General features: G+C 45.9%; 1 protein-coding gene across 2 annotated transcripts; it reads right to left on the minus strand.

Annotated features, from left to right (window-relative positions):
* Positions 1 to 19793: 19793 nt before the first annotated feature.
* Positions 19794 to 70893, minus strand: LOC127577213 (cadherin-5-like). 2 transcript variants are annotated; one of them, XM_052028201.1, is made up of 12 exons: positions 70706 to 70893; positions 48627 to 48809; positions 45894 to 46185; positions 44980 to 45099; positions 40953 to 41120; positions 39773 to 39951; positions 35243 to 35484; positions 33225 to 33358; positions 31037 to 31149; positions 29801 to 29909; positions 27883 to 28131; positions 19794 to 22926 (listed from the first exon to the last, which is right to left on the minus strand). In XM_052028201.1, exons 2-12 carry the CDS (start codon positions 48792 to 48794, stop codon positions 22439 to 22441), a joined length of 2262 nt encoding a protein of 753 aa, XP_051884161.1. In that variant the 5' UTR covers positions 48795 to 48809; positions 70706 to 70893; the 3' UTR covers positions 19794 to 22438. The 2 variants fall into 2 exon arrangements, with proteins under 2 accessions (XP_051884161.1, XP_051884162.1); XM_052028202.1 differs by lacking the exon at positions 70706 to 70893 and adding an exon at positions 58233 to 58436.
* Positions 70894 to 144179: the final 73286 nt, after the last annotated feature.

A 144179-nucleotide genomic window follows, 5' to 3' on the forward strand; every position in this document is an offset into this window, starting at 1 on the left:
TTTTTGGATCCCGTACCCAGCATCTCCTTGTGTGTCCTGGAGTTAAATCTTGCCTGGTTAATGCCTCTGTGAAGCCCAGAGTCAGTTTCACTGTAGATAGTGCTATATACATGCTGCCTTTCTGATACCAGCTCATATTGCTTTTATTATTCTCAGCTGTGAGTATTGAAGCCAAGGCCAATATTGGTATTGGTTTATAGTATAGCAATAGTAATTGCCCATCCTGAGAGCTTGCCTGACAAGTTAAGCTACTTCAGAGGGCATTTAAGCATCAACTACAATAGCCTGGAGTCACAAGAAGACAAGAAAAGAGACTTCAGATGCTGGAATATGGAGCAAACAACAAAATGCTGGGGTCAGGCAGGCACGGTAGTGTAGCGGTTAGCATAACGCTATTACTGTGCCAGTGACCTGCGTTCAATTCCGGCCGCTGTCTGAAAGGAGTTTATACGTTCTCCCCGTGTCTGTGTGGGTTTCCTCCGGGTGCTCCGGTTTCCTCCCACATTCCAAAAGCATACGGGTTAGGAAGTTGTGGGCACGCTGTGTTGGCACCGGAAGCGTGGCGACACTTGTGGGCTGCCCCCAGAACACTCGACGCAAAAGATGCATCTCACTGTGTGTTTCGATGTTCATGTGACTAATAAAGAAATCTTATCTGTGGAGGGAAATGGACAGTCGATATTTCAGGTCGAGACTCTTCATTGGGACTGAAAGATAGAAGGAAGATAGCCAGTACAAAGAGGTGAGGGGAAGGGGGTGGAGAAAGAGTTGGCAGGTGATAGGTGGATCCGGGTGAGGAGGGGTGATGGGCAGACGGAGGAGGGGAGGGTGGGGACGGCGACAGAGGCTGGGAGGTGATGGGTGGAGGTGACGGAGGGCTGCAGATGGTGGGGTCTGATAGGAGAGGAAGGTGGAGCCTGGAATCAGGGGAGGGAGGTGAGGAGGGCAGATGGGAACAGTGCGGGAGGGGACCCAGTGGGAGGAGTGTGGGTGGAGGAGGGGAAAGAAACAGGGTGATGGGGGCTGAGGTGGGTGTGGGATGAACTGGGGAGATCTGGAGGAGAGAGAAAAGGGACAGAGCGGAGCAGTTTACCTGAAAATGGAGATAGCAGCAGGAGTAGGTGTTGCACTTTGGGAGGTCAAATGTAAAGGGACAGCACACAGTTAATAGCAGGACCCGTAACGGCATTGATGTACAGAGGGATCTTGGGGTCCAACTCTATAGCTCCCTGAAAGTGGCAACACAAGTGGATAGGGTGGTAAAGAAGGTCTATGGCATCCTTTCCTTCAGTAGTCAAGGCATTGAGTTCAAGAGTCAGGAAGTTACGTTGCAGCTTTATGGAACGCTAGTTTGGCTGCATCTGGGGTATTGCATTCAATTCTGGTCGCCCCATTTTCGGAAGGATGTGGAGGCTTTGTAGAAGGTTCAGAAGAGGCTTACCAGGATGTTGACTGAATTAGAGAGTATGAGCTATAAGAACATAAGAAATAGGAGCTGGAGGAGGCCATCTGGCCCATCGAGCCTGCTCCGCCATTCAATAAGGTCATGGCTGATCTGGCCGTGGACTCAGATCCACCGACCTGCCTTTTCCCCATAACCCTTAATTCCCCTACTATGCAAAAATCTATCTAACTGTGTCTTAAATATATTTAATGAGGAAGCATCTACTGCTTCCCTGGGCAGAGAATTCCACAGATTCACTACTCTATGGGAAAAGTAGTTCCTCCTCATCTCCATCCTAAATCTATTCCCCCAAATCTTGAGGCTATGTCCCCTAGTTCCAGTCTCACCTACCAGTGGAAACAACCACCCTGCCTCTATCTTATCTATCCCTTTCATAATTTTATATGTTTCTATAAGATCCCCTCTCATTCTTCTGAATTCCAGCGAGTATAGTCCCAGGTGACTCAATCTCTCCTCACAGGCTAACCCCCTCATCTCTGGAATCAACCTGGTGAACCTCCTCTGCACCGCCTCCAAAGCCAGTATATCTTTCCTCAAGTAAGGAGGCCAAACTGCACGCAGTCCTCCAGGTGCGGCCTCACCAGTACCCTGTACAGTTGCAGCATAACCTCCCTGTTCTTAAATTCAATCCCTCCAGCAGTGAAGGCCAACGTTCCATTTGCCTTCTTGATAAACTGTTGCACCTGCAAACCAACCTTTTGTGATTCATGCACAAGCCCTCCCAAGTCCCTCTGCACAACAGCATGCTGCAATCTTTCACTATTTAAATAATAATCTGATCTTCCAATTTTCCTTCCAAAGTGGATGACCTCACATTTACCAGCATTGTACTCCATCTGCCAGACCCTTGCCCACTCACTTAACCTATCAATATCTCTCTGCAGACTCTCCGCATCCTCTGCACAATTTGCTTTTCCACTTAACTTAGTGTCATCAGCAAACTTAGATACTCTACACTCGGTCCCCTCTTCCAAATTGTTAACGTATATTGTGAACAGTTGTGGGCCCAGCACCGACCCCTGCGGCACCCCGCTCAATACTGATTGCCAACCAGAGAACCACCCATTTAAACCAACTGTCTGCCTTCTACTGGTTAACCAATCCTCTATCCATGCTAATACATTACCCCCAGCTCCATGCATCCCTACCTTATGGATAAGTCTTTTATGTGGCACCTTATCAAACGCCTTCTGGAAATCCAAGTATACAACATCCACCTGTTCCCCTCTTATCCACTGCGCTCATTATATCTTCAAAGAACTCCAGTAAGTTTGTCAAACAGGACCTGCCCTTCCTGAATCCATGCTGTGTCTGCCTGATGGAACCACTTCTATCCAGAGGTCTCTCTATTTCTTCCTTAATGATAGCTTCAAGCATTTTCCCCACTACAGATGTTAAGCTAACTAGCCTATAGTTACCTGTCTTTTGCCTACATCCTTTTTTAAACAGTGGTGTGACATTCGCTGTCTTCCAATCGGCCTGGACCTGCCCAGAGTCCAGAGAATTTTGGTAAATGACCACAAACACCTCTAATGGTAACTTCCGCCATTTCTTTCAGTACCCGGGGATGCATCCCATCAGAACCAGGGGACTTGTCTACCTTTAGGCCCACTAGTTTGCTCAGCACTACCTCTTTAGTGACAGCAATTATATCGAGGTCCTCACCTCCCGTCGCATCCATAACATTTCTATTTCACCGTGTGTCAGGAGAGGCTGGACAAACTTGGGCTCTTTTCTCTGGAGCGGCAGAGGCTGAGGGGTGATCTGTTGGAAGTGTATAAGATTATGAGAGGCATAGGTAGGGTGGACAAACAATATCTTTTCCCCATTATTGAGTGATCCAATACCAGAGGGCATGCATTTAAAGTGAGAGGGGGTAGGTTCAGAACGGATGTGAGGGGTATGTTTTTTACTGAGAGAGTGGTGGATGCCTGGAATGTGTTGCCTGATAGGGTGGTGGAGGCAAACCCACTGGGGGCTTTTAAGAGGGGCTTGGATGGGCACATGAATGAGAGGAAAATGGAGGGATCTGGGCATTTTGTAGGTAGGAATGATTAGCTATGTTTGCACAACATTGTGGGCCGAAGGGCCTGTTCTGTGCTGTAATGTTCTATATTCTATGTATCCTTCACCGTGAAGACCGACACAAAATAGTCGTTCAAGGCCTCGGCCATTTCCACATTACCCAAAATTAATTCCCCCCTCTCATCTTCCAAGGGACCTACGTTCACTTTAGCCAACCATTTCCGCTTTATATAGTATAAAACCTTTACTATCTGTTTTTATATTTTGTGCTAGTTTACTTTGATAATCTATCCTCCCTTTCCTTATTGCTTGCTTTAGTGGTTCTTTGTTGTTTTTTTACAGTTTTCCCAATCTTCCAGTTTCCCACTACTCTTGGCGACTTTGTATGCATGAGCTTTTAGCTTGTGCCTTCCTTTATTTCCTTAGTTATCCAAGGCTGGCTCTCCCCACCCTTACTGTCTGTGCTCTTAACTGGAATATACTTTTGTTGAACATCGTATAAAATCTCTATAAAAGTCTTCCACTGTTCCTCAACTGTCCTACCATGTAGCCTGTGTTGCCAGTCTACACTTGCCAACTCCTCCCTCGTCCCGTTGTCATCTCCCTTGTTTAGGCATAATGCACTGGTTTTAGATCAAACTATTGCACCCTCCATTTGTATGAGAAATTGAATCATACTGTGATCACTCTTTCCAAGAGGATCCCTAACTACAAGATCACTTATTTTACCTGTCCCATTTCACAAGACCAGATTTAAGATTGCATTTTCCCTGGTAAGTTCACTAACATGCTGTTCAAGAAAGCTATCATGGATACATTCTATGAAGTCCCCCTCAAGACTGCCTCGACCAATTTGATTTGCCCAATCTATGTGGAAGTTAAAGTCCCCCATGACAACTGCTGTTCCATTCTTACATGCATCAGGTACTTCTTGGTTTATTGCCTGTGCCACTGTAATGTTATTATTCAGTGACCTATAGACAACTCCCACCAGTGACTTTTCCCCTTTACTGTTCCTAATCTCTACCCAGATGAACTCAACATTCTTCTCCTTAGATCTTATATCGTCTCTCACTATCGCCCTGATCTTATTCTTAATTAAGAGCGCAACCCCACCTCCCTTACCTTCCTGCCTATCCTTCCATTTTACCTGATACCCTTGGATATTTAATTCCCACTCCTCTCCACACTGCAACCACGTTTCTGTAATGGCCACTAAATCATATCCCTTTGTACTGATTTGTGCCACAAGTTCACTGACCTTGCTTCAATTGGAAAGGTTGGACAAACTCGAGTTGTTCTCCCTCGAGTGTTGGAGGCTGAGGGGAGACCTGATAGAAGTTCTTAAAATTATGAGAGGCATAGCTAGGGTAGACAGCCAAAATCTTTTCCCCAGGGTAGAAATGTCAAATACTAAAGGGCATAGCTTTAAGGTGAAACTTCAAAGATGTGAGGGGCAAGTTTTTTTACATAGAGAGTTGTGGGTGCCTGGAAAACAATGCCAGGGATGGTAGTGGAGGTAGATGTGATAGAGATGTTCAGGAGGGTCTTAGATGGACACATGAATATGCAGGGAATGGAGGGGCATGGATCATACACAGGCAGAAGGGATTAGTTTAACTTGGCATCATGTTCTGTGCAGACATCATGGGCTGAAGGACCTGTTCCTGTGCTGTACCATTCTCTGAGTGTCAGGCTGAATGGGAACAGTTCGAAGTTTCGCTCCAGTCACGTGACATAGAAACATGTTCGTTCATCATGGCTGGTATTGGGATTGGTTTATTATTGTCACTTGTACCGAGGTACAGTGAAAAACTTGTCTTGCATACTGATTGTACAGGTCAATTCATTACACAGTGCAGTTACATTGAGTTAGTACAGAGTGCATTGAGGTAGTACAGGTAAAAACAATAACAGTACAGAGTAAAGTGTCACAGCTACAGAGAAAGTGCAGTGCAATAAGGTGCAAGGTCACAACAAGGTAGATTGTGAGGTCAGAGTCCATCTTATCGTATAAGGGAACCGTTCAATAGTCTTATCACAGTGGGGTAGAAGCTGTCCTTAAGTCTGGTGGTACGTGCCCTCAGGCTCCTGTATCTTCTACCTGATAGAAGAGGAGAGAAGAGAGAATAACCCGGGTGGGTGGGGTCTTTGATTATGCTGGCTGCTTCACCAAGACAACGAGAGGTAAGGATAGAGTCCAAGGAGGGGAGGGTGGTCTACATCCTGGAGATCTCTACCTGACAGCACAGTGGGAGCACATCGATGCACAGTTCCAGAAGACAGCTCACCACCACCTCCTCAAGGACCATCAGGGTTGGGCAAAAAAACGCTGAGCTTGCCAGTGATGTCATCCTGTAGAGAGAGAACCGGTGATGATGTTGTCAAGCCCAGTGGTGGTGACCCCACAGCTGAATCATTCGTTTTTACATAAGGAATGGACAATTTACCAGGAGCTCAGCGCGCCTGCATTTTTCCATATTTCCTTACAATATAGGAGGTTGTCTTGGCCCACTGCTGGATCACTTTGGTCCATCACAATCACATTCCCCCATGAAGGAGACACCAGAGACTGCAGATACTGGAATCTGGAGCAAAAAACAATCTGGAGGAACTCAGCGGGCTGAGCAGCATCTGTGGGGGGAGAGGAATTGTCGACGTTTCGGTTTGAAACCCTGCATCACGACGCCCCACCAATCATTCCTGCACTAATTTCCCCTGTAATCTATTCTTCACCCTGTTCTCATCAACTCCCCCCAGATTTTACCGCCCACCTACTTTCTAGGGACAATTTACAGCAGCCAATTAACCCGCCAACCCACGTTTTTGGGATGTGGGAGGAAACTGGAGCACCTGGGAAAAACCCACATGGTCACGAGAACGTGCAAACTCCACACAGACAGCACCCAAAGTCAGGATTGAACCTGAGTCAATTGAAATGCAAATCCTTCTTTCTTCACGTATGTGGGCTGTATGTGTGATCTCAGGGTATGAGTACATGGTTATGTGAAAGAGGCAGAGCGGCTTGAGAAAGTAGTTAAAAAAGCATCAATAAATTGAGATATAGAGTACGGGAGCAAGGAAGTCCTGGTGAACCTTTCTGAAACACTGGTTCAGCCACAGCTAGAGTATTGTGTCCAGTGCTGAGTCCCGCACTTCAGGAGAGACGTGAAGTTTTGGAGAGTGTATGGAAGAGATTTGCTAAAACGATTCCCCAGGGCTGAGGAACTTGAGAAGATGGACAGACTTGAGAAGCTGGGGTTGTTCTCCTTGGAACAGAATGGGTTGTGAGGGGATGTCACTGAGATGTTTACAGTCATGGGTAGACAGAGAGAAACTGTTCCCATTGGTGGAGGGGTCAAAAACTCAGGGATTTAGAGAGAAGGTGTTTGGCAAAAGAAGTAAAAGTGAGATGGAGAAACCTTGTTCCCAGCAAGTAAAACACACATGGACTGCCCTATGGAGGTAGAAGTGGAGGCAGATTCAGTTGTGGCTTTCAAAAGGGAGCAGGAACCTGCTGTTAGTTTGCTCTTGGCCAGTGTGAACCAAATTCCTTGGATTCTTAAACTCCTCAATTTATGGCCTTTGCCCATCCTTGAATTTAATCCCTCCTTCAGCCATGAAGGCTCTATTCCCTGGAAATCCCTGCCCAAACCTCTCTGTCTTTGTTCTTCTCCTCACTTCAAGACACTGGATGCAGCTCAGCACATCACGGAAACCAGCCTCCCCTCCATGGACTCTGTCTACACTTCTCGCTGCCTCGGTAAAGCAGCCAACATAATCAAAGACCCCTCCCACCCCAGACATTCTCTCTTCTCCCCCCTCCCATTGGTCAGAAGATACAAAAGCCTGAAAGCACGTACCACCAGGCTCAAGGACAGCTTCTATCCCACTGTTATAAGACTATTGAATGGTCCCCTAGTACGATAAAGACCTCATAACCTACCTCGTTATAACCTTGTACCTTATTGTCTGCCTGCAGTGCACTGTCTGATTGGCCCATGAATCCATGAACTCTACCTCGTTATTCCTCTTTCGCACTATTTTATTTATTTATTTTGGGGTAACTTACAGTAATTTTTATGTCCTGCACTGTACTGCTGCCGCAAAACAGCAAATGATAATAAACCTGATTCTGATTCTGGTTCTGTCTACCTGCGCTGCACTTCCTCTGTAACTGTAACACTTTATTCTGCATCCTGTTATTGTTTTCCCTTGTACTACCTCTATGCACTGGGTAATGAATTGATCTGTATGAACTGTATACAAGACAAGTTTCTCACTGTACCAATTTACCAATCTACCTCCAACACTAGGTTCAACTTCTCAGCCACCTCCATTAGTATCCGAAAGGAATGAGCTTACAAACTATGGGGTGAGGCAGGGGGACAGGGACGAGATGAATCACTGGAAACATTCCAGCCAGAAGTGGGAAGGGTGCATGGTTTAATATGGCAATTGGAATTCTTCTAAAGGAGAGCAGAACTGAACGTGCCACAGAAAGGGAGCACCCTCTCCAGTGTCCCACCTGCTGCTCCCTCCGTTGGATCCTGCTGCCACCTCTTGTTCTGATTGCAGAATTACAGCACAGCTCTGCACTCCGGGAACTGGGACCATTCGGGGGGAATGGAGACATAGAATAGAGAACAGTGCAGCACAGGAACAGGCCCTTCGGCCCACCATGTCTGTGCTGACCGTGATGCCAACCACTCTGTTGATTTTCTTTACTGTGGTTTTGTTCTTGTGGACGGTACACATTGTCCGTCCCAGATTTCCCCTGAGCTATGATGGCAGTTCAGAGCTGGCCAAGTTGGTGTGTCTGGAGTCACATGATGGTCAGACTGGCTGAGGACAGCAGACTTCCTTCCCTGAAGGACGTTGGTGAACCTAAAGTGCATTTTTTTGTCTTAACTCTTTGTTGAGTGACTGACCCTGCTGGAGAGAACAAAGAAAGGAAGTGACAGTCTGTCCTCCCGATCTCACACCTGCACGTGTTTCCTGTCTGTTCACTGGCTGTAAATTCCTAGTCCTGGAGTTTTAAAGGTAGCCGCTTACACAAACTGGCTGCATTGTAATTAGGATCTGTTCCAGTGGTGATACAACAGATTCTGCCTCTTCTTACGCAGTCAAAGTCTGCAATCATATTCAACCAGCATCATCAAAAACCCCTCCCACCTCGGACATTCTCTCTTCTCCCCCCTCCCATCAGGCAGAAGATACAAAAGCCTGAAAGCACGTACCACCAGGCTCAAGGACAGCGTCTATCCCACTGTTACAAGACTACTGAACAGACCTTTCATACGCTGAAAGATGAAACCTTGATCTCTCAGTCTATCTCGTTATGGCCTTGCACCTTATTGTCTGCCTGCACTGCACTTTCTCTGTAACTGTAATACTTTATTCTGTGTTCTGTTATTGCTTTTCCCTTGTACTACCTCGATGTACTGATGTGATGAAATGATCCCCATGGATGGCATGCAAAACAAAGTTTTTCACTGTACCTCTGTACATGTGACAATAATAACCAATTTACCAAAGTCAAAGGCAAGTTTATTGTCACATGCAGAAATCCAGGTGTGCACAGGTGCACAAAAACTTACTTGCAGCAGCATCACAGGCACATAGCATCAGATACACAACATTCACAAGAAAAAATTAAACTAAATATAAATTATACACAAGTACAAGAAAGAACACAATTAGGACAAAAAAAGTCCATTGTAGTGCAAACTGGTAGAAGTGGTCCTAGTGTTGCTATACAGAGGTGGTGATTAGGGTTTTGCTGGTTGGTTCAAGAACTGGATGTTTGAAGGAAAGTAGCTGTTCTTGAACCTGGTGGTGTAGGACTTCAGGTATCTTGCGTGCATTTCTGGTCACCTCACTGTAGGAAGGATGTCGAGGCTTTAGAGAGGGTGCAGAGGAGGTTTACTAGGATGCAGCCTGGATTAGAGGGCATGTGCTATCAGAAGAGGCTGGACAAACTTGGGCTCTTCTCTCTGGAGCGGCGGAGGCTGAGGGGTGATCTGTTGGAAGTGTATAAAATTATGAGGGGCATAGAGAGGGTGGACAAGCAATATCTTTTTCCCATTATTGAGAGATCCAATACCAGAGGGCATGCATTTAAGGTGAGAGGGGGTAGGTTCAGAACAGACGTGAGGGGTATGTTTTTTACTGAGAGAGTGGTGGATGCCTGGAATGCGTTTCCTGATAGGGTGGTGGAGGCAAATTCATTGGGGGTTTTTAAGAGGGGCTTGGATGGGCACATGAATGAGAGGAAAATGGAGGGATCTGGGCATTCTGCAGGTAGAAGGGATTAGCTATGTCGGCACAACATTGTGGGCCAAAGGGCCTGTTCTGTGCTGTACTGTTCTATGTTCTATGTTTTGTACCTCCTGCCCGATGGGAGCTGCGAGAAGATGGTGTGGCCTGGATGGTGGGGATCTTTGATGATGGATGTTGACCCCTTGAGGCAGCGCCTCCTGTTGATACTTCTGATGGTGGTCTGTCGGGATCAAGGCTGACTCACTTCCACTCTGATTCTCCCGGTTCTGAAGTGACTGATGAAGCCAAAGTGGGAACTGTAGACTCTTCCACAGATGGAGCAGGAGGTACCTGATGGGGCAGGGTATTGGGTAGTTTGTGAGGTGTCTGTCCCTTCTGCCCCTTACACTGTGTGTTCCTAACGCACGGACCTGAGGTTCTTGGTGCCATCCCGAATGTTCCTTCTCCATTTTGAGCAGTCATGGGCCAAAGATTCCTAGGAGACAGTGGAGATGTTGTATCTTTTCCAGGAGACTTTGAGCATGTAGACAATTTCTATCATTAATACAGGCAACAGAATGTAACAGTTGCTGTTTTTTAGTGTTCTATCGATTGGTAGCAGATAGGTGCAAAGCACATGGACCAGCAAGTCAGTGAAATAATCTTGATTATTGATCCTTTGCTCACACTACATTCACTGTTCCAACAGGCACGGTGGTGTAGCGGTTAGCGTAATGCTATTACAGTGTCAGCAACCCGGGTTCAATTCTGGCCACTGTCTGTAAGGAGTTTGTATGATCTCCCCGTGTCTGCGTGGGTTTCCTCCGGGTGCTCCGGTTTCCTCCCACATTCCAAAGCCGTACGGGTTAGGAAGTTGCGGGCATGTTATGTTGGCGCCGGAAGCGTGGCAACACTTGCGGGCTGCCCCCAGAACACTCTACGCAAAGATGCATTTCACTGTGTGTTTCGATGTACATATGACTAATAAAGATATCTTAATCTTAAAAAAAACTATAGAACACAAAAACAATGGGTTCAATAGGGGAAAGATCTAAAGGGGGTCTGAGGAGAAGGTTTTTCACAGTGAGTGTGGTGGGTATGTAGAACAAGCTGCCAGAGGAAACTGTACAGGCGGGTACAATAACAATATTTAAAAGACATTTGGATAGGTACATGGATAGGAAAGGTTTAAAGGGATATGGGCAAAATGCAGGCAAATGGGACTGGCTCAGGAAGACATCTTGGACGGCATGGATGAGTTGGGCTGAAGGGCCACTTTCCCTGCTGTGTGTCTCTATGACCCTAAGACTCCTGTTAGTTAGATCAAACTCCCTGGTTTTACTGCCATAGACTTTTGAGATCTCCAAGCTCCCATTACTCTACATCCCAGAATTTAATTGCCCCACCATTGGTGGCCCAACATCAACTGCCAAGGCCCTAATCTCTGGAATTCCCTTCCTAAATTCTCCTGCCCCTCACTCATCCCTTCAGGACACTGCCTATAATCTCTCACTTTGACCAAGTTTTCTGCCATGCCAATTAATATCGCTTTATGCTTGTTAAAATAAGATCTTTACTAGTCACATGTACATCGAAACACACAGTGAAATGCATCTTTTTGCGTAGCGTTTAGGGGGGGGCAGCCTGCAAGTGTCGCCATGTTTCCGGCGCCAACATAGCATGCCCACAACTTCCTAACCTGTTGGTATCATTTTAATGTGTCTTACAATATTCTTGAAGTGGAGCCTGAAGACTCACACTCAACGATGATATTAGATGATATTAGGGGAGGTGCAGGCCATCATCCACTGCATTCGGTGCTCTAAGTGTGGCCTCCTCTACATTGGCGAGACCAAACGCAGACTAGGTGACCGTTTCGCAGAGCACCTGCGCTCCGTCCGTAACCGCGACCTGCATCTCAGCCAGTGACTTCAACTCCCCCGCCCACTCCATCACACATGTGTCAGTCCTCAGCCTCCTCCACTGCTGGGAGTAGTCCAAACGCAAATTGGAAGAACAGCACCTCATTTTCCATCCTGGGACCTTACAGCCTAACAGGATGAACATCGAATTCTCCCACTTTAGGTAAACCAACCCCCACCCTCAACTTCTCTTCCCTTTCCAAGCCCCTCTCTCTTTTTTCTCCTTACCTTTTTTCTCTTTCTCCTTTTCCTCCCCTCCCCCCATGCCTCCTCCCTCCATACCTGTGACCCATCCCCCATTGGATCTGCTCTCTCCTCCCCTCCCCCGCACCTGCCTATCACTATCTCTTACCTGCATCTACCTATCACCACCCTGTGCCCACCCCGCATCCCCTCCTTTGTCCACCTATCACTGCTCTGCTTTTCCCTCCTATATATCGGGCTTTCCCTTTTCCTATCTTCAGTCCTGAGGAATGGTCCTGACCCAAAACGTTGACTGTCTGTCTTTCTCCTTGGATGCTGCCTGGCCTGCTGAGTTCCTCCAGCATCTTGATTTTTCATCTAAATTCCAGCACCTGCAGTCCTTTGTTTCTCTTGGCATGTTTTACTCTCCGTAAGGCTCTATATAAATCTGGGTTGTTGTTGTTGTTCAGAGAGCTGGCTGACATAAAAACAGAAAGGTTCCTGCTTATCTCAAACGTTGAAATGAAACAACATAAAATTCTACTTGTTTTGGAGTTATTTTCACTTGTCCTTGGAGGTTGACATGGTTAACCATTGCCTGTTTATTTCAGAGATTCAGAAACCATTAAGGCATCAAAGTGTTGGCAATGTTTAAAACATTAAGGGAGAGCTAATTAGATGAGATAATTCAGGCCTCGCATTCTTGGGATGATTTCCTACCTTGTAGGGACATTATTTACCATGAGTCACCCTGATATATATGAACTAATGAATAATCTGTGGTACTTTCCATCTGAACAGTCAGCAGTTTATCCAGCTTGTCTCTGAACTACACACATCCTCATTTAATGCCAAGTTTGTACTGGGTTATTTTAACATATCATAGGTCAAGAGGTAGCAATTCAACCTATTGAGCCTTTTCCAGACCTTTAATGATTAAAGGATTAATTCAGTAGACAGACGCTGCTTTTCTTTTGTGTGGGGGAAGTTCAGACAAGAGGACATGTCACTATCTTTTAACTCCCGACATTTTGTCGCTTGCTTTGTGTGGTGTTCTGGGGCTTGAGTGTGAATGTAGTCAAAGGTTTGTCAATGCTGATCCATGGGGAATTTACACAGAATGACGACAGAGCCTTACACACTTGCCTGAGCATCCGCATACTGTGACACTAATTCACACACACACTCACCAACAATTATCCTTCCTTCTATCTCTACACCAGACCAGGAACCATCAATTTTGTGAAACTAATCACCGAAGATACTAATTGACAAACACTATATTTTCCATTTATTGTTCCAGCCCACAGAGTCCTTGTTACTTTTCTATTCATGTGTGACCAAGGTCAGCATTAATCACCCATCCCAAGACATAGTGAGTTGCCTTCCTTTTGGTGAATGTGCTCCGTATTAATCCCATCTTCCAGCACTTGAACTCTGTCCTTCAACGCCTCGGCAATTCCAGCACTCGTTCAGTTCCCTCAGCAACTCCACCTCCACCACTCACTCAGACAGCGTATTTCACTCTCTGGGTGAAAAAGGTCCCCCTCGGATTCTCACTGAATCTCTTACCACTTTGATTTGTAAAGGAGGGGGGGAGTTAAGGGTTATGGGGAGAAGGCAGGAGAATGAGGTAAAAAAGAAAATCAGCTATGATTGAATGGCGGAGCAGACTCGATGGGCTGAATGGCCTAATTCTTCTCCTATATCTTACGGTTTCCCTCAGTGCTGCTGGGTAGGGATTTGCAGGGTTCAGACCCAGCCATGGTGAGAAACGGTGAGAAGATGCGGTGTGATGGAGGGGAACTTGCAGGGTGTTATCTACCCCTGCACCTGCTGCCCTTGTCCAACTGGTTGGTAGAGGCTGTGGGTCTGGGATTCTCTGCAAGAGACTTTCCTCCAGAAACTCAGTAGGGAATTCGGAAAAATCTTTCCCCAAAGAATAGTGAGAATCAGGAGCTTGCTCCCGCAAGGAGTAAATAACTAAGACCTACTTCAGGGGAGACAGGACAAGCATATGAGAGTTCTCAGATGACATGAAGATTGGTGGAGTTGTTGACAGTGTGGAAGGTAGTCTCAGGCTACAGGGGTGATATGTGTTGGGAAGTGGGCTGAGACATGGCAGATGGAGTTTAATTTACAGATGTGAGTTGCTGCATTTTTGGAGTACTAATGAGGCTAGCTCACACACCATAAATGGTAGGGAATAGAGGAACAGAGGAACTCTTGGTGTGTGTGACCAAAGACCTTTGAAGGCCGTAGCGCAGATAGATAATGTGGTTAAGAAGGCATATGGGATACTGGCCTTTATTAGTCAGGACACTGAATGCAAGATCAGGGAGGTTATGTTCCGATATTATGAAACATTGGTCAGACCTGCATTCGTTTCGGGACACCACACGACAGGAAGGGTGTGACAGCACTGGTGAGGGTGAAGAGGAGATTCACCAGGATGTTCCCTGGGACGGAGCAGTTCAGTGATGAGGAGAGACTGGAGGGGCTGGGTCTGTGCTCCCTGGAGTGGAGGAGGTTAAGAGTGGACATGACTGAGGTATATCAAATGATGAGGCGTATAGATAAGAGAGACTGCAGGAATCCTTTCCCCTTCGCAGAACCAAATAAAACTAGAGGACGGAGATTTAGGGTAAAGGGTAAGAGATTTAGTGAGGATCTGAGGGGAACCTTTTTCACCCAAAGAGTGAAATCCACTGTCCGAGAGAGTGGTGGAAGCAGAGTTGCTGAGGGAATTTAAGAAGTGTCTGGACGAGCACAGGACAGGAATTGCTGAGGTATTGAAGGGTAGAGTTCAAGTGCTGAAGGTGGGATTAATTTAAACTAGTTTGGCAGGGGGATGGGAACCAGAGTGATAGGTCAGAGGTTGGTACAAGTAGATGCAGAGTGTAGAAAGACTGTGAGGAAGGATAGGCAGTTGAAAGGGCAAAATTGCAGTCAGTTGGATGGGCTGAAGTGTGTCTACTTTAATTCGAGAAGTATCAGGAATGGGCTGAATGGCCTAATTCCATTCTGTGACACAATGACTCTATGAGGGAAGAAATCTCATGTAAATGAGGAAAGATATCGGAATCAGAATCAGGTTTATTATCACTGACATATGTTGTGAAATTTGTTGTTTTGCAGCAGCAGTACAGTGTAAGACATAAAATTAATATGTTACAAAAATAAATAAATTGTGCGAAAGAGGAATAACGAGGTAGTGTTCATGGGTTTCATGGACCATTCAAAAATCTGATGGCGGAGGGGAAGGAGCTTTTCCTGAATCATTGGGTGTGGGTCTTCAGCCTCCTGTACCTCCTCCCCGATGGTAGTAATGAGAAGAGGAGGCACAAGGGGATTGAAATTGCCAGCATGGAATGGTTGGACTGAATGGCCTGTTTCTGTGCTTTATGTTTTACACAGACCCACGTTAATGAAGAATGAAAAATAATATGCACCAAACCTGCTGTAAGGAGAACAGTTGTTCGGGCTTGAAGCTCCTAGACTGTGAATGTCCACCACCCCATTGAAGCATTCTTGGTGGTCCCATCACATGACCCACAGCTTCTGCTCTTCTCTCATCCACCATTGGTTGCTTGGCATGTCCATCATTCTCATACCCTGCCTTCTTATTGGCAGATGGATAGCCAATAGCCTCTTCAGTACCAGATTGTCTAGTTTTTCAGCCCTCATTCAAACAACATTTTGCCACCTCTCCTGTATTTTAATAATTAGTAGGCGAGTGCTGAGAGAAAACAGAAAAGTTTATTTAAACATACCTGTGGATTTTTCTCCCATAACCCTCACAACATATTCTGGAGACTAATCTTCCACTTTTGGAGGATTGGCAGTGTTGGTGACTGGGAGGTGTGAAGAGGGACATCGTTAATCAGCTTCCGAGCAGACTGTGGAGACTATGAATGAGGGTGACTTAGTCAGAGACGGTGTGGAGTCATGGGTTGGGTGCTATTTTATTCATGGGTTTTATTCATCCGTCCTTACCAGTAAGCACTTTTGCTCTTCCCTCCACAGTTGCAGCCTGACTGTTTCCAATATCCTCTGATTTTAATCCGGATATCAAGCACCTCCTATTCTGGCTTCTGCCCTCTTCCTTTCCAGTCCCGATGAAGGGTCTCGACCTGAAACATCGACTGTTTGTTTCCCTCCAAAGATGCTGCCTGACCTGCTGAGTTCCTCCAGCATTTTGTGTGTGTTGCAGTATTTTACTTCTGGAAAGTGTTCCTTGAATTTTCATCATTACCTTACAGCATAGAGTGCAGAAACAGGCCTTTCAGCCCATCTATGCTGATGACATTAATCTATGCCTTGGCTAATCAAAATACTTCTTAAAATGCTGTGAGAGTATTTGTCACCACTGGCCGCTCAGGCAGTGTGTTCCAGATTCCAAACCTCCTCTGGGTGAGAACATTTTCCCTCAGATCCTCCCTAAACCCCTACTCTAAACCATTTCTCTTATGGGGAAAAGTTTCAAGTATTGTAACGTAGGATATTGGTGCAGAGCAAGTTCCCACCAGCAGAAAGATGACGATGACCAGATTGTGTGTTAATTTAATTTTATGTTAACTTATATTTGTTTTGGCTAATTTTCATGTCATTTCTACCTGGTGTATGTGTGCCTATTGACAACAATAAACTTGCACTGATACTGAGTGAGGCACACTGTAAATACTGGCCACTGAACTGAGGAGATCTCTCCCACTCTTTGAGTCACATTATGGTTTACTTCGCACCTGTCTGAGAGCCAGGCAGGGCCTCGGATTGACATCTTTCCTCGAACGTGGCATCTCTGACAGTGGAGCAGTCCTCTGCAGGTAGACGGGCACAGTAGTAGGCAAGCACGGCAGTGTAGCGGTTAGCGTAACGCTTTACAGCACCAGTGACCCAGGTTCAATTCCGGCCACTGTTTGTAAGGAGTTTGTACGTTCTCCCCGTGTCTGTGTGGGTTTCTTCCGGGTGCTCCGGTTTCCTCCCATATTCCAAAGATGTACGGGTTAGGAAGTTGTGGACATGCTATATTGGCGCCGGAAGTGTGGCGACACTTGCAGGCTGCCCCCAGAGCACTACGCAAAAAGATGCATTTCACTGTGTGTTTTGATGTACATGTGACTAATAAAGAAATCTTATCTAATCTAATCTGGTGTCATAGGGCTGTACAGCACAGAAACAGGCCCTTCGGCCCACTGCGTCTGTGCCGACCATCGTGCCTAACTATACTCATTCCACCTGCCTGCATTACTTCCACATCCCTCTCTGCCCTGCTCGTTCAGGTACCTGTCCAGATGTCTCTCAACTGTTGTTCCTGTTCCTGCCTCCACCATCTCCTCTGGCAGCTCATTGCAGACACCACCTACTCTGTGTATGAAACATTTATCCCTCAGATCTCCTTTAAACCTTCTCCTTCTCAACTTAATCCTATGCCCTCTAGTTTTAGACACCCCTACCATGGGAAACAGACATTGTATATCTATACCTCTCATAATTTTACCTACCTCTTATCATGTCACCCCTCGGCCCCCTTCGCTCCAGGGATAACAGACCCAACCTATCCAGTCTCTCCTGATAACTCAAGCCCTCCAGTCCCGGTAATATCCCTGTGGGTCTTTTCTGGACCCTCTAGCTTAGCCTTCGGTGGTTAAGCCTCTGCAGTGTTACTTAAGCCCACAGCATTCTGACTCAGAGATAAGAGGCTCCCCACTGACCACAGCTTACATTAATGTGCAGTTTTAAGTGGGAAAGGATGTGTTTACATGAGGTGGTTGTACCGTTTGTGTATCGGGAGTGTCCTGGCCCCACTGGAATTATTACTCACAGTTCTGGTGACTTAATCAAGGAAAGCAAGTCCCAGGGTGGACAGAAGGTGATCAGACAGTTGATAGGGACTGAAGAAGGGGAATAGGGAAAGAAAATTGCAAAACGTAGTACCAGAAATCCAGTACCAAAAGTCATCACTGTATTAGGAACGAGCGATGTGCAGAAGGAATGCAATTCCATCAAAACCTGCGGAAGAAAATCAGGAGATACCAGACTCGTTGACTCTAGGCCAAACTTTGCTGTATTTATGGTAGAGGAAGAGGACAGCATCCTGATCATTCTGAGGAAACCAAAACTGAACCTTGGACAAGGAATCACCAAATTTAACAGAAGATGGCGATGAAGAAGGTCGTGCCAGTGTAGAACAACAAAGCCCAGGACCAGGTGGCTTCCACCCTAGGCTTTCAGAACAAGAAGGTGGGAACTCTGCAATAAACATCCATCTTCTCCATTTGAGAACTGCTCCTTCAGAAATGGGAAACACATCGGATGGCTACCAGTAATCTGAAAAGAAAATATTTGCAGGTCTCTGAGAGTGGGATCAGTTGGCTTAGTATCTTGTGCTGGGAAATCTATCAGGATCACATTAAGGATAGAACGTGTGAACCATGGACTTGTCTTCGATTGTGTCTTTGTTTTGTTTTGCACTGAGGTCTTGCTTTTGCACAGTCTTTTTGTTTCACTGTGTGGTATAATTCATGTATAATTTATATTCTGTGTGTTGCCTGTGTTGCTGCTGCAAGCAAGTTTTTCATTGTACCTGTACCTCACCGTACTTGTGCACATCACAATAAACTTGACTTGAACACCTTAAGTTTGCAGTGGATCAAAGAGTGCCAGTGTAGGTCAGGCCTGACCAATTTGTTTGCATTTGTTGAAGATGTGTCTGAAGTAGTGGGCAAGGGAGTGCTTATCGATGTTATTTATTACCGTACCTTAAATGAAACTGCTAGCTTCCTTGAAGTTTGTGGAGTTGAAGCAAGCTGTTAATTGGCTAAGTTTCAAGACAGTGGGGATAATGGCTTGGTCCTCAACTGGCTGGATGTGACAAGGATGTGTTGGGACCAAAATTATCCAGCATACTCATGTGATTAAAAAAACTGGGATAGAAAGCCATGCAAGAACGATGAAAAGACCATCATCGTTGTAAGCGGTGTGGAGGGAAGTTTTAAATTACAAAGTGTTTTAAGTGTCTATTGGAAAACCTTTGCCGAACAACAGTCCTCAGTCCGGAGTGATCCTGAGCATCCTGATGCATCTCCCTTTAATGCTCAGTCCCAATCCACTGAAGCTGCTTGACTGGCCGAGTTCTTCCTGCACTTTTTACTTTATTTAAGTATCTATTGCTTGGTTAAAAATAGATGGACTGAATGGACAGGGTGAGGCTGCAGTGGAGATTTACCAGGATGCTGCCTGGATTGGAGAGCATGTCTTATGAGGATAGGTTGAGTGAGCTAGGGCTTTTCTCTTTGGAGAGGAGGAGGAGGAGGATGAGAGGGGACTTGATAGAGGTGTACAAGATGATAAGAGGCATAGATCGAGTGGACAGTCAGAGACTTTTTTCCAGGGTGAAAATAGCTAACACAAGGGGGCATAATTTTAAGGTAATTGGAGGAAGGTATAGGGTGGATGTCAGGGGTAAGTTTTTTTTACACAGAGGGTGGTGGGTGCGTGGAACGCACTGCCGGCAGAGGTTGTGGGGGCAGATACATTAGGGATATTTAAGAGACTCTTAGATAGACACATGAATGATAGAGAAATGGGGGGCTATGTGGGAGGGAAGGGTTAGATAGATCTTAGAGCAGGATAAAATGTTGGGCCTGTACTGTGCTGTAATGTTCTATGTTCTATGACAAGGCTGTGGCAAATGGATTGGACAAATTTGGAACTCTTCCCCAAAGGGCAATTTACGCTAGGCCAATTGTTCACTTGAAGTCCAAGGTTGATAAAGGTTTGCTCATCAAATGTATGAAGGATTGCAGGGAAAAGCCAGACTCAGCATGATCTCATTGAAAGGCAGAACAGAATTTAGATGCCAAATTGCCTCTTGTTCTTCTGATTCCATGTTCCTGAAATGGTCTGCACTTAAATTCAGTTAATCCTTATTCACATTGAATTAATTTTATTGAAATTTACAAATACTTATCAACAAATTCTTACTGAGGATTACTGGCTAAAAAAAAAGAACATCTTAACAAAAAGCCTTTTACTATATCACAGGTACACTGGCCAGATAAGCAATCGTAGCCCATTCAATATAAAATGTTAATAAAAGTACTGAAAAAACACACTTTGCTCTTGGGAGGCACTAATGAAAAAGCCCTGTTGTGCAAAGCTTCAGGACTTTACTGAAATTATAACTCAAAAACTCAAAATTCCCATTGATCAAAAGAAGTTAGATAAGAATACATTGCCTGCACAAAGGCACCAAACTTTCCCTACAATTCCAACACATTACATTGGATATTAAAAAACAAAAGTTAAAATACATTGAAATGCAATGAGGAACTATTAGACCTGAGAGTTTCCATGGTTATAGAATAAAAGGTAATGTACAGTGCACACCTTGGTTCTCCTAGAGGAGTGTCAACTAACTGTGACTTCCTGAAGGTTTGCAATGGGGTGCAGTAGTGAGTAAACAAAATCCAGTCCCTATCGCTGCTCACAATCACTCGATCCTATGTAAATGCAAAGGCATCTTACAATGTCAGTTAATTCATCCATATAATTTGTCCGGAGCCCAATCCTCAAGTACAACCATGCAGGGCACCCATCCTTAATTTGGATGCAGTCTGGTTTTCTAGAAATTTAAATCAGAGGAGGAGGCCATTCGTATCTCATGACCTTACTGGGGGAAGCAAGCTATCTGGAAGAAATAAATGGAACTTTGGTAGAACTCAGTGGGTCACGTAGCATCTGTGGAGGCAGAGGGTGCAAAATTGCCCTTCCTTCTCTGTCCTGATGCAGGGTCTTGACCCGAAACATCAACTAACACCTTTTCCATCCACAGATGCTGCCTGACCCACTGAGTTCTTCCAGTGCTCTGTTTGTCTTTCCAAATTTCAGCATTTTTTGTCTTCAAGCTAATTCCACTTACTAGCTCTTGATACAAGGCATGGTTTTATAATTTCACTGACCTGATCCCATTCCAGTTCCAATCCCAGCCCTGATTCCACAAAAGCTTTGAGTCTTTTCTGATAATAGAGACGACATCTCCACCATCTGTGGTTGGAGATTAGTCCTGAGGCCCTCGACAGAAACCCAGGTGCTGGAATCTCCTGGGGCTCCCGTTCCTGAATTCGAGGTCAGGTGGCCGTTAATGGTCCTGATACCCTGCATATTGCTTGTGTTAAAATCGGGACTGAATGCAAGTGTGTGCTGAATGAGCTGATCGCAGAGTGTCAATGGTGGAAGGCTGAAGGAGTTGCTGAGGTGGTTCCTTGACAGCTAAGACCAAAGTTGCCACACAGCTGGATTACACCACAGAACAGTCATTGGTAATATCAATGTCTGCTCTCTTTGTCAGTTCATTATCAGGTGAGTGGGTCACCACACTGGGTAACCAAAGGCAACTGGTTACCTTAGATAGACACATGAATGATAGAGAAATGGAGGGCTATGTGGGAGAGAAGGGTTAGATAGATCTTAGAGCAGGATAAAATGTCGGCACAACATTATAGGCCGAAGGGCCTGTACTGTGCTGTAATGTTCTATGTTCTATGAATGAGAGTGGACATTTTTTGTAATGGGGATTGTAATACTGAACATGTTATACACTTAGTGCAATACACTGAGTTCTGCATTTTCTTTGTCCAACTTGGTTTTGCACTAACCCTGCACTAATTTTGTATCCTGTATATACTGTTTTTTGCAATATTTGTACTTGCGCAATCTTTCTATCTGCGTTTATTGTTTGTCCTCTGTTCTATGTACGTCCTCTGTTGTGAGAGTCTGGGGGAAACGACATTTCGTTCCTCCATGTGCTTTACAGCGTATGGGGGAATGACGATAAAGTATAACTTGAACTTATTCATTAAAATTAATATTATTCCCACTTCCCTCCTGAACTTGCATCTAGAAGATAAGGAATTAGAGCAGGAGGAGGCCATTCTGCCCCTCAAATCTGCTCTGTCATTCAGAAAAATCATGGCTGATCTTATAGAGTCGCAGAGTGATACAGCATGGAAACAGGCTCTTCGGCCCAACTCGTCCCTGCCCTTCTTGGCACCAGATCATTTGCTCAGGTTGCCGGACCATTGGGTCTACCATGGTGATGCAGCCAACCACAATGAATCAATTACTGTAATATTTCTGAAGTGAGACACTCCTTTCAGCCATGGTTAGACAGTGGCCTGGAACCCAGTGACCAACCCAAAGCGTATCGGTTGAGTTAATGAGATGCTGGACATTTTGCAGAGCAAGGACAGAAATGGATCAGGAATCAGGCAGAAGCATGGAGTTCGGATTCAGATCAGCTGTGATCTAATTGAATGACAGTCCATGCTTGAAATATGGTGAGCTCCTCCTCTTACTTTGTCTCAGTACATTTTTGTTGGGAGGTATATTCAGGGTGTTGGGGACCAAGGCAGAGGGTAGATAAGAGCTGGGATCAACAAGGAACTAATTGAATGTGTGGTAACCGGATCGGCAGGCTGAGTGACATTCCAACAGTGTATCTACTAATGATCCAGTTACATTTTATATTGGCTCCTTCACCAGAACCTCCCCCACCCCCCCCTTACATGCCTCTCCTGTCTCAATAACCCAAGCTCTCCCTGTCTGGGTCAGATCCATAAAGTTCGGCCAACATTTGGAACCTGGGACCCCAATCGTTCAGGAAATCGTAGTCCTGCTCGGAGTCGATCGAGGAGACATCGAGGGAGCTCAGCGATTCGGCGACTGAGTCGGCACCCTCATAGCCGTAGATGTGGAGGGTGTCGTAGGGCAGGCCATCCCTGTCACCATCTGCTTCATCCTTCTTCATCCTAACCACCGAGCCCATGTCGTCGCCGGGTTTCCTGACTTGGGCGTACACCGGGGCACAGTCGGTCACCTTCAACGGTTGCGCTCCCTTTGTCCGCAGAGAGTTCAACACGGTGATGTCGAAGCTGTTGGTGTCCATTTCTCCGCCCCCTTCTTCATCGTACTGCACCAGTTGTTCCCGGATCTCGCCCGGCGCCTTCACCAGGCCCCCAAAGGCACTCTTCTGCTGCATTCTCCAGCGGACAATCAGCACTGCCAGGGCTGGGATGAAAGGAAGATCACAAACTTTGGAAGGTGGAACCAGAGAGGCAAATGTACAACAACTCATATCGGAAAAACTGCCATTCAATGCTCCAAAACCTCTCGAGGTGGTTGACAGTCGAACAAATGATATTTTAGGACAGCTGACAAAAGGCTTTGTCAAGAGTAAGTTTAAAGGAGATTCTTGGAGGAGAAGATAGAGGAAGAAAGACCTAGGGAGGGAATTCCTGAACTCAGGGCCCAGACATCCATTGGTCATTGAGTCATAAAATGATGCAGCACGGAAACAGGCCCTTCGGCCCACTGAGTCTGTGCCGACCATCAATCAACTATTTTGAACTAATCTTACACCAATTCCATTTTATTCTCCCCACATTCCCATCAACCTCCTCTCCCCCCCACCCAAGTACTACCAATCAGCTACACACTGGATACAATTTACAGTGGCCAATTCACCTACCAACCCTATGTGTTTTTAAGATGTGGGAGGAAACCAGAGCACCCGGAGGAAACCCACATGGTCACTGGGAGAACGTGCAAACTCCACACAGACAGCACCAGAGATCAGGATCAAACCCAGGTCACTGTGAGGCACTGGCTGTACCAGCTGAACCTCTGCGCCACCTCTTGGTGGAGCAATTAATCTTGGAGACAACTGAGACACCTGAAGTGGAGTGCAGAGACCTTGAGGGAGTTAGTTTTGGAGGTAGGTAGATCTGAGCCCACGGCCAGGTCAGCCATGATCTTATTGAATGGCAGAGCAGGCTCAACGGGCCAGATGGCCTCCTCCTGCTCCTACTTTTTATGTTCTTATGAAACTATAGAGATGGAGATGCAGGAAGACCCTGAGGGGATTTGGATGAAGGGTGACAATTTTAGATTTGAGGATTGTCAGATCTGTAGCCAATGTGACTGTGAGCCTGCGGCAGGGTGAGTGCAGCTTGGCTGAGATGTGGGTAGTGGAATTGCTGTTGACCTTCATTTCATGGGGAATGGAAGGTGTGAGAGGGTGCTGGCAAGGAAAGCAGTGGAATAATTGAATACAGAGGTGAGGATTAATCTTAATGGAGCCACTTTAAAGGAGGTGAATTCTGGAATCTGTGTCATGGGGTCATAGTTCATAACGTCATAGATTCATAAAGGTGGTGACGGAACCAGGTGGCTTGATGGAGTTAGCAGCTTTACGGAAAGTTAGTGAACCAATGATCGCCAGCCTTTGGTGATCCAGTGGTAGCCAAAGAGACTGCAGATGTTGAGATCTGGAGCAAAAAAATGAGCTGCTGGAGGAACTCAGTGGGTCAGGCAGCATCTGACCCACTGAGACCCTTCATCTCCGAAATGCCGACAGTCCACTTCCCTTCACAGAGGCTGCCTGACCCACTGAGCTCCTCCAGCAGTTTGTTCATTTGCGGACACTAATTCAGTGATGTGAATTCAACCCCAAAACATCACAGGTGGGAAACTCAACTTCAGCTAATTAAACCGATTCTTGTGCTTATTTAGTATCAGTACACTGGTGACCAGGAGACCAACAGGCTAAAGGCCCTCCTGGTACACTAAAGGCCTATGTGGAAGGAAGTGTGCTGCCTTTTACTCTATTGGACCTATATGTGACCATACAGTCTCTGAATTGGTCCAAGATGCTCAGTTAGAGAGCATTGAGTGATGGGTATCAAATTCTAGCCTTGACCAAAGGCTGCAAATAAACAAGAACGTAAAAAATAGGAGCAGGGGAAGGACATTCAGCCTCTTTGTTGCCAGGACTGAGTTATAGGGAGAAGTTGGGCAGGCTAGGTTTTATTCATTAGATGGTAGGAGACTGAGGGGTGATCTTATAGAGGGGCATAGATAGGATGAATGCACACGGTCTTTTTCCCAGCGTAGAGGAATAAAAAACTAGAAGGCATAGGTTTAAGGTGAGAGGGGAATGATTTCAAAGGGACCTGAGGGGCTACTTCTTCACGCAGAGAGCAGTGCATTTCTGGAACGAGCTGCCAGAGGAAGTGGTACAATAACAGAATTTAAAAGACATTTGAACAGCATAGGATATGGGCCAAACATGGGCAAATGGGCCTAGCTTAGATGGGCATCTTGATCGGCATGGACGAGTTGGGCCGAAGGGCCTGCTTCTGTGCTGTATGACTCCATGACCCTTGGGCCTACTCTGCCAATCAATGAGGTGACGGCCGATCTCACAGCTCAGTTCCATTTCTTGCCTTATCTCTTGACGTCAGTTATAAATGAAATCATTGACGAAGCCTCCACAGACCTCTTGGGTACAGAATCCCAAAGATGCACCACGGTCTGTGTGAAGAAATATCCCCTCACCTCACTCCATTTACTTTAAGCCTGTGGGCAGTGACTCGAGATTCTCTGGTATTGACTGAAAGTGACAGGGCCATTTGTGAGTTGTAGAGAAGGCTGATGGAATTCTTGCAAAAGTGAAGGAACTTACAATAAACTTCTACCAAATTATAAATTATTTATACATTTTAAATATTTTATAAATGTAGTATAAATAATTTATATCTATTTAGGTCACAGCTGGAGGACTGCATCCAATTTTGTCAAGACATTGGAAATAGTAGAGTGTTCTATTAAAATATTGGCAAGGTTGAGGGGTTTCAGTTGAGTGGAGAGGCTGGAACTGAGCTCGATTGAGCAGTGAAGGTTATGGGGAGATTTAACACTGGTGTTCACAATTAACTGGGGGTCCATCGGAGAATGTAGGCAGAAGTTGTTTCTACTCTCAAGAGAGTCAGTGACATCAGGACAAGTTTAAAAATAGTTGCCAAAAGGAATGTGTGGAGAGGAAGAGAAACCTTTCTCAAGAACTCTCTCTGTAAGGTAGAGGAGAAATCTTGGTCTGTTCGTAACACCTATGGTCTGCCATCACATTGAAAATTACAATTAGTATTTTTATCATCTTAAACTATGTAAACTGAGCACTTGGGTTCATATCCAGAGGGGTAGAACTGAAAAGAGGATATGGCTTTAAGGTAATGGGTGGGAAATTCAAGGGAGATGTCAGGGGGAGGTTTTTCACCCAGAGAGTGGTTGGGGCGTGGAGTGCGCTGCCTGGGGTGGTGGTGGAGGCAGGTACATTGGTCAAATTCAAGAGATTGTTAGATAAGCATATGGAGGAATTTAAGTTAGAGGGATATGTGGGAGGAAGGGGTTAGATAGTCTTAGGTGTGGTTTGAAGGTCGGCACAACATGGTGGGCCGAAGGGCCTGTACTGTGCTGTATTTTTCTATGGTTTCTATGGAGATAAGTTCTATCAAAACTGTTTGGAATTCCTTGGTTAGACCTGCTTGGAGTTCCGTGAACAGTTATAAGATTTAAAGTCTGTATCTGTGAACAGGGTGTTGCAGTGGTTACAGCCCACAGCCCCAGTGACCTGAGTTTGATCCTGACCTCAGTCACTGTCAGTGTGGAATTGAGTTTTCTCCGGGTGCTCTGGTTTCCTACCCCATTCCCAACGACGGTACTGGTTGGTTAATTGGCTGCTGTAAATTAACCCACAGTGTAATTATTGTCACATGTACTGAGGTACAGTCAAAAACTTTGCTTTGCATGCCATCCATACAGGTCATTTCATCACATCAATTCATTGAGGTAGTACAAGGGAAAACAATAACAGAATGCAGAATAAAGTGTTACAGTTACAGAGAAAGTGCAGTGCAGGCAGACAATAAGGTGCAAGGTCATAACACTGTAGATTATGAGGTCAAGAGTCCATCTTATTGTACTAGGAGACCATTCAATAGTCTTGTAACAGCGGGATAGAAGCTGTCCTTGAGCCTGGTGGTATGTGCGTTCAGGCTTTTGTCTCTTCTGCCTGATGGGAGGGGGGGGAGAAGAGAGAATGTCCAGGGTGGGTGGGGTCTTTGATAATGTCAGCAAGAAGTGTAGACAGAGTCCATGGAGGGGAGGCTGGTTTCTGTGATGTGATGAGCTGTGCCCACAACTCTCTGCAGTTTCTTAGGAGTATGGATAAGTGGCAAAACAATCAAAGGGGAGTTGATGGGGCATGTGAGAGGGAGAATGAGTAGCAGGGATACAGGAAAATAGCGAGGGAGGGGATTGCACAATGGGAGCTGGCAAAGTCTTGATAGGATAAATGACCTCCTGCGTTGTAGAAAGTAATTAAAATGCAAAGGTGAGTTACACGAATGTAGGGGTTTAATTACCAGTAAAGGATGAACTGACTGGAATTCTTTATCTGAGCAGTGACCTGTTAGAGGTCTTTAAAGTTATCAAGGAGCTCAATAGATGAAGAGAAGCTTATTCCATTTGTAGTCGGGTTGGGGGTAAAGCAGGAGGAGACTAATATTGAAGGCTGTCAATACAAGATAGTCACTAGTAAATCCAGTGGGGAATTCGGGAGAAACTCCAATCACCAGGGAGCAGGGAAAATGTGGTGCTTTGTCCCACAGGGAAGGGTTGTGGTCAATGGCCCAGGATAGTTTTTAGGGGAGCAATAAACGATCTGCTGGAGAAACTCAGCAGGTTGAGCAGAATCTGTGAGCGGAAAGGAATTGTCGACGTTTCGGGTCAAAACCCTGCTCCAGGTTCCAGCATCTGCAGTCTCTCGTGTCTCCATGAGTTGAAGGAGAAGTTGGATAAACACATGAGAGGGATAAGACTAGTGTGGTTTGTTGACGGAGTGTTGTAAAGTGGTTTGGGGTTTCCTTGAGATTTTAAGAGGCATTTGAGAAATGAAAGTTCTATCCTAAACAAGTGCTGTTACCCTTCCCAAATACTCACACCATCCTGAGGCCATAGATCATGTAAACAGGCCCTTCAGTTCACTAACCATCAAGCACCCAGGTGTGATGTGACTTGTGCTGTCACCAATTCCAGCAGAAGATGAGTAACGGGTGAAAGTTAGGGAAAGGTTGGAGAGATTCACCATGAAAACACAAAGAGGGTTTACTGCTTGAGATGACTCACCTATAGTAACAATGATGCAGAGAATGATTATCAGCAGGATCGTGACGGTAACTCCTGAGCTGAGTGGAGCAATGTGCCTGCAGTTAATCGGGTCCCTGTCTCGGTTGCAGGAACAGACATTTATTTCCAGGGTATTGTTGCTGCTCAAGCGAGGTGTTCCATTGTCGGAAATGATGATGGGAACGGAGAACTTGCTGACTTCATTTTGGTTGAAGCCTGCCTGGTTCACAGTGATATTGGCAGTGTTATCTGGAGAGCAACAGAGAGATAGGAGAAAATAATTCATGTAAGGAAGAATGTAGGTCCTACCCTGTTACAAGTTCTGGCTTTCTCAGGCAGGGTGTGGTGTAGGAATTGGTAATTGGTTTATTATTGTCACATAGAACATAGAACAGTACAGCACAGGACAGGCCATTTAGTCCACAACGTCTGTGCTGATCATGAAACCAAATTAAATCAATCCCAGAGAAACAAAGGACTGCAGATACTGGAATCCAGATGAAAAACACGATGATGCTGGAGGGACTCAGCAGGCCAGGCAGCATCCGTGGAGAAAAACAGGCTGTCAACGTTTTGGGTCAGGACCCTTCTTCAGGACTCATAGCCTTGAGTCCTGAAGAAGGGTCCTGACCTGAAACGTTGACTACCTGCTTTTCTCCACGGATGCTGGCTTGCCTGCTGAGTTCCTCCAGCATGATCATGTTAAACTAATCCCATCTACCTGTACATGGTCCGTATCCCTCTATTCCCTGCCTGTTCACGTGTCTGTCTAATTGCCTCTTAAACGTTGCTGTTGAATCTGCTTCCACCACCTCCCCTGGCAGCGTGTTCCAGGCACCTCTGTGTAAAAAATCTTGCCTCGTAAATCTCCTTTAAACATTCCCCCTCCCATCTTAAAGCTATGCCCTCTAGTGTTTGACATTTCCACCCTGGGAAAAAGACTCTATCTACCCTGTCTATGCCTCTCATAATTTTATTTACTTCTATCAGGTCTCCTCTCAGCCTCTGACACTGTAGGGAAAACAACCCAATCTCTCCTTTTAGCTGATACTCTCCAATCCAGGCAGCATCCTGGTGAACCTCCTCTGTACCCTCTCCAAAGCCTCCACATCCTCCCTGTAATGGGGTGACCAGAACTGCACCCAATATTCCAAGTCTGGCCTAACCTAAGTTTTATACAGCAGCAACATGACTTCCCGACTTTTATACTCAATGCCCTGACTGATGAAGGCAAGTGTGCTGTACGCCGCCTTTACTACCCTACTGGGATGCGATCAGAGCAGGGATAAACCAGGGACAAACCAGGGACAGTGACTGTAGCAGAAGTGGGTCAGGAACTGTGAGTGGAGAGGGGATGAGTTGGGGACTGTGATTGGAGCAGAGGTGGGTCAGGGACTGTGATTGGAGAGGGATGAGCTTGGGGACTGTGATTGGAGATGGCATGAATCAGAGACTGTGATTGGAAGGGGGGACGAACCAATGGATGGTCCACATTTTTTCTTGAAATAAAACTCATTTGGAAGAATGACAGCTTCATTAATATAAAGACGTTCCAGCAATGCCCCTTTAATTATGCAGATGAAGAAGTTTAATCTGATCTTTCTTGCTACTAATCTGTGATGTTTACTCATCTGGTCTCACCCTATCAGAGATACTCCTTTGTTTGCATCCCTCCTCCAACCTCTCCGCTTCTGAAATCCAACATTTTCTCTCTTTCCCAGTTCTGATGAAGGGCCAGGACTTGAAATGTTAACTGTTTCTCCCTCTGTAGCTGCAGCCTGACCTGCTGAGTGTTTCCAGCATTTTCTGCTATAATTTTAATCCAACACAGACTGAGATAACACAGTGGATTCTAATTTACACTACAGTTATATAGGACAATTATATTTCCATAGTTTGATCTCAGCAATCTACTCACCACCATTGTTCTTCACAGAGAAGTTGCTGACCTTCAGTGGAATACTGAAGAAGAATTTAACATCTGGTGGTGTTTCATCCATGTCAACAGCAGAAATAACTTGGATTACCTGAAAATCAAATTGCAGTGTTAAATCCAGTGAGGTGTGCGATGTTTTAATATCATACACATAGCTTTAATCAGTGACTTGTGGTGGACTGTTATATAATGTACAAGGAGTACTTTAGGCAGGAACATTCCATGTGTGATTACATAACACACCGAGGTGTGATTCCCAGTAACATAAAGTGTGCAATTCCATAAAATATGCACAATTGTTACACCTACTGACAAATGTTGTGTAATTACATAATTTACACAGAAGTATTATAAACACATAAGAAATGGAACCAGGAGTTGGAAATTCAGTCTTTGGAATTCTTAACCCAAGAGAGCTCAGTCTCTGAGTATATTCAAGAGAGCAATGAATAGATTTTTGGATATTACGGGAATTGGGATGTGGGGTTTGTGCAGGAAAGTGGTGCTGAGGTAGAATATCAGACACAATCTCATAGAGTCGCAGAGTTGCTACAAGAGGCTTCAATTTCTGAAGTTTCCATGGCAAAGACACAGAGATGCAGAAAAAGATGGAAACAGCAAGACAGTTATAGTAAAACTTTGACCATCCACTATCCAAATGGTTCGGTGTCTGGTTCAATGGGTTCCAGTTCCTGTGCTCCCTCTAATACACCAGGGCCCCATTTCCTGCTCTCCCTTTAAATGCACTCAGGCCTGTTTCTCACACTTCCTTTATATTCCTTGGAGCCCTATTTCCTGTGCTCACAGGGGCCTCTTTACATGGGTCTGTTTAAACTCACTGAGGCCCTGTTTCCTACACTCCCTTGAAACTTACCTGGTTCACCGGAAAATGTATTATTCTACTGTACTGTATTATCTTGAAAACAAGCAAATTAAAATAATGTTGGATTGTTAATTGGCGTAACATCCAATAATCTGGAAAACCTGTCAGTCTACCACAAAGCATGCTGGATTATCGGAGTTTTACTGTGAACAGAGTGAAACAGAGATGGGTTAAAATCGAGCGCAGGGGAGGAGAGAGGGGGACCCTATCTGAAAGAGACAGGGAGCGGCAGGTGGGGAAGGGAGAGAGAGAAAGAGAGAGAATATAAGGTGGAAAGGACAATGACTGATTGTAGATCTCGCATTGCCCATTAGAACTGGACAAAATCCACTTACTGTTCCAACTGGATCGTCCTCACACACATGGGGATAATAGCTGTCTGCAAGTGTTGGAGCATTGTCATTTTGGTCCAGGACTTTTATTGCTATCGGTGCGTAGGATATGGAATCTGTAAAACAAACAGTGGAAAATGTACTTAAAAAAAACCTGGGGACCTGAACTACGAACAGGTGTATGGAAATGGCTCTATCTGGAACTACCTATTGCTACTCTTAATGCATGTGTGTTCTGCTCTTGTGGATTAAAGAAGGTGACTCGTCAGAGGTTAGGTGTGTTCCAGGATTACTGGTTCCAGGGATAACTTCAGGTCACCTCAAGGTGTGTGTACTCATCAGCAAACCCAGCTCCTGGCCCCAACTACCTGAACGATCTCAGGGTTAGATGAAGACCCCAGCTCAGGGACAACACAGTGCAGAGCTCCAGCCACATTTGGCCGGTTCTATCAATAATGTATGGCAGTGTCATGTTTCTGTTGCTGGGCTAAGCATCCAGAGGTCTTAAGTGGAGCCATGAGTTCAAATCCCACCGCAGACCCTGCAGAATTTGAATGAATTCAATAAATCAATAATCCTGTTGGTGCTGGGACCTTTGTTGTTTGTTATTTATATAAACAATTTGGATAAGAATGTAATGTAAAAGGCATGGTTGGTAAGTTTGTGGATGAAACTAAAATAGGTGCTATTGTAGACAGTGAAGAAAGGTATCAAAGACTAGATCAGCTGGGTCAGTGGGCTGAGGATTGACAAGTGGGATTCAATCCAGAAAAGGGCCGGCTATTGCATTTTGGGAAGTCAAACCAGGGTAGGACTTATACAATGAATGGTAGTGCCCTGGGGAGCGTTGTAGAACAGAGGGACGTAGGAGTACAGGTGCATAGTTTGCTGAAAGTGGGTAGGCAGGGTGGTGAAGAAGGCATTTGGCACATTGGCCTTCATCATTCAGGGCACTGAGTACAGGAGTTGGGACGTTAGGCTGCAGTTGTACAAGACATTGGTGAGGCCACACTTGGAGTACGGTGTACAGTTTTGGTCACCGTTATAGGAAAGATGCCATTAAGCTGGAAAAAGTACAAAGAAGATTGACGAGGATGCCGCCAGGACTTGAGGGCCTGAGTTATAGGGAGAGGTTGGGCAGGCCAGGATTTTACTCCTTGGAGCTCAAGAAACCTTATGGGGCATAGATAGGGTGAATGCACACAGTATTTTTCCCCAGGATAAGAGAACCAAAAACTAGAGGGCAGAGGTTTAAGGTGAGGGGGGAAAGATTTAAAAGGGACCTGAGGGGCGGCATCTTCACACAGAGGGTGGTGGGTATGTTGTACAAGCTGCCAGAGGAAGTAGATGAGGGAGGTACACTAACATTTAAAAGGCACTTGGACAGGTACATGGATAGAAAAGGTTTAGAGGGCTATGGGCCAAATGAGACTAGCTTAGATGGGTACCTTGGACGGCACAGATGAGTCGGGTTGAAGGACCTGTTTCCGTGCTGTATGACTCTATAACTCTAAATCTCCAGATTCTTATTAAAACCCTAAGGTCTGTCAGGGAAGGAGATCTGCTCTCTTTGCACAGTCTGACCTAACTGTGACTCCAGACCCCACAGAAGTGTGGTTAACCCTGAAATGGCCAAACTAACCCTGCAGGTGTGGCTGCCTGTTGATAGCCTCATGCTGTGAATGAATAAATGAAAGTAACCACCTTCACTCTGAAACTGGGCACATCAGAGAAACATTAGATAATGCCATTCTGGTCAGCATGGAAACGATGGACTGAGTGGCCTGTTTCTGAGATGTAGAGCTCTGTGACTCTCTAGTGTCTGGTCAGCAGAGGATAGGAACAGTTTGGAGTGTAGGTGACACCAGCACGGAGGAGGCCTTGAGATATTTATTTATTTAGATATTTCTTTATTAGTCACATGTACATCGAAACACACAGCGAAATGCATCTTTTTGCATTACTGAGAATGTGCTGGGGACAGCCCGCAATTGTCACCATGCTTCCAGCACCAACATAGCGTGCCCACAACTTCCTAACCTGTATTTCTTTGGAATGTGGGAGGAAACCGGAGCACCCCGAGGAAACCCACGCAGACACGGGGAGAACGTACAATCTCCTTTCAGCCAGCAGCCGGAATTGAACCCAGGTCATTGGCGCTGTAATACTATTACACTAACCAACCACTTACTGCTGTTGCCAACTTCATTGGCAGCTACCGTGATGTTGTGCCAAGCAAATGCTTCTCGATCCAGTGGCTCCCTGGTGTAAATCATCCCATTATCCTCTATTCTGAATAAGTCCAACCCATCCTGTAATGAATACCTGGGAACAAATAGCACTCATTAACACAGCCTGTGTGAGAATATAAAATTCTTGAATAAGCAATATTTGAACAGTTTTAAATTATACATTAGACAGGCAATAATGTAAAGAACCAAGGTCACAAGATGGAATCTGATTGATTTTGGATTTATATATAGAATAATAGGTACCTGGGTGCAAACCAACCGGCACAACCCTAATCATTGCAGTTTAGCAACACCATGACCACTTTGGTCACTTTGCACTAAAACGGACTTTGTTTTTTGTTTTGTTCTAAGTGTGTTCTTTCTTGTAAAATTTGTGTTTAATTTGTATTTTTCTTGTGAATACTGCTTATCTGATGCTGTGTGCCTGTGATGCTGCTGCAAGTAAGTTTTTCATTGCACCTGTGCACACATGGACTTGTGCTGATGACAATAAACGACTTTGACTTTTTTTTTGACTTTGAGTTACAGTCTGGGATCTAATTGAGAGGTCCTGGGGATTATATATGGAATAGCAGATCTCTGGGAGGGACTGATATTCCTGGATCTAATTGAGGGGTTCTGAGGTTTATATAAAGAATAACAAATTCTTGGGGAGTGAGTTAGAGACCAGAATCTAATTGATGGATTTTGGAATTTATATATAGAACAACAGATCTCCAGGAGGGAGTTACAGACTGGGATCTAATCCAAGGTTTCTGGTGAATTAATATGTAGAATGTCAGAATCCATTTTGATGGCTGTTTGCAAAACCCGATATGCTTCCTGTGTGCATATAGAATTGAATATCCATTCTGTTGCAACGCAATGAAGCAATATCCTTCCCCTCGAGTGTAACGCACATTTCCAGGATCTAACTCTGAGTTTCATTGTTTTATTTTAAGGGTAAATTTCCCATGTTACTCCCAGTGCAGTCAACAGTGGCCATGGGTCAGAGGGTGAGGGGACAGGACTGTTCTCTCCATGTCCAACATGCTCATCTCTAACAGGTTATTGTGAAGCAAACCCACTTGGTTAAATTTTCCTGAACTATCAGAAAATGATGCAAACGCTCAGCATGTGTTTGTGGAGAGAGAAAGAGTCAATGACCTGGTTGGCGACCTTTCATTAGATGATACTTCCCTCCTGGTCTTCCCTCCCATTTCCCCTTTTACTGTCCATGCGTGAAAGGTCATCAACCTGAAATGAGAATCTCTGTGTGTGTGTGTGTGTGTGTGTGTGTGTGTGTGTGTGTGTGTGTGTGTGTGTGTGTGTCTCTCTCTCTGTCTCTCCCTCTCTGTCTGTCTCTCTCCACAGATGCTTTCTGATCTACAGAGTATCTCCAACATTTTCTGTTCAGCTATTTCAGATATTTTTTATTTGCTAATTTTTTGTCAGAAGCTGATGGTGAGCCATGTACAACACAATAACCTCCTAGGCCATTTCAGTCAACTCATGAGGTAGGTCCAGAGTCACTATTGACCAATAATAATAATCGCTACACTTCACAGCACCTGCAGTACTTTGCTTGCATCCCATGATTCACGTTCAGTGTGAATGCCCTCTTCTCGATGCTGCCGTCAGGCAGGAGGTACAGGAGCCTGAAGACCCCACACCTCAAGGTTCAACAACAGCTTCTTCCCCACTGCCGTCAGGTTCTTGAACCCACCTGAAAAACGTCAACACTACCTTGCACTAGATTTCTTTTTCTCTCTGTGAACTTGCACCAGTGTCATTATGTTTAGCTTGTTGTGTAAGTTATGTATAATTTATGTTGATTTAAGTTTATGTTAACTTTTTGTAATGTACTGTGCTGCTGCAGCAAAAAAAAGTAAATGTCATGGCATTTATACCCTGGGTATGTATGTCTCTGACTATAAGCTTGAGCTTGTATGCTGACCACTTGTGTTTAAACTCTCACCTGATGCGTTCTTTTGCCTGATCGGGGTCGCTTGCTGAAACTCGCCCCACAGACGTGGACTCGGGTTGGTTCTCTGTCACCCTGAAGATGTAGCGAGATTGGCTGAACTCAGGAGGCTCATTGACGTCCAGCACCTCAATCACCAGCGTGGTACTGGTCTTGTACTTCATCCCCTTCACCAGCGTGGGGTTCTCGGCTTCTATGTGTACACGGTGCAGCCGCTGAGTCTCAAAGTCCAGGGGCTGTTGGGACAGAGAGCAGGCCGCAATGATCAGGTCAGCTTAAGATGGAGAAAGAGTTGTACTGCTGGAGAACGAACTATCCAAAGGATTGACTTCTGGCCATTTCCCCAGGCCAGGAAGGGAAGCAGGACTGTATAACACTTTAGTTAGGCCACACCTGGAGTATTGTGTGCAGTTCTGGTCACCCCCATTGCAGGAAAGGTGTGGAGGTTTTGGAAAGGGTACAGAGGAGGTTCACCAAGATGTTGCCTGGATTGGAGAGTACTAGCTATATGGAGAGGTTGGACAAACTTGGATTATTTTCCCTGGGGCGTCAGAGGCTGAGGGGGAGACCTGACAGATGTATATACAATTATGAGGCATAGATAGTCTTTTTCACAAGGTCGAAATGTCAAATACTAGAGGGCATAGATTTAAGGTGAGAGGGGGAAAATTTAAAGAGGTGTGCGGGGCAAGTTGTTTTTTTTTACACAGAGAGTGCTGGGTGCCTGGAACGGGCTGCCAGGGGAGGTGGTGGAAGCAAACACAATTGTGGGATTTAAGAGGCATTTAGACAGACACATGAATGTGAAGGGAGTGGAGGGATAGGGATCACGTGCAGGCAGATGGGATGAGTTTCATTTGGCATCATGGTCAGCACAGACAGCGTGGGCCGAAGGGCCTGTTCCTGTGCTGTACTGTTCTGTGTTCAAGGTGGAAAGTTAAACCAGGGCAGGACTTATGCAGTAAATGACAGGGCCCTGGAGAGTGTTGTAGAACAGAGAGATCTAGGGGTACAGGCACATAGTTCCCTGAATGTGGAGACACAGGTAGATAGGCTGGTGAAGAAAGGCATTTGGCATTCTTGCCTTCATCAGATGGGGCATTGAGTACAAGAGACAAGAAATCATCTTGCAGCTACATTAAACTTCAGTTGGGCCACATTTGGAGTGTTGGTGCAATTCTGGTTGTCCCACTACAGGAAGGATGTGGAGCCTTTGGAGAGGGTGCAGAAGAGGTTCACCAGGTGCTGCCTGGATTAGAGGGTCCGAGCTGTAAGGAGAAGTTGGACAAAATTGGGTTGTTTTCTCTGGAATGTCTGAGGCGGAGAGACATCTTGATAGAAGTGTATTAAATTATGAGAGGCATAGATAAGCTGGGTGATCACAGTCTTTTTCCCAAGGTAGGGGAGTCTAAAATGAGGGCATAGGTTTAAGGTCCTAAAAGTCCCGCCACCAGCAACACACAACACAAACAAAAAACATCATCATCCCCTTACTGCTCCCATTAACCCATTTGACCTGGTTGCGCCCTACCACAGATATTCCCTATCTTATCCACGCCATCTGTCACCTTCACTGCAAACAAAACCACCTTTTTTTTAATCTCTGTCATTTCTCATAAAGGGTCTCTGACCTGAAATGTTAACTAATTCTCTCTCCACAGATGCTGCCTGACCCGCTGAGTGTTTCCAGCATTTTATTTCTTACCCAGTGTGCTATCTTGCCTATGTGTAGAAGGGATTTTTGACAAAACCAGCATTTATTGGTGATGCTCAACTGCCCTTAAAATGAGTGGTTTGCTGGGCTTTTTCAAAGGGCAGTTAAGAATCAACCATATCGCTGTGGTATCAGAGCAGGAAAGGAAACAGTCTTCTGTCCCTGAACAACAGTCATGAACTAGATGGAATTTGAAAGCAATTTGGTGGTTTCGTGGTCACAAAGATACTGTTTATGTAGGATTACATGGGATATACAATACTGAGACAGGCCATTCAGCCCATCTATTCCATTCTGATGTCCAAGATGGCTCTCCCCATTTTATCTTGTATAAACCTTCTGGGATAATCTCTTCGCTTCTCCCTCATACACTAGTCCAACCTCCCTTAAATTATACCTCCCTGCAAAGTTATACTCTCACTTCAAAAGACTAATGTGCAGAAAAAAGTACTTTGAACATCAGACAATACAAGGTACAGGGTCTCTTCCTATATCCCACATCACTGCATTAGGTATCTGAATTTGTACATCAACTCCACCCTGTGGGAGTGAGTACCACATCCTCACCACTCTTGGGGAAAGAAATTTCTTCTGAATTCTCCATTGGGATTCCTGGTTACTCTCTTACATTGATGGTTTCTGGTCATGGTCTTCAGCTGAAAACATTTCCTCTGAAGTCACACCATCAAGGTCTTTCATCATTTCAAGATCTCTGAGGTTGCCTCATAGTTAAGTGAGTGGGCAAGGGTCTGGTAGATGGACTACAATGTTGGTAAATGCGAGGTCATCCACTTTGGAATGAAAAATAGACCAGATTATTTTTAAATGGTGACAGATTGCAGCATGCTGTTGTGCAGAGGGACTTGGGAGTGCTTGTGCTCGAATCGCAAAAGGTTGGTTTGCAGGTGCAACAGGTTATCAAGAAGGCAAATGGAACGTTGGCCTTCACTGCTGGAGGGATTGAATTTAAGAGCAGGGAGGTTATGCTGCAACTGTACAGAATACTGGTGAGGCCGCACCTGGAGTACTGCGTGCAGTTCTGGTCTCCTTACTTGAGGAAGGATATACTGGCTTTGGAGGCAGTGCAGAGGAGGTTCACCAGGTTGATTCTGGCGATGAGGTTATCCTATGAGGAGAGATTGAGTCGCCTGGGACTATACTCGCTGGAATTCAGAAGAATGAGAGGGGATCTTATAGCAACATATAAAATTATGAAAGGGATGGACAAGATAGAGGCAGGAAAGTTGTTTCCACTGGTAGGTGAGACTAGAACTAGGGATAATAGCCTCAAGATTTGGAGGAGTAGATTTAGGACAGTGATGAGGGGAAACTGCTTTTCCCAGAGTTAATCTGTGGAATTGTCTGCCCAGGGAAGCAGTAGAGGCTACCTCATTAAATATATTTAAAACACAGTTAGGTAGATTTTTTGCATAGTAGGGGAATTAAGGGCTATGGGGAAAGGGCAGGTCAGTGGATCTGAGTCCACGGCCAGATCAGCCATGATCTTATTGAATGGCGGAGCAGGCTCGACAGGCCAGATGGCCTCCTCCTGCTCCCAGTTCTTATGTTCTTATGCCTCTCAGCACCCTAGAGAAAAGAGACCCATCCTTCTCACCATTCCTGGTATGTACACCCTTGTATTTCTGGTATCTTGAATCTTCTCTGTATCCGGGACGGGGATAACGACAGGATTAAGCTCGCACTACACTGTTCATAAGACCATAAGGTGGAGGAGCAGAATGAGGTCATTTGGTCCATCAAGTCTGCTCCTTCAATCGTGGCTGATGTTTGTTTTCAACCCCATTCTCCTGCCTTCTCCCCGTAACCCTTAACCCCCTTACTAATCAAGGACCTGTCAGTCTCTGCCTTAAATGCACCCAATGACTTGGCTTCCGCTGCCCTCTGTGGCAACAAATCCCACAGATTCACCACCCCCTGGCTGAAGAAATTCCTCATCTCAGTTTTAAAGGGCCATCCCTTTATTCTGAGGCTGTGCCCTCAGATCCTAGACTCTCCCACTGATGGAAACATCCTCTCCACGTCCACTCTATCTTGGTCTTTCAGTATCCGGTAGTTTTCAATGAATTCCCCCCTCATCCTTCTGAATGCCCAGTACAGGCCCAGGGACATCAAACGCTCCTCATACGTTTAGCCTTTCATTACTGGGATCATTCTTGTGAACCTCTTCTGGACCGTCTCCAGGGCCAGCACATCCTTCCTTAGATATGAGGCCCAAAATTGCTCACAGTATTCCAAATGCTCTCTGACCAATGCTTTATAAAGTCTCAGCCATATATTCTTGCTTTTATGTTCTAGTCCTCTCAAAATGAATGCTAACATTACATTTGCCTTCCTTACTACCGACTCAGACTGCAAGTTAACCTTGAGGGAATCCTGAACTGGGACTTCCAAGTCCCTTTGCATCTCAGGTTTCTGAATTCTCTCCCCATTCAGAAAATAGTCTACACCTTTATTCTTCCTACCAAAGTGCATAACCCCACACTTCCCTGCACTGTATTCCATCGGCCACTTCTTTGCTTCTCCCAACCTGCCCAAGTCCTTCTGCAGAGTGCTTGCTTCCACAACACTACCTGTCCCTCCACTTATCTTGGTACTGTTTGCAAACTTGCCAGCAGTAATGCCATTGGTTCCTTCATCCAGATCATCCTGTCACACAGTCTCAGCGCAGACATAGCACTCATTAGACACAGGGTAAAGCTACCTCTCCACTGTCCTGTCACACAGTCCTAGGGCAGGGACAGCGAGGGATGGATTTTAGAATTAGAATTTCAGAATTAATGACAATTCACCTTTTTTAAAGTTATCACTCCCTCCTGTGTATGTGGATCTGTTGTGATTTGAAATATGTTGTTCGATATGACTGTGTACAATATCTTGGCATTTTCTCCTTCATCGAGATCCTCTGCTTTCACCCGTCCTAATGCAACTCCAATGGGGGTGGCTTCTGATGCAGTGTAGTTGTACTGCCCTGCAGACACAACAAAACTCACATTAATCAGATCCAGATGAAGGGTCTCGACCTAATACGTTGACTGTCCACTTCCCTCCACAGATGCTGCCTGACCCGCTGAGTTCCTCCAGCATTTTGTGTGTTGCTTACATCAATCAGGACTGGATTTTGCTCAGAAAATATCATCTAAGACAGCTATGCACGGATTTAATGACAGTAAGTCAGTTACGGAGCAGGAGACACATTATTCCTTGGATAACTGCAGTAATTTCAGGGCTGATACATGCCAATGAATGCTGAATCCATTAGCAATGATGAATTTATCAGAACTAAACCAACCCTGACCCACCCAACAGCTTTGATACCTCACACAAAAAAAATGTTGGTTATGAACGTTGGGTGATTTAAGCTGATATACAAACTTGCTTCACACAATCTCATCTTCAACCTCTCATTACAGTTAACAAGCAGCCCCGAATGGTTGTAGAATTGACTGCTGATATTACAGTTTCACTGAGGGTACATGTCACTGCACCCTCTCTCTTGGTGTCCATTAGGGTCTGAGAATCTCCACACTGGAGGTACAATACTCACACCCACGTGTTCCGTGGTGATGTTTACACCCCTCGTGAGTCTCCTCCCACCCTACTGGAAACCCTTCTATGCCTTTCCCTCTCCATGCTATCCAAATCTTCGTAACCCAGGACACTCAGAACAGAAATCACAAGTGCAATATGAAAAAGCTGTTGACCTGAAATGTTCTGTCTCTACAGATGTTGCCTGACTTGCTGGCTGTTTCTGGCATTTTCTGCTTTCATCACTCCTTGAGGATTTTGGAATCCTGCCCAATTAATTGGACTTTTGCAAACTGAGACATTTGGTATTTGTCAGCTGTGGATACCAATGACTGAGCAAAGCTGGTGCAGTGGAACTGTAGTTAAGATCAGCCAACTGAATCAAGGAGGGGCTGAATCTTATGTCCCCAGCCTTGGTCACCAGTAGTAGGAAATGGATCTTACTGTGCTGGAAGAAGGGTGCGTTGTCATTGATGTCGGTGAGAGAGATGTACACAGTTGCTGAGGAACTCATTCCTCCTTGATCAACTTCCATGTCCTTGGCCTGTACTATCAGCTGATAATCTTTCTTCCTTTCTCTGTCCAGGTTTGAGTTGTTTACATATATGATTCCTAGGTTAAAAAAAAGAATATTTAATTAAGAGCATACTTCTATGATTATGAAAGCGGAATTCTTCACAGTCAAAACTTTCCGCAAAGGGAGGCCCTCTTTACCCAGAAAACTTCTTCAAAGCTCTCAAAAATGTTCAAAATGCTTCACCGACAGCACCTACTCTCACCTGCTGGGCAACACAATGGTGCAGCTGGTCGAGCCGCTGCCTCACAGCACCAGAGACACAGGTTCAATCCCAACCTCTGTCTGTGTGGAGTTTGCACGTTCTCACTGTGACTGCATGTGTTTCCCTTGGGTGCTCCAGTTTCCTCCTGCATCTCAAAGGCATGAGGGTTGGGAAGTTAATTGGACGCTGTCAATTACCCATAAGAGTGTACTTGAGTGGTAGAATCTGGGGATGGGTGGTTGATGGAAATGTGTGGAGAATAAAATGGGATTAATGTAGGATTAGTGTAAATGGGAGGTTGGTGGTCAGCACAGATTTGGTGGGCTGAAGGGCCTGTTTCAGTGCTGTATCTCTCTATAACTCTACAATCAGTCAGGTAAGGAGCAGTCACTGACTCTGTTACATCAATGGGAGTGGGATGATAAGCTCTCTTGGTCTTGCTGTCTGAACAATAATCTTGGTCAGTACAGCTGGAAAAATTTCTTTGTTCTTAGTACTGTGTCCATTTCTGGTCACCTCGTTATAGGAAGGATGTGGAGGCGTTGGAAAGGGTGCAGAGGAGATTTACCAGGATGCTGCCTGGTTTAGAGAGGATGCATTATGAGGAGAGACTAAGGGAGCTAGGGCTTTACTCTTCGGAGAGAAGGAGAATGAGAGGAGACGATAGAGGTGTACAAAATATTAAGAGGAATAGATAGAGTGGACAGCCAGTGCCTCTTTCCCAGGGCACCAATGCTCAATACAAGAGGGCATGGCTTTAAAGTAATGGGTGGGAAGTTCAAGGGAGATATCAGAGGAAAGTTTTTTTTTACCCAGAGTGGTTGGGGCATGGAATGCTCTGCCTGGGGGTGGTGGTGGAGGCAGGTACATTGGTCAAATTCAAGAGATTACTAGATAAGCATATGGAGGAATTTAAAATAGAGGGATATGTGGGAGGAAGGGGTTAGATAGCCTTAGGCGAGGTTTAAAGGTTGGCACAACATTGTGGGCCGAAGGGCCTGTATTGTGCTGTGCTGTTCTATGTTCTTCCACAGAGCAGTAGGAAGGAAGGTTTGCAGTTCTATAGTTCCTTTTGGGTCAGGTAATGATGCTACACACAATAGATGTGGTTCTACTGTTGTAATGTGGGAAACAAATTCACTCGCGGCAAGATGCCACAAGCAGAAACTAATAACCAATTTAAATCCTGGTACCAATTCATGTCCACCTGACAGGCCTTGGTTTAATGCCCCCGTTGGAAAGATGACACAATGCAGGGTTCCTGAAATAAAAGCAGAAAATGCTGGAAACACTCAGCAGTTCAAGCGGCATCTGTGGAAAGAGAAGCAGTCCACGTTTCAGATCCTGTAGGTTGGGGAAAGTTTGTTTTTAGTGGGAGAGAAGGTGGGAGAGAGATGGGGGGAATGTTGCTGACATTCTGGTCAAGGGAAGGGGTAAGAGACACAGAGGGGATCTGAGGAGGATCTTTTTCACCCAGAGAGTGGTGAATGCCTGGAGTACAGAGAATGGTGGAAGCAGAGTCACCGACAACATTTAAGAAGTGTTTAGGCTGCTTATCTGATGCTCTGTGCCTGTGATTCTGCTGCAAGTAAGTTTTTCATTGCACCTGTGCACACATGGACTAGTGCATATGGCAATAAACTCGACTTTGACGAGATTGGAAGAGTGGAAGTGAACTGCTGTTTCAATCTTTTGGGCTGCTGGGTGGTGGGAAGGGAAGTGGTGAAAAGCAAGTGCTACACCCCCTGAGGTTGAATGGGGATGTGCCAGAAGGCTTGAGTTGTTCTACACTGGAGAATCTGCCAAGAGTTTGTGCTCATGACTCTGGAAGTGGAGTCAGAGATGAGAGTTCCGGTCAATGAGACCCAGTTAACTATCGACATCTAGATGGCTTCGATAGCATAATAGACCTCCACTGCTGTTCATTACAGGTTGCTTTCAATGTGGACAGCATTAGCCTTTGCCATAGATGTCAGATGTTAATGTGTGATTGGGACATAGGTCTATGTATGCTACCTAGTGAGGTTCCCACAGGCAGTGCGAGGAGGTGAGCCATTGGAAGACATGTTAGTCTGCAATGTTCTCAGCCACCTTCATGCATGTACAAGAGAGAGTGAGACCTGGGTTAAGTACACCCATTCTTTGACCAGAAACTTAACAGCCTCATCTTTGTGAATGCTGTGGCCACAAGCAGCTCAGAATTTGGGTAGTCTTTGGTAAGTGATTTACCTGACACCCTTAAGCCATTCCACCATTTACAAGGCAGGTTTAGGAGGATGAAGGCAGCCCCAAAGCAGCCAAGAAGCTCGACGCCACCCCGGCCAAAGCAGCCTGTTTGATTGGCACCCCATTCACCACCCCGAATGCTCATCGCCCCCACCACCAATGAACCATCTACAAAGTGCTCCAGTCACTTGGCCAGTACCTCCCCAAACCTGCGACCTCTACCGCCATGAAGAACAAAGGCAGCATTAGCACGGAACACAGGTTAAACACCATCCTAACGTGGGACGGTATCGCAGTTCCTTCATCACTGCTGGGTCTAGATCCTGGACCTCCCTGCCCAATAGCACTGAGGGAGCACCTTCACTAGCAGTGGCCAAAGGAGGCTGCTCACCATCTTCTCAAGGGCATTCAGGGATGAACAATAAATGCTGACCTTGCCAAATAATGTCCACAACCTGTGAATGAATTCGGAAGTAAATGATACTTCTTCGATAACCAACTTACACACAGCAAAGTCCTTCAAACTGTAATGTGATAAATAACCAGACCGCTTAGCTACTGATTGAATAAGTACTTGGCCAAGTGCATTGGGGGAGACCTCCCTTGCTCCTCATCAGAGTCACAGAGTCATACAGTACAGAAACAGGCTCTTCAGTCCAACTGGGCCACGTTGACCAAGATTCCCACCTATGTTTGGCTCATATCCCTCTAATCCTTTCCTATCTATGAACATGTCCAAGTGCCTTTTAAATGTTGTTAATGTACCTGCCTCAACCACTTCCTCTGGCAGCTCATTCCAAATACTGACCACTCTCTGGGTGAAAAAGTTGCCTCTCAGGTTCCTACTGAATCTTTCCTCTCTCACCCTGCGCCTCTGTCCTCTAGTTCTTGATTCCACAACCCTGGGAAAAAGACTGTGTGCATTCACCCTATCTTTGCCCCTTATAATTTTTACACCTCTATAATATCACCCCTCATTCTCTAATGAATAAAGTTCCAACCTGCTCAACCTCTTCCTATAACTCAGTCCTTCAAGTCCCTGCAACATCCTCGTAAATCCCTTGTGCACTTTTTGCAGTAATGCATCTTTCCTAAAGCAGGGTGACCAAAATGGAACTCAATACATCAAATGCGATGCCAGAAAAATGTTGACTTTGCACTGCTTTGCAACAAAGTAGTGGATGCAGCATCTTGTACATCCTTACCCAGTTGATTACCTCATCCAAAGGATAGTAAAGACGGTTTGTCAATGAAAGTAGGAAACAGAAATTTAGAGGCTGGGAAAAAGAGACAAAATTGTCATTGGCCAGGCTGTTGCATATTGTCATTATCTGTATCGAATCAGATCGGGCGTCTACACAATCTGCTGTTAGGCTCTGATCCCCCCATGTGCTTCCAGGGAAGATCGATTTCATTCACTGCTCTTTGGACAGAGATGTTCAGATTAGATCATGGCTGATACTTACCGGTATCTGGATTAATGTAGAAATTATCCTGCTTGCTCAGAATTTTGTATGTTACCACAGCATGTTTGTTAACTGTTGGATCATCTGGATCATGAGCAGTGATGGTCAGGACGGAGGTTCCTAGTGTGGGGGAAGGAAGCAAATCAGAACTGCCACGTGTCACACGTCCCTGCTTCAGGAAAATGTCCAGTGCATTTCTCCCACACTCCCATCTCCTACAGCTTCTGGTGGAGGTATTAACCCATTTAAGGCAAGGTTGGAGGAGCGGGGAGGGCCATGGGAATGGTGTTCCTTGAGATCCCACAGCTGACAGCTGTTGGAGGGTCCAAGACCCACTTGATCTCCATGGTCCAGCTGGTCTTCTGGTGTTTTGTCTGTGCTCAATGGAACAAGGTCCAATGTAATGAGGTGGGCTTCAGGAACTGCTTCAAGGTGAACGTTAATGCTCCACATAGAAGCCTCTCATTCTCTGGAGAGTCCCCCACCAAAGCTAAAATAGCAGAGTGGATCCTACTCCGTACACCCCCATTCCAGTCCAGGACTGGCTCTGCAGGCTGGTGGGAAGTTCACTGGAGCCATTGCTGACTCCAAGGCAGATTCAGTAGCAGGTAGTCTGAACAAAACCCTTGTTTTCCTTGCCCTGGGAGTGTGTGATGGGACAATGTAGGGGGAGCATTACCCTGTGTCTAACCTGTGCTGTCCCTATGCTGGATTGTGTGGTGGAACAGTGCAGAGGGAGTTTTACCCCCTATTTAACCCATGCTATCCCTTCCCAGAATTGCGTAATGGGATGGTGTGGAGGGAGCTTTGATACAAACCTGTGGTCTCCCTACCCTGGGAGTGTGTGATGGGACAAATAGATTGAGCTTGCTTTGCTTTCTAATCCCTGATGACAGATGTCTCCAGATCCTTACCTTTCCTGGACATTTCGGCGACAGTTCCATTGAACGGATCCTTGGTAAATATAGGTGCATTGTCATTGACATCCAGTACTTGAATGGTAAAGTTGGTGGTGGGACCAATTTGCTTCAAAGTCTTCTTATTAATCACAATTCCTTTTAATTTATAACGATCCTTGGTCTCCCGATCCAACTCTCTGTAGACACAAATATCGCCAGTGTCGGGGTCCACCTTAAAAATAGTTCCAACTCCCTCACCTTGGAGTTGATACTTAGTTTCTCCTTCCTTGTGCCAAACTGATTGGATCTGAAAAATGGGATTAATATGCACTTAGTCCTCGTTAACTGCTGACTTACTATCTGTAGATCCGTGTACTCATGAAGTTGACTCCAGGTCAATGTCAAATTTATCTGATAAAAAAGTCTACATATGTGCTCACATTGAGAAACCAAATATAAATAAATTCGATGATCATTGTCCCAACCACTTGTATCAAGTGGCTCCCTCCTGTGCACTTATCCAGTAGAGAACATTATTTACTTACACAGCTACACCTCATGATTTCAAAACCTATTACTGTTTATCAATTACTATGGAAGTAGTTTTCTCACTGACATAATTTCCTGTTAGGTAGTTAACTGTTTTAATTTGATATTTCTTCTTGCCATATCACAGACATTCTGTTTGTTCTAAATATCCAACCCTCACCGTTTCTCCTACTAAAAACTAACTGGTATCTCCCTCTCTTTCCCAGTCCTGATGAAGGGTATCAAACCCAAAATGTTGATTGTTTCTCTCTGCACAGATGCCGCCTGACCAGTTAAGTGTTTCCAGCATTTTCAGTTTTTATTTCAGATTTCCAGCAAATGCAGTTTTTATTTTGATTTTCATAAATGTTTTAAAATGTTTATTCATGTATTAATGCTTTTAGAACATTGTGGAACATACTTATATTTATTTAGAGTGTTGCATTCGATTCTGGTTGCCCCAATATGGGAAGGATGTGGAGGCTTTGGAGAGGGTGCAGAAGAGGTTCACCAGGATGCTGCCTGGATTAGAGGGCATGTGCTATAAGGGGAGGTTAGACAAACCTGGGTTGTTTTCTCTGGAGCAGTGGAGGCTGAGGGGAGAACTGATAGAGGTTTCTAAAGTTATGAGAGACATAGACAGAGTAGACAGCCGGTGTCTTTTTCCCAGGGTCGAAATGTTTAATACGAGAGGGCGTGCATTTAAAGTGAGAGAAAGAAAGTTTCAAAGGGGATGTGGGGCAAGTTTTTTTTTACACAGAGAGTAGTGGGCGCCTGGAACATGCTGCCAGGGGTGGTGGTGGAGGCAGATACAATAGAGGCGTTTAAGAGGCTCTTAGATAGGCACATGAATGTGCAGAGAATGGAGGGATATGGACCATGTGTAGACAGAAGGGATGAGGTGTCATTAGCTTAATTAGTTCAGCACAACATGGTGGGCCGAAGGGCCTGTTCCTGTGCTGTTCTATGTTCTATTTGGGAGGAATGTTACACACAAAGGCGAGGGCCTTAGAGATCACAGCAATTATTGTTTTCCACAGTAAATCTGTGCCTCCCCACCCTCACCAATAACAAGGGACTATGAATTTTTCAAGTCTTTTCTTCCAGTTGTTGGATTTAAATTTTTTTTAATATATATTTTCCTTTGATATTTTGGGTCTATCCTTCTCGACATTTGTTTCAGAGGTGATCACTGATCATGAATCCTGCTCTTCATCACTGCCCTTACTGAAGTTAGCTATTTAAAAAAAACTTCCCTCTCTCTTTTGAATCCTACATTGTCTCTCTCCTCCTTCTCTATAAAATCTGCTCCATCTCCTGTATCGGAGCAGATTTCATAGAGAGGGAGGAGAGAGAATTTTCTTCCCCAGTTTGGCCTCTTCCTCGAATTTAATTGGTAATTAGTAATTGGTTTATTATTGTCACATGTGCTGAGATAAGTGAAAAGCCTTTGTCTGCTCGCCATCCAGACAGATCATTCCGTACATAAGTACATCGAGGTAGTACAAAAGGAAAAACAATAACAGAATGCAGAATATAGTGTTACAGTTACAGAGAAAGTGCAGTCCGTCATGTCCATGTCGATCTTCTTGCCTGTCTACACTAATCCCATTTGCCCACATTAGGTCTGTATCTTTCTGTGCCTTGCCTATTTAAGTGCCTGTCTAAATATCTTTTAGATCTGGTGATTGTATCTCCACCACTTCCTCTGGCAGTGAGCTTGAGGTATCAACCACACTCTGTGTAAAATTAAACATTCCTCTGAAATCTCCTTTAAAATCCTTCCTCTCATCTTAAACCAATGCCCACACCAGGCACACTCTCTTCTCCCCCCTCCCATTGGGCAGAAGGTACAAAAGCCTGAAAGCACGTACCACCAGGCTCAAGGACAGCTTCCATCCCGCTGTTATAAGACTATTGAATGGTCCCCTAGTACGATAAGATGGACTCTTGACCTCACAACCTACCTCGTTATGACCTTGCACCTTATTGTCTGCCTGCACTGTACTTTCTCTGTAACTGTAACACCTTATTCTGCATTCTGTTATTGTTTTCCCTTGTACTACCTCAATGTACTGATGTGATGAAATGATCTGTATGGGTGGCATGCAAAACAAGAGTTTTTCACTGTACCTCGGTACATGTGACAATAATAAACCAACTTACCAATTTACTCTTGACTGAAAGGGGGAGCAGGGGGACAGGTTTAAGTAGTCACACCTTTCCAATTTGTGTGGGCTTCAAAAGGCCCTCCCAGCAGTGCAACTGATTCCAGATCCAGTCCGACTGAGGTTTACTGTTGTTGCCTCTCAGTTCAAAACCCTGCAGTGTTGCGCAGCCCACGGAGAAGATCATCAGTAGTTGCAATAAGACAGTCGCTCTGGACATGATGAGCACAGGGATCTGCAATACAAAACAAGACAGAGGTTACTTCAACTATTGGCTGACTGCACAGTGGTTGGTGGAAAATGGATAAAAATAAGCACCCTGTACCATTGTGACATAGAGTAGATAGCTGGTATCTTTTTCCCAGGGTTGAAATGTTTAATACTGGAGGACATGCATTTAAAGTGAGAGAGAGAAAGTTCAAAGGAGATGTGCGGGGCAAGTTTTTTTTTACACAGAGAGTGGTGGGTGCCTGGAATGGGCTACCAGGGATGGTGGGTGCCTACAATGGTACATGGTGCTTATTTTTTATCCATTTTCTTGAAGTGGGCATCACTGACAAGGCCAGGATGTATTGCCCATCCCTGACTGATCTGGATACGGTGGTAAGCTGCTTCCTAAACATGCAGGCAATGCTATGACAGTTCTAGCTTTCCCAGTAGATCTCCCAACCAACCCTCTGCAAAGTTGAGCTCATTGAAAATGTCCTAATTAATCCATCAGCAAATCAATTGATTAGCAGGGGACAAGGTAGAGTCATAGAGTTATACAGCATGGATATAGGCCCTTTGGCGGAACTTGTCCATGTTGACCAAGATGTCCATCTGAGCTGGTCCCATTGGCCCATATCTCCCTAGACCTTTTCTATCCATGTACCTGTCTAAAGGTCTTTTAACTATTGTAATTGTACCCACATCTACAGAGTCCTCTGGCAGCTGCCACCCTCTGTGTGAAAAAGTTGCCCCTCAGGTCCCTTTCAAATCATTCCCCTCTCATCTTAAATCTATGTCCTCTAGTTTTAGTCTCCCCTACCCTGGGAAAAAGACTATGACCGTCCATCTTGTCTATATCCCTCATTATTTTATATACGTACCTCTATGAGGGGTATATAAAATAATGCTTAGTGACATGGTGTCATGACAACAACCTTTCCCTCAATGTCAGCAAAACAAAAGAGCTGGTCATTGACTTCAGGAAAGGGGGCGGTGTACATGCACCTGTCTACATCAATGGTGCTGAGGTCGAGAGAGTTGAGAGCTTCAAGTTCCTAGGAGTGAACATCACCAATAAGCTTGTCCTGGATCAACCATGTAGACGCCACAGCCATGAAAGCTCACCAGCACCTCTAGTTCCTCAGGAGGATAAAGAAATTTGGCATGTCCCTGTTGACACTCACCAACTTTTATCGATGCACCATAGAAAGCATCCTATCTGGATGCATCATGGCTTGGTATGGCAACTGCTCTGCCCAGGACTGCAAGAAACTGCAGAGAGTTGTGGACACAGCCCAGCCCATCATGGAAACCAGCCTCCCTTCCATGGACTCTGTCCATACCTCTCGCTGCCTTGGTGAAGCTGCCAGCATAATCAAAGACCCCACCCACCCAGGTCATTCTCTCTTCTCTCCTCTCCCATCAGGCAGACCATACCACCAGGCTCAAGGACAGCTTCTATCCCACGGTGATAAGACTATTGAATGGTTCCCTTATATGATGAGATGGACTCTTGACCTCACAATCTATCTTGTTATGACCTTGCACCTTATTGTCTACCTGTGATGCACTTCCCTGTAGCTGTGACACTTTACTCTGTACTTTGTTATTGTTTTTACTCTGTACTGCCTCAATGCCCTCTGTACTACTTCAATACATTGTGTAATGAATTGAGCTGTATGAACGGTATGCAAGACAAGTTTTTCACTGCACCTCAGTACAAGTGACAATAATAAACCAATACCAAAAAGGTCACCCCTCAGCCTCCTATGCTTCAGGGAAAAAAGTCCCAGCGTATCCAGCCTCTCCTTATAACTCAAGCCCTCCAGTCCCAGTAACGTCCTTATGAATCTTTGTTGCGCCCTTTCTAGTTTAACAACATCTTTCCTATAGCTAGGTGACCAGAACTGCACATGACTGGAGGATCCCCATAATGTCCTGATATTTGACAATGCTCACTGTTGTCAAAAGCCTTTGAAGCGTTTTTGAACAGTCAGAGATATTTTAAATCTGTTCAAATAGACTTAAATAATTAAAAAGAAAACTTTGAGTGTTAAAATATATTAGAAAATTATTATAAACTCCACAAAGAACTAGAAAATATTTAAAATCATGAAGTAATGTAAGTAAACCACTCACTTGAATCTTCAGATGTATGAGGTAACACTAAGAGGCAGATGTGATGTGGTGACACCATACTCAACACATCCACACACCCACCCCCCCCCCCCCCCCCCCCCCCCCCCCCCCACCACCAGACTCAGCAGAGAAGTCAGTAGATGGGTAGACATGCTGGCAACTGACCTCCAACTTGCCTCCAACTTCTGCAATGTGAAGAGGTGGGTAAGCCATGAGTGGTGAGTGGCAGATCCCCATGGAACCATCAGCTAAAGGAAGCATGATCTGGCCCATGAAATGGTTCATTTCCAACACTGATGGCTACAAGGTTCTCGGCTGTTATCTGTGCCTCTGTTTGGGACAATCTGTATGGGTTTAGTAGGCTGCCCTAGTTTCACACCACGTTCCTTTCCCTAACAAAGAGAAACCACCTGTAGTTTATTTGTTAAAAAAAGGGGAATTATGTGTTTCTTTTGTATAATCTGCTGCTCAAAATACAATTTTGATAATTTATTTGAGGGGAGCCGTGCACTGTTCAAAAACTGTTAAATCCAACCATTACACAACATACCCACAATGCTTAGTAGTAAGGCAGATGTCATGACAACCTGGGTAGCTTAAATAAATGAACAGAGAATTGAGAGCATAAGAAATCTTCACACCCACTGATCACAATTAATTTAAAACTGACTCTCCTGTTGAGCTGAAAAGAGATCAGATGCCTGTCTTTTTTTAACATCAATAATGTATTTACTCTTCAACCTATCTGGAGATCGCCAACTTATTTTTAATCTACATTAATAGGAGAAAAAAGGATTCCTGCAAGGTGAGCATCATCTGGCTTCAGAACCTTTGTTCTAAAACCCAGCCCACTGACTCAGCCTGCAATATTGTGGGGAGACAATTTCATTGATAAATATTCTGAGAAATTTGCCCTGTTTTACTTGAATTCACCTATAAACATGAATGTCTCTGCTGAGTGAACTACACAGATGTGGAAGGAGTTTGATGTTTCCTCAAAACAGAAAACCCAAACTGTTGTCAGGACTTTAAAAAAATAATTTAAGGGAGAGTGGCTTCACTGACACAGTTATTGCCCAACTTGAACTGCTCTTGAACTGAGTGGGTTGCTTGGTTTTTCAGCTGAGAGTCAGCCACATTGGTGAGTCTGGAGTATACAGCATGGAAACAGGCCCTTCCGCCCAACTCATCCATGCTGACCAAGAGGCCACCTAAGGTAGTCCCATTTGCTCTTGTTACCCCCATATCCTACTAAACTTTTCCTATTCCTGTATCTGTACAAATGTCTTTTAAACATTGTAATTGTACCCGCCTCTACCACTTCCTCTGGCAGCTCGTTCCACACACCCACCACCCTCTGTGTGAAACACTTGCCCTTCAGGTCCCCTTTAAATCATTCCCCTCTCACCTTAAACCTGTGCCCTCTAGTATTAGACTCCCCTACCCTGGGGAAAAGACCGTGACCATCCACCTCATCTACACCCCTCATGATTTTATAAAGCGTCACCTGGTATATTACGTTACCCCTCAGCCTCCTTCACTCCAGGGAAATCAGTCCCAGTCTGTCCAGTCTCTCCTTGTAACTCAAGCCCTCCAGTCCCGGCAACACCCTTGTGAATCTTTTCTGCACCTTCTCCAGCTTAAACACATCCTTACTTCAGCAGGGTGACCAGAACTGCACACATTACTCCAGGTGTGGTCTCATCAATGTCCCATACAGCTGTAACACGACGTCCCAACTCTTGTACTCTGTGCCTTGTCAGATGAAGGCCAGCATGCCAGGTGCCTTCTTCACCACCCTGTCTACCTGTGTCGCCAGTAGTTAAGTCACTGGACCTGCAATCCAGAGGTTTGGATGTACAATTCACAGACCAGAGTTCAAAGTCCTCTGTGGCAACAGTTAATTGTTAGTTAATAATCTAGGGTTTAAAAAAATCATCATTATAATAATGTCATAAACTCCCAGCTGATTAACTTATCCCATTCAGGAGAGGGAATCTGCCACCATTACTAAGTCTGGCCTCCATGTGACTCCAGACCCACCAATGTGGTTGACTTTGAAATAGAATGAGCAATGAGTGCTGGCCCAGTCAGTGGGGCCTGATTCTAAAAAAATGAATGAATAAAAAGAAACACTATCTCCTGGTCTAAGAATTAATTCCTTTATGTCTTTGACTGACATTCCCTCCATTGTCTTACATCTTCCAATCTCTACACAAACTGTTGTGCTCTTCCAAATCCAGCCCCTTGAACTTTACTCCCCACAAAGTGCCCTCAGCTACCAGGGTCCATTCAGCTGAGGCATTCCCTCCTGAAATCGTCCTGACTCACCACATCCATGAGACACAAGAAATTCTGCAGATGCTGGAATCTGGAGCAGTGCACAAGAAGTGCTGGAGGAACTCAGCAGGTCAGGTAGCATCCATGGAGGGAAATAAACAGTCGACATTTCGTTTTTTTTTTACAGGTGATAGGCGAGTCCAGGTGAGAGGGGGAAGGTAGTGGGTGGGGGAGGGGACCCTCAGTCATACATTTATGATGACGGTTTATTTCCCTCCACGGATGCTGCCTGACCTGCTGAGTTCCTCCAGCACTTTTTGTGCATTGCCACATCCATGACTTCCTTAACACTGAACTCTGTGATCAAGCATTTAATCATCTCTGGTTCACCGCAGTATGGATCTCCATGCCGGCCGTTGAATCCCCTGGGTACCAAGCCAAGGTGCTAATGGAAATGCAAAGAGTTGGTGCAGAACAGAACATTCTGAGAAGAAAGTTTGCAAAACATTATGTGGTAAACCATTGAACTGGGTAAGCAGGGGTTGGGCCAGAGCTGTGGTTTGAATGCTATTCTGTAAACAGCATTCACTCTCAGACACAGTCAATGAATGACCGTCAACCACATGGTAGTCTTTACTTCAGTGTTACCTAATTGAATTTCTTTTTCTGCAGTGAAACAGTAGTGAAAATTTCCTGATTGATTCACACCTCTCCAGATATTTAACTGGGTGTTTTGAGGTGTGAGTCTCCATTGTGCCACTGAGATGATTTTCACAACTGGAACACACAGAGTGACATCATCCCTGGTTTCACATTGTAGTTCGGGACTTGGACCACATTGTTCTTGGAGAGACCGTCATTGGGCTCTCCTGGTATAAGTGGGGCTTTCCATCACAATGCCAGACTGGGACACACATCTAAGCATAAAAAGTAGGTATTGGTATTGGTTTATTATTGTCACTTGTACTGATGTACAGTGAAAAACTTGTCTTGCATGCCGATCATACAGGTCAATTCATTACACAGTGCAGTTACATTGGGTTAGTACAGAATGCATTGATGTACAGGTAAAAATAATAACAGTACAGAGTAAAGTGTCACAGCTACAGAGAAAGTGCAGTGCAATAAGGTGCAAGGTCACGACAAGGTAGATCGTGAGGTCAGAGTCCATCTCATTGTACAAGGGAACCGTTCAATAGTCTTATCACAGTGGGGTAGAAGCTGTCCTTAAGTCTGCTGGTACGTGCCCTCAGGATTCAGAGTAAGCCTTCCAGACCCTTAAACCTGCTGATCAACGAGATCATGGCTGAACTCTTGCCCCCAGTCCCTTTACCTGCATAGTCCCTTGAGATCCAGGAATCTATCGATCTCCGTCTTGAATTCAATAAATGACTGTAGGGTCCCCAACCTTCCAGGATAGAGAAGTCAAAGGTTTCAGCACTCTCTGAGTGAAAGGCATTTGGATAAGTACTTGGAGAGGTAAGGTCTAGAGGGATATGGATCAAATGTGGGCATCTTGGTCGGCATGGACGAGTTGGGCCGAAGGGCCTGTTTCCGTGCTGTATGACTCTAAGTGGCCGAACCCTTAATTGAGACTGTCATCCCTGGTTTGAGGCTCCTCAGTCAAGGGAAACATGTACTGCGCCTCACACTTTCCACTGACATCTATGATATCTCTGATAGTGTTTCCATTTCCCTGATCTCGACTAACTCTTGTTTATCACGGACGTACGATCGCAGTCTCATATTTCCTTCGGACATTCAACCCACCGGGTCTATGCCAGGTCTTGGAGCAATCCCATCAGTCCCGTTCCCCCATGTTTCCCTGTTACATATTATCTCTCACATTCCCATCAATGCCTCCTCATTCTATCACCCATTTACACAGGGGAATTTTACAGCAGCCAATTAACCTACTACGTCTTTGGGATGTGGGAGGAAACCAGAGAACTTGGAGGAAATCCACAAAACGTGCAACCTCCACACAAACAACAACTGAGGTCAGGATCTAACCTGGGTCACTGGAGCCGTAAAATAGCCGCACAATCTGCCACATGTGAGCGTCTGCCTCACCTACCGTAGGAGGTGTAGCATTTGCCGCTGCACCGCCTCCTTCACCACCATCCAGAGCACTAAACAGCCCATCCTGGTGAGGTAGACATTCACATGCAAATCCTCCGGCCTTGCTTATTGCATTCAGTTCTCCTGATGTGGCCTCCTCTACATCAGCGAGACCATGTGCAAACTGGGAGACCGCTTTCCTGATCACCAGTGCTCTGTCCTCCTTGGCCATTTGGAACTCCTGGTTTCAAGCCATTTTAATTCCCCTCCCCATTCCCACGCCGACATGTCTGTCCTCGGCCTCCTCCACCGCCAGGATGAGACTAAGCACAGACTAGAGGAACAGCCCCTCATATTCCCCCTGGACAGTCTACAACCCGACGGCATGCAGACTGATTTCTCCAACTTCAGGTAACTGCTCCCTTTTCTCTTTCCTGGTGATCTCCCCAGTTCCTCCTGCACCCACCCCAGCCCCCATCACCCTGCTTCTTTCCCCTCCCCCCACCCAGTCCATCTGCCCGTCACCCACACACCCCTCCCACTGGGCCCCCCCCCCCCCCCACTGTTCCCATCTGCCCTCCTCACCTTCCTCTCCCTATTCCAGGCTCCACCTTCCTCTCCTATCAGATCCCACCATCCGCAGCCCTCTGTCACGTCCGCCTATCACCTCCCGGCCTCTGTCGCTGTTCCCACCCTCCCCTCCCCATCTGCCTGTCACCTGGATCCACCTATCACCTGCCAGCTCTTGCTCCACCCCTTCCCCCCACCATTTTACACTGGCTATCTCCCCTCTGTCCTTCAGCCCAGATGAAGGGTCTTGACCCGAAAAGTCGACCGTCCATTTCCCTCTACAACGCTGCCTGACCCGCTGAGTTCCTCCAGCATCTTGTTTGTTGCTCCAGATTGCCGTCTCTGGTGTCTCCAGGGATATGGATAGGAAGGATTTAGAGGGATATGGGCAAACGCGGGGAAATGGGACTTGCTCAAGAGGCAACTTGGTCAGCATGAGTGAGTTGGGCTGAAGGGCCTGTTTGCATGCTGTATAACTCATTGACTCTATGACCACCCAGTTTCAGCCAATACGCCACTGGTGTCATTCGATGTCTCTTCGCCCTCTCCCTCTTCTTTGCAGCTTAAAACAAGCTGCCTCGGGAAAGCAGCCAGCATAACCAAAGACCCCACCCACCCCGGACATTCTCTCTTCTCCCCCCTCCCATCAGGCAGAAGGTACAAAAGCCTAAAAGCACATACCACCAGGCTCAAGGACAGCTTCTATCCCACTGTTATAAGACTATTGAACAGTCCCCTAGTACAATAAGATGGACTCTCGACCTCACAATCTATCTCATTATGGCCTTGCACCTTATTGTCTGCCTGCACTGTACTTTGTCCATAACTGTGACACTTTACTCTACATTCTGTTATTGTTTTCCCTTGTACTATCTCAATGCACTATGTAATGAAATGATACACTATGTATGAATGGTATGCAAGACAAGTTTTTCACTGTACCTCGGTACAAGTGACAATAATAAACCAATTCCAATAGTGGAGAGCAGTGATTGAAAAGTTTAGACTCGGGTCATTCCCTTAGGATAAGGAGTCAACCACTTAGGGCTGAGATAATGATAAATTTCTTCATCCAGACGGTTATGAATCATTGGCATTCTCTACCCCAAGAGGCTCAGTGAATGGGTGTATTCAAGGCTGAATTTGGGGATCAGAGGGGGTTGTTTCATTGTGTGGCAGTTAGTAACACTTTCTCCGGCGACCCAGTTCCAGCGACCCCAGATTCGATCCTGACATCTGGTGCTATCTGTATGGAGTTTGCATGTTCTCCCTATAAAAGCATGGCTTTCTTCCCAGTGCTCCGGTTTCCTCTCACTATCCTTTAATGTTCTGCTGGGTTAATTGGCCAGTGTCAATTGCCACCAGTGTGGAGAATCATAAAGGGAGTGAATGGGCATGTGAGTGACAGGGAATTAAGATGGACTGATGTGGACCAGCATGGAACCTGAGGGCCGAAAGGCCTTCTTCCCTGTCATAGCAAGTCTGTAAGGCACAGGGTTAGGAATCTAACTTCAGGTAACATGGGGACGACTTTGAGAAGGTGGGCAGTGAATACAGAACTGAAGATTGTTGTGTTTGAATGCATGCAGTATACGAAACAAAGTTATTGAGTTTACAGCAGAGATCAAACTTGGCAAGTAGGATGTTGTGGGCAACACGGAGACGTGGCGTAGGACCATCAGAGCTGGGAACTAAACATCCAAGGATATGCATCGTATGGAAAAGACAGGCAGGTGGGCAGAGGGGGAGGGGTGGCGCTGTTGGTAAAAAATTGAAATAAAATCAACAGCAAGAAGCGATATAGGATCAGAAGACGTAGAAACTTTGGGGTAGAGTTGAAGAACTGCAAAGGTAAAAAGTCCCTGATGGGAGTTGTGTTCCGGCCTCTGAGTAGTAGTCAGGATGTGGGGTACAAAGTACACCAGGAGATAGAAAAGGCATAGTTGTCCTCTGTTGGCCTAATTCTACTCCCATATCTTCTGGGCTTATAGATAAACCATGACAATATTGACTGTCAGAACAAGCTTGAGGAGCCAAATAGAAACACAGAAACGTAGAAAAACCTACAGCACAATTTAGGCCCTATGGCCCACAAAGCTGTGCCGAACAGGTCCCTACCCTAGAAATTACTAGGCTTACCCATAGCCCTCTATTTTTCTCAGCTCCATGTACCTATCCAACAGTCTCTTAAAAGACCCTATTGTATCCGCCTCCACCACCGTTGCCGGCAGCCCATTCCACGCACTCACCACTCTCTGAGTAAAAAACTTACCCCTGACATCTCCTCTATATCTACTCCCCAGCACCTTAAACCTATGTCCTCTTGTGGCCACCAATTCAGCCCTGGGAAAAGCCTCTGACTATCCACTTGGTCAATGCCTCTCAGAATCTTATGTACCTCTATCAGGACGACTTCTGTTCCGGTCTCTTGTTGTTCCTGTCATAAGCAGACAAACAAAGCAATATCCTGCTCTCTGATCCTTTGCTGGAATGTTTTGCTGTGGTTGTTTTGACCTGCAGATGCTTGCACTTTTTTCCAAAGCTGTGTTCCTTCGAGGATACGAGCCATAGCTTTGAGAAGGATCACTTTAAAGGGAGATGTTCAAACAACACCTATGGTCCTCTTGTATCCAAACTTACTCAGTTCAGGATATAGTCCAGAGCTGAACCTCGCTTTAAAAAAGTGCTGCTTGTTTAACACACCCTTCCTGCTATTTAGCTGGGAAAATCTCTGTTGTGCTTTTCTGGCATTCCTCCCACTAGAACTGTTTGTACGTTTTGCAGAGAGCATGTTATTTTCCGCTGAGATATCAGTGTGACCAGTGGGTTACTTTCGATGCTAAACCCATTTCCTGGTGGATACCGCAGAGGCAGGCCTCAGCTCCTGCGCGCTTTTGAATAAGTGCCAGCACCAAGATTAAAGCCCGCTGTTTTCCTTGAAACGAGCGGAGCTAGGCCAATTGAAATGCAAAAGCCTACAGAGGATGGAAATCTGAAATAAAAACAGAAAATGCTGGAAATATTCAGCAAGTCAATCAGCATCTGTGGAGAAAGAATCAAAGCCAATGTTTTAGGTCAATCGACTTGAAATGTTGACTCTATTTATAGGACCATAAGATATAGGAACAGAATTAGGCCATTCAGTCCATTGAGTCTGCTCTACCATTCAATCTGCTCTACCATTCAATCATGGCTGACATATTTTAACCCCATTCACCCTTAACCCCCTGACCAATTAAGAACCTCTCAATCTCTGCCTTAAATACACTCAATGACTTGGCCTCCACAGCCGTCTGTGGCAACAAATTCCACAGATTCACCACCCTCTGGCTGAAGAAATTCCTCCTCATCTCAGTTTTAAAGGGACATCCCTTTATTCTGAGGCTGTGCCCTCAGATCCTCAACTCTCCTACTAATGGAAACATCCTCTCCACATCCACTCTATCCAGGCCTTTCAGTATCCAATAGGGTTCAATGAGATCCCCCTCATCCTTCTGAACTCCACTGAGTACAGGCTCAGAGACATCAAACGCGCCTGTGTTTCTCCCTCCACAGATGCTACCTGATCAGCTGAGTGTTTCCAGCATTTTCTGTTTCTAAGTCGGAGTTAAGGCCAATCAATGTGTCTGATAAATTGCAGGGATTCCCCTAAACCTAGGGCGTAGATTACAAAGTGTGGAACACATTAATCTTAAGGTTTGCAGTCAGCTGTTATTTTAATTTGGTTGTGCATTTGAACACGGAATGTTGACACATCTTAATAAATGAAGATTTTTGAAAACATAAAATTAACCAATTTTGCTCACTGTATTGAAGGCTGAAAAACATCTGTAAACTGAACCAAAAAAAAAGAAAAATTCAAGCTCTGCACGTAATCCTGACTGGCTCTCCCAATATGCTCATGGCTGATCTACCTCAAGCCTCACCTCCTTTTCTGTGCCAGTTCCCCACAGCCAACAATTCATCTCATCTTTCAACTTTCTCTTTAAATACCCCCAATGATCTAACTTCTACATCCCTCCAGGGTAGACAGTTCCGGAGATTCACCATCCTCTCAGAAGTTTCTACACACATTAGTTTTAAATGACTGTCCTAATCTTGTAACTACATCCCCTTGTACCACTCTCCACAGTGGAAACATCTCGATATCTACCCTGTATTGTCCTCTCAGGATCACCCTTCATTCTCCTAAACAAAGAATGCGGATTTGGAGATGGTGCAGAAGAGGTTCATCAGGATGCTGCCTGGATTAGAGGATATCAGCTATAAGGAGAGTCTGGACAAACTTGGGTTGTTTTCTTTGGAGCAACGAAGGCTGATAGAAGTTTATAAAATTATGAGAGGCATAGATAGAGTAGACAGCTGGTATCTTTTTCCCAGGGTTGAAATATCTAATACTAGAGGGCATTCATTTAAGGTGAGGGCGGTGGGGGGGGTGGGGGTGGGGGAGTTCAAAGGAGATGTGTAGGGCAAGTTTTTTTTTAAACAGAGAGTGGTGGGTGCCTGGATTGTGCTGCCAGGGGTGGTGGTGGAGGCAGATACAATAGAGGCGTTTAAGAGGCTCTTAGACAGGCCAATGAATGTGCAGAGAATGGAGGGATGTGGGCATTGTGTAGACCCAAGAGATTAGTATAATTAGGCATCATTAGTTTAATTAGCTTGGCGCAACATCGTGCTGAGCAGTGCTGTACTGTTCTATGTTCTATCTTTAGCTGCTAGTGATAGGACAACACTCTCACCCCAGGAATTAACCCCGTGATTCTCTTTTGGACTGCCTCCATCAGCACATATCCTTTCTTGAATAAGCTTATAGTGTGCCGCTTCTGTTTTTGTTTATGAAATGCTGGCAAGACTGGGATTTATTGGTCATTCCTAACTACCCCTGAACTGAGCAGTTTGCTGGGTTATTGCAGAGACCATTACTGTGGGTCTGGAGTCACCTATGGACCAGATCCAGTAAGGATGGCAGATTTCCTTCCCTGAAGCACTTTACTGAAATAGTTTTTAATGACAATCTGATTAGTATAATTGTCACCATTACTGGCTCTAATATTTTTGTTCTAGGCTAATTAATTCAATTCCCATGTTGTGGTGAGATTTGAACTCATGCCTCTGACTATTAGTTTGAGTCCCTGGATTACCAGCCCAGTGCTGTGACTACTATTATTGTACAGTGTTAACAGAAGGCGTGGGTTATTATGCTCTTCCACAAACGGACGATAGTCCTGTCCACGTGTTACAGTAGCTTGCATTGTTATTGTTGGAAATTTACACCTCAGGCTAAAACTAGAGAAACAAAGGACTGCAGATGCTGGAATCTAGATGCTGGATTCTGGATTTTTCTCATTCAGTACTGAAGAAAGTCCTGACCTGAAACATTGACCATCTGCTTTTCTCCACCTCTCCATCTTGGGACCTTACAGCCCAACGGCATGAACATTGAATTCTCCCACTTTAAGTAAACCAAACCCTGCACCCCACACCTTGCCTCTTTTTCTCTTCCCTTTCCTAGCCTCTCTTTTTTCTCCTCGCCATATTTTCTCTGTCTCTTCTTCCCCTCCCCCCATGCCACCTACCTCCACACCTTTGACCCATCCCCCAGTGGATCTGCTCTCCTCTCCTCCCCCGCACCTGCCCATCACTGTCTCTTACCTGCATCTACCTATCACCACCTTGTGCCCACCCCCCCTCCCCTCTTTTGTCCACCTATCACTGCATTCTTCCCTCCCCCCCACCATACATTGGGCTTCCTCTTTTCAGTCATGAAGGAGGGTCCTGGCCCGAAACGTTGACCGCCTGCTTTTCTCCACGGATGCTGCCTGGCCTGCTGAGTTCCTCCAGCATCTTGTTGCTTTTTCACCTCAAGCCAAAAGCAAGCCATCTTCTTGTGACATCAACATAAACTGGCTGCCACATACGGCACTCAAGATCTTGTTTGTGGTGTCATATCCGCAGTGCAGATGTAATAAGATGCAATGGGTGCTACAATACTGCAGTAGTTAGTGCTTCTGCTCCCAGCTCCAGAGACCCAGGTTCAATCCTCATCTCTAGTGGTTTCTGCGTGGAGCTCGTACATTCTCTGTGACCACGTGGGTTTCCCTTGGGTGCTCCAGTTTCCTCAAAGATGTGCTAGTAGGTTAATTGGCCACTAAACTGTGTGTTTGTGGGTGGGGATAGAATCAAAGAGGAGTTCATGGGCATGCGAGAGAGAATAAGTTACAGGGCTACTGGGGAACAAGTAGAGGGGGAATGGGGTGGATGGGATTGCTCTGCTGGCAGCTAGCCTGGGCCTGATGGACCGAATGATCTCCTGTGCTGTGCTATGTGTGTGTTAGTGTTACCTGCTCAGGAGCTAAAGTAGCCAATTAAACAGTAGCGAGGTGGTTCAACAATGGGAACACTGAACCATTACCAGTCTATGAAAGGAACATCACCTCAAGGAACATCAAATATTCTTCTCCCCCTGAAGACCCAGAGCCATCAGCATTGCCTCTTGAAAGGTGTCCCCAATTGTGTGTAAAGGTTAGAAGCAGGATCGGTGGACGTGAGACAGTCAACACTAAATGCAGTCAGGAATTCATCAGATCCTTTTCCAGTGAGTGACGAGACCATGGAAAATGAGAAGGTAAAAGTGGGAAAGCTGGAAAAAACATGTGGAAGAAAGGAATAGAAGGTGATGGGGTGAGGGATGGGAGAAAACCTGGAGTTGGCATAGAGCAAATGTCCCGAATAACAAATACCAGGTTAAACTAAATGTGACGTTAACTGTTTTGACGTTCAGTTGTTCAACACTGCTTGCAAAATAGCGCATTTGGGCTGTTTTACTTCTATGTTTACTTATAAGATTTGGGCATCACTGGCAAGGCCAGCATTTATTTCACATCCCTAATTGCCCTTGTGAAGTTGGGGGTGAGATGGTTTCTTGACCCGCTGCAGTCCTTCTGGTGAAGGTGCTCCCACTTCGCTGTTGGGGAGGGAGTTCCAGGATTTAGGCTCAGGGACAACAAAATTGGGGTGGGGTGAGAGTTGATGGGGAACCTGCAGCAGGGTGGTGTTCCCCTGTGCCCACTGCCCTCGTCCTGGTTGGTAGTTTGGAAGGTGCCAGAGTAGCCTGGGTGAATAACCGCAGTGCAATGTGTAGATGGCGCACACTGTGTCCACAGTGCGTTGGGATGGTGGGAGTGCATATTGAGAGTGGTTGATGGAGATGCAATGAAGTGAGGTTCTTTGCCTGGATGGTGTCAAGCTTTGAGACTGTTGTTGAAGCTTACCTCATCCAATCAAGTGGAGAGTATTCCATTGCGCTCCTGATTTGTGCCTTGTAGATAGTGGAAAGATTCTGGGGTGTCAGGAGGTGAGTCACTCACTACAGGACATCCAAGCTCTGGGCTCTTGTAGCCGTGCTATGTATCATCACAAAAGTGAAGAGGGAGGGAGTTCCAGGATTTAGATCCAGTGACAGTAAAGGAACAGGAACATGGGGCAGGCATAGTAGTGTGGCAGTTAGCGCAACGCTATTACAGCGCCAGTGACCCGGGTTCAATTCCGGCCGCTGTCTGTAAGGAGCTTATACGTTCTCCCTGTGTCTGTGTGGGTTTCCTCCCACATTCCAAAGACGTACGGGTTAGGAAGTTGTGGGCATGCTATGTTGGCACTGGAAGTGTGACGACACTTGCAGGCTGCCCCTAGAAAACTCTATGCAAAAGATGCCTTTCACTGTGTGTTTCAATGTACATGTGACTAATAAAGATATCTCATTTTATATCCCCAAACCGAGAAGATGGAGGGGAACCTGTAGATGGTGGTGTTCCTTCCAGCTGCTGCCCTTGTCCTTCTTGGAAACATATTGCAGGAGTAACTTGTCTTTTGCCATTTCTAAAAATAAATATTGAGCACATTGCTGCCATTGTATTCCTTAATCAGTACAAATGTCAGCCCAAACTGTGGCATTTGTTTTCTGCCAACAACCAAGGATTATTCCCAAGGGATGGGGTGTCACTGGCACTGACTTCATCAGTTCTGCCTGACCCACTTGAGTATTTCCACTATTTTCTGTTTTCAGTTTTGATTCCTGAGGACACCTCATTAGCAAAGAGAAAGTTTTGCTGCATAATTCCACTAAAACCAGTCCGTTCTTCAAGATGGATTCACGAGCTTTTCCCAGCAATAGGATTGTCCCACACAATATTATTCATACCAGAGGGGAAGGTGGGTATCAACTCTGAAGTAACAGGGCGTGGTGTGTTTTACTTTCTCTTTGGATTTGATAGTTTGCCAAGAAGATCATAATCTCATCATGGTCTCGGAATAAAAGGCTGGTTAACCAGGAGGGGGGCACAGAGACCCTTCCTCTCAGGGTCATGACTACTTTGGAATTCTTGATCGTCAGGTTTGTAGATGTTCATTCATTGACTATGTTCGAGACTCAGCTCAATGGGAATCCAGCACTCTCATAACATAAACTTAGAGTCATAGAGTAATACAGCACGGATACAGGCCCTTCGGCCCAACCAGTCCATGCCGACCACGGTGTCCACCCAGCCAGTCCCAATTTCCTGTGTTCGGCCCAGATCCCTCCAAGCCCCGCCCCTCCATGTACCCATCCAAGTGCTTCTTAAATGATACTGTTGTACCTGCCTCACCCACTTCCTCTGGCAGCTCATTCCATATACTCACCACCCTCTGCGTGAAAAAGTTGCCCCTCAGGTTCCTTTTAAATCTTTCCCCTCTCACTCTAAACCTCTGCCCCCTAGTTTTGGACTCCCCTACCCTGGGGAAAAGACTATTACCGTCCACCTTGTCTATGCTTCTGATAATTTTAAACACTTCTGTAAGGTCGGCCCCTCATTCTCCTACGTTCCAAGGAATAAAGACCCAGTCTGGCTAACCTCTCCCCGTAACTCAGGCCCTCGAGTCCTGGCAACATCCTCGTAAATCTTCTCTGCACTCTTTCCAGTTTAACCACGTCTTTCCTATAATAGGGTGACCAAAACTGTCCACAGTGCTCCAAGTGCAGCCTCACCAGTGACTTATACAACTGCAACCCGATGTCCCAACTCCTATACTCAGTGCGTTAAATGCCTTTTTCACCACCCTACCTGTGATGCTGCTTTCAATGAATTATGCACTTGTACTCCTTGGTTCCTCTGTTCCATTATGCACCCTAGTGCCCCACCATTCGTAGTATAAATCCTATGCTGGTTTGACTTAAATTAACTTGTTTCAAAATGGTCGATCTCTAATTACAAAACTGTGACCAAGGGAAAATGGTCTTTGCATCCATACTGTCAAGCTACAGAAGGATTTGTATCACTGAACCAACTAAAGGCCAAAATGATGTTCCCACATTTCTATTTTTTCCCTAGTGAGAGAAGACATAAATGATGCCAGTTTATTCATCACCAATGTTGATTCACAGTCTTCCAGTGACAAATGAATTGTTGGAAGAAAGTGTTATGAAGTTTCTGTGCTAATCCATTCATTTTAAGCAGGTTAGTAGCTTCAACAAAACATTGTCTAGTTTCTAGTCTCCATTAGGTCATTATACAACTTTATAAAAGATTGGTTAAGCCACACTTGAAGTATTAATGAGGCTAGGAGATAACAATACGAATGGTTAGGTCCAAGGGAGTATTGAGGGCCAGAGGGACCTGGTGTACATGTCCAAAGATCCATGAAGGTAGCAGTGTGGTTAGGAAGGTATATGGGATACTGGCTTTCATTAGTTGGGGCATTGAGTACAGAAATAAGGAGGTTATGCTCCTACTTTATGAAATACTGGTCAGACCTCAGATGGAGTACTGTGCACAGTTCTGGTCACCACACTATAGGAAGGATGTGACTGCACTGGAGAGGGTGCAGAGGGGATTCACCAGAACATGGCCTGGGATGGAATGTTTCAGATATGAGAAGGGACTGGATAAGCTGGGTTGGTTTCTCTTTGGAGCAGAGAAGGCTGAGGGGGGAACTTGATAGAGGTGTACTAAATTATGAGGGGCATGGATAAAGCAGATAGTGAGAAACCTTTCCCCTTAACAGAGGTATCTAAAACTAGAGGGCATAGTTTTAAGGTGAGGAGCAAGAGGTTTAGAGGGGATCTGAGGAAGAAATTTTTCCCTTCTGGGGAGGGGTTAAGAATCTGAAATGCACTGTCTGAGAGGTGGTGGAGGCAGAGACTCTCTCACAACATTTATCTATACAAGCTCTTGAATCACCAAGGCAGAGAAGGCTATGGACCAAATGGGGTTATTATGGATAGACACTTGATAGCTGTCATGGGCACGGTAGGGTGAAGGGCCTGTCTCTCTGCGCTATGACTCGATGACTATGACTGGCGGTGAACCCCAGTGCTGTGGAAGGTTAATCAAGTTATTCATTAATTGGAATAGGAATTGGTTTATTATTGTCACTTGTACTGAAGTATAGTGAAAAACTTATCTTGCAACCTATTCATACAGATCAATTTTTTTACATAGTGCATTGATGTAGTACAAGGTAAAACAATGGAATGCAGAACAAAGTGTTACAGTTACAGAGAAAGTGCAGTGCAGGCAGACAATAAGGTGCAAGGCCATAACAAAGTAGACTGTGAGGTCAAGAGTCTATCTTATTGTATTAGGGGACCATTCAATAGTCTTATAACAGCTGGATAGAAGCTGTCCTTGAGCCTGGTGGTACGTGCTTTCAGGCTTTTGTATTTTCTGCCCAATCGGAGGTGGGGAGAAGAGAGAATGTCTGGGGAGGGTGGGGTCTTTGATTATGTTGACTGCTTTACAGAGGCAGCGAGAAGTGTAGACAGAGTCCATGGAGGGGAGGCTGGTTTCCGTGATGTGCTGAGCTGTGTCCACAACTCTCGGCAGTTTCTTGCAGTCTCGGACAGAGCAGTTCCATACTCAGGCATTAGGTTCAGCGCAGACACTGTGGGCTGAAGGACCTGTTCCTGTGCTGTATTGTTCTACATTCTATGTAGAAACATGACTTTATTCCCATTGAGTTTGGACTGTCATCCAAAACATATGAATTAGGAAGAGAAGGCCATTCAGCCCTTTGAGAACTTTCTGCTATTTAATAAGGTCATAGCTGATCTGTAGCCTATCTCAATTCTGCATTTCCACCTACCCCTGGTAATCTTCCACCCCACCCCTTGCAGATCAAGAACTTCTCCCTCTGCTTCAAAAATGTTCAGAGACTCTGATTCATCCACCATTTGAGGGAGTTACAGAGATTCATGATTTCTGGGAGAAAGATTTCACCTCATTTGTCTCAAATCTGTGACCCCTTGATTTTGAAAACTCTGACCTTTATTTCTATATTCTCCCACAAAAAGAAACATCCTTTTCACATCCAAGCCATCAAAAGCCCTCAGGACTTTGTAGGTTTCAATCAAGTCCCCTGTGGTTCTAACAAACTCCCTAACCCGGCTAACTTTTCCTCTTAAGACGTCCTGTCCATTCCAAGTATCAGTCCAGTAAACCTTCTCTGAACCACTTCCGATGCATTTACATCCTTCCTTGAATAAAGAATCCAATACTGTACACAGTACCTCAGATGTAGTCTCAATGTTCTATATAACAACCCTACTTTTGTATTCAACTACCCTAGCAATAAACAATAACGTTGTTAGCTTTCCTAACTACATGCTGTAACGGCACTTTAATGTAGAGCTAATCTACATGGTGTTCAAAATGATAAGGATAAATAGAGAAATAACTTCCTTTGGTTGGGGAATCCTGAATTAGGGGACATGAGCTTGGAATTGGAGCTAGGCTGCAAAATAAGGAGTTCTTTTTCCACATCCAGGGATGTAGAAAGAGGGACCTCTCTCCCTCAAAAGGCTGCTGATGTTGGGGTCAATTGGAGCCCTTGACCCAGGTCAATGGGTGGAGGTGGGCAAGGTGGGTTAATGGGATAGATGGGCCAATCTGCTGCTCTGGATGTGATGGCACCAGACTCTGATGCTGTGGAGATATCCACCTGCGCTGATGAATCCAGCAGGGAGGACCTCCACTGTAAAAGATAACGAGGCCAGGAGAAGCAAGAGTGTCTCAAGGGGTAGGTTCAACATCTGAAGCCCTGTCTCCTCCCTGCTCTGAAACCCTGCCCAACACCTGCTCCCAACCAGATTTGCCAATGATCAGCTGCTCTGTTCTTCCCCATAGCAACCAAGCAGCTTTCAGGCAGTGGCTAAGATCAGGCCTCATTTCTTGCTAAATGCACAGCACCAAAGTCTGATTTGTGGATTCCTGGACAAGGAAAAGCCTCCACCCTCACAGCCTCAAGACCTTTCAAAACATTTCCAGCCAACAAAATACCTTTTCTTGTTTTGAGGAAACAGAGCAGTGGACTAGTGCATAGCAAGCTCCCACAAACAGTGGTGTGATAAATAGTGACAATGGTTGAAGTATAAAGATTGGCCCAGGGGTCAAAGGAGTTAGAGTTCTAGATTAATACAGCATGGATACAGGCCCTTCAGCCCAACCAGTCCATGCCGACCACTGTGCCCACTCAGCTAGTCCCAATTTCTTGCATTCGGCCCATATCCCTCCAAGCCCCGCCCCTCCATGTACCTATCCAAGTGCTTCTTAAATGATACTATTGTACCTGCCTCAACCACTTCCTCTGGCAGGTCGTTCCATATACTCACCACCATCTGTGTGAAAAAGTTGCCCCTCAGGTCTCTTAAATCTTTCCCTCTCACCCTAAACCTCTGCCCCCTAGTTTTGGACTCCCCTACCCTGGGGCAAAGACTTACCATCCACCTCATCTACATCTCTCATAATTTTAAATACTTCTATAAGGTCACCCCTCATTCTCAGACATTCCAAGTTGTCCTCTTTGAAATAGTGTCAAAGGATCTTCTAACTCCAGCTGAGAGACCTGAGATGATGCCTTCAACAATGTAGCACTCCCTCAGCACAGAACTGGGGACGTCAAATTATGCACTCTTTGAAGTTGGGCTTTAGCAGCCAAACTGAGATATGAGAGCAACTCATTGAGACAGAACTGCTAGCACTGGCACCACCTTCGCCATCTGAGGAGTTTCCTGTTTAACTCAGTAATCTATTCTTATTGCTCACTTCCTTTCAGTTTTTTTGCTTCCCACACATTCTGGTAAGTGAATGGGATTCCAATTATACTGTGCTTGGGAGTTGGTATGTCGTTTAGACAAAGAAATAGGAACACAATAGGGTCCTGAGCACCCTTAGCTGAAAGTTGGGGGGTCAAACAATAGTCTTTTAAAGCTGGCTGGACTAACATTTCATCTGCTCTGTTTTTCTTTTGTTGAAAAACTTCAAAAATAGGTTTCTTTTTTGATAGTTTTTCTTATGCAATTCCCATTGATTGTATGTTCTCCAGTGTCAGAGGCTGAGGGGAGACCTGATAAAAGGTTATCACATTATGCAAGGCATAGATAGGGTAGACAGTCAGTCTCTTTCCCAGGGTAGAAATGTTAAGTACTAGAGGGCACGTGTTTAAGGTGAGAAGGGGGAAAAAAAAAGAGTTCAAAGGAGATGTGCAGGGCAGACTTTAACAGTGAGTTGTGGGTGCCTGGAACGGGCTGCCAGGGGTGGTGGTGGTGGAGGCAGATACAATAGTGGCAATTAAGAGGTTTTTAGACAGACATGAATATTTAGGGAATGGAGGGATATGGATGTGCAGGCAGAAGGGATTTAGTTTATTTCGGCATTGTGTTTGGCACAGATATCGTGGACTGAAGGGCCTGTTCCTGTGCTGTATTCTGTTCTATTATACTCCTTGCCAAGTCTTCTCCCACTCAACCTATCCATATCCACTTATAGCCTCCTGGATCCCCTTCACAACTTACTTTCCTACTTATTTCATTATCAGCAGATTTAACAACTGCACCTTTGATATCTTCATCTAAGTCACTGGTATAATATCAATTGTAAAAAGTCAAAGTCTTAGCACTGACCTCTGTGACACGCTGCTCATTACAACTTGCCATTAACTTAAGACCCGTTAGCTTCTACCTTTAGTTTTCCGTTAGCAAGACAATCTGCTTCCATCTACGTTCTATTTCCCAGGATGCAGAAACGGATTCTGTTCCAGCTTTGAGAAATGCTGGTGATCCCAGCTTTTAACAAGAATCATGATGCAGCTGGATGTTAAATCACGCAAGGAGAACTTCCTTTTCACGTTTGTGCCCAAGCAGAGTTAAGAAGGTAAATGGACTGTATTAGAGAACCTTACAACACAGCCAGCCAGGGCAAAGAGTCCCATTCGGTCTTGATCTTGTTTTTAATACATGCCTTCATGTTTTGATAAATAGTGGACCAAGCAGGGAGACTTCCTAATCAAAATCAGTTTCACACACTCCCAGGGCAGAGAACAGCATGGGATTAGACACAAAGTAAATATCCCCTGGATTGTCCCATCACACACTCCCAGGGTTTGACACAGAGTAAAGCTCCCTCTACACTGTCCCATCACACACTCCCAGCGCAGGTAGGTTAGGTACAGAGCAAAGATACCTCTACACTGTCCCATTAAAACTTCCCAGGGCAGGGAGACCATCGGTTGGATATGGAGTAAAGATCTCTCAACTCCTGGGGCACAGGTGGCACAGATTAGTTACAGAACGAACCCCCCTCTGCATTGCCCTTTCAAAAACTGCCAGGGCAAGGGCAGTACAGGTCAGACACAGAGTGAAGCTCCCTCTACACTGTCCCATCACACACTCCCAGGGTCAGACAGAGTGAAGCTCCCTCTACACCATCCCATCACACGCTCCCAGGACAAATACCAATAAAGTTAAGCTTTGGATTCTGTTCCAGTAGTGTCCCAGTCTCCACCAAAAAGAATTCCCTCCAATACAACAGCCAAGTTGATTTTTGAATGAAGTTTGCTTACCTGTTTTTAAAATCACTATTCGCAGTTTGGTTCAGTCCTTGTAGTGCAGCTTGCATCCAAAAATAAGAATCATAGAGGAAAAAAAATATCTCCCGCAGATTGCAGTAATTGTACTCAGAATTGACCTGTGTGGTCACAGTGCAGCTCCCAGTTTCCAGAGGCTGCTGCAGGAGGGACCCAGCCTATTTGCCATTCACTTCATTTCCTGCCATTGTCCAACACATTTGTGATAGGCAGAGCAAGAGCCAAGAGTGTCGGAAACCAGATAAATTGAGTGCAATTATCCTAAAGTAGCCTCTTGACTTCCAGAAAAATAATTTAAGTAGTTCTGTTGCATGTAGTGTAGTAGGTTGGGGAAGCTGCTTGTTACATGAACTAAGAGAGAGAGAGAGAGAGAGAGATGCAGGCTAATCAATTCAATTTAGGGGCAGTCCCAGCTCCTGTGACCCAGGTTTGATGCTGACCTCCAGCACTGTCTGTGTGGAGTTTGCATGGTCTTCCTGTTGCGCATGGGTTTCCTCCCACAGGCATGCAGGTCAGTGTGCTAGCTACTTTACATTGGCCCAGTGTAGGTGGGCAGTGGAATTAATGGGAATGAGGAGGAAAAGTTACAGGAAAAAACAGTGGTGATTGGGATTAACTTGAGAGATGACTCAATGGGCTGAACAATCTCTTTCTATGAGATAAGGAAATATGGGTACAGAAGATAGAACAGTACAGCACAGGAACAGGCCCTTCAGCCCACAATGTCGTGCCTGTCACAATGTCAAACAAAGAGCAAGGTCATGGAGCACCCAAATGCAGCACACCAGTATGAGACTGGAGTCAGGATGCTTCCTCAGAACCAAACACAGGCAGTGACCAGAAGGAATCTTGCCTCAGGACTCTGAGGCAGAGTCCCAACACAGAAGCAGGATTTCCTAGGGGAAGCAGCAAAACCAGGACTGCTCTGGAGTTGCCAGCTCTAAGCAGCCAGGATATAAAGTATACCCAATGGTTGACCAATACTCTGGCAACTAGTGCTAGTGAAACCAGGGTTCTTATGCTAGTCTTCTGATGGGAATCAGGTGTGTGTCATTATGTGATCAGTGGTGCACGGAATCCATGTGCTGCACAACAAGGCTCCATCAATGGGGCCGAATCAAGGGCCAGCACTCGGAACCATGACAGTGCCAAACTGATTAAGCTAAAAACACCTAATCTCTTCTGCCTGCACATGGTCCATGTCCATATCTCTGCATATTCATGTGTTTCTCTAAAAGCCTCTTAAACGCCTTTGTGTTACCTGCCTCCACCACCACCCCTGGCTGTGTATTCCAGGCACCCATCACTCTCTGTGTAAAAAAAAACTTGCCCCGCATGTCCCCTTTGAATTTACCCTCTCTCACCTTAAATGCATGTCCTCTGGTTTTAGACTTTTCGACCCTGGGAGAAAGATATTGACTGTCTACCCTATCTATGCCTCTCATCATTTTATAAACCTCTATCAGATCTTCCCTCAGCCTCTGCAGCTCCAGAGAATACATCCCTAGTTTGTCCAGCCTCTCTTTATGGGACATGCCCTCGAATCCAGGCAGCATCCTGGTAAACCTCCTCTGCACCCTCTCCAAAGCCTCCACGTCCTTCTTGTAATGGGGCGACCAGAATTGAATGCAATACTCCAGATGCAGCTGAACCAGAGTTCTATAAAGCTGCAACGTAACTTCTTGACTTTTGAACTCAATGCCTTGACTAATAAAGGCAAGCATGCCGTACGCCTTCTTTATCACTGTTTCAAGTTGAGCGGCCACTTTCAGGGAGCTATGGACTTGGGCCCCAAGATCCCTCTGTACATCAACGCCATTAAGGGTCCTGCCATTAACGTGTACTTTCCCTTTACATTTGATGTCCCAAAGTGCAGCATGATATGAACATGAAATTCAAGTAAATTGTCATCAGGGGCTATCTCTGTGTTTATAATTTCTCTTTTAAGCAGTTTTTCAGGGAAATGAATGAAATGATCACCGAGCATATCATCTGTGAGTTGTGTTCCCCATGGTGCTTCTGAGCCCTTGAGTCTGGTGAGTCCAGTCCATTCTCATCCCTCCATCTCTCTACCCTTAAACCTATTCCTCATTCTCCTTGTATTCCCCTAATAAACTATATTTGTGGAAACATGGAGCCACACACATCTGCTGGAGGAACTCAGCAGGTCGAGCAGCATCTGTGGGGGCAAAGGAATTGTCGACGTTTCAGGTTGAAACCCTGTATCAGGACTGTGAAAACATAACTGGACACAGAAGTATTACACTCCTATTTTTGTTCAAAGAAGTATTGTTGCCAGGACTAGAGGGCCTGAGTTATATGGAGAGGTTGGCCAGGCTAGGTCTTTGTTCTTTGGAACTTAGGATAATGAGGAGAGACGTTATAGAAATGTTTAAAATTACGAGAAGCATAGATAAGGTGGACGGTAACAGTCTTTTCCCCAGGGTAGGGGAGTCCAAAACTAGGGGGCATAGGTTTAGGGTGAGAGGGGAAAGATTTAAAAGGGATCTGAGGGGCAACTTTTTCATGCAGAGGGTGGTGAGTGTTTGGAACGAGCTGCCAGAGGAAGTGGGTGAGGCAGGTACAGTAGTGTCATTTAAGAAGCACTTGGATAGGTACGTGGCGGGGCGGGGCTTGGATAAGATAGGATAAGACATCTTTATTAGTCACATGTACATCGAAAACACAGTGAAATGCATCTTTTGCACAGATTGTTCTGGGAGCAGTCTGCAAGTGTTGCCACGCTTCCTAACCTGTATGTCTTTGGAACGTGGGAGGAAACCAGAGCACCCGGAGGAAACCCATGCAGACACGGGGAGAACGTACAAACTCCTTACAGACAGTGGCTGGAATTGAACCCGGGTCGCTGGCGCTGTAATAGCGCTACGCTAACCGCTACACTACTGTGCCTGCCCTAAAGGAATATGAGCCGAACACAGGAAATTGGGACTAGATGGTTGGGCACCATGGTCGGCATGGACTGGTTGGGCTGAAGGGCCTATATCCGTGCTGTATTGGTCTACGACTCTATGCTTCCATGTTTATGAGCTTCCATTTTGTGACAAGCAAATAATATATATCTTTCAGGTTCTGGATATCACTGGTAAAGCCAGCATTTATTCCATATCGTTAGTTGCCCTTGACACAGTGGTGATGAGCTGCCCTCTTGAACTGCTGCAGCCCTTCTGGTGCAGCGCTGTTGGGAAGGATTTAGACCCAGTGACAATGAAGAAATGGCAATAACTTGGGGTTAGGTTATGAGTTGATGGGGGACCTGCATGGGGTGGTGTTCCCCTGCACTTGCTGCCTTTCTATTGGTTTATTATTGTCACATGTACTGAGATACAGTGGAAGGCTTTTGTCTTGCATGCCACCAGACGGATATGCCATACATAAGTACATTGTGGTCATAAAAAGAAAACAGAATGCAGAATATAGTGTTACAGTTATAGAGAACATGCAATGCAGGTAGACAAAGTACAAGGGTGTCGATGACATTGTTCGGGAAGTCAAAAGTTCAAGAGTTCATCTTTAGTGTATGAGAGGTTTGTTCAAGGGTCTGATAACAGTGAGGCAGAAGCTGTTCAGCACAGGAACAGACCCTTCAGCCCACGATGTTGTGCCAAACTGATTAAGCAAAAGACACCTAATCTCTTCTGCCTGCACATGGTCCATGTCCATATCTCTGCATATTCATGTGTTTATCTAAGAGCCTCTTAAACGCCTTTATGTTACCTGTCTCCACCACCACCCCTGGCTGTATATTCCAGGCACCCATCACTCTCTGTTTAAAAAAAACTTGCCCAGCACGTCCCCTTTGAATTTACCCTCTCTTACCTTAAAAGCATGTCCTCTGGTATGAGAGATTTCGACCCTGGGAGAAAGATGCTGGCTGTCTACTCTGTCTATGCCTCTCATAATCTTATAAACTTCTATCAGGTCTTCCCTCAGCCTCTGTTGCTCCAGAGAAAACATCCCTAGTTTGTCCATCCTCTCTTTATAGGCCAGGCAGTGAGGTAGAAGCTGTTCTTGAGCCTGGCAGTATGTGCTCTCAAGCTACTGTATCTTCTGCCGATAGGAGATGGGAGAGGAGAGAATGACCAGGACAGGAGGGGGTCCTTGATTATGTCGGCTGCTTTCCCAAGGCAGCGGGAAGTGTAGACGGAGTCAGTGGAGGGGAAGCTGGTTTGTGCGATGTCCTTCTTGCTGATAGAGGAGGTGGGTTTGGGAGGTGCTATGGGAATAGACTCGGTGAGTGACTGCAGTGCATTTTGTAGAGGGTGCACACTGCAGGCCCAGTGCGCTGGTGAGGGTGGGAGTGCGTATTTAGAGTGGTTAATGGGTTGCCAATAAAGTGGGTCTCCTTGCCCCGGATGGTGTCAAGCTTCTTGATCCATTCTTATCTCAGCAAGTGGAGAGTACTCCATTGCACTCCTGATTTGTGCCTTGTAGATGGTGGACATTGGAGAAGTTCAAGAGATTGTTAGATAAGCATATGGAGGAATTTAAGATAGAGGGATATGTGGGAGGAAGGGGTTAGATAGTCTTAGGTGTGGTTGAAGGGTGGCACAACATGGTGGGCCTAAGGGCCTGTATTGTGCCGTATTGTTCTATGGTTCTATCCATTTATGGAAAGGTTCTGGGCTGTCAGGAGGTGAGTCACACACTACAGGATATCCAGCCTCTGCCCTCCTCCTGTAGCCATGGGATATATCATCACAAAAGCGATGAAAAGAGGGGCCAGCTAGCTCAGCAAGCCTAGCGCTTTTCTAATGTCACGCTAGGGTCTCACATGCAGGGTCTTGACCCGAACCGTTGACAATTCCTTTCCTTCCACAGCAGCTCTGACCATGTTCCTCAGTCCCAAACTTCTCCAAAACTCGTTGCTTTGTCTCTTGAACCCATTTAATCGTCTGCTTCAATGACCTGCCCAGTAACTTATCCCTCAGTTTAACTACCCGTTAACTTCCTCACCACCCCACATGACTTTCCTTCTTAGTTAACTTCCTTATTTTTGACTCGTGTCCCCTGACCAGTCAGCATGTACTTGGCAATGGGGAGAGTGCCAGGAACAATAACAAGGACGGAATTATCAGTTAATTGGAAATGCAGATTAATTAGAGAGAGCCAGCTTGAAGTTATTGGTGTGGCGTGACAAGGCAGATGACGTGGGGTACGTAGACGGTTCTTCTCAGAGTGGGTGGTGAACCTCTGGAGCTCCCTACTCCAGGGCTGAGGGGGTTGGATCACTGGAAGTATTTAAAGTGAAGGTTGAAAGATCAGGGGGTTGAGGGCTATGGGAAATACCATAAGATCATGAGATACAGGAGCTGAATTAGGCCATTCAGCCCATCGAGTCTGCTCTGCCATTCAAACGTGGCTAATTTTTTCAACCCCATTCCCTCGTCTTTTCCACATAACCCTTAACTTCTTTACTAATCAAGAACCTATCAGTCTTTGCCTTAAACACACCCAACGATTTGGCCTCCACAGCCCTCTGTGGCAATGAATTGCACAGATTCACCACCCACTGCCTGAAGAAATTCCTCCCCATCTCAGCTTTTTAGGGACATCCCTTTATTCTGAGGCTGTGCCCTCAGATCCTAAACTCTCCTACTAATGGAAACATCTTCTCCATGTCCACCTTATCCAGGCCTTTCAGTATCTGGTAGGTTTCATTGAGAACCTCCTCATCCTGTTGAACTGCATCGAATACAGGCTCAGAGACATCACACGTTCGCTGGCACAGAGGATGGGTTGAGGCCTGGGTTAGATCAACCATGAACCTATTGAATGACAGGTCAGGATTGAGGGGCCGAGTGGCCTACTCTGGCTCCTGTTTTCTTATGTTCTTGTGTTAAATCACATCTTACTAACCCAAAGAGCTTTTTGATGAAGTAACAAAGATGAGGGAAATGTGGCTGATGTGGTATCTATGGACTTCCAAAAGGCGGTTTGGTAAGGAGCCGCATTATAGGTTTGTCAATGGTCAGGGGGTAACGAAGGTTTGAAGCAGAATGGGTGGGGAATGGGTGAAGTAACATGAAGCAGAGAATAGTGGTGACAGAAGGCAGAAGAGACTGCAGGTGCTGGAACCTGGAGCAAAAAAACCAGAAGAACTCAGTGGGTCAAGCAGCATCCATGGAGGCAAAAGGTATAAGTAGATGCTTTGAGTGGAGGCTCTTCATCAGGACTGAGAGGGGAGAGGAAAGCTTGCCAGTATAGAGCAGTATGAAAGGGGTGGGCTGGAATAGAGGCTGGTAGGTGATAGGTGGAACCAGTGGGGAGGGGATGATGGACAGATGGAGCCAGGTGGAGGGAGTTGGAAGGGAAAGGTGAACAAAGGGAGAAGAAAACTGGGTCGACGGGTGAGTGTGTGTGGGAGGGAGAACACCAGGGGTGTGGGTTACCTGACATTAGAAAATTCCATCTTCAGACCATTGAGTTGTAAGCCATCCAATGAAATACAAAATGGTCTTCTGATTCCGCTCGGCCTCTGTGTAGCAATGGAGAAGGCCGACGGCAGGTTGTTTATCGAACTGGAGGGACATTTAGTGTGGAGTTTCCCAGGGGTCAGTACTGGGAGCACTGCTTTTCTTCAGCAACAAACAATCTGCTGGAGGAACTCAACAGGTTGAGCAGCATCTGTGGGGGGAAAGGAATTGTTGACGTTTTGGGTCGAAACCCTGCATCAGGACTTCTTTATGTATGTTATTGATTTGGACTTGGGTGTACAGGGCATAATTTCCAAGTATATAGTTGACACAAAACTTGTAAGTGTAGTGATCTGTGAGGAGGATAGTAACAGACTTCGATAGCCAGCTGGTGGAATGGGCAGGTAGGTGGCAGATGAAGTTTAATGCAGAGAAGTGTTACACTTTGGTAGGAAAATTGAGAAGGCTAATATGAACTAGAGGGCATCATTCCAAAAAGTCTGGAAGAACATAGATCTAGGGGTAATTTCATTGAAAGTGACAGGGCATGCTTAGAAAAGCACATGAACTTGGTAAATTGGTTTATTATTGTCACATGGACCAAGGTACAGCGAAAACTTTGTTTGCATGCCATCCATACGGATCATTTCATCACATCAGTGCATTGAGGTAGTACAAGGGAAAACACTAACAGAATGCAGAATAAAGTGTTACAGTTACAGAGAAAATGCAGTGCAGGCAGACAATAAGGTGCAAGGCCATAACAAAGTAGATTGTGAGGTCAAGAGTCCATCTTATTGTACTAAGGAACCATTCAATAGTCTTATAACAACGGGATAGAAGCTGTCCTTGAGCCTGGTGGTACATGCTTTCAGGCTTTTTTGTCTTCTGCCTGATGGGAGGGGGGAGAAGAGAGAATGTCCGGGGTGGGTGGGGTCTTTGATTATGTTGGCTGCTTTACCGAGGCAGCGAGAAGTGTAGACAGAGTCCATGGAGGGGAGGCTGGTTTCCGTGAGCTGTGCTGTTCCACAACTCTCTGCAGACTCTTCCGGATCCTGGGTCTCATAAATAGAGGCATAGAGCACAAGAGTTAGGAAGACATGAGGTGAATTTTTCAAAACATCGGTCTTGTCACAATTGGGATATTGCATCCAGTTTTGGAGACCGCACTTTGGGAAAGATGTGAAGTCTTCGGAGATGGTGTGGAAGGGGTTTACCAAACTGATTCCAGGGTTGAGAGACTTTAGTTCTGTGGACAGACTGGAGAAACTGGGGTTGTCCTCCCTGGAACAGTGGAGGTTGTGAGGAGATCTGATAGAGGCATGTAAAATATGAAGGGTCAAGACAGAATGTTCAGGAAGAACCTTCCTATTGATGGAGAGACCAAGGACCAGGGAGCTTCAGATGAAGGCCATTGACAAAAAAACCAAAACTAGCATCAGTATTTTTGTTATGCCAAGAGTGATTAGGGTCTGGAATGCACACCTGGAATTGTGGTATTGGAATTGGTTTATTATTGTCACTTGTACTGAGGTACAGTGAAAAACTTGTTTGCATACCGTTCATACAGATCAATTCATTACACAGTGCATCAAGGTAGTACAAGGTAAAACAATAACAGAATGCAGAATAAAGTGTCGCAGCTACAGAGAAAGTGCAGGTAGACAATAAGGATGGATAACAAAATTGGATCTGATTGTAGCATTCTGGATGAGAAAATAATTTTCAGGACTGTGGGGAGAAAGTGGAGAAGTGGGAAAAGCTGGATTTTTCTTGCAAAGAGCCAGGACAGACTCAACGGGGTGAATGGACTCCTTCTGTACAGTAAGCATTCTGTGATTCAGTTAGAACAATTTAGCACAATTCTATTTGAAAATGTGAAATGCATCATAAAAGTAAGCTTGCAACTTGAATTGCTACATTGCATCTACAAAGCAGTGCTGTGCCAACACCGACTCAGTGGAAAGCAAATGGGATAATTTCAGAAACAGCCCAAACAGAGTCACAAAGGTCCATGTCCCCTGGGTTGAATGGAGCAATCAGGAGCTTGCATTCTCTTAGGGCAAGATCAGTTCCTGTCACTGACAGCTGAAAGGAAAGGATGTTGTTCAAAACGTCTTCTACTTGGCTGGAGGTTGAGAAAAAAATGTACAGAAGTCACTATAGACATATCAAACAGCAACAAGAGAGAAAAACAGAGAGGTTGCTGCCCCCCACGAAGTCTCAGAGGTTCAGATTCTAAGACCTCAGTTGAGGCTGAGGTTAAAATTTCTCTACCTCTTTGTATACAGCAGTGGTTAAATGACTGAACTGCTAATCGTGAGGCCTGAACTTCTGATCTGAAGGCCTGAGTTCAAATCCCACCACGGCAGTTGTGGAATTCAATTTCAGTTCATAATGTGGAACTTGGAACAAAAGTTTTGGATCCCCACCATCCGGGTCACACCCTCTTCTCGCTGCTACTGTCAGGCAGGAGGTAGAGAAGCCTGAAGTCCCACACCACCAGGTTCAGGAACAGCTACTTTCTTATAACCATCAGGTTCTTGGACCGACCTGCACAACCCTAACCCTACCTCAGCAACGGAACAGTACGGACCTCCTCTTGCGCTACCATGGACTTGTCTCTGATTGTATCTTTATTTTTTTTTGCACTGTCTTGTTCTGCACAGTTTGTTTTTCACTGTATGGTATAATTGTATAATTTATGTGTAATTTATGTTCTATGTTTTGCCTGTACCTACCTGCCTGTGATGCTGCTGCAAGCAAGTTTTTCATTGTAACTGTACCCCACCATACTCGTGCACGTGACAATAAACTCGACGAGTTGATGTCTTAGTAACGATCACCATAAGAACCACTGGTTTGTCATAAAAAACACCTGGATCTCTAATGTCCCTCCTAGGAAGAAATCTGCTCTCCTCTCCCAGTCTGGCCGCAACGTAACCCCAGGCCCACCCCTTGTGGTTGATGCTAAAATTCCTAGCAAGCCACTCTGTTGGACTCACCTCAACACCACTTTCTCAAATAAATTCCCGCCTTGCCAGTGATGCCCACTTCCTGAAAAATGAGTAAGTAAAAAGAAAAGTGTGCCTTTTTCCATGATAGGAGAGGTGTCCTTGTCTTCTGGTTCCTGTTCGTTGGAGTCACCTCCCATGCCAAGTCTCATGATGGGGTGAATTGTGATAGGAATTGTGGGGTCCAAATTTCCGATGGGTGGGATAGAGTTAAAGGGTCAAAGAGCAATACAACGAGGAGGAAGGTCCTTCAGTCCACCTTGCTGACCATCAATTGGTAATTGGTTTATTATTGTCACATGTACCAAGATAAAGTGAAAAACTTTGTTTTGCATGCCATCCATACAGACCATTTCAAAACATAAGTACATCGAGGTAGTACAAGGGGAAAACAATAACGAAATGCAGAATAAAGTGTCACAGTTACAGAGAAAGTGCAGTGCAGGCAGACAATAAGGTGCAAGGTCATAACGAGGTAGATTGTGAGGTCAAGAGTTCACCTTTATCATACAAGAGGTCCATTCAAGAGTCACATAACAGCAAGATAAAAGCTGTCCTTGAGCTGAGTGGTGCGTGTTTTCAGGCTTTTGTCTCTTCTGTTCGATGGAAGTGGGGAGGCAAGAGAATAACTGGGGTCTTTGATTATGTTGGCTGCTTTTCTGAGGTCAAGCACCCATTTTTCCACTCATCCCATTTTATTCTCCCCACATTTCTACTAACACCCCTCAGGGATAATATAGAGTGACCAATTAACCTACCGATCTGCACATCTTTGGGACGTGGGAGGAAACTGGAGCACTCAGGAGAAGCCCACACAAACTCCACACTGACAGCTCCAGAAGTCAGGATTGAACCTGGGTCTCTGGCACTGTTAGACAGCTGCACCACTGTGCCTTCCCAAATATCAACACCAACAGAAAGCAGCAGATACTTCAAAGTGTGCGCAAAGATCTCCTTTTGGATGATTTGTTCATCAGGAAATAGTGCAAACAGGTCAAATTTCTAAACATGTGCTTATTGTCTAAACTACTTGGGGAGCTGGGTCATTGGGTTGGCGGAAGACAGTCATCAGTCAGCTCTTCCGTTTGAAATTAACTCAAGCTGTTATATTATACCACAGTTCCACTGCTCTTCAAAGGGCATGGTGTGTGTTCTGTGCTGGCTGCCAATGAGCCAGGAATTGCCTCAAGCACAGGTGGCTGCACCCTTGCAATGCTTTGAATCCAAGCCAGTCCTCCCCTGTTGCTGGTCTTAGAGTCATGGAGTCATACAGCATGGAAACAGGCCCTTCGGCCCAACTGGTCCATTCTGACCAATATTCCCATCTAAGCGTGTCCTCACTAGTCTTCATGGAACTGATCCCATCCATCTCGCAGTGTCAAAGTCAAAGTCGAGTTTATTGCCATATCCACAAGTCCATGTGTGCACAGGTGCAATGAAAAACTTACTTACAACAGCATCACAGGCACATAGCATCAGATACACAACATTCACAAGAAAAACATAAACTAAACATAAATTATACACAACTTTTACAAGAAGGAACAGAATTAGACAAAAGAAAAATAAATCCTTTTCAGTGTAAAGTGGTCAAAGTTGTCCTAGTGTTGCTATACTGAGGTGGTGATTAGGGTTGTGCAGGTTGGTTCAAGAACTGAATGGTTGAAGGGAAGCAGCTGTTCTTGAACCTGGTGGTGTGGGACTTCAGGCTTCTGTACCTCCTGCCAGATGGGAGCTGCGAGGAGATGGCATGGCCCGGATGGTGGGGATCTTTGATGATGGATGTAGCCTTCTTGAGGCAACGCCTCCTGTAGATACTCCCGACGGTGGGGACGGAGGTGCCCGTGATGTATTGGGCAGAGTCCACTGCTCTCTGCAGCTTCTTACGTTCCTGTGCATTTGAATTGCCGTACCAGACCGTGATGCAACCAGTCAGGGTACTTCCAACCTGTCTGTAGGCGTGTGTTAGAGTGTTCGGTGACAAGCCGAACCTCCTTAACCTCCCAAGAAAGTAAAGATGCTGGTGCACCTTCCTTGTGACAGTCCTTCTGCACAAGGTCTTTACTGGGAAGCCTGCTCTCCATTCCCAATTATCCACAGAGATTCAAAAGGATCTAAGACACCTTGGAAGTGTCCTGAATCTGAGCGGTGATCCACTCCCTCTCCACATTCTGTCCATGGGAAACTGGACCACTCACTTCTTTTTTCTAATATGGGTGTCATGGAGCATCAAAGCAGGATCTTTGGCCCATTCAGTCTGTGCGGACCATCAAGCACCCATTTACATTAATCCAACACTAATCCCAAGGTACTCTCCCCACATTCCCATCAATTCCCCCGCCCCAGACTCTCTCACTCACCTACACACAAGGGCCAAGTTACAGCGGCCAGTCGTAAGCTACCAACTTGCACATCTTTGGGAGGAGACCGGAGCCCCTGGGGGAAACCCACGTGGTCACAGGGAGAGCGTGCAAACTCCACACAGACAGCACCGGAGGTCGGGATTGAACCTGGATCACTGGGATTGTGAGGTAGTGGCTCCACTAGCTGTGCCACTGTGCTGCCTTATTGTAACTTGTATACACGATCAGCTGAAAATCCTTTGAGATCCTGTGACCCAGCATTCACTTGACAGAACCAAGCCACCTCAGCCTCTTCCTACGTATCAACATTCCCATGAACGATGGGCTGGTGTTACCTAGGGTACGGTGGTATACTTGATGGACTGGTGACATGTGCGGGTTTCTGGGTTAATTGGCCATTGTAAATTGCTTCTAATGTGTAGGTGAGTGGTTGAATCTGGCGGGAGTTGATGAGAATGTGGAGAACGTAAAACAATGGGATTAATATCAAATTAGTGCAAATGAGTGGTTGATGGTTAATGTGTACTCAGTGGTCCTGTTTCCCTGCTGTCTCTATGATTCTATGACTCTAATAAAAAGCAGTAGATGTAGGTTGAATTAATAACCTTAAATCTAAGACAAGTAGATTTTTACAAGATATGGGCATTAAAGAAGATGAAGCCAATACAAGAACTATTGTCTCCTAGAAATCACTTGTCCCGCCACATCCACACCAACCACTGGGCACCCACCTGTATTAATCCCATCCCAGCACTTACAATTGCAACGTTTTAAAGTCACTTGGACAGGTTCATGGATGGATAAGATAAGAATTCCTTATTAGTCACATGTACATTGAAACACACAGTGAAATGCATCTTTTGTGTGGTTGCGCTTCCGATGCCAACATAGCATGCCCACAACTTCCTAACCCGTACATCTTTGGAACGTGGGAGGAAACCGGAGCACCCGGAGGAAACCCACGCAGACACGGGGAGAACGTACAAACTCCTTACAGACAGCGGCCGAATTAAACCTGGGTGGCTGGTGCTGTAAAGCGTTATATAGGCCAAATGCAGGCAAGTGGGACTAGCCGTGGTAGGCATTTTGGTTGGCATGGGAGAGTAGGGCTGAAGGGCCTGTTTCTGTGCTGTATGACTTGGACCCTTGGGCATAGCCTTCTATGCCCACAGATTCAAGTGCTTGTCTAGACCCTTCCTAAATGCTGTTAGTATCTCTCAGGCAGTGCATTCCAGGAACCAATCTCTGGGTGAAAAAGGTCCCGCTCAGATCCCCTCTCTCTTCCCCCCTTTGGTAGCTGCAAGGCCGACAAACAACAGCAGCTCAATAGGATGGTGAAGGCAGCTGGCAGGATCATTGGTGCCCCTCTCCCCTTTTTGACGGAGACCTATCAGCAACGCTGCGTTCGCGGAGCTACGGCCATCATTACGGACTTTCATCACCCTTCTCACAATCTGTTTTCCCTCCTGCCGTTGGGGAAGAGATATAGGAGCATCTGCTCTAGATCTAGTAGGATGCTGGACAGCTTTTTCCCACAAGCAGTCAGGATCATAAATGGACTGTGTCCCCTTCCCCTTCCACTGACAAGCTCTCCCTCCACACACACGTACATACCTCAATACAGAAACGGTTTGATAGTTAGTTACCTGATACGTTGATCTTCATCTCGAGCTGAATGAGCACTTATTAATACATCAACGCACTTTAACAGATATGAATATGTGGTGTTGATATGTTTTTAGTTTTGTTTTAGAGATGTTTTTATAGACTATTTTAGATATTTATCACTGTTCTTTTTGTTGCACTGATATGAGCTGGTGAGAAAAAATATTTTGTTTTTTTGTGTATGTAAATACTCAGAGAAATGACAAAAAAAGCAAATCTTGAATCTTGAATCTTCCCTAAATCTATGTCCTCTAGTTTTGTCTACCACAGATCTTAGTGAATGCCAGAGCAGACTTGAGGGGCTGATTAGCCTCTTGGTGATCCAATAACATCGATGAGCCAGGTGAAGCTTTGCAACTTAGCAAGAACACTGATACGCAGGGTCAGAAACAGTAATGATAGGAATGACCCAGGACTGAAGGCTGTGGAACCTGCCCTCTCAACATCGACTTCCAGCCAAGGCAGCCTTTGTACGGAGCCAAGTGCCTTTGTTCTCCTTTCCCATTGCTGGTCATCAGCAGATTCCTGTTTAGAGATTGCCGACGGTAACTGTGTTCCACAGCTGCTTCCTTTGACTGCTGGGCCACTCGACAACACAAATTATTTTCATTTATGTGGCACCTTCGACATAATGAAACGCCACAACACCTCACAAAAGAATCTGGGTGAGCTTGTGGAAGACACTGCAGGACATGTTTTACACTGCACCTTGTAATGGATGAGGACTGAACTAAGGCCAATTACGCAGGAGCCTGAGTGTAGGGTTTAATGGATGGCAACTGGGCAGAATCCTTATTCTGCAGTGATTTACCTGCACTTGATTTTGAAGGATTACAGCGGCTGACGCTGTATTAAACGTACCTTTCCCCTCACTGCTTAAGCCACCAGTTTAACCCTGAATACACATGATTGACTCAGGGGTCAATCCATTGATGATCCAGTGAAGCACAACTACTGCTGTGTGACATTGTGACTGGGAGGTCATGCATTTCAGATGAAAGTCAGCTACCTCGACAGCTACCCCTCTGACCTTCTCCGAATGTTTGTTCTATCTACTTGCCATGGCGTTGACTATGCAGGAATTGAACCTGAACTACCTCTCCTTTTTCTCGTGTGAGCCCCTGGACAATTTCAATATGTTTCACATCACAGAGACCATTAAAGGTTAGATTGGTATTGGTATTGGTTTATTATTGTCACTTGTACTGAGGTACGGTGAAAGACTTGTCTTGCATATCAATCGTAGAGGTCAATTCATTACACAGTGCAGTTACATTGAGTTTGTACAGAGTGCATTGAGATGTCAAGATATTTCCACTGGTGGGAGAATCTTGATCAAGGAAACACAGTAGTGTAGCGGTTAGTGAAACGCTTTACAGCGCCAGCGACCCGGGTTCAATTCCGGCCGCTGTCTGTAAGGAGTTTGTACGTTCTCCACGTGTCTGCGTGGGTTTCCTCCGGGTGCTCCGGTTTCCTCCCACATTCCAAAGACGTACGGGTTAGGAAGCTGTGGGTATGCTATGTTGGTGCCGGAAGCGTGGCGACACTTGCGGGCTGCCCCCAGAACACTCTACGCAAAAAGATGCATTTCACTGTGTGTTTCGATGTACATGTGACTAATAAAGAAATCTTATCTTATAATTACAAGTTTAGGGGTGTGCAGGATCTTCTTCTCACAGAGGGAGGTTTATATCTGGAAGTCCCTACCCCGGGGAGTTGTGAGATTAGATCACTGAAGGCACTTAAAGAGGAAGTAGATACATTTTTGACAGATCTGGGTATTGAGGGTATGGAGAACTGTGTGGGATGCTGGTGAGACCACACCTGGAGTATTTAGTGCAGTTTTGGTAGCCAGAGGATGTGATTAAGCTGGAGAGGGTGCAGAAAAGATTCACAAAGCTGTTGCTGGGGCTGGAGAGCTTGAGTTACAAGGAGAGACTGAATAGTCTGGGACTGTTTTCCCTGGTGCAAAGGAAACTGAGGAGTGACCTTATAGGGGTTTATAGAATCATGAGGGGCATAGGAAAGGTGAATGGTCACGGTCTTTTCCCCAGGGTAGGGGAGTCTAAAGCTAGAGGGCACAGGTTTAAGGTAAGAGGGGAAAGATGTAAAAGGGATCTGAAGGGCAAGTATTTCACACAGAGGGTGGTGGGTGTGTGGAACGAGCTGCCAGAGGTGGAGGCGGGTACAATTACAATGTTTAAAAGACATTTAGGTGTGTACATGGAGAGGAAAGGTTTAGAGGGATACGGGCCAAATGCAGGCAAATGGGACTAGCTCAGGTAGGCAACTTGGTTGGCATGGATGAGTTGGGCTGAAGGGCCTGTTACTGGGCTGTATGACTCTATGAACCAGCAGACAAGAGTAGATGAGGTCTGGGGCCAATCAGCTTTGATTATTTGAAGGGTTGGACAGGCTTGAGGGGTCGATTGGCTTACTCCTCCTCCTATTTTCTCATGTTCTTCTAATGTCAGGACACTCACCTTACCTTCCTTTCAATTATTTACTGATCATTTATTACTTGCTTAAGATATTAGGGATGGGGAAAAATGTCAGGAAACACACTCCGGATTCCTCCCACATTCCAAAGATGTACGGGTTAGGAAGTTGTGGGCATGCTATGTTGGCGCCGGAAGCGTGGCGACACTTGTGGGCTGCCCCCAGAACACTCTACGCAGAAGGTGCATTTCACTGTGTGTTTCGAAGTACATGTGACTAGTAAAGATACCTTGTCTTATCTAATCACTCAACACACAATCTGCTGGAGGAACTCAGCCGGTCGAGCAGCATCTGTGGGGGGAAAGGAATTGTCGACATTTCGGGTCGAAACCCTGCATCAGGACCTGAGAATGCAGGGAGAATCAGCTGATTTGCACAACTTAATAACTTACCTACTTCTCCCTGAATCTGGCCCTGATGCCGGGTTTTGACCCGAAACATCAACGATTCCTTTCCTCCCACAGATGCTGCTCGACCCGCTGAGTTCCTCCCGCAGGTTGTGTGTTGCTCCAGGTTCTCTTGTGTCCCGAGTAATCACTCAGCTGGAACATGGAACGTGACAAGATGGCTCTTCTCAAGAATTTTCAGAGTTTTAACAGTCTCAGTGGGTGGATAATAGAAACTTTTTCCACTGTTTTGCAAGGCCAGGACAAGCCTTGGGAACGTGAAAACAACCCGTGTCCATCCAGATCATACCTATGACATGGAAGACACTTAGAGAAAGATATTAGGAGGGCAATGAGGGGTTAGGAATTATCACTGCAAAAAAATATTGAGGTAAGTGCCAAACATTTCATGAGTATGTTAAGGGCAAGAGGGTAACCAGTGAAAGAGTAGGGCACATTAGGACCAAAATGTGTGAAGCCAGAGGACGTAGGTGAAGTCCTAAATGAATACTCCTCACCTGTTTCCACAAAGGAGAAGAACACTGTAGATGCAGTGTTCAGAGGGGTGGTGGTGACGTTCTAGAACATGCTACCATTAGAAAGGATGAGGTCTTAGATGTTTTAGTTGGCTTAAAGGTGGATTGATCCCCAACGCCAGATGAGACATATCTCAGGCTGTTATAGAAAGTAAAGGAAATGATTGCTGAGGCCTTGACAATGATTTTTGTATCTTCATTGGCCACTGGTGAGATTCCACATAACTGGGGTAGCAGATGTGGTACTGTTATCAAGAAATGCAGCCAGAATAAGCCAGGTGAAAATTTTAAGGGACAGGGTTAATCTACATTTGGAAAGGCTATGATTAATCAATGACAGTCCACATAGTTTTGTTAGGGGGAGATGCTGTCCGACCAATTTGACTGAATTTTTTGAAGAGGTAACAAAATGTATTGGAGGGTAGTGCAGCTGATCTAGTCGACCTGGACTTCAGTAAGGCCCTTGACAAGGTCCCACATGGGAGACTGGTCGAAATGCTTAGAGCCTATGGGATCGGGGCAAGTTGGCAAACTGAAACCAGAATTGGCTTGGTAATAGTAATAGGAGACAGAGGGTGATCGTGGAAGATTGTTTCTGTGATTGGACCGGTGGTGTACCGCAGGGATTGGCACTGGGACCCTTAATGTTATATGCGTTAACAATTTGGACAGGAAAGTAGGATGTATGTTTGCTGACGACACAAAAATTGGCGATGTTGTTGATAGTGAGGAGGTGATCATTGCAGGAGGTCAGTGATCAGTTGGGCAGATGGACACGGCAATGGCACTTTGGGTGGACAAGTAAGGGCACAAGTCCAAGGATCCCTAAAGGTGACAGTACAGGTGGAGAAGGTGGTGCTTATGGGATACTTGCCTTCATTAGCCAGTGAATAGAATGTAAGAACAGAGAGGTTATAGTATGGAGGAGGCTGAAGTGGAACCTGATAGAGAATGCAAAATTATGAGGGGCACAGATAGAACAGGAGGTAGGAAATTCTTCTCTGTGGTAGAGGTATATACAACTAGAAGATATAGGTTTAAGGTAAGAGCATCTAAGGAAGAAATTCCTCTTGCACTGACTGACTGGGTGGTAGAGGCAGGTATTCCCACAACAGTAAAGAGATATCTAGACCTCTTTTCGTGCTGTATGACTCCATGGATCTACGACTAAATTCCGACACACTGATTGTCTTTCTCATTGCTTTCTGCAGCTGCTTGTTCACTTCCTGTGTCTCCTGAGCCAGCTCACAATCCCTTCAGTCTTTCACTGTTTAGGAAAAATGTCTGCTTTCCTAGTTTTCCTGCAAAGCCCACGTTTTACCTCATTCTGCTCCATCTGGCACCTTCTCCACTTGTTGAACAGTGACACAGCAGTGTAGATCCTTGAAGGTGGCAGTCCGGACAGATAACGTGGTTAGGAAGGCATTTGGAACACTGGCCGTCAATGGTCAGGTCACTGGACACAGAAGAGGGAGGTTATGCTCTAACTTGATAAAAACCTTGGTCAGATCTTAACTGGAGGACAGTGTGAGATCCTTACACTTACAGGAAAGATGTGACGCACTGGAGACGGTGCAGAGGGGATTCACCAGGATGTTATCTGGGATGGATTGTTTCAGTTCTGAGGAGAGACTGGAGAGGCCGGGTCTGTTCTCCCCAGAGCACAGGAGATTATGAGGGATCATGATTGTGATATATAAAATGATGACGGGTATAGATAGGGAAGAATGCAGGAAACTTTTCCCCTCATCAGAGGTGAATAAAACTAGAGGACATAGATTGAGGGTAAGAGATTTAGAGGGGAACTTCTTCACCCAGAGAGCGGTGAGTACCTGGAACACATGACCTGAGAGAGTGGTGGAAGCAGAGTCACCGACAGTATTTAACAAGGGTCTAGATAAGCACATGAATAGCTTAGGCATAGGGGCTATGATCCAAGTGCTGGGCGTTGGGATTAATGCAGAAGGATGCCCATTAAATTAAAGAAAACTGCAGATGCTGGAAATCTCAAATAAAATGGAAACTGCTGAAAATACTCAGCAGGTCAGGCAGCATCTGTGGAGGGAGAAACAGTTAATGTTTCGAGTTGAAACCCCTTCGTCAGAATTGGGGAACCTTGAACCTCTTGTTCATATCTTTCACCATTATGATGCTGAACTCATTGTTTCATGATTTGAATGATTCTCTCTCGTCGGATGTGGAGCTGCCTGCAAGTAGCTGCTCCCAGTCTACTTTTGAAAATGACAAAATCTGCAGATGCTGGAAATCTGGAGTAAAAACAGAAAATGCTGGAAACACTCAGCGGGTCAGGTTTCCATTCTTGGTTCTGATGAAGGGGCTCAGACCTGAAACGTTGACTGTTCCTCTCTCCACAGATGCTGCCTGATCTTCCATGTGTCTCCAGCATTTTCTGTTCTTACTTCTGCCAGGCCCCGCCTTATGACATTGAATGCAGCCATCCTTCAATTCAGAACCTTAATTTCTGGGCCATCCTCATACTTTTCCATTGTTACCTTGAAGCTTACAGATTTATGGTCGATATCTCCAATATGTTCTCCCATTGGTACTTCAACCACTTGCCCGGCTACACTCCCTAAATTTATATCCTGTACTGTCCCTTCTTTAGAACAAAGGCGCCAAAGCACAGAAGCAAGAAGGTATTGGTGAGGCTCTACAGGGCTTCTGTGGGATCACATTTGGAGCGATATGTGCAGAGTCAGATTAGTTTATTGTTAAATCCACCAGGGTGCAATGCATGGAGCTCACAGAGTAAACAGTATACATGGTAATAACAAACACAGCGACACACAAAATGCTGGAGGAACTCAGCGGGTCAGGCAGCATCTACAGAGGGAAATGGACAGTTTACTTTTCAGGCCAAGTCCCTTCATCTGTCCAGACCCGAAACATCGACTGTCCATTTCCCTCCATAGATGCTGCCTGATCCGCCGAGTTCCTCCAGCATCAGAGTCAGAAACATGTTTATTATCACTGACTGATATGACGTGTTGTTTTGTGGTCACATTACAGTGCAAAGACATAAAAATTACTAGAAATTACAAAATAAATAAATAGTGCAAAATATAGGAATAACGAGGTAGTGTTCGTGGGTTCATGGACCGTCCTCGATGGAGCTGGCTGAGTCTACAACCCTCTGCAGCCTCTTTCAATCCTGTGCATTGGAGAGTCTGTACCAGGTGGTGATGCAACCAGTCAGAATGCTCTCCACCGTACATCTGTAGAAATTTGCAAGAGTCTTTGGGGACATACTGAATCTCCTCAAACTCCTAACGAAGTAGAGCCGCTGGCATGCCTTCTTTGTGATTGCATCAATGTGTTGCTCCTTTTTACATCTTGTGTGTCCAGCATCTGCAGTCTCTTGTGTCTCCAATAAATACAGCATTCAGCCCTGTTGAAGATTATTACTAGACTTACTGCTTGCAAATTCATGAGTTTAACTTCTGGCATGAGGGGACTTGTCCTATGAGGAGAGAGACAGTGAGACTGACCAATGCTCCAACCACTGAAGAGTTTTCCCTGTGATGCCACTGACTTCAGTTTTACCAGATTACCTGTGGTCTTGATGCAATCTCTCAACTCACCTCCAGAATTCAACTCTTTGGTTCGTATTTGGAGTGGAGAGGACCTGATGGAACCCAAACTGAGCATTGGTGAGCAGGGTATTGGTGAGTGGGGTGGTGTTTGGTTGTCCTGTCAATGAAAATGTCTATCACTTTGCTAATGAGCGAGAGCAGGCAGATTGGGAGGTAATCAGGACGGTTAGATTTGTCATGATTGTTGTGAATGGGACATACCTGAGCAATTGCTGGGTCGGTGTCAGTATAGTAACTACTTGCTGGGCTGTTTCAGAGTCCATACTGTTGGTGGGTCTGGAGTTACATATAGTTCAGACTTGGTGTGGACAACAGATGTCCATTCTGAAAGGGTAGGCACAATAGTGTAGTGGTTAGCGTAATGCTATTACAGTGCCAGCGACCCGGGTTCAATTCTGGCCGCTGTCTGTAAGGAGTTTGTACGTTCTCCCCGTGTCTGCGTGGGTTTCCTCCGGGTGCTCTGGTTTCCTCCCACATTCCAAAAGACGTACAGGTTAGGAAGTTGTGGGCATGCTATGTTGGCGCCAGAAGCGTGGCGACACTTGCAGGCTGCCCCCAAAACACTACACAAAAAGATGCATTTCACTGAGTGTTTCGATGTACATGTGACTAATAAATAAATATCATGATCATATCAATATCATATCAATAGATGGGGTTTTACAACAACTGAATAGTTTTGTGCCATCATTACTAAAACTTTGTTGCTTTTATTAAATTAAGTGAATTTCCACAGCTTTGAAACCTGGTTTATTAGGCTAAGGACACGTCACTAAACTGGTCACCCAGCCTTTTCACCAGCACCACACCCACCGGCAGTGGGCATTTTGTATAAATGATTGAAACCACTAATGGTTCTGCGTAGCTTTTTACTTAAACTCATTTTCAGTGATTTCAAATTATGTTACTCATAGGCACTGTGGTCTGTAAATGATTATTTTTGTGATAAACCTGTTCCCAGTTGCATTAATCAAATTGTATCAGGTTATTACTGTTAACTACATCAAACAATAATAAATAACTCACAGAAAAAGCAAACCACTTCACTGGATTGCCCTGGTTTGTGACAGACTTTACATCCGAGATTGTACAGGAACATAACCCATAACTTCATCAAACCTGTGTGCTTTGGAGATCAGCTTGCATCTGGATTGTTAACTGCACACAAGCTGGAAGCTATAACCTCCTTTCATTCAGGATACAACTTGGAGGTTTAAGAGACCCTCATTTACCAAGTGAAGTCTCTGTTTGTGATTGCCCCTCTCCCATGAATGCCTAGGTTTTACTCCAGCTCTTTGAAGCTATTGCTGCAGTGAACAGTGGGTTTTTTTGAGGGGCACTCTGCACCACTGGCTGTGTTGTCCGACAGCTCCTGGTAAACCAGCAGCCAGCAATCGCCCTGTGGGTTTCTACCTGAGAAAGGAAGGCAAGGACTGGCACAATCCCCAGGGTGTGGGATCACTGTGCTGACTTGCTGGTCGGGAGGGAAAATCATCTCTCACAGCACCGGAGCATGCAAGACACTTTACAGCCAATGGAAGACTATTGTCATAGAGTCATAGAGAGATACAGCAGTGTCCTCCCACATTCCAAAGACGTAGGGGTTAGGAAGTTGCGGGCATGCTATGTTGGCGCCGGAAGTGTGGTGACACTTGCGGGCTGTCCCCAGAACACTCTACGCAAGAAGATGTATTTCACCATGTGTTTTGATGTACATGTGACTAATGAAGAAACCTTATCTTATCTTAAACAGGCTCTTATGATCCTCTCCGACCATCATACACCCATTTACAATAATCCTACATATTTTATTCTCCCTGCATCAACTCCCCCCCAGATTCTACCACTCACCCACACACTAGGGGCAATCTAAGCGGCCAACTTATACCTTACCAATCCGCATGTGTTTGGGATGTGGGAGGAAACCGGAGAAACAGGGAGAACGTGCAAACTCCACACAGACAGCACCCGAGGTCAGGATTGAGCTCAGGTCACCGGCACGGCGAGGTAGTGACTCTACTTTGCCTTCAGGTGATGGTAAATTTGTGCACAACAAGCTTCCGCAAAAGGCAGAGTGATAACAACCAAATAATCTGTATTAATGATGCTGATTGAGGGGATAAACATTGGTCAGGGCTCTGGGAAAACTCCTGCTCTTCTTTTAAATAGTGCCTTGTGGCAGTACAGTGCTTCCTAATTACTGCCCCTCTGACAGTGCAGCACTCCCTCAGTACTGCCCCTCCCACAGTGTGACTAACAACATTTAAAAGGTACTTGGACAGGTACATGGATAGGAAAGGTTTAGATATGCACCAAACGCAGGAAAATGGGACTAGCTTAGATGGGAATCTAGATTGACATGGCCCAGTTGGGCTGAAGGACCTGTTTCTTTGCTCTAGGACTCTATGACTACAGGAAGAAACCAGGGGGTGGGACTCAATGGATGGATCCTTGAGAGAGCTAGTGCAGGCCAACTGGGGTGAGTGGCCTTCCTCTGGGCTGGAGGATATGGCTTTAGACCAGTGTCATTCTTTGTGGCAGTTCTTGTGACATTAACTGCAAGATTAGCCTCTGAGAGGCTGAGTTGGTGACAGGATGCGTCAGGACCCCAGTTCAGTAGAACAGCAGAGCCTCTGCTCATTTGCTCTTCTGTTAACAGGAAACAAATGACTGGTAAGGAAATGAGTAACGTGCACATTGTTAATCAGACTTTACCTCCCTCCTCCCAATCCCCCTACCCCCACCCTCTTGTGCACAAGAGAAAGGAAGTGTGAGTCTATCCGCTGGTCACTGGAACTTGCATCTCCACTGAACCCAGAAGTTGAGAAAGATTTGATGGAAGTGGTCAAAGTAACGAACGGCTTGGAGAACTTTTAAAAAAAAGAATCAGGGCTCCAGTGACCAGGGGTCACAGATTTACAGAGACTTCCAAACCAACCAGGGGTGACGTGAACTCAAAGGGAAGAACAAAAGGCACAGTGGGTGGGGAGGGGTTGGCGGGTGTGATGGAATTGGTGGAAAAATGTTTTTGTACTCAGTGAGGTTATATTTGGGAACTCACAATCTGTAAAGCTGGTGGAAACAAGTCTGTGCAAAATAAAACTTTCCATAAGAGGGGATCAGTAAACCGTGTAAACTTCAGATTAATTTAACATGGAACATAGAACAGTACAGCACAGGAACAGGCCCTTCGGCCCACAATGTCTGTGCCGACCATGATGCCAATCTATATTGCGCATCTGCCTGCACATGTTAGACCATCCCTCCATTCCCTGCCTGTTCATGTGTCTGTCTAAATGCCTCTTAAACATTGCCACTCTCTGTGTAAAAACTTGCCATGTAAATCTCCTGTATACTTTCCCTCCCACCTTATAAGCTATGCCTTCTAGTATTTGACATTTCCACCCTGGGGAATAAAAAGACTTGTTAACATTTACCAGTTACCAATCTCCTTAGCACCGTTATCAATAACCCACTCACTCACTTGGCAGCACCCATCACTGAGGACCCTCACCACCCGGGACATGCCCTCTTCTCGTTACTACCATCGGGGAGGAAGTACAGGAGCCTGAAGACCCACACTCAACGATTCAGGAACAGCTTCTTCCCTCCACCGTCAGATTTCTGAACCCGTGATTCCTTTTTTTTTGCACTATTTATTTATTTTGTAATTTGTAGTAATCTTTGCACTGTACTGCTGCCGCAAAACAACAAACTTCACGTTACATAAGTCAGTGATAATAAACCTGCTTCTCTTTCCGTCTCATTTTCCATGAGGTAACTCTCACATTCTGGTCTCAGAGTTCTGTTTGAATCAGTTAAGCAGTAAGGGGACCTGGTCCGGTTTTCTGATTCACCATCACATCGCACAGATGGCACCTTTGTACGTAGGACTTCCTTGATAAACAACCCTTGAGTAACAAGGGAAGGAAGCAGAGATTGCTGCAGGAATCAGTTTGGGGATAGCAAGCACAGCTAACAAAGGCAAGCTCTGCCTCTGTCTTCAGTGAAGGAGCTCATCTCAGTGAGCATCTGCTGCATTTTATAGACTCACAGAGTCATACAGCACAGAAACAGGCCCTTCGGCCCAACTCGTCTGTACCGACCAAGGTGCCTAAAAAAGCTAATCCCATTTGTCTGCATTTGGCCCACGCCATAACCTTGGTTCTAAACATTTCCTCTCCATGTACCTGTCCAAATGTCTTTTAAACATTGTAATTGTACCTGCCTCTGCCAGCTCACTTCACACACCTACCAGTCTCCGTATAAAAAACAGTGTGAAAACTAAACTGTGTGAATATTTCGGAGAGAGACTCTGACCATTCAAGGTCAATGGAAAGGGTTTGATCTATAAAAATTCAGGGCAATGGGAATGAATGAGAATGGGTTTGTTCAATTGAAGGAACTTCAATGTCCTCCTGCAGATTGTTTGTTGCTCCGGGTTCCAGCTTCTGCAGTCTCCCGTGTCTCTCTTGTTCCATTGGAATTCTGACCCTTGGGAATTAATGGGAAAGGATTTGATCCATTGAATTCTGTCCAGTGGGAGTGAATGGGAAGGAGCTTGGCCTGCTGGGAATCCATCCATGGGAATGAATGGGAAAGGGTTTAGTCTGGTGGGATTTTGTATCCATGCAGATGGCCAAAAGATCAAAGAGGGAAGTTTTAAGGAAATGGTTCAGGGAAGGAATTCCAGAGCTTGGCAGTTAAAGGCATGGCCATCAGTGGTGGACGGATTAAATATGAGGATGATTACCAGGCCAGAACTGGAGGAGTGCAGAGATCGGAGTGTTGTATGGTTGGAGGAGGGTTGAAGTGTTGTCATTGATCTCACTGCAAGACCTTGCCATTGCACCTTGCTGTGAGATGGTACGGCTCCAGAGACCCAGACCTCCGTGCTGTCTGTGTGCATGTTCTCCCCGTGACTGCGTGGGTTTCGCATGTTCTCCCCGTGACTGCGTGGGTTTCGCATGTTCTCCCCGTGACTGCGTGGGTTTCCTCCAAGTGCTCTGGTTTCCTCCCACATTCCAAAAACATGAGAGCTATTGGTTTATTACTTTATTGTCACAGGTGCCAAGATACAGTGAAAAGCTTTTGTTTTGCGTGCCATCCAGACAGATCATCCCATACATAAGTACATTGAGGTAGTAGAAAGAATGCAGAATATTGTGTTGCAACTTCAGAGAAAGTGCAGTGCAGGCAGACAAATAAAGAGCAGGGGCCACGACGAGGTAGGTTGGGAGATCAAGAGTTCATCCTTTAGTGTATGAGAGGTCCGTTCAAGAGTCTGATAACAGTGAGATAGAAGCTGTCTGTGAGCCTGGTGTTACGTTTTCTCAGGCTTTGGTATCTTCTGTCCCACAGGAGAGGGGAGAAGAGAGAATGACTGGGGCAGGAGGGGTCCTTGATTACGTTGGCTGCTTTCCTGAGGCAGCAGGAAGTGTAGACGGAGTCAATGGAGGGGAGGCTGGTTTCCATGATGTGCTGGGCTGTGTTCACAAGTCTCTGCAGCTTCTTGCAGTCCTGGGCAGAGCAGATGCCATACCAAGTTGTGATGCATCCAGATAGGATACTTTCTATGGTGCATCGATAAAAGTTGGTGAGGGTCATCAGTGACATGCTGAATTTCCTTAGCCTTCTGACGAAGGTTGGTAGGTTAACTGGTCACTGCAAATTGCTCCTAATATAGAGGTGAAGCGGAGAATCTAGGGGTTGAGAGGGACGTGGGGAGAATAAAATGGGATTAGTGTAAGATAAATGTGTAGTTGATGGTTGGCATGGTTGATGAGCTGAAGGGCCTGTTTCTGTGCTGTATGATTCTAGTGTATGATGCTACAGACAAATTGCGTGCTGCATTTCCTACATTACAACAACATTAACACTTCAGAACTGTCTCACTGACAGTAAAGTGATTTCAAATTGCCGCTGGTTGATCAGTGCTGGGGAAATTCAGGCCCTGCTCCACTGGGACCCTGAAGGAATTCTTTGATCTACATGGTCAGCTGCTCCCTCTGGTGGTAACTTTGTCCACACCGCAGCTGGGGATTTCACTCATTGGAGACTCGAGAGACGGCAGATGCTAGAATTTGGAAGAACAAACACTCTGCTGGAGGAACTCAGCGGGTCGAGCAGCGTCTGTGGTAGGGAAGGAACTGTTGACTTTTTGGGTCAAGACCCTGCGTCAGGGACAGATTTCAACATTTAGTTTCAGAGAGCAGCTCCATCATCATGATTCAAGGACAATCTCAGTGTCAGACTTACAGTAGGGCCTTGAGATGACTCCGAGTGTTGCACCTTGGTAGGACTCATATCAAGAGGCAGTACGCTCTTCAGGGCAAGACCCTTAACAGTGTTGAAGAGCAGCGAGATCTTGGGGTGCAAGTCCATGGCTCATTGAAAGTGGCTACAGAGGTAGACAGGGTGGTTAAGGCGACTTATGGAACACTTGCTTTCATTAATCGGGGTATTGAGTACAGGAGTCAAGAAGTTACGATGCATCTCTATAGAACTCTGGTTAGGCCACATTTAGAGTATTGCGTGCAATTCCGGTCACCTCACTATAGGAAGGATGTCGAGGCTTTAGAGAGGGTGCAGAGGAGGTTTACTAGGATGCTGCCTGGATTAGAGGGCATGTGCTATCAGGAGAGGCTGGACAAACTTGGGCTCTTCTCTCTGGAGCGGTGGGAGCTGAGGGGTGATCTGTTGGAAGTGTATAAAATTATGAGGGGCATAGATAGGGTGGACAAGCAATGTCTTTTTCCCATTATTGAGCGATCCAATACCAGAGGACGTGCATTTAAGGTGAAAGGGAGTAGGTTCAGGACAGACGTGAGGGGTAAGTTTTTTACTGAGAGAGTGGTGGATGCCTGGAATGCGTTGCCTGATAGGGTGGTGGAGGCAAATTCATTGGGGGTTTTTAAGAGGGGCTTGGATGGGCACATGAATGAGAGGAAAATGGAGGGACATGGGCATTCTGTAGGTAGGAGGGATTAGCTATGTTGGCACAACATTGTGGGCTGAAGGGCCTGTTCTCTGCTGTACTGTTCTATGTTCTATGTACAGTTTAGGAACACTATGACAACTTTGATCACATTGCACTAAAGTGGACTTTGTGTTTTTTATTCTAATTGTGTTCTTTCTGGTAAAAATTGTGCATAATTTGTGTATAATTTATGTTTTTCTTGTGAATGTTGTGTATCTGATGCTCTGTGCCTGTGATGCGGCTGCAAGTAAGTTTTTCATTGCACCGGTGCAGACATGGACTTGTGCATGTGACAGTAAACTCGACTTTGTCTTTGACTTTGAATTTCTGTAACCTGAATGTCAGTAATGTGGAGGTCGCCTGTAGTTATCCTTTAAATAACATCCCTTAGTCTGATGATATAATCCCACTGCTGTACGTGGGATCTTCCTGTAAATTGGCTGTTGTGTTTCCCACATTGTAAGTGACTACACTTCAGGAGAACTTAATTGTCTGCAAAACATTATGGAAAGCTCTGCAGTTCACAAGACAAAGGAGTAGAAGTAGGCCATTTGGCCCGTTGAGGTTGTGAAAGGTGCTAGAGAAATGCAAGGCTCATTTTCTTCATTTTCTTTTGGTCAAGTACTCAGGGATGAGTTGAGATGAACTTATCAGAATCAAAAAGACTCTCAAAAAGAAAATGGAGAAATGCTTGAAGGATGATTGATTCAGGGCTCTGGGGTGAGTGCGAGGGGTAGCAAGCACACAAGAACTGTGGACAGAATACCCCACTGACTGTAAGACTCAATGGTTCTGTTTGTGTTGAGTGTGGTGAGGTGGAGAGGCTGGGGCTTGGGGAAGTTAATGCCTCCCTCAGGTCTTCCTTCTGTTCTGATGCACCTTGAGTTCTGATCCCTCTTCTCAAATGGTTTAATTTTCAAAGAAAATCAGAGAATGAACAAAACGAATGTGAGGCAAATCTTGTGGTGTATGAATTGAATAAAAATAGCCTCAGGGAACATTTTCGAAGAATAAAAAGGAGCAAAGCAGCTGGCTGCATCTGGGAGAGAGGAATCTACCCTGTGAAAGCTTCACCATGAAATATAAATGGTGTGTTGGTTTACCTGTGCTGGAAGTGAGTCCTGTGAAGAATTAAGGCAGCCAATGGCACTCACTTCGGTGCCTGCTGGAGTACAAGGAAGCAGAATCCCATGGTCCACACATAATGTAACAAGCACACCTGTCTCTGCCTCAGCAGCTGCACTGCTGGAGGTGTGTTCTTTGGGTTGAGATGTCAAACTAAAGTCCTGTCCACCCGCTCAGCTGGACGGAAAAGACTTCATGTTCGCTACTTCAGAGGAGAGCAGAGGAGATCTCCCTGCCATCTTGGCTGGGTATTTATCCTTATAATGAAAATACGTTATTGAGGGGCTTTGTGGGGAAAGACTTCAGGCTAAGGTCCTTCTACCACCAGACACTAAGAGGCTAACCCCTGTTTCAAAACCTCTCAAACACTAAACGTTCTGTAGCAGCCAAAGAGTCCACATGGGTGGCAGTGGTGCTCTGTATACAGAACATGCTCACACTATGAACACATAGACTGAAGGACGCTACGAATGTGCAGCCAACATAATCAAGTGCCCCTCCCACCCCGGACATTCTCCCTTCTCCCTCCTCCCATCAGGCAGAAGATACAAAAGCTTGAGAGCACGTACCATCAGGCTCAAGGACAGCTTCTATCCCACTGTTAAGAGACTCTTAAACAGACTTCTCATAAACCAACAGACCTCTGCCCCCACAACCTCTGCCGACAGTGCATTCCACGCACCCATCACTCTCTGTGTAAAAAAACTTCCCCCTGACTTCCCCCTTATACCTTCCTCCAATCACCTTAAAATTATGTCCCCTCGTGTTAGCCATTGTCGCCCTGGGAAAAAGTCTCTGACTGTCCACTCGATCTATGCCTCTTATCGTCTTGTACACCTCTATCAAGTCACCTCTCATCCTCCTTCTCTCCACAGAGAAAAGCCCTAGCTCACTCAACTTATCCTCATAAGACGTGCTCTCCAATCCAGGCAGTATCCTGGTAAATCTCCTCTGCACCCTCTCTAAAGCTTCCACATCCTTCCTATAATGAGGCGACCAGAACTGAACACAATACTCCAAGTGTGGTCTGACCGAGGCTTCTGTCCGAGCCGACTGCCTGCCCCTCTTCCGGGGTTATGTCCGTGCCCGTGTGTCCCTGGAGAAGGAGCCCGCAGTATCCACGGATACAATGGAGGATTTCCAGGACCGGTGGGCGCCACAGGGGCTTGAGTGCGTTCTTGACGGAGATGTCTGTTTTATAATTTGAAACTATTGACAGTAAGTAATGTGAATCGTGGAACACTGTGGTGTTGCAATGATGTGATGCTGTAATCACTGAATAAACCTCCATTGGAAAAGGTATAAAAGGGAAAAAGAGATGTGGAGCTTCACTTACCTGGCAGGTAAGAGCCATCTGCTGGAAATGTCCTCCGACCCATCTAAAAGCACCACCAGAGGGCAGTGGTTCACCACGTTGTGAATGACTTCAGCCGTGGTAAGTGGCTCCCTGACTGATTCCCAAACACAACCAACTGAGCCCTTACACCTCACCACTCTGTCACTCTGCCACAATTCATTGCTTAAAGAAAACATTTGTTATATCCCTGCCTTGACCACAAGCTAGCACCCTCCCTGATTAAAACAACTCCTTCAGTTCCAATTTATAAGCTGCCAATTTGATTTGTCAATAGTGATTTATTATGTGGTCTGACAGGCAGGAGTTGGGGAAGGTGGTTCAGAGAAGCTGCAACCTGTCAGTGGGATCTAAGTTAATGCCTTTTAATGTGAGGTGACTTGCTGAATTTAGATCTGGTTTCACGGTAGGGAGAGAGGAACAGTTCTTTTTCAGACTGGCGCTTTAATTGAAAACAAAACAAAATTCAAAAATGGAGACACCGGAGACTGCAGTTGCTGGATCCTGGAGCAACACACAACCTGCTTGGAGGAACTCAGTGGGACTCTCCCCTCAGTCCAGATGAAGGGTCTCGACCCGAAACGTCGACTGTCCATTTCCCTCTACGGATGCTGCCTGACCCGCTGAGTTCCTCCAGCAGTTGGCGGGTGTTGCTCCAGATTCCAAACTGCTGGGTTGGGCAGCATCTGTGGAGGAAGAGGATGGTCGACGTTTCGGGTCGTGACCCAGCATCCGGAATGAGAGTGTGGAGGGAAAGTAGCTGGTATAAAGAGGTGAGAGGGAGGGTGGTAGGTGATGGGTGGAAAAAAGAGAGTTAGAACATAGAACAGTACAGCACAATACAGGCCCTTCGGCCCACAATGTTGTGCCAACCTTTCAACCTCGCCTGATTATCTAACCCCTTCCTCCCACATATCCCTCTATTTTAAATTCCTCCATATGCCTATCTAGTAATCTCTTGAATTTGACCAATGTACCTGCCTCCACCACCACCCCAGGCAGCGCATTCCACGCCCCAACCACTCTCTGGGTAAAAAACCTTCCTCTGATATCTCCCTTGGACTTCCCACCCATTACTTTAAAGCCATGCCCTCTTGTATTGAGCATTGGTGTCCTGGGAAAGAGGCGCTGGCTGTCCACTCTATCTATTCCTCTTAATATTTTGTACACCTCTATCATGTCTCCTCTCATCCTCCTTCTCTCCAAAGAGTAAAGCCCTAGCTCCCTTAGTCTCTCCTCATAATCCATCCTCTCTAAACCAGGCAGCATCCTGGTAAATCTCCTCTGCACCCTTTCCAACGCCTCCACATCCTTCCTATAATGAGGCGACCAGAACTGGACACAGTACTCCAAGTGTGGTCTAACCAGAGTTTTGTAGAGCTGCATCATCACCTCGCGGCTCTTAAACTCGATCCCTCGACATATGAAAGCCAACATCCCATAAGCTTTCTTAACTACCCTATCCACCTGTGAGGCAACTTTCAGGGATCTGTGGAGTTGGGGGATGGTGTGCAGATGGATCCAGGTGGGGAGGGCGAGAGGAAGTTTTGACACAGAGGCGTGTCTCCTCCTCCCACCTGCCTTGTTTTTTTCCCTTCCTTGTTTCCACCAATACCAACCAGCCTCGGGATACCACTTGGGATGTTCGATGCAACTGTGAGGACCCTCAGCATTTCTTTCCTTTTAGGATGAGGTGCCTGACTCCTCACTTGATTGGCTACAAGACTGTCTGGGTGCCCATCTACCAACCTTTGCCCAAACCTCTTTCAAAGTCCAGTGACCCCCCACCAGTCCCCTCAAAGCTGTGATCCCAGGGAAATGTTCCACTCCCTGAAGAATCTCCTGAGGGTCAGCAGCCAAGGTTTGAATGAAGTCAAGAGAATTGAGGTGGAAGTTATATACGGGGAACGTCTCTGGAGAATTTGTCCCATATCCTTTGTGTTCAGTTCTACCCTGTGTCCTTTTCTTCAGCTGGAATTGGAATTGGCTTATTATTGTCACATGTACCAAGACATGGTGAAAATCTTGGATTTGCAAGCCATCCATACAGATCATTCCAAAACATCAGTGCATCGAGGTAGTACAAGGGAAGCGCAATAGCAGAATGCAGAATAAAGTGTTACAGTTACAGAGAGTGCAGTGCAGGCAGACAATAAGGTGCAAGGGCTGGGACGTTCTCTTTTCTCTCCTCTCCCATCAGGTAGAAGATACAGGAGCCTGAGGGCACGTACCACCAGACTTAAGGACAGCTTCTACCCCACTGTGATAAGACTATTGAACGGTTCCCTTATACAATGAGATGGACTCTGACCTCACGATCTACCTTGTCGTGACCTTGCACCTTATTGCACTGCACTTTCTCTGTAGCTGTGACACTTTACTCTGTACTGTTATTGTTTTTACCTGTACTACATCAATGCACTCTGTACTAACTCAATGTAACTGCACTTTGTAATGAATTGACCTGTACGATCGGTATGCAAGATAAGTTTTTCACTGTACCTCGGTACAAGTGACAATAATAAACCAATACCAATACGAGGTAGATTGTGAGGTCAAGAGTTCATCTTTAACGTAAAAGAGGTCTGTTCAAGAGTCTTATAACAGCGGGACAGATTGAAGCAGCCCCACAATTACATAATACCTCTACTTCAGTAAATAATTCCAAGGTGTTTCCCAGGAGGATTACCAACCCAAAACTGGCATTGTCTCCATGAAAAGAGATTAGAACAGGTGGCTAAGGGTCTGATTAGGGATAGAAGCTTCAAGGAGCAACTAATTACTGATTACACAGGATATACTGCAAATAAAAAGGCCATTCTGCCCAACCAATCAATGCTGGCATTCATGCTCTACTCTAGATGCCTCTACTCCTTTCTCAGCTATCAATGTTTCTGACAGTCCCATCCCCACACATACCTGTCAAGCCTCCATAGTATTCAGCTCCAGTGTGTGCTGTGGGAACGAGTTCCACATTCTCACTGCTCTTTGGGGAAAAGAATTTAACTGAACTATAGAATGGTTACAACAGAGAAAGAGGCCATTCTATTGTGGTAATTGGTAATTGGTTTATTATTGTCACATGTACCGAGGTTCAGTGAAAAACTTTGTTTTGCATGTCATCCATACAGATCATTTCATCACATCAGTGCATTGAGGTAGTACAAGGGAAAACAATAACAGAATGCAGAATAAAGTGTTGTAGTTACAGAGAAAGTGCAGTACAGGCAGATACAAAGCCATAACGAGGTAGATTGTGAGGTTAAGAGTCCATTTTATCGTACTGGGGACTGTTCAATGGTCTTATAACAGCAGGATAGAAGCTGTCCTTGAGCCTGGTGGTAAATGCTTTCAGACGTTTGTATCTTCTGCCTGACGGGAGGGGGGGTAGAAGAGAGGATGTCCGGGGTGGGAGGGGTCTTTGATTATGCTGGCTGCTTTACCGAGGCAGCGAGAAATGTAGACAAGAGTCCATGGAGGGGAGGCTGGCCAGCTCTCTACCAGAGCAGATCTCTGGTTCAATCCACTGGCCCCTTTCTCTGTAAAGTGGTTAGCGTAACGCTATTACAGCGCCAGTGACCTGGGTTCAATTCTAGCCGCTGTCTGTAAGGAGTTTGTACGTTCTCCCCATGTCTGCGTGGGTTTCCTCCGGGTGCTCCAGTTTCATCCCACATTCCAAAGACATACGGGTTAGGAAGTTGTGGGCATGCTATGTTGGCGTCAGAAGCGTGGTGACACTTGTGGGCTGCCCTCAGAACACTCTACGCAAAAGATGTATCTCCCTGTGTTCTTCGACGTATATGTGACTAATAGATTTCGTATCTTAAATTTTTTCTCCACCATGGATTTATCCAATTCCCTCTTGAAGGCCACAGTGAACCCGTCTCCAACTGCTTCCTTCTTGAGTTCCCCATGGATTGGTACCAATGTAACCCCTGATCCACCCCCATGGTCTGAGCCTCAGGAATTTCCCACATCCAGACCTTGCCCAGGACACACCTGGGTGTCCTTACTGGAAGTGAGTCATTGTATCCAGCAGATTCAGGAGCCTGTCAGCTTGGGCCACTCCTGCAGGGCCCCATCATAGTGCTTTATTATGCTGCCAATAACAGGGGTAGAGCCATCAAGCAAAATTCCTTTACTGAAGGCAGCATCTTTCACCTTGTGCAGCAATGTATCAAAAGTCATAGCACATGATGCTCTCTTTCTTAGCAGTACATTGCACCCATGAACAGGATGCTCAGAGGCCCCAGCGCTGTGGAATGACTAACGCACTTTTGCAAGCGCTAATTCTTGTGCCAACTTGCCTTGATGCCCTCTGATTCCCTTCCCAAAATTTCCGCTCTCAGCAGCAATTGGGAAATTAATATTCAATTTCCAGAGCCCCCCAGGAGTGTCCTGGCTGCTGAGAGCCAATGCAGTCCCAATCACGGATCCCCTCCTCTCCCGGGGCTGCCTGTTTCCCTTGGACGTGACTGAGGGGCTTTAAATTCAGCCCTGGGGAGTGACCAGTGACCCTTAGGTATCTGGAGTTATGGAGGCTGTTGACTTCAGTTCAGGGTTTGGAGTCAGACCTGGGCAGGGACCGGCTGAGAACTGAGCAGGGGTCTGTCAAAAGTGCTGCAGCTTTAAGTGAAGCCATCTGTTCGGGGTTCTTGTTAATGCAGAAAGTCGAGAGCACTCGGTAATTAGATAGAAATGTGATTTCACGATCCCCGTCTGCTTATTCCCATACATGGCAGAGAGAAAATTATACATCCCGTCTGCAACATTACCCAGACATTAATGGTGGTCGAGACAGTATTTCATGAAGAAACTCAAGAAAGACAGAGAGAAAAGCTCTTAGTTGCTGGTCATGCCATTTATCTGTCTCTGCTAATGCAACTTACTGACTAATTGATTCAGTGGTGAACCTGTCACTCAAAGCCAGTTTACAAAGGCGGGTGGTATAAGAATCCCTCCACCTCTCCGAGCACAGGGAAGTATCTGGTTACTGAGTGCATGAGGGGGCAGTCAGGCTGAGGCCGATGCTGTCTGACCTTGTCTGCATTCCTCACTTCCCCTTGCTGCGGCCGCAGGGAGTCCTTCGGTTGGGCTGGAGTTAGGATTCAGAGCGGCCTCAAGAAGGTAAGAAGCAGGAGCAGGAGTAGGCCGCTCGGCCCCTCGAGCCTGCCCTGCTGTTCAACAAGATCTTGGCCTTTCTCTTATCTAGGCACCATTCTCCTGCCTCATCCATTGACTTCTCTAGAACATGGAGCACAGAACTTTACAGCACAGGAACCTCGCCACGTCTAGTTAGATATGGTAGCAAAGTGGTTAATAATACAAAATAGGACATAGAACAGTACAACACAGGAACAGGCCATGTCTGTGCTGACCATGCTGCCAAGTTAATAATCCCATCCACCTGCACATGGTCCACGTCCCTCCATTCCCTGCCTGTCCACATGCTGTCTACATGCCTCTTAAACACTGCTATCGCATCTGCTTCCACCACCTCCCCTGGCAGCGTGTTCCAGGCACCCACCACTCTCTGTGTAAAGAACTTGCTCCACACATCTCCTTTAAACTTCCCCCCTCTCACTTTAAACCTATGCTCTCTGGTATTTGACATTTCTACCTTGGGGAAAAGGACTCTGTCTACACTAAAATTATAAACCTTTATCAGGTCACCCCTCAGTTTCTGAAGCTCCAGAGAAAACAATCCATGTTTGTCCAACCTCTCCTTATAGCTAATACCTTCTGGTGAACCTCTTCTGCACCCTCTTGAAAGCCTCCACATCCTTCCTGTAGTTAAGGTACTAGACAAGAAGATGTAACTCTTGCACCATTGATCCAGGTTTGAATCCCGTCATGGCAAATGTGCAATTTAAATTAAATAAATCTCGACTTTAAGGTGAGCTCATTGAAGCGTACAAAATTCTGAGGGACTATAGACAGGGAGGAAGCTCCCCCCAGTGAAAAGCCTAGAACAAGGCTCACAGTCTCAGAATTAGGACTGAGCTAAGGAGAAATGTCTTCACTCAGATGCGGTAAACCTTTGGAATTCTCCGTCCTGGAGGGCAGTGGAGGCTCAATCATTGCGTTCATTCAAAGCAGGAGTTCCATAGATTTCTAGAAGAGGATGGACAGACTTGGATTGTTTTCTCTGGAGTGTCGGAGGCTGCGGGGTGATCTGATACAAAACTATGAGAGGCACAGGTAGCATCCTGGTCGGTGCAGAGTTGTGGGCAAAAGGGCCTGTTCATGTGCAGTGCTGTTCTATGTTCTGCATTGTATTGAAGGTGTTGAGGTTGGGGACACAGGGTTGAGGGACTGTACAGACTCCTCCTATTCCTAAGTTTCAAACAAGTTAGACACAGAAGGAGACAACTCTATGTTGAGTCCATGCCAGTCTCTGGAGAGCAGTCAGCTCCTTTCCCATTCTCTACCTCACAGCCTGACACGTTTACTTCTCCCAAGTTTCAATCCAATTTCTTTTGAAATCATTGACCATTTCCCCTTCCGTTGTTGTCTGAGGCGGTGAGCTCCAGGCCTGTAGAAAAAGTTTCCTCCTTTCATACTCTCTGAAGCTCTTGCCCAAATCTGTGGCCCCCTCCCCATCCCAGTGGGAACAGCTTCATTCTGTCTACATTACACATTGACCCCTCCATCAAATCTCCCCTCCCCCCCCCACCAATTCCGAGAACAACCCCAGCTTCTCTAATATAAATTGGTAAATCGGTTTATTATTGTCACATGTACTGAGGTACAGTGAAAAACTTTGTTTTGCACGCCATCCATACAGATCATTTCATCACATCAGTGCATTGAGGTAGTACAAGGGAAAACAATAACAGAATGCAGAATAAAGTGTTACAGTTACAGAGAAAGTGCAGTGCAGGCAGACAATAAGGTGCAAGGCCATAATGAAGTAGATTGTGAGGTCAGAAGTCCATCTTATCATACTAGGGGAGCATTCAATTGTCTTATAACAGTGGGATCGAAGCTGTCCTTGAGCCTGGTGGTACGTGCTTTCAGGCTTTTGTATCTTCTGCCTGATGGGAGAGGGGAGAAGAGAGAACGTCCGGGGTGGGTGGGGTCTTTGATTATGTTGGCTGCTTTACCGAGGCAGTGAGAAGTGGAGGGGAGGCTGGTTTTCATGATGTGCTGAGCTGTATCCACAACTCTCCGCAGCTTCTTGCGGTCTCGGGCAGATCAGTTTCCGTACCAAGTTTCTGGTTAAAACCTCTCATCCCTGGAACCATTCTGGTAAGGCTCCCTCGTACCTTCTTTTGAAAACCTATTGAATCACTCCTGATCCTAAATTCCAGGGGATACAAACCCAGTTTTCCAAGGTAATTTTGGCACCCATTGCAATCTCTGGTCTTCTGGGCTTTACTATTTCATGATTCTATAACAGTGATGAATTCTCAAGCTTCACATTGAACTGGAAACTCAGAAACAGACAGGTGGCCTGTGCTGGTGGTTGTGTTTGACACAAGTGCCTTCTGGTTGGCTTCTTCTCACCCACTTCCCGCCCTACGTCATCTCACTCTATCCTCATATCCTTCTGTTAGGTACCTCTGTCGTGAATTAACATCTCTTAAGTAGCATATATTAATCTTAGTCATTGAGTCATAGAGTCATACATCACGCAAACAGGCCCTTCAGCCCAACTGGACCATGCTGACCAAGATGCCCCATCCAATCTGGTCCCATTTGCCTATGTTTGGCCCATATCCCTCTAAATCTTTCCCATCCATATAACTGTCCAAACGTCTTTTAAAATTTAAGGAAGAAACGTAGCACAGATTTAAAGTTGAGTTTATTGTCACATGCACAAGTCCATGTGTGCACAGGTGCAATGAAAAACTTACTTGCAGCAGCATCACAGGCACATAGTATCAGATAAGCAGCATTCACAAGAAAAACATAAATTAATCATTAATTATGCACAATTTTTACAAGAAAAAATCACAATTAGAATGAAAAAAACAAAGTTCATTTTAGTGCAAAGTGATCAAAGTGGTCCTAGTGTTTCTATATTGAGGTAGTGATTAGGGTTGTGCCGGTTGGTTCAAGAACCGAATGGTTGAAGGGAAGTAGCTGTTCCTGAACCTGGTGGTGTGGGACTTCAGGCTTCTGTACCTCCTGCCTGATGGTAGCTGTGAGAAGATGGCATGGCCCGGATGGTGGGGATCTTTGATGATGGATGTTGCCTTCTTGAGGCAGCGCCTCCTGTAGATACTCCCGATGGTGGGGAGGGATGTGCCCGTGATGTATTGGGCTGAGTCCACTGCTCTCTGAAGCTTCTTACATTCCTACGTATTTGAATTGCTGTACCGGACCGTGATGCAACCAGTCAGGACACTTCCAACAGTACATCTGCAGAAGTTTGTTAGAGTGTTTGGTGGCAATCCAAACCTCCAGAATGACTAGGTTGCTCAGGATCAAACCCCATGGGCTGATTGGAGGGGTAGTTTACCAGTGGGAGAGAAGGTGTCCATTAACTAATGTTGTTGGAGTCGATCTCTTTGACCATCCAGTCCCATTCCTTGAAGAGACAGATTTTGTCCGTCACCCCATTTCCGGCCCTCTTCCTGAAGACAGGCAGATTCAGACTCACGTTAACGAGTGGGGGTTTCATTACATCCTGCTCACACCACAGCCTGGACTGCGTTCAGGTGTGGGCTACTGATTGGCAAGTAAAATTTGCACCTCACCAGTGCCAGGCAATGACTACCTTCTACAAGGAACAGAATCCAGCCAACTCCCTTCAATATTCAGTGGCAGTGCCTTCACAAAATCCTCCATCATCAACATCCTGGGGCTCACCACTGGGCACCGTCTCAACTGGATCAGTCACATAAATACTGTGTCTACAAGAGCAGGTCAGAGGCTGGGCATCCTACAGCAAGTATTGGTATTGGTTTATTATTGTCACTTGTACCGAGGTACAGTGAAAAACTTGTCTTGCATACCGATTGTACAGGTCAATTCATTACACAGTGCAGTTACATTGAGTTAGTACAGAGTGCATTGATGTAGTACAGGTAAAAACAATAACAGTACAGAGTAAAGTGTCACAGCTACAGAGAAAATGCAGTGCAATAAGGTGCAAGGTCACAACAAGGTCGATCGTGAGGTCAGAGTCCATCTCATCGTATAAGGGAACCATTCAATAGTCTTATCACAGTGGGGTAGAAGCTGTCCTTAAGTCTGGTGGTACATTCCCCCAGGCTCCTGTATCTTCTACCCGATGGAAGAGGAGAGAAGAGAAGATGACCTGGGTGGGTAGGGTCTTTGATTATGCTGGTAAAGACAGAGTCCAAGGATTCACCTCCTGACACCCCAAAGCCTTTCTACTGCCTTTCCATGTACCTTGAGGAAGAAAAGTGCTGTACTTTTCAGGGTCTATATGTGACATTCGTCTGTTTGGCTCTCTCCAAGGTGTCCTTTGAAGTGACCTCATAAATCAGACAGCTGCTGGTGGTTCAGGTAAGTGGTTCACCACCACCTTCTCAGGGCTTCAGGACTGGACAATAACTGCTGGCCTTGCCTGTGCCACCCACATTTTGAGGATGAATCACAGGAATTCTCCAAGCCTTCTCTCTCCTTTCCTAGGTTGTCTTGCACTCAGTAATGCTCCAGAAGAGATTTCATTGTGTGAGAGATGCAATAAACTGCAGAGGTGTTGCAGAACATCGAACAGGACAGCACAGCCCATGATGTTGTGCCAAACTCATTAAACTGGTAATTAAATGCTTACAAAGCTAATGCTTTCTTCCTCCATTCTCCGAGTTTTATAAAGCTGCGACATAACTTCCTGACTCTTGAACTCAATGCTTCGACTAATAAATACAAGCATGCCAAACGCCTTCTTTACCACCCTATCAACTGGCTCAGCCACTTTCAGGGAGTTATGGACTTGGGCCTCAAAATCCCTCTGTACATTGTCACTGTTAAGGGTCCTGCCATTAATTGTGTACTGTTACATTTAATTAATTTTATAAATGGTGGCTGGAAACAGGGATTAAATTCTGTACTGGTAGGGGCACTGTAATGCCGATGTCAGTGGCAATGCACGGTCTGTTCGATATTATCCTTCTCACTACTGGTCTGAATTCCTCGCTGAGCGAAGACCACATTTCACTTTCCCCAGGTTCTGCCTTCTGCAGTCACATCAGCGCTTGGATCATTGACCCCTTGCAGCAATCACTCTAATCAATGGAGTCTACAACAGATCCTTTGGCAGTGTATGGAAAGCTCCAATGGGAACAGGCGAGCAAGTTGCGTCTGGTTGCTGGCACTGAATCTGTTTGAGAGGATTGGTAATTTGTTTATTTTTGTCATGTGTACTGAGACACAGTGAAAAGCTTTGTTTTGCATGTCATCCAGACAGATCCTTCCAAACATAATACATCAAGGTAGTACAAAGGGAAATCAGAATGCAGAGAGAAGTGTTACAGTTACAGAGAAAGTGCAGTTCAGGCGGACAATAAAGTGCAAGGTCCACGATGAAGTAGACTGAGAAATCAAGAGTTCGTCTTTATCGTACAAGAGGTTCGTTCAAGAATCATAACGGGATAGAAGCTGTCCTTGAACCTGGTGGTACATGTTCTCAAGGCATTGTATCTTCTACCAGACAGAGGATGGGAGAAGAGAGAATGACAGGGGTAGGAGGGCTCTTTGACTATGTTGGCTGCTTTCCTGCTGCAGCAGAAACATTGGGTTGCTTGTACTCACTCTGTTGCCCTCATTTTAATTGCCTTCCATGGAACCAAATGTTCAAGATGGTTTAGCACCAGTGAATTCCCCCACCTCTGACGAAGTCAACCCGGCATTCATGAACTTATCCAAGACTGCTAATTGGTTCCTAACCCACAAAACACCGTGACCCATCACCCTCAGTCCTTGTTGGTCTACATTGGCTACATTGTCAAGACAACAACAACCTCACCCTCAATGTTGGCAAAACAAAGGAGCTGGTCATTGACTTCAGGAGGTGGGATGGAGTACACGGACCTGTCTCTATCAATGGTGCTGAGGAGGAGATGGTTGTAAATATCACCTAGTTCCTAGCTGTAAATATCACCAACAATTTATCCTGGTCCAGTCACATTGACGCTATGGCAAAGAAAACACATTAAGGCCTCTACTTCCTCAGAAGGCTAAGGAAATTCAGCATGTCCTTGATGATTCTTACCAGTTTTTAAAGATACACCATAGAAAGCATCCTATCCAAATGCATCACAGCTTGGTATGGCAACTGCTCTGCCCAGGACCCCAAGAAATTGCAGAGTGTTGTGAACACAACCCAGTCCCTCACACAAACCAGCCTCCCCTCCATTGACTTTGTCTACACTGAGTGTCTGCATCCCATTTCTGTCATAAAGGCAAAGCAATACGAACTCTGGAAATTCAACACAAAACAGAGAACATTTGGCGATTCCCATCACCGCAGGCAGAAACAAGAGTCAATGTTTTAAGTCAAAGACCTTTGACCAGAATCTGAAAATGCTCCAGGCTAGAAAATGCTAGAGGTTAGTAACAGCAATGGAATGATTAATTACTCATAATGCAGAGTACAAGAGAAAAAGCTCAATCAGCAGGTATGGGCCACAGTGATGGAGGGGACACCCAGGATGTTTATTGGCTGGAATCCTTCTGATTTTAACGATTCACCAGATGATATGGTTCCTGCCAAACTCCTGTGAGAAATCACAATGAATCATGTTATTTTATTGTAAGTTAGAAATTGGATGACAATTTCACAGCTGGTATGCAGGAATTCCATGAGTTTTAAATGCTTGTATATAAAACCACTCTGCTGTAGTATTTAAACATCAGTTTGAGAAGTGTCCCAGTTACAGTTGGATTAATCCAGGATTTCAAACTAGTTTTGTTTCTTGAAAAGCTAATGGCAAATCCATAGCTCCCTGAACGTGGCAACACAAGTCGTCATGAAGGTGGTGGAGAAGGAGTACGGCATGCTTGCCTTCATTGGTCGGGGCGTTGAGTATCAAAGTTGGGAAGTTATGTTGCAGCTGTATAAGACTTTGATTAGGCCACAGTTGGAGTATTGTGTGCAGTTCTGATCACCCCCATTACAGGAAGGACATGGAGGCTTTGGAGAGGGTGCAGAAGAGGTTCATTGATATTGCCTGGATTAGAGGGTATTAACCATAAGGACGGGTTGGACAAGGATTGTTTACCTCAATGCACTCTGTACGACCTCAATGCACTGCACGATCGGTATGCAAGACAAGTTTTTCACTGTACCTCAGTACAAGTGACAATAATAAACCAATTCCAATACCAATACCAAATACTCTGGAGTGTTGGAGGCTGAGGGGTATCTAAATTTATGAGCGGCATAGGCAGGGTCTTTTTCCCGGGTGGAAATGTCAAATACCAGAGGGCACAGGTTTAAGCTGAGAGGGGGAAAGTTTAAAGGAGATGTGCGGGGCAGGTTTTTTTTATACAAAGAGTGGTGGGTGCCTGGTGCACGGTGGAAGCAGATATGAGAGCAATGTTTAAGAGCCATTCAGACAGGCACATGAACAGGCAGGGAATGGAGGGATGTGGATCACGTGTCGACAGATGTGCAGTTTAAATTTCCATCGTGGTTGGAACAGACATGGTGGGCCGAAGGGCCTGTTCCTGTGCTGTACTGTTCTGTGTTCTATAAGTGATGGGGAGTTGGTCTGGAGTCAGTGTGGTAATGGATAAGACAGGAAAGCAATATGTGTTTCATTCTGTTGTAGGAGCTGGAGAACTGCAACCTCCAGCGCTGATCACCCATCACATGTAGTAGGGAGCAGTGAAATGGCTGTAGTAGAGAACAGGGGGATGGTCTTATAGCAGAGAGGTAAAGGGGGACTCTACAGGGTTGGTACCAGGCAGAGAAAGTCAGGAACCAGTTCAAACCGACCTGAGCCACAAACTGCAGGCTAAAGTGAACGATAGTAAACTCATGCTTGGTTACCAGCCTAATGACGATCCCATAAACACCACGATGGAAGCTTGCCATTGTACATATCAGGAAAAGACGGAATTGCACAGGGTTCATGTAGCACATGAGGTGCTCAAGCTTGATGGCTCTCGAAGCTCATAGACACTGCACTGAAGCTTGACACTGCCAAAGGCTTTACCTCACTCTGTATACACAGCACCTGCGGGGGTAGAGATAATGGGGGGAGAGGAGATAAAAGTAGTATAAAAATAGTGGAGACTTTGGATCACAGAGCATTCTTTCCAGGATGAGTGACTCCTCTGTTGATGTCAGCTTGTAATAAGGAGAAAGTTTGCTCTGAAGGTAAACTCCAGACTCCATGTGAATTCTTTCCGTCTACACTTATCACCTTCTGCTTGTTGGGCCATGTACTGGTCACCCACATTGTTGTTGGTCCGGAGTCATCTGTAGGTCAGACTGGGTAAGGGTGGGGGGAGATCAGGGGAGGATGGGCGAAGGGAACAAGATAATGGCAATTGAATGAGCTTCAGACATCATTGTTCGGGGTTGAATGTCAATTTTAATCAGGAATTAAGTGGGCAACAGCCAGTTAATACCAACAAGAACCAGTCTTCAATCTTGCACAGGGATTGCTGAATGAATAAATGCCATTGTCTGCAGGGACGGAGATCCACACCTCAATGCAATGGTAAAGAAGGCTGTTTTAGGTCTATGGATTCCCAGCAAAGGTGTTTGATGTGTAGAGGTGGTCATGTTAGTCGAGAACAGCTCCCATTTTAAATATGTGATTCTGTGGAGCCATTTGCCACACCCAAAATTTGAAGTAAATCATGCAATTGTAACTATTAATCTTGAATCATTAGCTGTTATCTTTAGTTCTACAAAACCTCAATGTATTTTGTGTTCAAAAAGATCCCTCTGAAATTCTTCCAGGATGCCTGGTTGTTGTGTTGAATAAAGACCTTTTTCATCTGGAGCTCTGATTTGTGTGTGGCTTATTCAAAGTCATGCCAGTCATCTCCAGTGTCACTTGGACCACCAGGGCCACCTCCGTAACAGTGCTGGATGTCAATGCCGCCTCAGCTTATCAGCTGCTGAAGCCCTCACCTGTGCCTTTCGTACTTCTTGACTATTCAATGCGTCCTTGGCCAACTTCCCTCGTTCTGCCCTCGGTAACCTTGTCTAAAATTCTGCTAATTCAACTCACACTAATTCCCATTTACCCATTACCACCGCTGTGCTCACTGATTTACACTGGCACCTGATGCCTCACATTTTAAATTCTCACCTTTGCTGCCAATACATCTCTCTATCCCCATGAACTTCTGGCCCTAGAACACCGCTTCCCCCCCCACCCCCCCGGAAATCTCTGTAGTCCTCCTATTCTGACCTCAGCATCACTGCCAAACGTGCTCCATTATTGGTATCCGTGGTCTGGATGTTGCTCTCTAGCTCAGACTCGTATCTCTCTTTCCTCCATTTAAGAAGCTCTTGTGGACCCCCGGAGGTCTACTATTGCACATAAATGAAAATATTTTGGGTTGTAAAGTGGTGTTGATGACCGCAAAGCAGGAAACGGGAAACTGAAGGGAAACTGTTTGAAAATTGAACCAAACACACACACTTCAGAATAAACCATGGTTGACTCAGGGTTCTGTTCGGCTGTGCGTATGGCCTCTCCACTGATTTTGCACACTCAGCAACTTCACTTTGCATTATGCATTCTTTTGGACAGTTCTGGACTCAGATTGTGTTGCAATTTCACTGTTATTAATTGCATTACCTTGAAACAAGTAAAAATCTGATAGCTAAAGGCAAAATTGCATCTCTGCATTAAGGGGCCTTCAATGTCAGCCTCCGTCATTGCAAATGATATCCTTTAGCATATTAATTCCATTAAAGAAATTGCTATACCGCACTTTGCAACACAAAAACCAATTGCAATTAGAGAAATGTAACAGGGCCTTTCCAAACTTTAAGGAGTGAAAGATCATTCATTGTGGCTGTTGAATTGGGAATGAGAGGGAGGTGAAAGTTAATCATTGGAAGGATAAAAGGGAAAAAGCTTTCACACAGAGGCTTATTGGAACATGGATTGCTTCACTGCAGGGGGTTCACTGAGGCAGAGACTGTGCTGTAATTTATAGGTAATTGAATGAGAATAGACTGCTCCTAATCTGGCGTATGTGACTCTCTGAGGGGGGCAGACTCCAATCATTAGAGGGGGTCTGTGAGGATTTAATAATAATATCGAGATAATTTAATTGGAAAGTTCACAAAAAAGTAAAAATAAATAAAATATGCTTATTGAAAAATGTATGAATTGGGCTGCTTGCATTTTCTAAGAGCTTCTGGGGCAGCACTAATTCCTTAAAAGGAGCAGCCTGTTCCAGGCATTTACTTGCAGCGGGTGGGGGGTGGTGTTTCAAATTTCACAAGCGGGGCTTTCATTGAAAAAGGAAGCCTTGGGTAAGGGGAGGTAATTTTAAAATCTGGCATATTCTGTGGCAGATTCTGGAACCAGCCAGACACAAAGGGTGGTAGAAAGTTGCAGCGTTGACTCCTCAGGTTATGGATGCTGGGGCGGAGGGTTCAATCAAACGTTTCAAGACTGAGATGGAGACCCTTATTGGTAAGGTTGTTATGGGATATGAGGTAAGAGCAGGTGTGCGTGGGGCTGAGATTTTGGGCTCATCCAATTGAACATTGCAACAACTCTGAGGGGTGAAAGGTCTCGTGTTCCCACGAAGAACGAGAAGATACGAAGGATCTGGAGGGAAGGGAGGGAGATGGGAATATGGTAGCTGTCCATAATGGACAACTAACAAGCTAAATGCCAAGTAAGTGTGCTGTGATACCACGGTGCCATAGATGTCAACAGTTCTCGAGTTACCTCAGTAGGTAATTGGTGCAATGCTGGGCATCGGTTGATGCTGAATCAACCAATCATAGTTGGTGCCCACACTGGGTTACCTAATCCTTGGGCTGCAGCAAAACTCCATTTCTAATGAGGTCAGCCTCTGCTGGCATGTTTCTGCTCCCACATCCCCAATTGGCGAGCAGGATCGACAAGGGAAGGAAGTCCTGGTTTCCAAGCAATGGGTGTCCAAGACAGAGGAGATCCCCGGATTTCATGGTGAGTGACATCTGCCTATTTTAACCAGGTAGTCCTTTCCAGATCTACCCCTCCCTCCCCAGATCCGAGGAGGCCTGAGCCAAAGGATGTTCGGGTGTTTTGGATAATCATGCTGGACTTACAGCACAATCTCCAGCACAATCACACCTTTAGTGTGGCAACCAGAACTGTGTATTAATGTAGATGATCTGGCCATTGTCACACTGTTGCATGCCAAGGCTTGCTGGTGCAAACAGTTCACCGTGCTTCCTATATTGTAAGAATGGTCACACTTCAGAAAGTACTTCCTTGGTTGTAAAGCACCTTTCTTGGCTGTGCTGAAGACAGAAAGATGCTGTGGAAATGTGTGTTCTTCCTGAGTTGTTGGATTAGTGGCCCATTCCCTGCTACCTCTGTAGCTTCTCTCTTCCACTTGCCAAACTGGAGAGGAATAATCATTTTCCAGTCTACACCCTTCCCCTTCTACACTGTGTGTTGTATCGTCATAGAGATACAGCATGAAAACAGGCCCTTCGGCCCACTGAGTCTATGCCAACCAGCGAGCACCCATTTACACGAATCCCATTTTTATTCTTCCCCAGATTCTACCCCTCACCCACACACTAGGGGCAAGTTCCAGTGGTCAATTAACCTACCAACAAACAGTCTTAATGTAGGGTTTTGACCCGAGACATCAGCAATTTCATTCCCCCCAGAGATGCTGCCCAACCCACTGAGTTCCTCCAGCACATTGCTTGTTGCTCCAGATTCCTTGCAATCTCTTTTGTCTCCAACCCACCAACCTGCACATCTTTGGGATGTGAGAGGAAACTGTAGCCCCCAGTCACAGGGAGAACATGCAAACTCCACACAGACAGCGCCGGAGGTCAGGATTGAACCTGGGTCTCTGGAGCTGTGAGGCAGGAGCTCTAACAGTTGTGTCATCCTGTGTTCTTGTCACCTGAGCATGCAGTACTCAAACCTCTTTCTCAAGTGTTATTAAACTTTTAATCGGATTAGATTTTACCCGCACAGAACTTAAATGAAAGGTCTGGAACAAAATGGCACTATCTTAAAACCAGCTGTTGTCACTTTTGCAGATTATGGGAGCTTGCTGTGCTCATATTGGCTGCCATGTTTCCAACAGCAAGGTTATGAATTACATTGGGAGGCTCTGAGATTCTCCTCCCTCCCATCGGGCAGAAGGTACAAAAGCTTGAAAGCACGTACCACCAGGCTCAAGGACAGCATCTATCCTGCTGTTATAAGACTATTGAATGGTCCCCTAGTACAATAAGATGGACTTTGGATCTCACAATCTATCTCGTCATGCCCTTGCACCTCATTGTCTGCCTGCACTGCATTTTCTCTGTAACTGCAACACTTTATTCTGCATTCTATTATTGTTTTCCCTTGTACGACCTCAATGCACTGATGTGATGACATGATCTGTATGGATGGCATGCAAAACAAAGTTTTTCACTGTACTTCGGTACATGTGACAATAGTAAACTAATTTACCAAATGCAAGTGTCCTCTTTGTCTTTCCCTACTTAATCACCTCTCCATTCAAAGCCCAGAATCTGGGCTTTACTCATTGGAGAGAAGGAGGATGAGAGGGGACATGATAGAGGTGTACAAAATATTAAGAGGAATAGATAGAGTGGACAGCCAGCGCCTCTTTCCCAGGGCACCAATGCTCAATACAAGAGGGCATGGCTTTAAGGTAATGGGTGGGAAGTTCAAGGGAGATGTCAGGGGGAGATTTTTCACCTAGAGAGTGGTTGGTGCATGGAATGCGCTGCCTGGGGTGGTGGTGGAGGCTGATACGTTGGTCAAGTTCAAGAGATTGTTAGATAAGCATATGGAGGAATTTAAGATAGAGGGATATGTGGGAGGAAGGGGTTAGATAGTCTTAGGAGTGGTTTGAAGGTCGGCACAACATGGTGGGCTGAAGGGCCTGTATTGTGCTGTATTGTTCTATGGTTCATACCACCAGTTCTAATTCCAATTTCCTACTCATTCCCATGTTCCTTGAATATTCTCTTTCCCAAACACTAAACCATTTCCCCTACAAAAAAAAGTACTGCCTTCAGACAAGATCTTGCTTGCTGAGGAGTCCGGTGTTCTCCCTGCGTGGGGAGATTTTTTGCCAAGCTCACCCTTTACTTCCACATTTATCTCCCTCAGATCTGTAATATCTTTTTTTTCTGGGCAAGGGACAGATCTGGTTCCTTTCACAAGGCAGCGATTGTCTGCGATGGAGCAACATGGAACACACACACACACACACACACACACACAGAGCAAGAGTGTGAGCGAACAGTGCCTCAATCCATCAAGTATCGAGTTATTCTACACACCAATCAATCTCCCTTTACAGGATAATCACCAATCTAAATCACATTGGCGTGAGATAACATATGTATGAAGGCCCAGAATTGACTTTTATTTTATTTGTGGAATTGAGTGTTTTATGAACTGTGATGAATTGCTCACCTCAGCAAGCTCTGTGTCACAGTTAAATCCACTGAATGGTCTACGCTCCCTGATTGACTTCACAAAACTTTCCCAAAGCACAGGCTTCATTGTAGAGTTGCTGTGTGAGCGGTAACTCCCCCTCTCCTACTTTTGACAAAGTCTACAAAGCAGGAGCAGTTCATTCCCCACCCCTCTCACTTTCACCACCACTCAAGGTCTTTTGCCTCCTGCACTACCCCTTGTTTCCCTTAATATCTAAAAATCTATTGGTCCCAATTTTCTTGAACAGTATAACACAGGAACAGGCCCTTCAGCCCACGATGTTGTGCTGAACTAATTAAACTAGTAATTAAATGCCTAACTAGTCTAAACCCTTCTGCCTACACAATGCCCATTCTCTGCACATTCATGTGCCTATCTAAGAGCCTCTTAAACACCACTATCGTATTTCCCTCCACTAACACCCTGGCAGTGCCTTCAAGGAACCCACCACTCCCAGTATAAAAAAACTTGCCCAGCACATCTCGTTTGAATTTACCTCCCTCTCACCTTAAATGTATGCCCTCTAGAATTAGACATTTTGACCCTGGGAAAAAGATACCGGCTCTCTACCCTATCTATGCCTCTCATAATTTTATAAACTTCTATCAGGTCTCCCCTCAGTCTCCACCGCTCTGGAGAAAACAACCCAAGTTTGTCCAACCGTTCCTTATAGCACGTTGCCTCTAATCCAGGCAGCATCCTGGGAAACCTCTTCTGCACCCTCTCCAAAGCCTCCACATCCTTCCTATAATGGGACAACCAGAATTGAATGCAATACTCCAGATGCGGCCTAACCAGAGTTTTATTTCGAGGTCAACTGTTCATTTCCCTCCATAGATGCTGCCTGACCTGCTGAGTTCCTCCAGCATCTTGTGTGTGTTGCTCCAGATTTCCTGCATCTGCAGCCCCTCTTGTGTCCCTTTTATTTAGATGTAATTTCTTCTCTGATCTTGCTTGCTTAGTCTCTTACTCATTCAAATCACCACACTGCAGTACTGAAGGAGGGAAGCACTGACAGATAGTAAACCCAGACTCCGTTTATGCGGATGTAACGGATACCAAATACCCTAATGAACATCTACAGATGTACTGTTGAAAGTATCCTGACTGGTTGTATCATGGCCTGGTACGGCACTTCCAACGCACAGGAACGCAAGAGGCTGCAGAGGGTAGTGGACGCAGCCCGGTCCATCACAGGCACAGCCTTCCCCACCACTGACAGCATCTACAGGAGGTGCTGCCTCAAGAAGGCGGCATCTGTCATCAAGGATCCCCACCATCCGGGTCATGTCCTCTTCTTGCTGCTACCGACAGGAAGGAGGTACAGAAGCCTGAAGTCCCAGACCACCAGGTTCAGGAACAGCTACTTTCCTTCAACCATCAGGTTCTTGAACCGACCTGTACAACCCTAACCCTACCTCAGCAACGCAACATTATGGGCCACCTCTTGCACTGCCATGGACTTGTCTCTGACTGTGTTTTTTGCACTAATATCTTGTTTTGCGCAGTCTGTTTCTACACTCTCTTGTATAATTTACATTCTGTGTGTTGTCTGTACCTACGTGCCTGTGGTGCTGCTGCAAGCAATTTTTCATTGTACCTGTACCTCACTGTACTTGTGCAAATGACAAAGAACTCAAATGGACTTGAAGAAGAGCAAGTGAATTCCCTCAGACAACATCATTAAATCCTGAGTCCTGATGCAGGGTCTTTACTGGAAACATCGAGCATCCCTCTGCCTCCACAGATGCCGCCTGACCCACTGAGTTCCTCTAGTTTCTTTGTTGCTCCAGAGCTTGTCTGCACAGAGAGTGGGAGCTGCCTGGAACGCGCTGGCAGGAGCAGTGGTGGAAGTAGCCATGATAGTGGTGTTTCCCCCCCACAGACGCTGCTTGACCTGCTGAGTTCCTCCAGCAGATTGTGTGTTGCTCCAGATTCCAGCGTCTGCAGTCTCCTGTGTCTCTGAATAAAACTGAATGCTGGAGTGTGAGATGCAACGGCTGATTGCCTGAAATTGGTGAATTCAATATTGAGTCCAAAAGGTTAGAGCAACCTTATCAGCAAATTAAGTGCTTCTCCTCAAGTTTACATTGGTCCTTATTGGATTGGTGAGAGATCAGACTTACTTACAAATTTCCACAGATGTACAGCGGAGAGCATTCTGACTGGTTGCATCACCGCCTGGTACAGAGGCTCCAATGAACAGGATCGCAAGAGGCTGCAGAGGGTTGTAGACTCAGCCAGCTCCATCACGGGCACAACCCTCCCCACCATCGAGGATATCTTCAAGAGGCGGTGCCTCAAGAAGGCGGCATCCATCACTAAGGACCCTCACCATTCGGGACATGCCCTCTTCAAGTTACTACCATCGGGGAGGAGGTACAGGAGCTGAAGACCCACATTCAATGGTTCAGGAACAGCTTCTTTCCCTCCACCATCAGATTTCTGAATGGTCCACGAACCCATGAACACAGCTTCATTATTCCTTTTTTATGCACTATTTATTTATTTTGTAATTTTATGTCTTTGCACTGTACTGCTGCCGCCAAAACAAACAAACCACGTCATCTCAGTCAGTGATAATAAATCGGATTCTGATTCTGTGGGGGGTTTGAGGAGAGTTTAAGTTAAAGGAAATCGGAGGCTTGACATTGCATTTTAGCCCACCCTTCATGTCCCTTCGCTGTAATGGCAAGCTTCCGCCACAGTGTTGGGCTACTGAGTGTAATGTCCCCATCAGGCAGAACTCCGGTGGGTGAAAACAAAGGAAATGCAACTATCCATCTCTACACATCAGAGGGATTATTTTCACTTCTGCTATACTATACTATAAAATGGCTATATTGTCTGGTGCAGTGATGTAGCTATTATAGCTGCTGCCGTACTTTGATTTGCCCTTTGATTAGGAACAAGCCTTCAGAACTGAGATGAATAGGAATTTCTTCAGCCAGAGGGTGGTGAATCTGTGGAATTCGTTGCCACAGAGGAGTGTAGAGGCCAAGTCATTGGGGGTACTTAAGGCAGAGATTGATAGGTTCTTGATTGGTCAGGGGGTTAAGGGTTAAGGGGAGAGGGAGGGAGAATGGGATTGAAAAAAAATCAGCCATGATTGAATGGAGGAGCAGATCGATGGGCAGAATGGACTAATTCTGCTCCTATATCTTATGGCCTTATGGTCTTACTGGTCCAGCAACCCGGGTTTGATTCTGACCACAGGTGCTGTCCATGTGGAATCTGTACCCTCGCCCTGTGACCTCGAGTGTTTCCTCCCACATCCCAAAGACATGTGGCTCGGTGGATTAATTGGCCGCTGTAAATTGCCCCTTATGTGTGGGTGAGGGTAGAATCTGGGGGGCCGCTGATGGGAGTGTGGGGAGAAGAGGTTACAGGGAACACTTGTTGGGAATGGGATTGCTCTGTGTGCTGGCATAGACTCAATGGGCTGGATGGCCTTCTACCTCATAAAGAAATATGGAAATATGGGGAATCTTATCTATCTCTGCTGAGTTCATGGAGATGTATGGCAAAGGGCTAATCAAATCTTACCCACGCTATATATGGCTCTGCGCGCGCGCGTGTGTGTGTGTGTGTGTGTGTGTGTGTGTGTGTGTGTGTGTGTGTGTGTGTGTGTGTGTGTGTGTGTGTGTGTGTGTGTAGAAAGTTCCTGCTATTCTGGAGTCTGGAAATCGTTAAGTATTAACCTTCTCAAGAGCTTTTGATTTGTCCGATCTCCTGCTTGCTCCATTATCACATTAGCTGGCCACTAGTTCAGGCAAATGCTAATTAACTCAGACTTTCCTTGAAGGTCTATGTATTGTTCCAAAAACCCCAAGACTCCAAGGTTTGGAGCCACTGCTGTTTGATTCATTAGCCGTGCTCTGTTCCTGAAATTGCCCACTGCCCTGCTGATTATAAACTGACTCCTTGAAACCAGTGGGTGGTTCAAGCACCAGAAGTTAAAGGCAGCAGGAAATAATGCTCCAGGTAATAAGTATTTCTGCTTTATCTCTGGCCAGAGGTGAGGTTCTGGAAGACTGGAGAATGGCTAGTGTGGTCCCATTGTTTACAAAGGGTAGCAAAAACAAGCCAGGAAACTACAGGCCAGTGAGTCTGACATCGGTGGTGGGTAAATAGTTGGAGGGGATTCTGAGGGACAGGATCTACCAGCATTTGGAGAGACAGGGTCTGATTTGCAGCAGTCAGCACGGCTTTGTGCGTGGGAAGTCGTGTCTGACAAATCTCTTGGAGCACTTCGAGGAGGGAACCAAGAGGGTAGATGAGGGTTAGGGCAGTGGATGTTGTCTATATGGACTTTCGCAAGGCCTCATGGCAGGCTAGTCTGGAAGGTTAGGTTGCGTGGGATCCAGAGGGAGATAGCGGATTGGATTGATAATTGGCTCAGTGGTAGGAAGCAGAGGGTGATAGTTGAGGGTTGTTTCTCAGACTGGAGGCCTGTGTCTACTGGTGTGCTACAGGGGTCGGTGCTGGGACCTTTGTTTGTAATCTACATAAGCAATTTGGATGTGAATGTACAAGGCATGGTTAGTAAGTTTGCAGATGATACTAAAATAGCTGGTGTTGTAGATAGTGTAGAAGGTTATGAAAAATTACAGGGGGTCTTGATCAGCTGGGTCTGTGGTCTAAGATTTAGCAAATGGCTTTCAATCCAGATAAATATGAGGTATTGCATTTTGGGCAATCAAACCAGGGTAGGACTTGCACAGTGAATGGTAGGGCCCTGGGGAGTGTTAAGGAACAGAGGGACCTAGGAGTGCAAGTGCATAGTTTGGTGGTGAATAGCATGATGAAGAAGGCGTTTGGCACGCTGGCCTTCATCAGTCAGGGCACTGAGTATAGGAGTTGGGAAGTTACTGTATGTTGCAGTTATATAGGACATTGGTGAGGCTGCACTTGGAGTATTGTGCAGAGTTTTTGTCACCCTGTTATAGGAAAGATGTTATTAAACTAGAAAGAGTGCAGAAAAGATTTACCAGGATGTTGCCTGGACTTGGGGGCCTGAGTTACAAGGAGAGGTTGTGTAGACTAGGACTTTATTCCCTGGAATGTAGGAGATTGAGGGGTGACCTGATAGAGGTGTATAAGTTCATGAGGGGCATAGACAGGGTGAAAGGACAGACTTTTTCCCAGGGAGAAAGTCTGGCATAGGTTTAAGATCAGAGGCGAGAGATTTAAAAGGGACATCAGGGGCAGCTTCTTCACACGAAGGGTGGTGCGTATTTGGAATGAGCTGCCAGAAATAGTGGTTGGGGTGGGCACATTAGCAATGTTTAAAGGCCATCTAGATAAGTTCATGGATAGGAGAGGTTTGGAGGGCTCTGGGCCAAACGTGGGCAGATGGGAAAAGCTCGCTGGGCAACACAGTCTGCGTGGACAAGTTGGGCTGAAGGGCCTGTTTCTGTGCTGTATGTCTCCACGAACCTATTAAGGTGATTAGAAAAAGAACCAAGAAGAAGAACACTTGGCCAGTATATGAAGGTTGTGGCAGTGTTTACACTGCAGGTATGTTCGGTACGTAATTCATCTTCTCAGGACACAGAGGGCTGATGATAAGAATTAGCCTGCAGATAGGGGGCAGACGGAAGTGGTGGAGGAATGTCTCTCAGACTGGAAGTCTGTGACCAGTGGTGTACCACAGGGATTGGTGCTGGGACCCTTGTTGTTAGTGATGTGTGTTAATGACATGGGCGTGAATGTAGAAAGTATGCTCAGTAAGTTTATAGATGGCATGAAAGCTGGAGGTGTTATGGATAGTGAGGAAGGGTGTCTCAGGCTCCAGCAGGAGATAGATCAGATGGAGAGTTTGGTGGAGCGTTGGCAGATGACAAGTTAGAGATGATGCATTTTGGAAAGTCAAATAGGGATCGGACATATACAGTGAATGGTCGGATACTAAGGAATGTTGATGAACAGAGTCAGGCTCCAAGTCCATAGTTCCATGACAGTGGCAACACGTGTAGATAGGGTGGTGAAGGAAGGTGTATAGCATGCTTGCCTGCATCGGTGGGGGCATAGAAATAGAAGAGTTTGGACGTTATGTTGCAACTTTACAAACCATTGGTTAGACTGCACATGGAGCACTGTGTGCCATAGGGAGTTTGTGCTGCAGAGAGTGCAGATGAAGTTCACTAGGATGTTGCCTGGATTGGAGGACTTGAGTTTTGGGAAGAGACTGGACAGGGTTGGCTTGTTTTCCCTGGAGCGAAGGAAGCTGAGGGGTGACCTGACAGATATAAATTATAAGATAGATAGTGTAGACAGTCAGTCGTTTTCTCATGGTAGGGGTATCAAAAGCAAGAGGACATAGGTTTAAGGTGAGAGGAAGGAGCTTGAAAGAGGATTTGCTTCTCCCCCCCCTCCCATCGGGCAGAAGATACAAAAGCCTGAAAGCACGTACCACCAGGCTCAAGGACAGCTTCTATCCCACTGTGATAAGACTATTGAATGTCCCCGCAATCTACCTGGCTATGACCTTGCACCTTATCATCTGCCTGCACTGCACTTTCTCTGTGACTGTAACACTTTATTCTGCATTCTGTTATAGTTTTCCTTTGTACTACCTCAATGCACTGTTGTAATAAATTGATCTGTACGAATGGTATGCAAGACAGGTTCTTCACTGTACCTTGGTACATGTCACAATAATAAACCAATTTACCAATTTGAGAGGAAATTTTTTGACACAGAGAGCGGTTAATATTTGGAACAGCTGCTAGAGGAGTTGGTGGAATCGATACAATCGTTTCATTGAAGAGACATTTAGACAGACACTTAAATAGGCAAGGCGTGGAAGGATATCGACCGAATACAGAAAATGGAATCAGTGTAGATGAGCAAAAAGATTAGCATGGACGTGATGGGCCGAAGGGTCTGCTTCTCTGCAGTACAACTCAGTATAAGGGCAGGCACGTGTAGTGTTGCGGTTAGCGTAACACTATTACAGCACCAGCGACCCGGGTTCAATTCCCGCCGCGGTCTGTAAGGAGTTTGTACGTTCTCCACGTGTCTGCATGGGTTTCCTCCGGGTGCTCCGGTGTCCTTCCATATTCCAAAGACGTACGGGTTAGGAAGTTGTGGCCATGCTATGTTGGCACTGGAAGCGTGGTGATGCTTAAGGGCTGCCCCCAGCACACTCGATGCAAAAGATGCATTTCACTGTGTGTTTCGATGTACATGTGACTAATAAATAAATCTCCCTAATCTTCCTCTGTGACTATGAGCATGACATCTCATTTATGAATTCATGTTGTCTCTGCCTAGTCCTATTATTAATTTCTAACTGCCCTGTTCCCTCTTCATTAATAAAGATTCCAGGAATTTCCCACTTCAGATGTCTGGTCTGTCCTTTCCTGTTTTCTTCCTTTCCCTCTCTTAACGTCAGACCAGTGGCTCTGACGTCCACCATCATGAAGTGCTTCGAGAGGCTGGTCATGGCACACATCAACTCCAGCCTCCCAGACAACCTCAACCCACTGCAATTCGCCTACTGCTGAAACAGATCTGCAGCGGACGCCATCTCCCCAGCCCTACACTCAGCTCAGGAGCATCTGGACAGTAAAGACACCTACGTTAGACCAAATGAAGGGTCTGTCCTGCTGCAGGGTCCTTGAGCTGGTCTGCTGCTCTGCCCAGTGCAGGTTAGACATGTGTCTCCTTTAAGCAGGTCCCACTCCAGAGGTTCAATCATCCTTCACACCTGGCATTACCAATGCTCGTACTGATGGAGTGCTGCGCTGTCAGAGGCGCTGCCTTCAGACTGAGGTCCTGTCTGGATCTCCGAGGCAGATACAAAAGATACATGAGGGCAGGTACAGGGAAATTCTTCACCAGGAATAGGGGCAGTAAATAAATTCACCACAACCACACAGAAGAAAGACAGGCAAACACTAAAATAGGAAGACAGGCACAGAAGCACTGAACCAGGAACAAGTTATCAGGAGCACAGGCAGAGGGAGACTTAACCAGGGAGCACTGGCACAGAAGCAGATGGAAGGAAGTGTTAACACAGGCACTGAAATACCGATCCAGGAACCTGAACATTGACCATCCCTCTGCCTCCACAGATGCTGCCTGACCTGCTGTGTTCCTCCAGCAGCTTGTTTATTGCTCCATATTTCCAGCATCTGCCGTCTCTTGTGCTTGCCCCAACCCTCCTTCACATCGCCCCTCTGCTTTTTGACCAGCACTGTCACCCTGACCAGCAAAATGATACCCACAGTTGTTGACGAGGCCCAGCGACAACCTTCCCCTCCATTTAACCCACAAAGGTCTCTCCTGCAACCTCTCCCACCCACCCTCACCCCCCACCCTCTCTCCCCAATCTGTGCGAGAAGACAGAACTGTGAAATGGTGGACTAAGGTTCTTTTTCACACTCACTGTGAAATAGTCCTCTTTCCACATCAGTATATTACCTCCAGTTCCATGTGTATAGACCATAAGACACAGGAGCAGAATTAGGCCATTCAGCCCATTGAGTCTGCTCTGCCATTCAATCATGGCTGATTTATTGATCCCTCTCAATCCCATTCTCCTGCCTTCTTCAGATAGCCTTCAGTTAGCCTGACACTAGAAATTGCTGGGACTGGTAACAGGGTACTTAGAAAATAATTATTGGTATTGGAATTGGTTTATTATTGTCACTTGTACCGAGGTACAGTGAAAAACTTGTCTTGCATACCGATCGTACAGGACGTCATCACAGAAAAAAGAAATCACATTTGACAAAAGTGTTTTTTTGAACCAGCAGAATAGATAAGGGGACACTGGTGCATATTAGTTTGGAACAACATTGCAGGTGGAAGGGCCTGTTCCTCTGCTGTTCTACATTCTGTCTTCTATGCATATCATGTGTTTGGACTTTCAGAAGGCCTTTGATTAGGTGCCATGCAAAAGGTTATTAAACAACTTCTGTTTGTTCTGAAGAAGGCAGGAGAATGGGATTGAGAGGGATCAATAAATCAGCCATGATCGAATGGCAGAGCAGACTCGATGGGCTGAATGGCCTAATTCTGCTCATGGTCTAACTGGAACACATGGAACTGGAGGTAATATACTGATGTGGAAGAGGACTATTTCACAGTGAGTGTGAAAAAGAACCTTAGTCCACCATTTCACAGCCTTCAGCTGCCTGGCCCTTCTCCCAGTTTAGTATCTCACTAAATCTCTCTGCGACGGGGAGAGTTTTGAAGGATAGCTGGTGGAGTTCACATCCTGTGACCAGTGCCTGATGGTTGTCCCTCAGGCAGCACTGCTTAAACGAGGCTATCTGGGCGTTATCCCATTGGTGTTGTGGGAGCTTGCTGTGCACACCATTGACTGCTGTATTTCTGACCCGATGTGAAAGCACTGGGGCTGTCCTGAGGGTTCCTACAGGAACTGGGCCGCTGGGGGGGGGGGGGGGGGGGGGGGGAGGTGCACAGTGCAGGACTCATTTCATGTCTTGGTATTTTTGTCACTTCACCTCACCTCACCTCCTGACCACAGGTCTTCTCCACTCGCTCCCTGACACTGACCCCAACCTGTCCCCCCATACCCCCTTCCCCATCCTCCACCCCCCACCCTTCCCCACCGCACACCCATCCCCCCTCCAACTCCATCCCCCAGACCCATCCCCACACTCCCCCATCCTCCACCCCCAGCCCACACCCGTCCCCCCGCCAACTCCATCCCCCACACCCCCCCCTCCCCCAACCCATCCCTCACACCCCCTTCCCCATCCTCCAGCCCACCCATCCCCCACACCCATCCCCCACATCCCCACACCCATCCCCCACACACACCCCACACATCCTCCACACCCCCTTCCCCATCTTCCACTCCCACCCCTCCCCCACACCACCAACCCATCCCCCACCCACATCCATCCCCTACACCAATCCACAACACCCCTCATCTATCCCCCCCAATAATCCCCCACTCCCCCCCCAACAAATGCCCCACTCCCCCACATTCCTCCCATCTCACCCAACTCCCATTTGACTGTTTTGTCACTAATTGGGAATTGGTTTATTATTGTCACATGTACCGAGACACAGCGAAAATCTTTGTTGGTTCCATCCAGACAGATCACTCCACACGTATGTACATTGAGGTATTAAAAAGGAAAACAAAGAAACTCGGCCTTTTCTCCTTGGACCGACGGAGGATGAGGGGGGAGCTCATAGAGGTGTGTAAGATGATGAGAGGCGTTGATCGTGTGGATAGTCAGAGGCTTTTCCCAGGGCTGAAATGGTGGCCACAAGAGGACACAGGTTTAAGGTGCTGGGGTGTAGGTGCAGAGGAGATGTAAGTTTTTTACTCAGAGAGTGGTGAGTGTGTGGAATGGGCTGCCGGCAACGGTGGTGGAGGCGGATACGATAGGGTCTTTAAGAGACTTTTGGATAGGTACACGGAGCTGAGAAAAATAGAGGGCTATGGGTAAGCCTAGTAATTTCTAAGATAGGGACATGTTCAGCACAGCTTTGTGGGTTGAAGGGCCTGAATTGTGCTGTAGGTTTTCTATGTTTCTAATACCAGAATGCAGAATATTACAGTTACAATTACAGTTACAGGGAAAGTGCAGTGCAGGTAGACAAATAAAGTGCAAGGGCCACAACGAAGTGTGTTGGGAGATCAAGTGTTCATGTTTATTGTATAAAAAGTCCATTCAGTATCTTATAACAGCGGGATAGAAGCTGTCCTTCAGCCTGGTGGTACGTGCTTTCAAGCTTTTGTATCTTCTGCCTGATGGGAGGGGGGAAGAAGAGGGAATGTCCGGGTGGGTGGGGTCTTTGATTATGTTGGCTGCTTTCCTGAGGCAGCGGGAAGCGTAGACAGAGTCCACGGAGGGGAGGCTGGTTTCCGTGATGGACAGAACTGTGTCCACAACTCTGTAATTTCTTGTGGTCTTGTGCACTGCACCAACAGATAACACAGTGGCTAATTAACCCTACCGACACATCTTGGAATGTGGGAGGAAACTGGAGCGTCTGGGCAAACCCACACAGTCACGGAGAGAACGTGTAAACTCCGCACAGACAGCACCAGAGGACAGGATCGAACTCAGCCTGCTGGAGCACAACCTGTTCCCCGTCATGCCCCCTCCTTCTCCCATCATCTGTTGCTGCTCTTAGCCGCAGAAGCTTCTCTCTTTCTCCACTTTGCTGCTTGGTGTCAGGTTCACCTGTCAGTCGTCACAGGAGTGTAGACGGCCGACTAGACTGTGAGATACAAATAGATGTCGGCCTCCACAATATGGGAACCAGTAACAGGTGCGGACTGTGAGGGTTCTGCAGACTTTGCATTGACCACCTTCCTCGCACTCTGCTGTCTCTCATGCACTTGTGTGACTGTGTCACACCATTGACCAGCTGCTCGCATCTTGCTGTGGCTGAGGTTACAGATAGAAGAACATCCCAGGAGCAAATAGACTATAAATGGGCATGCACACTGCTGTTGCTTCTGCTTCACACCCGTTTCCTTCCGCCCCCCATTTCCACAGCCTCTGACTCCCTTCTTGCTTGTGAGTCCATCTTCCCTGTAAATCCGTCTCTGGGGTCTGCCTCTACCACTCCCCATGGCAGCCAGTTCCGTATTCTTCCCGTCCTCTGGGGAAAAACAGTTCTCCTGAATTCTCAACTGGATCTATTCGGAAACACAAGAGACTGTAGATGCTGGAATCTGGAGCAACAGGCAAGGTGCTAGAGGAACTCAGTGGGTCAGGCAGCATCTGTGGAGAGAAGTGGAGAGCAGAGATGGTCGAGACCAGAACCCAAAACGTCGACTGTCCATTTCCCTCCACAATGCTGCCTGACCCGCTGAGTTCCTCCAGTGCCTTGCTTGTGGATTTACACCCTATTTTGATTCCGACCCAACAAATGGAAATATCTTCAGGTGGCGCAGTGAATCAACTGGTGGAACCTCTGCCTCACAGCTCCGGAGACCTGGGTTCAATCCTGACTCGGGTGCTGTCTGTGTGGAGTTTGCACGTTCTCCCTGTGACCCGGGTGCTCTGGTTTCCCCCACACCCAAAAAGGTGCAGGTTAGGGCGGGGGAGGGGGCGTTAATTGGCCACGGTAAACGTTGCTAATGTGTCGGTGAATGGTAGAATCTGGTGGGAGTTGACGGGAATATGGGGAGGCTGGAAGAATGGCATTGGTGTCGGATTAGTGTAAAGGTTGAGGTTGGTGTGGAGTTCGTAGGCCGAAGACTCTGTTTCTGTGCTCTGTCTCTCTGTGACTTCATCTTCCCTGTGACAACAGTACAAATCTTCCTCAGCATTCTGCAGATCTCTGTCAGGTGATCCCCAGCAATGTCTTTTCTAGAGATCTTTTTAGTTCTTTCTGACAGTTATGAAATCAGAACTGAGATGTTAGCATCCTATCTGGATGCATCACGGCTTTGTACGGCAACTGCTCTGTTCAGGACCGCAAGAAACTACAGAGAGTTGTGGACACAGCCCAGCGTGTCATGGAAACCAGCCTCCCCTCTATGGACTCTGTCTATACCTTTTGCTGCCTTGGTGAAGCAGCCAGCATAATCAAAGACCCCTCCCACCCAGGTCATTCTCTCTTCTCTCCTCTCCCATCAGGCAGAAGATACAGAAGTCTGAGGGCACATACCGCCAGGCTCAAGGACAGCTTCTACCCCACAGTGATAAGACTATTGAATGGTTCCCTTATACGTTGAGATGGACTCTTGACCTCACGATCTACCTAGTGGCCTTGTAAGGTGTCTACCTGCACTGCACTTTCTCTGTAGCTGTAACACTTTCTGTTATTCTGTTATTGTTTTTACCTGAACTACCTCAATGCACTCTGTACTAACTCAATTTAACGCACTGTGTAATGATTGACCTGTGTGACCGGTATGCAAGACAAGTTTTTCACTGTACCTCGGTACCAGCCTCCCCTCCTTGGACTCTGTCTTTACCTCTCGTTGTCTTGGCGAAGCAGCCAACAAAATCAAAGACCCCACCCACCCGGGTCATTCTCTCTTCTCTCCTCTTCCATTGGGTAGAATATACAGGTGCCTGAGGGCACATACCAGCAGACTTAAGGACAGCTTCTACCCCACTGTGATAAGACTATTGAACGGTTCCTTTATACAATGAGATGGACTCTGACCTCATAATTTACCTTGTTGCGACCTTGCACCTTATTGCACTGCACTTTCTTTGTAGCTGTGACACTTTACTCTGTACTGTTATTGTTTTTACCTGTACTACATCAATGTAACTGCACTGTGTAATGAATGACCTGTACGATCGGTATGCAAGACAAGTTTTTCACTGTACCTCAATACAAGTGACAATAATAAACCAATACCAATACCAATATTATTTATATTCATATTTTCATACAAAACTTGGTCCATCCAGTTGATGCTGGGTCAGTGATATCTAATCAATCATCATCCCCCACTGATTTCCCACAACCCCTTCCCTCTCACGCATCCATTTGCCCTTCAATTTTGGGATGGAGTGAAGGTTGTTGGATATTAAAGTTTATACTGGTGTTTATACTCCAAGTAGGTCTCCTCACCCAACTCTACCCCTCCAACTCCTCTTCATCCTTCCCTATCCTATTCCTTTCCCCTCCACCTTTAGCCAGCCTGTACAGAATTCTTGACTTTCCAACTCCAACCTCCTCTCTCCCTCTCTGAAATCTGCTTTAGCTAAAGAACTCGCAACAAAAGACTGTGCAGAAAAATATTCACAAGAGTGTTGCCGGGACTGGAGGGCTTGAGTTATAAGGAGGGACTGGACAGGCTGGGACTGATTTCCCTGGAGCGAAGGAGGCTGAGGGGTGACCTTAAAGAAATTTGTAAAATTATGAGGGACATTGGGTAGATAGTCCTTTTCCCAGGGTAAGGGAGCCTAAAATTAGAGGGCCTAGGTTTTTACGTGAGAGGGGAAAGATTTAAAGGGGACCTGAGGGGCAAGTCTTTTACACAGAGGATGGTGGGCGTATGGAACGAGCTGCCAGAGGAAATGGTAGAGGTGGGTACAATTATTATGTTTAAAGGACACTTGGACAGGAATATGGATAGGAAAGATTTAGAGGGATATAGGACAAATGCAGCAAATGGGTCTAGCTCAGGAAGACTGCTTGGTTGGCAGGGACGAGTTGGGCCAAAGGGCCTGTTTCCATGCTGTATGACTCTATGTCTCTACTGTGTCACTACCTTGTCCCCTTCTAGTCAATTGATGGGCTGATGTGTTAAATGGATCATTTTCGATGATCTCAACTTTGCAGAGGGTTGGTTGGGAGATTTACTGGGAAAGCTAGAACTGTCACAGCATTGCCTGCATGTTGAAGAAGCAGCTCACCACTGCTGTGTCAAGAGCAGTCAGGGATGGCAATACATCCTGGCCTTTCGAATAGAACTAACTTGGATAGGCATCTTGGTTGGTATGGGCGAGTGGGGCCGCAAGTCCTGTTTCCATGCTGTATTACACTATGATTCTATGATTCTCTCTAACTTTCTGAGATCTCTGTTGCTCCTCCAATTCTGACTTTTGAACAGCCCCCCATTAAATCTCTCCACCACTGGTTGACATGCCTACAGCTCCCGAGGTTCTGCACTCTGGAGTTCTCTCCCTAAACTTCCCTGTCTCCAGCTCTTCTTCAAGACATGCCTCCCTCTTTGGCCAAGCAATGGCCATCTGTCCTAATATATCCTTACGTGGCTTGGGATCAATTTTAGTTTGGTATCTGCTCCTGTGAAGAACATTTAGAACTGTTTATCCATTAAAAGCACAATATAAAGCAAGTCCCTGCTGTCCCTGAGTGTCTCTGCTTCACTCAGTGACGGAGAGGGTTGCAGATGGGACTGGAAGCTCAGCAATGAAGGTGGGTTGGTTGTAAGGTGGTGTGAGGAGGAACTTGTCTCGAGGAAGCGCTGGGTTTGCCAGAATGTTGGTGGGAGGTGGCAGGAAGCAGCTGAATTTATTTTAATTCATTTGTGGGATGAGTGTTGCTGACGAGGCTGGCTTTTGTTGTCCGTCTGTGGGCGTTGGCTGGAAAAGTGGGGGCAGCATCTCTCCCTGACTGGTGTTTCATGGTGTAGGATTCTTACGGCCAGGTTAGGGCAGTGCAGAGGGAAGTCAGGCAGCCAGTGTGGGACTGGAGTCACACACAATAGAGCCATAGAGTTACACAGCATGGAAACAGGCCCTTTGGCCCAACTCGTCCATGCCGACCAAGATTCCCATCTAAGCTACACTCACTTGCCTGCGTTTGGGCAAAGCCTTGCCATTTCTGAGACTGTAGGCCCTTGTTCTCGACCCCCAGCTGGGGAAATATCCTCCCAACATCCAGTGTTTCCCACTTTGACAAAACTTTGTTTCAAATGTTTCCCTTCATGTTCCTAATCTCTAGTGAACACAAACCTAGCTGACCTAATCTCTTCTCATACAACAGATCCGCCAACCTGGGAATCAGTCTGGTGAATCTTCAGTGCATTCTCTCCAATGTAAATAAGACAGCGACCCGGGTTCAATTCCGGCTGCTGTCTGTAAGGAGTTTGTACGTTCTCTCCGTGTCTGCGTGGGTTTCCTCCAGGTGCTCCGGTTTCTTCCCACATTCCAAAGACATACGGTTAGGAAGTTGGGGCGTGCTATGTTGGCGCCGGAAGTGTGGCGACACTTGCGGGCTGCCCCCAGAACAGTCTACGCAAAAGATGCATTTCACTGTGTGTTTCGATGTACATGTGACTAATAAAGATATCTTATTTTATCTTATCTTAGGTAGAGAGATAAAATACTCCAAGTGTGGTCTCAATACAGCTTTGAGTTTCAGTGTGCACTGGTAGCTTATCTCCTCCTGGTAGAGTTGACCAGAACCAGTTGAATGGGAAAACAACATCAAATGGGGAAATAAACAGTCTCTTAACAGCCTGTGGGACTCTCAATGAAAATGAAGAGCTCCCAGTGTAAATCTCTGTACCTTTAGCTATGAATTGCTGGGAAGATCGGAATTAGTTACCCATGGTGTGAGTGGCTTCCTGCAAAACTTCTGTGGACATTTTAAAAGTTAACCATATTGGTAGGTCTGGAGTCACATATAGACCACATCCCTCAAGGGTATTGGTGAGCCAGAGGGCATTTTAAGACAACTATACAATTTCATCACCGCCACTAGCTTTTTATTTCACATTTATTTAAATAATCAAATTTAAATTCCTGGCTGATGTGGTGCTGGAATGCATGTTGCCAGATCAGCAGATCAAGTGTCTGGGTCACTGGCTCCATAATGTACCACAACACCATCGAACATTGCCATTTCAACACAGCTACCTCATCACTAACCATGCCACGCTGCTGAGTTACCATCCAAAATAATCACAAAGATTAAAAGCAACACTTCTGAATCTAAATTCTTGCTGCAAATGTCTCATTTACAAGTGGAAAACATCTTGCAAAATTATGTTTAGCAATCACCTGCTCTCTTGATCATTTACTTTCTTGAGGCCCAGAGAAAGGCCGCATTTACAAATATATTTGTTCTTTTTGGTTTCTTCACAGCCGTGCCTGCTGTATTGTGCTCATAACAAATGCATTTTGAAAGGATATGTTCTTTATAATTACATTTTTATCAAAGCATCTTCATGCATGGGCTCTTTGTAAATAATAAACTCATTCATTTTCTTGGTAATAGCCTATTAATGAGCAGATATGTTGAACTGCACCACTTGCCATGTTAGAACTTAACCTTGTCCACCTGGGATTCTGAACTAGATAAGGCAGAAATTACTTGTTCTAACCTAATGGCACAATATTTATAGATTTTTATTGCAATGCATGATAAGGACAAAAGAAATAGGAGCAGGAATTGGCATAAGGCCTCTCTTTCCCATTAGTGGAAGCTCCTGCACCTCCCTTACCTTAAAAGGAACTCAGACAGGTACATGGATAGGAAAGTTTCGAGGGTTTCGAGTGGGGGCCGGACTGCACAGGTGCATGACATCAGCAGGTAAGGCGCGGACAGTTTAAAAAGCAAACCGCCGTATCCAGCGGGCAGCGGAGTGAGAGGGAGCAGAGTGGTTGGGCTTTGGCTTAAAGGGCTTAGGCGTAAAGGGGCAAGGCGGGTGAGTAGCTGGTAAGTAGATAAAGGTAAGGTTTTACCTGTTATCTGTCTATAAATTTTTAAGTAGGGGGAAAAAAAAGAATTAGTTCAGCTGGAGGACATGGTGGTGTGCTGCAGCTGCTTGATGTGGGATCCCATGGACCTTGCTGTGGTCCACGATGGCCACATGTGCAGTAAGTGCTTGAGGCTGGAGGAACTTCGGCTCAGAATTGATGAGCTGGAGTCGCAGCTTCAAACACTGCGCATCAGGGACGGAGCGAGTTTTGTAGATACTGTACATCAGGAGAAGGTCACCCCCCGTTAGAGCAGGTACTACTGGAGTCCAGGAAGTAGATAGAAGGGTGACTGTCAGGGGAGGGAAAAGGAAAGAGAAAACGAACAGGCAGATAGAGCAGAGGACCCCGGAGGCTGTTCCCCTCAGTAACAGGTTTCCCGCTTTGGAAGCTGTTGAGGGAGATGACCTGCTGGGGCCCAGCAGCAGTAGCCAGGTCTCTGGCACTGGGACCGGTCCTGCTGCTCAGAAGGGAAGGGAGGAGAAGAGGAAGGCAGCAGTGATAGGGGACTCGATAGTCAGGGAAACAGATCGGAGGTTCTGTGGCAGTGAGCACGAATCCCAGATGGTATGTTGCCTCCCAGGTGGCAGGGTCCGGGATGTCTCTGATCGGGTCCACAGGATTCTAGAGCGGGAGGGAGAACAGCCAGAAGTCGTGATTCATGTTGGTACTGACGACATAGGTAAGAAGAGGGATGAGGTCCTGAAAAGTGCGTTCAGCAAGCTGGGCAGAAGGCTGAAGAACAGGACCTCAAGGGTAGCGATCTCGGGATTGCTGCCAGTGCCACGCGATAGTGAAGGTAGGAATAGGAGGAGATGGCAAATAAATGTGTGGCTGAGAAGTTGGTGCAGGAGGGAGGGTTTTAGATTTTTGGATCATTAGGATCCCTTCTGGGGAAGGTGGGACCTGTACAGAGAGGACGGGTGTAACCTGAACCTGAGGGGGGCCAATATCCTTGCGGCCAGGTTTGCTAGGGTGGTTCAGGAATGATTAAACTAGATTACGAGGGGGAAGGGAACTGGAGGAGTAGGTCAGAGGAAGAAGGGGATGGGGAAAAGTCAGATCTGACAGGTAGAGAGGCTTTGAGGAAGGAGAAGCAGAGTACAGGCTATAAAAGTAGTACGGTGGATGGGCTAAAGTGCATTTACTTAAATGCGAGAAGCATCAGGAATAAGGGAGAGGAACTGAGAGCTTGGATAAGTACATGGGACTATGATATTGTGGCTATTACAGAGACATGGCTGACATCAGGGCAGGAATGGATATTGAACATTCCTGGTTTTCAGTGTTTTAAAAGGAATAGGGAGGGGGGGAGAAGAGGAGGAGGGGTGGCGTTACTGGTCAGGGACACTGTTACAGCTGCAGAAAGGGTGGATAATGTAGAAGGATCCTCTCTAGGGTCAATATGGGTGGAAGTTAGGAACAAGAAAGGAGCAGTTACCCTCCTGGGAGTATCCTATAGGCCCCTCAGTAGCAGTAAGGATACTGAGGAGCAGATTGGGAGGCAGTTTTTGGAAAGATGCGAAAATAACAGGGTTATTATAATGGGAGACTTCAACTTTCCAAATATTGATTGGCACCTACTTAGTGCCAAAGGTTGAGACGGGGCGCAGTTTGTTAAGTGTGTCCAGGACGGATTCCTGACACAGTATGTTGACAGGCCGACTAGAGGGAATGCCATATTAGATCTAGTTTTAGGTAATGAACCGGGACAGGTGACAGATCTATCGGTGGGTGAGCATTTGGGGGACAGTGACCATTGCTTCATAACCTTTAGAATTGTCATGGACAGGGATAGGAGCAAAGAGGACGGGAAGGTATTTAATTGGGGAAAGGCGAATTATTGAGGCTATAAGGCGAGAACTTGGGAGTGTAAATTGGGATGATATTTTTGAAGGGAAATGTACTATGGAGATGTGGTCGATGTTCAGGGATCTTTTGCAGGATGTTAGGGATAAATTTGTCCTGGTGAGGCAGAGAAGGAATGGTAGGGTGAAGGAACCATGGGTGACGAGAGAGGTGGAACGACTAGTTAGGAAGAAGAAGGCAGCATACATAAGGTGTAAGCAGCAAGGATCGGACAGGGCTCAGAATATAGAGCAGCAAGGAAAGAACTTAAGAAAGGGCTGAGAAGAGGTAGAAGGGGACATGAAAAGGCTTTGGCGAGTAGGGTTGAGGAGAATCCCAAGGCTTTTTTCTCGTACGTTAAGATCAGAAAGATGGCTAGAGTAAAGGTGGGTCCAATTAAAGACAAAGGTGGGAGGATGTGCCTGGAAGCTGTGGAAGTGGGTGAGGTTGTTAATGAATACTTCTCTTCAGTATTCACCAAGGAGAGGGGTCTTGATGATGCTGAGGACAGTGTTGGTAAGAGTAATGTTCTAGAGTATGTAGATATCAAGAGAGAGGATGTGTTGGGGTTGTTAGAAAATATTAGGACAGTTAAGTCCCCGGGGCCTGACGGAATATTCCCCAGGCTGCTTCAGGAGGCGAGGGAGGAGATTGCTGAACCGTTGGTTAGGACCTTTGAGTCCTCGTTGTCCACGGGGATGGTACCGGAGGATTGCAGGGCGGCGAATGTTGTCCCCTTAATCAAAAAAGGTAGTTGGGATAGTCCAGGGAATTACAGACCAGTGAGCCTTACGTCTGTGGTGGGTAAGCTGTTAGAAAGGATTCTAAGAGATAGGATCTATGAGCATTTGGAGAATCATGGACTGATTAGGGACAGCCAGCATGGCTTTGTGAAGGGAAGATCTTGCCTCACAAGCCTGATAGGGTTCTTTGAGGAGGTGACCAGGAAGATTGATGAGGGTAGTGCAGCGGATGTGGTCTACATGGATTTTAGTAAGGCGTTTGTCAAGGTTCCGCATGGGAGGCTTCTTCAGACGGTCAGAGGCCAAGGCGTCTAGGGAGGCTTGGCAGTGTGGATTCAGAATTGGCTTGCCTGTAGAAAGCAGAGGGTTGTGGTGGAGGGAGTGCATTCGGATTGGAGGGCTCTGACTAGTGGTGTCCCACAGGGATCGGTTCTGGGACCTCTACTTTTTGTGATATTTATTAATGACTTAGATGAGGGTGTGGAAGGGTGGGTTAGCAAGTTTGCAAATGACACAAAGATCGGTGGTGTTATGGATAGTGTGGAGGGCTGTCGAAGCTTACAGAAGGATATTGATAGGATGCAGAGCTGGGCTGAGAAATGGCAGATGGAGTTCAATCCAGAGAAGTGTGAGGTGGTACACTTTGGAAGGACAAACTCCAAGGCAGAGTACAAGGTAAATGGCAGGATTCTGGGCAGTGTAGAGGAACAGAGGGATCTGGGGGTTCATATCCACAGATCACTGAAAGTTGCCTCACAGGTAGATAGGGTAGTTAAGAAAGCTTATGGGATATTGGCTTTCATAAATCGTGGGATCGAGTTTAAAACCCGCGAAGTAATGATGCAACTTTACAAAACTCTGGTTAGGCCACCCTTAGAATACTGTGTCCAGTTCTGGTCACCTCATTATAGGAAGGATGTGGAGGCATTGGAAAGGGTGCAGAGGAGATTTAACAGGATGCTGCCTGGATTAGAGAGTATGGATTATGAGGAGAGACTAAAGGAGCTGGGGTTTACTCATTGGAGTGAAGGAGGATGAGGGGAGACATGATAGAGGTGTACAAAATATTAAGAGGAATAGAGTGGACAGCCAGCGCCTCTTTCCCAGGGCACCAATGCTCAATACAAGAGGATATGGCTTTAAGGTAATGGGTGGGAAGTTCAAGGGAGATGTCAGAGGGAGGTTTTTCACCCAGAGAGTGGTTGGTGCATGGAATGCGCTTCCTGGGGTAGTGGTGGAGGCTGATACATTGGTCAAGTTCAAGAGATTGTTAGATAAGCATATGGAGGAATTTAAGATAGAGGGATATGTGGGAGGAAAGGGTTAGATAGTCTTAGGTGTGGTTTGAAGGGCGGCACAACATGGTGGGCCGAAGGGCCTGTATTGTGCTGTATTTTTCTATGGTTCTATGGTTATGGGCCAAATGTGTGACTGAGTGTTGTGTGAAAAAGGAACGTTTAAGGACTGTCTTAGCGGACAAAAGGGAGGAGGAGAGGTTTAGGGAAGGAATTTTGAAACTTAAGCTAAAATTGAGAATACAAAAGAGGTCACATTTCCAAACCATCCTCCCCTCCATGGACTCTGTCTATATGTCTCTCTGCCTTGGTGAAGCAGCCAGCATAATCAAAGACCCCACCTAACTGGGTCATTCTCCCTTCTCTCCTCTCCCATCAGGCAGAAGATACAGGAGCCTGAGGGCACGTACCACCAGGCTCAAGGACAGCTTCTATCCCACTGTGATAAGACAATTGAATGGACTATTGAGGTCAAGAGTCCATCTCATCCCTTATATGATGAGATGGCCTCTTGACCTCACAATCTACCTTGCTATGACCTTGCACCTTCTTGTCTACCTGCAATGCACTTCCCTGTAGCTGTGACATTTTGCTCTGCATTCTGTTATTGTTTTAACTTGTGCCACCTCAATGCACTGTGTAATGAATTGATCTGTAAGAACGGTATGCAAGACAAGTTTTTCACTGTACCTCGGTACAAATGACAATAATAAACCAATAGCAATACCAATACCAGTTTCTCCATACTTCTATGCAACACAGGAGGAGACCTTTAAGCCCATTGAGTCTATCCCAGTTCTCAGAGCAATCCCACTCCCCCACTGATTTTCCCTGTCACCTATTCTCCCCAGATTCTCATCAATTCTCAAAGAGAAAGTCAAGTTTATTGCCATGAAGAAAAACACGATGATGCTGGAGGAACTCAGCAGGCCAGGCAGCATCTGCAGAGCAAAGCAGGCGGTCAATGTTTCAGGTCAGGACCCTTCTTCAGGACTGAAGATAGGAAAAGGGGAAGCCCAATATATAGGAGGGAAAAGCAGAGCAGTGATAGGTGGACAAAAGAGGGGAGGCGGGGTGGACATAGGGTGGTGATAGGTAGATGCAGGTAAGAGATAGTAAGATAAGATATCTTTATCAGTCACATGTACATCGAAACACACAGTGAAATGCATCTTTTGCCTAGAGTGTTCTGGGGCAGCCCGCAAATGTTGCCACACTTCCAATGCCAACATAGCATGCCCACGACTCCCTAACCCGTACGTCTTTGGAATGTGGGAGGAAACTGGAGCACCCGGAGGAAACCCACGCAGACACAGGGGGAACGTACACACTCCTTACAGACAGCAGTCGGAATTGAACCCGGGCCACTGGAGCTGTAACAGTGTTATGCTTACCACTACACGCAGGTGCGGGGGAGGAGGGGAGAGCAGATTCACCGGGGGATGGGTCAAAAGTAAGGAGAGAGAAGGGTCCTGACCTGAAACGCTGACCGCCTGCTTTTCTCCAAGGATGCTGCCTGGCCTGCTGACTTCCTCCAGCATTATCATGTTGTTCATCTGGATTCCAGCATCTGCAATGCCTTATTTCTCAAGTTTATTGTCAGGTGCACAAATCCATGTGTGCACAGGTGCAATTAAAAACTTACTTGCAGCAGCATCACAGGCTCATAGCAGTAAAGATCCAACATTCACAAGAAAAACAGAAATTAAACATAAATTATACAAGAAAGAACAGAATTGAAACAAAAATAAACAAGTCCATTGTAGTACAACATGGTCAAAATGGTCCTAGTGATTAGGGTTGTGCCATTTGGTTCAAGAACCGAATGGTTCAAGGGAAGTAGCTGTTCCTGAACCTGGTGGTGTGGGACTTCAGGTTTCTGTACCTCCTGCCCGATGGGAGCTGCGAGAAGACGGCATTGCCCAAATGGTGGGGATCTTTGATGACAGATGTTGCCTTCTTGAGGCAGCGCCTCTTGTAGATACTATTGATGGTGGGGAGGGATGAGCCTGTGATGTATTGGGAAGAGTCCACTACTCTCTGCAGCTTCTTGTGTTCCTGCGCATTTGAATTGCTGTCCAGACCATGATGAAACCAGTCAGGATACTTTCAACAGTACATCTGTAGATGTTTGTACAGAAACTTCTGCTTATCTCAGTCCTTATCCTGGGATCATGAAGCTGTGTCTAGACCCCCTAACCTGAGGAAAAGCCTCTCATACCCTGTCAATCCCTCTCAAAATCCTCCCTGCTTCCTGAGATCAGCACTCATTCTTCCAAACTCCATTTCAAGTCAGGAGACACAGGAGGCTGCGGATACTGAAATCTGGAGCAACACACAAAATGCTGGAGGAACTCAACGGATCAGGCAGTATCTGCGGGGGGAAATGGACAGTTGACGTTCCCCACCTCGCACCTTTATTCCGTGCTCCACCTTCCTCTCCCATCAGATCCCGTCACCTTCAGTGCTTTGTCACCTCCACCTCTCACCTCCCGGCCTCTGTCACTGTTCCCGCCCTCCCCTCCTCCATCTGCCTATCACCACCCCTCCCCCACCTAGATCCACCTATCACCTGTCAGCTCTTGCCCCATCCCTTCCTTCCACCTTTTTATACTGGCTATCTCCCTTCTACCTTTCAATCCAGATGAAGGGTCTCGACCTGAAACGTCGACTGTCCACTTCCCTCCACAGATGCTGCCTGAGCCGCTGAGTTGCTCCAGCTCCCCTGTGTGTTTCTCCATTTCAAGTCATCGAGTTTATTGTCATGTGCACAAGTACAGTGAGGTACAGGTACAGTGAAAAACTTGCTTGCATCAGCATCACAGGCACGTAGGTACAGACAACACACAGAATGTAAGTGATACATAACTTATACAGCAAGTAAAGAGAGATTTAAAAGAGTATACAAAAACAACACTAGTGAAAAAAAAAATGACACAATCAGAGACAAGTTCTTTAGGGAGAGGTTTCATTCCAAAAACCAGGTGACTTCACCAATGAAGTCAACAGAAGCATTGTAGAGGTGAATACTGCAAGTATCTGATAACCTTGTACACGTTTACCTCTGGGCACCATAGAGTCACAGAGTTATACAGCATGGAAACAGGCCTTTCGGCACCAGAGTTTAATTTCTCCCTCTTTACATTTTCCTTTAAACAATCTCTTTCAATTTCATCTCGCCCACTAAGCAACCCCGCAACGCCTGATTGACAATCTGGAAACTGCATCATTTTGCCAGACTTTGGCCTGACCATGTGTTCACCATCCATTTCCGCTGGTCCCAGACCTATTGCCCCAAATCCATAACACTGCCAGATTAAAAATACAGCAAAAGTCCGATAACCTGTCACGCCTGGAACACGAGCAGTGCCAGACTGGCAGATTTTCTGCACTATTGGATGTTGGAATTTTGTTTCATTGACACAGTACACTCCTGCATTACGGAATGGTTACGTTCTTAGAAAATCGTGTGTCGCGATTTTCCATAATGCAAACCCTTGACAAAGTTTTTTGTTTCTTTCATATTTTGTTTTTATTTCATCATTTTTTTCCTCACGTGAATTCTGTAAGAGAGAATTTTCATCCCAGTTCTCAATTTTTTGGTAGTGTTTTGTGAATTTCCATGATCTGAACTGCCGTAATGTTGAAAAGGTGTTGGTCAGACTGCAGTTGGAGTATTGGGAGCAATTTTGGGACCTGTATATGAGGAAGGATACGCTGGCCCTGGAGAAGGTCCAGAGGAGGGTCACAGGAATGATCCCAGGAATGAAAGGGTTAATGTATGAGGAGTGAAATTTCTGGGCCTGGACTCAATGCTCAGAAGGATGAGGGGGATCTCATGGAAACCTACTGAATACTGAA

The sequence above is a fragment of the Pristis pectinata genome, chromosome 13, assembly GCF_009764475.1.
Source record: "Pristis pectinata isolate sPriPec2 chromosome 13, sPriPec2.1.pri, whole genome shotgun sequence".
Lineage (NCBI taxonomy): Eukaryota > Metazoa > Chordata > Chondrichthyes > Rhinopristiformes > Pristidae > Pristis > Pristis pectinata.

Bases quoted from the DNA above. Each gene is read 5' to 3' on its own strand.
- LOC127577213 (XM_052028201.1), bottom strand. From the start codon at position 48,794: ATGTCCAGAGCGACTGTCTTATTGCAACTACTGATGATCTTCTCCGTG. The intron at 45,100-45,893 runs GTAAGGATCTGG...CCCCCACACTAG, and splicing joins CGCCGAAATGTCCAGGAAAG to GAACCTCCGTCCTGACCATC. The intron at 41,121-44,979 runs GTAAGTATCAGC...TTTTTAACCTAG, and splicing joins CTACATTAATCCAGATACCG to GAATCATATATGTAAACAAC.